Raw genomic sequence first — 140,533 nt, 5'->3', positions numbered from 1 at the left:
GCCTGTCCCTGGTGCCACAAAGTTTGGGGACCGCTGCTTTAAGGGATGTTCAATATTTGATGGACAGCTAGGTTTACATTAGAGGACTTATGAATATGTATTAATGCTTGATAAAAGCATAAAAATTGACAGATTTTGAATATTTATAAGTGATAACATGAAGATAGAGACCATCATCTACATTTCTGTCGAAATAAAGTTGATTCAGAAGCTTCAAATTTATCTTCTGTATTTGAGACAAACAGAAGAGGTTGGATGGAGTTAAGCACTAGATGGGGCTATCTAGTCTCTTTCTGTGGAAATTCCTGACTAGGAGACCCTCGCTGCGATTCGCCTGCAGAGGGCGCTCTGCCGCGGTCCGGAGGCGTCCCCCGAAGCGGACGTGGCGGAAACTTGCTCCGTGACGCAGCGCGCTGTGAGGTGACGTTTTCAGACGCAGCTGGGCCTTGCGGGCTCCGCCCTCCCGTACGAATTAACGCCGTTATCGCAGGAGTGGGTGGGATGGGGCGGGGCCCTGGTAAAAGCCAAGTTTGCCCCACACACGGCACGGGGCGCCCTCTGCGGCCCGGCCGTGGCGCCGCCGGAAGTCCCTGACCGGATGCGGCCCCTTGACCTTTGACTTCTCAGCTGCCAGAACTAAAAGCCTGACAAAATCCTAACGTTCACAAATTCCCCGGTCTGAGGTATTCCATCTTAACAATGCAAAATGGACTAAGACACCCTCTTAGTAAGGAAGCATTTTTCTCTCAGTTTATAAATTTCTAAAACTCTGAGAACCCGGAGTTCTAAATAAAACTGAGGTGAGCAGCGCTCGAAGGAATAAAAACGGTAACTACAGAGTCAGCGGCATAAGGACTACTCTAAACATGCGTGTCTGGTTACTGTGAGAACATGTTCGGGGAAACTGCTTGTTTCCCTCACGCATGGGGGGTTCGAATTTCCCTTCCTGACAGGTTGTGACGGTGTCTTGGCTGTATCTGTCGGTTTATATGCAGATTCAAAAACATCTCCTGTTTGTTAGAACCGGTTTCCCTCAGCCCCAGGAACAGACAGGCAGAGTCACCAAGGCTGCAACAGACAAAGGAGTTTATTCTCTAGCTGAGCCAGGGTCCAAGGCCCAGGGTGCCCACGCAGTGGCCCCTCCACAAGCCAGGACCCCGCCCTCGGGTGGGCACTAAGCTTTTATACTCATCAGTAGGTTACATGTACTGGGCACACCACCCCCCACCCCCCACCCCCCACCCCCCCTTTTAGTTCATTTGCTCTTTCAAAAGTGGCTGATAGTGTTGGCTCCTGATTGGCCGGTTTCCAAGCCGGGGATTTGGCTCCTGATTGGCCGGTTTCCAAGCTGGGGTTTTGGCTCCTGATTGGCCGGTTTCCAAGCCGGGGGTTTGGCTCCTGATTGGCCGGTTTCCAAGCCAGGGCTTTGGCTCCTGATTGGCCAGTTTCCAAGCCAGGGCTTTGGCTCCTGATTGGCCGGTTTCCAAGCTGGGGGTTTGGCTCCTGATTGGCCAGTTTCCAAGGGGGGGGGTTGGCTCCTGATTGGCCGGTTTCCAAGCCAGGGGTTTGGCTCCTGATTGGCCAGTTTCCAAGCTAGAGCCTTGGCTCCTGATTGGCCGGTTTCCAAGCCGGGCCTTTCAGTTGTTACCAGCGGCATTCCGGGAAGCTGGAGGGCCTGCGTCGGGGAAACCGAAACTTAGGTCTCTCCTAGGAGGTCCAGTCTGTCAGGAGTTACTCCTGTTTTCCTTCCTGCTCTACACTGTTTTTGTATGAGGTGCTTTGCTCTTTTCCCACTTTAACTGTATTTTTGTTCATGTTTTCTTCAGATATGACACGTGCGTCTGAAGAACAAATAGTAAAATAAACAACTAGCAAGATTTTTTTTTTTTTTTTTGAGACAGAGTCTCGCTCTGTGGCCCGGGCTAGAGTGAGTGCCGTGGCGTCAGCCTCGCTCACAGCAACCTCGGACTCCGGGGCTCAAGCGATCCTACTGCCTCAGCCTCCCCAGTAGCTGGGGCTACAGGTACGTGCCACCATGCCCTGCTAATTGTTTCTGTTTTTAGTTGTTTGACTAATTTCTTTTTATTTATAGTAGAGACGGGGTCTGGCTCTTGCTCAGGCTGGTCTCGAACTCCTGGCCTCCCCGAGTGCTGGAATGACAGGCGGGAGCCACCGCGCCCGGCACTAGCAAGATCTTTACTTTCATAGAATAGTGAAATTGCAATCGTGAATCTTGTGGAATTAAATGAAATGACAGAATATTAATATCTAATATTTCCTGAGTTATGCCAGGCACTGTTGTTAGCGCTGTATGTGTCATCGCTAAGCCCCAGGCATTACTTCCCTGGGCCACATATGGGGAAATAGAGGCTCAAAGAGCCTTTCCCACAGTCACACATTTATTTTAGTGAGCGTTTTGAGCCAGAATGCGGACCCTGGCACTATGACCTGACAGCCTGGGCCCTTAACTGCTGCGCTTTACCTGCCTAAAAGCCCCAGATGGAACAAGGTTGAATGAAACGTCCGTTAGGGTCAGTGTTATTCACGCTCCCCTCCTAACTCGGGGCGCTCTTTTCCGTGACCCGCATCCAGGTGCGCGGAGTGGGGAGGTGGCTGAGTAGGGCAGTCAGGTGCGAGGCCATGACGAGGAAGGAGGGTTTCAGGTAAAGGAGGGGGGGATGGGCACCGCTCAGGTGTAGGTGGGAGGAAGGTGCCAGAGCCTGCCGGAGACTTCATGGACAGAAACGGGAGCAGAACAGGTAGGAAAAAAGATCCCTCCCAGAGAAGCTCGGAGCCCAGTGGAGAGGTAGGCGGCGGCTGCTGTTCTCGTTCCCACACGACTCCGGTGACCCGCGGGCTGCCCGGGTGCCTGGAAGCTTTCCTGCCCTCAGGAGCCCAGGTGCTGCTGCAGCCGCCGAGCTGGAGCCTTCCTGAAAATGACGCTCTGGGCTTTCAGCATCTCTGGGGTCCCCATGGGTCCCCCGCTTCCTCCGTGACCGCAGCCCCGAGCAGGGACTGTGGTCCCCATGTTGCTTCTCCACCCACTCCAGGGAGCTCCGGCCCTTCGGTTTTCCCAGCACCTGTTCCCACAGGTGATTAGATAATTTCCAAAGGAAACATTCATAATAATGATTCAAATCCTTCACGTTTTCCTATTTTTATGTGATTTCACTGTGTGTAGGTATTAGGGTAGATGTAACAACCCAGGTTTAGATTCAGTCTTGGGAAAGGAAAACCATGTGGCAAAGTAACTGTCTGATAGGGTGTTGACTATGTCTCGTTCTCTTCATTTATGGTTGGTCCTGCAGGTAAATAAAATTATCCACCTGTCTACAAAGAGCATGCAAAAGGAAATGATATGTCAGGCTAGAAAGGGCCTTTAAAATCAATGAAATATTCCTTATATTTTACAGAGAAAAATAATGCCCAGATTGATCAAATAATCCGACTAAGATAATTTACCCAATTAAAGGCCAGAGGTAAATATAAAGGGCATGCACTGTACTGTCAGGAGATCTAAGTCAAATCTGGGTTTTGCAATTCATTAATCAAAAAACCTTGGACATGTTACTTAGCCTCTTGGAGAATCAAGTTTTTAACTTTAATTTTAAAATTAGCTAATTACAACACCTCCCATAAAATTGTCATGAGGATCAAATGATGAAATGTAAGGGGCAGTGTTTTGCAAACTATTAAGTGTTATATAAATGTTAACTGTTATTAACAGGTTTTGCTTCCCAATATAGAGAGGAAATACTATAAAATATATACATCATTAACAATTTATAATTGGTTCATGTACCAAAACAAGAGCAGGAGATATTACAGCTTCTTTAAACATGTTTTGTAGAAAGTTTCAAATCTTATCTCAAATACTATTAATATATAGATTGTAATTCCTACTTCATTTTTAAACCATACAATTCCAGAAAACTATTTTTAGGGTTCCCCAATGCAAGTGTTCCCCTTCCCCATGTTATTTCTGGTACTTTTCATAAATCGCATCTGATATTTAAAAATAATGTCTGACATTTGCCTGGGGACAGACTCCTCTCATGAGGTTCCACTTGCCTATTGCCAGGGCAGCCGTCATGGGACTAGATTCTGGGGTTACTGGAATCAGGGAGGATGGATGCAAAAGTTAGACGAAGCGCAGTGTGGGAACACTCTCCCAGGACACAGGATCTAACTCCCTGGCAGGGCCCCCGAGCAACCGTGCAAGCAGGTAGTATGAAGAACGTGGTGAGCCACAGTAGGCAGCGTAGAAAATACCAGAACTGACGTCCCAAATGGTGAAAGAGATGACAAGACTGGGTGAAGTGGGCATGCTGGAGTAGATACACCACGTAAGACTAGAAGGCCCACGAGATGCTGGGTTCCACGGAGGGCCCGGGAGATTCCCTGTGCACAATCAGTGACATGCTGATGACAGGAACACCAACGTCAGAAAGAGCCTCAGTCGCAGCTGTCTTCCACGGGCCGGGGCTGGGGTGGGAGACGCTGTTTGTGGAAGGCTGAGCAAAGCCCCCTCCACCCCCACCAAAGATGTCCACGTCCTAGTTCTTGGAACTTGTGAACGTGTAAACTTCATGGTGAAGATCTAATTGAATTAACGATTTTGAGATGAGGGTATTACGCTGGATTTTCTGGGTGGGCCCAGTGTAATTACAGGAGTCGTCGTGAGAAAGAGGCAGGAGGGTCGGAGTGAGCGAAGAGGTTGGGTTGAGGAGGCTGTGAGCTAGGAAATGCATGAACTGGAAAAGCAAGTAAGTGGATCATTCCCTGGAGCCTCCGGGGGAAACGCAGTGTAGCCTGCTTTTAGCCGCGTGAGACGGATTTTGGATTTTGACTTCCAGATCTGCGAGAGAAGAAATTTTGTGGTGTTTTAAGCTACTGTTTGTGGTCATTTGTTGCAACAGCAATAGAAAACCAGTACAGCTGGGACTAATTGATAGAGAGGACAGTGGAGACACAATGGCAATGCTTAACAGTACGGAGTCAGGTGGGCGTAACGATGGCGAAGAAGCGTGAGGGTTGAGGGGTGGTCAGAAGCCGCGACCAAAGAGCGTTACAGAGATGCTGCTAGAACACGGTGTCCTCAGGGGCAGGCTAGACGGCGGCCCATAAGAACGCTACTCACTCTAAACAATGAAAAGAAATCAAGGGCAGATGATCAGAAGGCTGAACCTAGTCACTTCAGTAAAAAGTTAAAATTCCTGTTCTGATTTTTGGATCTGAGCCACTTCTCAAACCCCAAACTCATTGAATGAAGGAGAGGCCAGGTCTAACAGGAAGGACTCCTGGAAAATGAGTATATGATAACAGTTTATCTAATACTACCACAGTAGGACCTATGGCCATTTATTTGGGTAACCATATTCTGGAGAAAGGTGAATACCCAGACATTTAAGGACTGGGTTGCTTATCTAAGGGACAAGCAGGCAGGGAGAAAAGTCAACATCCTGAACTATGTGATTAAACCTGACTATTAAGCAAAGACAGAACTGCGGAAGCTGGAACTATGCTGGTGCGTTGGGGCTCACGCGCTGCTGTGGGAATTCTGTGATCACCGTGTGACAAAGCCTGTGTTGGCCTGGCCAGCTGTCCACGTGCCTCAGTGGACAGGCTGCCAATGCCAGTCATCTGAGGGAGATGATCCAGCCACCGGCCAGTCCACCCGCTGAGCACAGCGGCCACATGAGCAAGCCGGTGGAGATCAGTGGAGGGGTGTGGACGGCAGCATCATAAGTTAAGTAAATGTTTTAAGTACCTCAGTTTTTTTAAATTTTTTTTTCTGGGGTAACTTTATCATTGCTTCATTTTTTTTTTCCAGAATATTACAGGGGTACAAACGTTTTGGTTACACGTATTGCTTTTGTGTGTCCATCACCCAAACAGTGTGCATTGAACTGTTAGGTGTGAATTTCCCAACCCTTCCACCCCCTCCCACCTGCTTGATTTTCATTGAGTTTTATTTCCATACGTGCATAAAAGTGTTGATCGGTCAGTTCCAGTTTAATGGTGAGTACATGTGGTGTTTGTTTTTCCATCCGTGTGATACTTCACTTAGAAGGATGGTCTCCAGTTCCATCCAGGTTGTTTAAAAAGATACTCGTTTCCCATTTTTTATGGCTGAGTATACTCCATGGTGTACATATACCACATTAATCCACTCATGTATTCATGGGCACTTGGGTTGATTCCACATCTTTGCCGTTGTGAATTGTGTTGCTATAAACATTCAAGTGCAAGTGTCTTTTTTATAAAATAATTTTTTTTCCCTTTGGGTAAATGCCCAGTAGTGGGATTGCTGGATCAAATAAATGGTAGTTGTGCTTTTAGTTGTTTGAGGTGTCTCCATACTGCTCTCCATAGAGGTTGTAGTTTGCCGTCCCACCAACTGTGTGTGAGTGTTCTTTTCTCTCTGCATCCACACCAGGATCTGCTGTTGGGGACTTTTTGATAAAAGGCACTCTCACTGAAGTTAGGGGATATCTCATTGTGGTTTTGAGTTCCATTTCCCTGAAGATCAGAGACATTGAACATTTTTTCGTTTGTTTATTGGCCATTAGTCTTTCTTCTGTTCATGTCTTTTGCCTACTTTTTAATGGGGTTGTTTGAGTTTTTCTTGTTGTTTTGCTTGAGTTCTTTATAGACTCTGGTTATTAGCCCTTTATCAGATTCATAGCATGCAAATATTTTCTCCCATTTGTAGGTTGTCTGTTTGCTCTTTCAATTGTTTCCTTGGCTGTGCAGAAGCCTTTTAATTTGATCAGGTCCCATTTATTTATTGTTGTTATTCTTGTGAAGTAGCCCTGTACCCATCATGTGGTTATGATCTGTATGGTTTTTATTTTCTTTTATTGCCGTATCCCACTGGCTAGGAAAGAATGTCTGGGTATTCACCTTTCTCCAGAATATGGTTACCCAAATAAATGGCCATAGGTCCTACTGTGGTAGTATTAGATAAACTGTTATCATATACTCATTTTCCAGGAGTCCTTCCTGTTAGACCTGGCCTCTCCTTCAGTCAATGAGTTTGGGGTTTGAGAAGTGGCTCAGATCCAAAAATTAGAGGAAGCGACCTGGGAGGAAGAACAATAGAAATTTTTCAATGTGAACAACATAGAGAAATAGACTGGAAAAGAAATGAACAGAGGCTGGGGAACCCATGGTACTATAACATTTCGTTAGTTGTCCTGAGTAGAGCACCTTCTCAGTCAGAACTAATAGAAAGAAGGATGTGTAAATTCAAACAGACTGTTCTCAATTTTAGACCCTAGTAAATACAGATTTGGTTGAAGTGTTGTTCAGGAAAGATGATACCACCGTAGAAGGCTTCCTGCACTCGGATGACCTAATATCCGCATCTTTTTTTACAATAATCTTTATTTCATCTATCCAAACAAGTACTTTTTTCACATTTTATATCTCTGATATTATCTGCAAGTAATCCCCTGCCATAGTTTAATTGGCAGAAGTTTTTCTTTCTTTCTTAGTGATATGTAAAACAACGATGTATCTTATAATTGATGATATCTTAGATTTAAAGAAATTTATAATTGATCTGGAATGATCATAAATGAATCCTTGTGCAGTTAAAAATTTATCTGTATATATATAGTTTTCAGTGTTAAGCCAAAAGCTCATCAGGTTATATTGAATAACTTTTCCTTAAACATTGACCTCCAAATCACTTCTTTTTATTGTCAGGTAGTGCAAAATTTTTCATTTATAATTGTTTTCAATTACTGTTTTTTAGCAAGGTCTGCTACAAATACCCTTACATATTTTTTCTACCCAAAATGTTCTCCAAGAAACCTGAATGTTTCCAAAAAATATTTCGTATTATGGTTATAAATGTTTTCATATGTCTGTAACTTCTTTTGCATGTTGGAACTGTGTAACCAAAGTCGTTATTGTGATAATATTGACCAGCTCTAATCCTGAGAGTTATGAACAGCAAGTTCAACACTAAATTTGAAAACATGATGCAAGAAAAAAAAATCCCAACCGGTGGTTCTATTTCCCGCTTATTTAACCTTTCAAGGGCACTTAGCAGTTAGAAGATGGTAAGTACAGACAGGTCTCACGATTAGAAGGCTCATTAGTAAGAAGGTTCAGAATACTAATCACACGACTTTCATTTGCGCCGACAAGGTCTGACCTCGCCGGCATCTGTCAGTGAGGGTGGAATTGCTCCCTGGTGGCAGCAGCCGCGGGCGAGGCAGAGAAAACATGCTCTCCGTGGGGGAAGTCATCCAGGGTGAGCAGAGCTGTATCACACACCATTGCTTGCAGCAGCTCCCCAGGGAATAGCCAGCATCTATCTGAGCCAGTCTGTTTGGTCTGTGAAATGTGAAATGCTCAGGGGAACTTTGCATGTGAAGGAAAGTTTAAACTTTGGAATCTTGGAGCAACCGCCATCCCACGAATCTGCACCTTAAATGATCTAATTGATCATGAATAAGTGCTTTTGTCAATATCAAATCTGTAAGCAGAGGCGCAGACGCTAACATTAACCATTGAGGAATTACAAATGTTGTAAACTCGTGTAAATATTTCCATTTCTAAATAGTGACACCAAAAACATTACTGTATTCATATCATTCAAAATTGCGTATTTCATGTCTGGAAGGGCATTTTCACATTTCAGTTATAAATGTATATTTAACCGCTCTTTTCCCAAATGTCACAATTGTCAGCAGAACACGCCCTCATCATCTAAAAGCATTTTATAAAGTTCCCAGAATTGGGCTTGGTGCTGTGAAGGACAAAACTAAACATAATTTTTCCATCTGCAAAGGACTCACTGCTAATTTGTTATAAAATTAGCAAGTTAAATAATTGGAAATTATACAAAACAAAACGTAACTGAGTGGAAGCGCCCAGGCTCTGCAGCCAGACAAACCTGACTTTGAATCCTTGCGATTGCTGAACTAGTTACTAGGCCTCAGTTTACTTGTGTGTAAAGCAGGGAGATACTGCCTAACGTACATACAGGGTTGGGACAAGTGTCAGGTAAATGATTACTGTAACCAAACTCCAAACGGTGTAGTAAATTCTTGAAATACTACACAGAGAAACACCTACAGAGAAGATCACTGAGACAGGAGAAAGTCTAATAGAGTTGAGACTTGGGCTGGGCCTTAAAAATTCTGTTTATTATAATAATAAAATTATTATTTTACATTTTTTTTTTTTTTTTTTTGAGACAGAGTGTCACTCTGTGGCCCGGGCTAGAGTGCTGTGGCGTCAGCCTAGCTCACAGCAACCTCAAACTCCTGGGCTCAAGTGATCCTCCTGTCTCAGCCTCCCGAGTAGCTGGGACTACAGGCATGCGCCACCATGTCCGGCTAATTTTTTTCTATATATTTTCAGTTGTCCAGCTAATTTCTTTCTATTTTTAGTAGAAATGGGGTCTCGCTCTTGCTTAGGCTGGTCTCGAACTCCTGTGCTCAAGCGATCCGCCCGGCTCGGCCTCCCAGAGTGCTAGGATTACAGACGTGAGCCACCGCGCCCGGCCACATTCATTTTTAAATAACTATATCTGCTTAATTTTCTATATTCAAGCTCCATGTCTGTGATTCCTACAACCATTCTTTGTATAACATGTTCTCTCACCCACTTATTTTCTTTGGTACTTTTTGCCCTTTGAAAAACTGTAATTTTCCATGTTTCTTTAATTGTGACACATAATTAAATACACCTTAGCCGAAAGTTTTCTATACCAGCAGGTTCTGCACCTGGAGCTCTGCATTTCCTTTCCGCTCTCTCCGCTGGCCTGACAGATTGTCAGTTCCTTAGCCTGGAGGTCCCTGGTGGAGGCCTTTTTAGGATGAGTGGAGATCAAGTTGATCCAGTATGTAGACTTCCCAGAATGGGATTGTTGCAAAGGGCTGGAAAGGACACACAAGAATAAAGAGGACAAGAGAAGCCACCAAGTTTATTGAAGAAAGAAAGTTCTAGAAATCATTGGGGAGACTCAGGCCCTAATGCTGCCAGTACCTCACCAGATGACTTTGGGCACACAGAATAATTGCTCTGTGTCTGAATCCTCCAATCAACAAAATTAGGACAGAAGGGGTTGGAATAGGAGGTTAATCATGCTCCTGCAATCTGAAATTATTTACTCTAATTGTCAAATCACCCAAGTTAAATTATTTGCATAGTAGGGGAAAAAATCTTCAAAAGTAATAATTGTCATGAATTCTGTAAAAAATTTTAAGTGGATAAACTCCACGTCAGCAAGTAAAATCCCTTGGGAGTAGGTCAGAGAATAACATTAGTAAAAAATATTAAGCTAAGTATCAAAATATTATACCCCACTTAGATATATGGGCAGGAAAATAAGACTTCAAAATCTGCGTTATATAGTTAAAAATATGACCGAGCTTTATACAAAATCAGTTATATATATTGCATTTTAAGTGTTACAAGTGACCAGTTTTAACAGTGGAAAAAGGCTATGTACTAGCACTAACGCCTATCAGAGAATAAGCATTCTGATTTTAACTAACACATGTTTTCGAGAAGAATACAATTTTAAGAACTTGAACAATTTAATCTGAGGGATTATATTGTAGTATTTAAAATAAATATATTATAAAAATAAGCAAGCATGTTTGTATTTAATAATTATGGTAAAACAAAACTTCAAGAAATCCTAGAAGATATTATGATCAGGGTATAAAATGGGCTATGAGCTTATGGACAAAAAACTACCCCTAAATAATCTCCGGAACTCTGTCCATTTTATGTGATAGCTTACTTTTTGTTTTATCTTGGCCTCATTTACCAGCAACAGAAATCTGAGCTGGGAGAGTAGCGTGTCTGAACAGAGAAATTTGCTTGTCTGTGAACTGTGCTCCCAAGATGAAGGTAAATATACAGAATCCAGGGTGTTCCTTCGGGGTTGCCAGGGCGTCACAATTGTGAGCCAGGACAGGTGTCAGAAATTAACTCCTCTGTGAACGGCAGTTGGAGACACCCACCTGGTGCGAGCCCTGTTAGGAGGCACTAAGGGAAGGAAGCCAGTGGGAAGGGCTGGAGGGGGAGCGAGTCCAGTCCAGCCTGAAAACTCTGTCCCAGGTTTGAAGACTTGCCCCCTCCTGTGTGAGTGAGATGCGAAGGAGCAGCTCGGCCAGCGCTTTGGGGAGCCGGGGAGCCAAGCCCTGTGTTTCCCGGGAGGGAGCTGTGCGTGGGCCGGGGCAGATTTCTGAGACACACGGGTCAGAGCCGGGCTGGGACCAGACCCCAGGCCCCGCACCAGAGCATGTTCTCTCCATACGGCCATGGCGCTTAGGAAAATCAGCTACCTTCTCCTCTCCTGCCTCAGTTGCTCCGTGCTCATCTCGATAAAAAGTAAGTCCTTCCCATTTATTGAACTCTTGGGACTTTTTCCTGGCTTATTTCTCACTTATTATATTATTATATTTCTTGCAAATAGTTCATCCTGTTGCATGTTCTCCAAAATACTAAATGCTAAAAAAAATTAAGTTTTTATTTATTTGGCATGAGCAAGTGTCCTGCGTTAAAGAAATCAGTGATACCAGTCATTGTGAAGAGTCAATCTTATGATTCTGTGATTTCCAACAGGTATTTAGGTATAGAAAATGTTTTTTTTCCCTTAACCTTTCTAGTGGTGAGCAGGAGAGCAAAACAGTCACATAGAAAAGCAGATATTTTGTTGTGTTTACAGTTTTACAAAATTGATTGGGTATTTTATAATTGACATCCTTTATCTCTGTTATATTGCCTTTTATTCCCACATACTGGGTACTTGTCTTCACTTTTCAAGAGCACCGTATTGCACCATTTGCTCTCGTTATCTAGGGGACAGTCTCGGTGTTTTCCAAAGAATAATGGTTCCAAGTGTTTCTTTCACTACAGAAATGGGCTATTCTGTGTGCTTCTGTTTTGTAAATGCAGACATTATTTTCCGTAAACTTCCCCAGATGGGAACAAGAGCCGTGTTTCTGGGGTAATCTCTTCGGTTAGACGGCAGGATGGACAGTCAGAGGAGCCCACATGGCCCCTGCTGCGTGTTCATGGAGGCCGTTGGCGATTGAACACGCTTGAAACGAAGGCAGGGAGCGTGTGTGCTTGTCGGAGGGGCCGTGTGTTTGTGTCTGTTGAGTCTGAGTATCAATGAGGCGAAGCACAGAGCAGCTGCGGTTGAACGAGACAACGGGCGTCGGTGTCCTGTCGTGTGATCTGGGTCACCTGTGGCTGCACCAGCGAGCGTGTTCCTCGCGCAGGTCACAGCTGAGCGTGTCTCGGAGATTGGGTGCAGCTGCACGTAGACGCCGGGCCTCGGGGGGGAAAGCAAGTCAGACTTCAAAGGAAGGAACAGCGAACTCCCTGATTGCAGTACACGTGTGCACACGCACGCAGGGTTTTTCTGAGAGTTGTCAGAAAGTTGTTATTTAAATAGTGATTCAGCCTCTCTGACACTTCAAGTGTGCCCCATTCAGGGGACGGTGGGGACGGGAAGTGCTCTGCTGAGAGGTGGAGAGAGAAGAGGTAAGACGTACACAGTGAAAAGCGGCGTGAGTTCATGGTTCATTCTGTAGCAAAGATTTGTCATTTCCATGCAGTGTGTTTGCGGCAGGTTGCTTTAAAGGAAACGGATATGTAACCTCCAAAGCACGCATCTCTTTTCGTTAAGGATATGATAACTATGAACTGGTAATTATACATACGTCGTTGGTGTTCTCTGTCTTTGAGTGGGTGATTTTACTGATAGACTCTATCAATTTATTGATATTTAAGTACTTTATAATTATTTGATTTCTTTTCTAGCATGGTATTTTTATTAATTTAAAGGAGTAACTTTGAAGCTTCATGTTGTTTGATTTTTATTATTTTTTATTTATTTATTTTTATTATTATTATTATTATTTTTTTGAGACAGAGTCTCACTTGGTTGCCCGGGCTACAGTGCCGTGGCATCAGCCTCACTCACAGCAACTTCAAACTCCTGGGCTCAAGTGATCCTCCTGCCTCAGCCTCCCGAGTAGCTGGGACTACAGGCATGTGCCACCACGCCCGGCTAATTTTTTCTATATATATTTTTAGTTGTCCAGATAATTTCTTTCTAATTTTAGTAGAGACGGGGTCTCGCTCTTGCTCAGGCTGGTCTCGAACTCCTGACCTCGAGTGATCCTCCCGCCTTGGCCTCCCAGAGTGCTGGGATTACAGGCGTGAGCCACCACGCCCGGCCTGATTTTTAAGCAGGCAGACATTTTTCTTTGTCAATGTATTTGCTGATGTGACAATATTGTCTTTTTAGTAAAAACACATGGTTTAGACTTTTTTACCTGATCTTAAAACTTTCAGCAATCTTGCATCAGCCTTCATTTCCACTCTGAACACTTAGTACTCTTGATACAAATCCCATGTTCCAGCCAAATGAATAAAATACTATCTAATAGTAAAAATGGCTGCTGTTGTATTAAGCATTTGATATATGCTATATTCAATTTAATTCTTGCAACAATCCTATGAGACAGATACTATTTTATAATCACCCACCTTTTATAAAAGAGGAAACGAAGACCATCACTGTACCAGCATATCTCAAACTTCAGTGTGCATCGGAGAGCTGGAATGCTTGTTTAAGACGCAGCCTCTCAAGCCTAGCCTCAGATATTTAGTGTATCTGGAGAGGATCTTAGGCGCTTGCAGTTTAACAAGCTCTCTGTCTAAAATACAGGTGATCAGAAGCCCTGAACTGCACAATGAATCTTCACTGAGAACCCACTATATAATTGATTTTAGGAATCTCTGGAATAGTTGAACATAAATGTTTTCCTCTCTTGAGAGGGATTATTTAAGAGAAGAGGTAAACAATATAAGCTTTAAGAGTGTTACTCCCACTTATATAATATACATAACCACATACCAGGTAGAATTGATCGTTAAGTCCATTTTACAGCTGAAGACACTGAGGCATGTGGGTTCATTGCTTGCCCAGGGCAGAGTGCTGGTGAGCCGTGGAGCTGAGTCCTGAGCCCTGAGCCCGTGGTCTGTGCCCTGGGCTCACACGGACTCACTCCCGTGCGGTGAGGAGGCCTAAGGAGCTCCACGCAGAACAGAATAAGCACACAAAGAAATTTCAGTTTCTAATATATCAGTTGAGTGAATCAATGCTTCTTTCTGCACCTTGAAATATATTTCCTTAAATTTAAGAGAGAAGAGTCACCTCTAGCTCCACAGGCTTTTTGTTCTTAACATTCTGCCTTGCTCTGCTACCGGGGAAACGCCGTTCATGTTGTCTGTCTGGTGTCCGACATCTTTTGTATTCTGCCAGGTGAGGACGTGTGACATGAGGAACATTAGAGCAGAGTTCAGGAGGTGACGTCCACTTTCTGTTCCTGAGCAGGTGGACAGTCTGTTCACTTGGAATTGCAACGAATTTGTCCTGATGGTTTTCATATCCGTTCCACAGTTTTGCAAAACTGGTTCTAATGTGTGGGATCTAATGTATTGAATTTTAATAATTTAAGAATTATTTTTTGCTTTTGATGTATTAAGAGAGAATTTTATTGGAAAGAGACACTCCTCTGGTCTATTATTCAGAAGCTATTTTAAATAATGAGAGCTTCATAATAAACTCTGGGATTTTGATCTATGAATCTGTTGTGAGAGGTTTTAAAGAAACTGCCATATTCAAGCTACCGTGAACTAGAAAAGTTACCTGTAGCTATATTTCACTAGTCTTTTATATATTGGGGGGTAAATTGAATATTTTCAATGTAAATGCCATATCTAGGTTAATTTAAAAGTATTTGTGTTAATCCATACTTAAAGCATGGTCCTAGCATGTAAATACAATGTGGTTTGATAAAACTATTATTACAGTTATTTAAACAACTTTAAATAGTTTGGGGTAGCATCTAATCTTCTAGAACCATCAGCCATTATTAAGCAACTGAATTTGAATACAGTTATTTTAAAGAATATTTCCTTTTAATCTATCTAAAAGTATAAAGAACAAATTGAATCTATAAGAATAAAATGTGGTCTGATTTATTCAATCTTAATGTCATTATTAAGAATAATTGAGCTTGCCTGGTAGGTCAGAGTAGGTTGATGATATTCATTAGGGAGTAATCACCTGCTCTTTAAAATTCTGCACGTGTAGAGACACTTAAAACTTCGGTATTTACTGTGCAAGTTAATACCCTCGCAACAGCATGTTGTTGAGTGCCCGCATAACTATTAGCGTGAGAAAAAGGTATCTTTGCTTCTTTGCAAATAAAATAATTATCAGCTTACAGCACAATGGTCTCTACCTCATGAAGGTCACCCAAGGATCCTCACATCCTATAGCAAAATTAATTTTAGCTTCTGCTTCAGATTATTCCTTTAGGCAAATAAGATTTTTCTGGAGAATTGCATCCTTTTTTTTCATCTTTGGTGATTTTCAAAAATTACCATTCATGGTCTTACGATATCAAATCTGAAATTCAAGTGGACAATAAAAGTTAGAGTTTTTAGTTATATTTTCAGTTTTATTGCTTATTTGTCAGGAAATCTCTGCAAAGCTCAGTTTTCTCCTCTGGCAAATGAAACCGCGAGGATCATTCCTTCCCTTTCACAGTCCTCTGTCTACACCAGGTGAAGCCTCACGGTCTATACTTACCCTGTGCTTTGCATTTTTCTTCTGTGGTGTGTGCCACAATTCAAAAACATTATTTTTGGGTTAATTTGTTTATGCTTTACCTGTGAGATCACAGGACATGGGTGTTTTGCCAACAGACATATCCCAAGTCAGTGGGGAGCTAGTGCCTAACTCAGGGTAGTCACTCAAGGAACAGTTGTAAAATGAATAAATTAAAGATGCAATTTTCTATTTATTTTTTGAGACAAGGTCTCACTCTATTGTCTGGGGTAGAGTGTAGGGGCGTCATCACAGCTCACTGCAACTTCAAACGCGTAAGCTCAAGCGATCCTCCTGCCTCAGCCTCCCGAGTAGCTGGGACTACAGGAGGGCACCACCATGCCCAGCTAATCTTTTCTATTTTTTGTAGGGAGACAGGGTCTCACTACATTGCTCAGGCTGGTCTCGCACTCCTGGCCTCAAGGGATCCTTCTGCCTTGGCTTTCCACAGTGCTAGGATTACAGACATGAGCCACCGTGCCTGGCCAATGGTGGAATTTTCATAGCACTTGTTATTAACATAAGAATCTCCCTTTCTAATGAGAGTTTTGAATTTCAGTTTAACTTTTTATTATATGCTTTATTATTTTAGATTTACAGAAAAATCGAGGGGCCAGTATGGAGGGATCTCTCATACCCATACCCGGTTTCCCTTGTTCCTGACATTAGTACGGTAGATTTGTTACGATTAATGAACTAATATTGCTACATTATTATTAACTAAAGCTTATAGTTTAATCAGATTTCCTTAAATTTTTCCTATTTGAATATCCCACCCAGGATACCACATAACATTTGGTTGTCCTGTATTCCTACATTCCTCTTGGACGTGGCAATTCCGTGGGCCTGCCTTGTTTCGGTGACAATGACAGTTTTGTGGAGTACTGGCCAAGTATTTTATAGGCTTCCCTGATACTAAAGTTAGTTTGATGTTTTTCTCGTAAGACTGGAGTTACTGGTTATTAGGATGAAGACTGCAGAGGTAAAGGCCATCCACCTTACATCGTGTCAGTGACATACATGGTCAACATGGCTCGTCCCTGCTGATGTTGGCCTTAATCCCCTGGGGGCGGGTACCAGGTTTCTGCACGGCAGACTTACCCTTTTTGCTCCCTTCCTTACTGTACTCTTAAGTGCAGCCTGCACTTAGGGAGTAGGAAGTTAGGGTCGCATCCTGGAGGGAAGAACATTTACATCCATTATTTGGAATTATTCTGCATGAGAGACCTGGCTCTTCTCCTCCATTTATTCGTTAAATATTTATATCAGTATGAACTTACTGGTGTTTATTTTATACTATGGGTTACAATTGAATAGTACTTTGTTTTATTACTCAAATTGTTCCACCTTTGGCCACTGGGAGTTCTTTCCAGTTGGCCCCTTCTCTCTTCGACTTACCCCCCATCCATGTGGAGTGTTTTTTACTTTCAGGCTCTACAGGATGCTCCAGGTTTACCTTGTATGTCTGTATGTTTCCTGTCCAAGTCCTGGCACGAACCGGCGTTTCTCCCAGGAGTCCTTGTTCCTCTTGTTCGAGCACACGCTCATGGAAGCCACGGTCTGGGTGAGGGTGTGTTTGCTGCTGCTGGGCTGTCCTGTCTTTTAGGCCGTCTCGGCTGGTGGAGCACAGACACACACGCCTGTATACTGTGTGTGTACACATTTCTATAAATATATCCGTGTGCAAGGCTGTGCCTGTATTAAGCTAACCATGAGTTCATAACGATGCCTCTAACTCTGTCGACACGTGGACTGTTATAGCCTCTTCCCCCTGTTTATCTGTGTCTTCAAACTCCAGTGGTGAGAAACCTGGTTTCCACCAGCTGCCATTTGTCTGCTTATTGTTTAAATGCAGTTGCACATGCCGCAGTGTTGGACTGTTAGCCCACACTCCAGGGTTCCGTGTATTTGTAACGCAGTTGGGTTGTCGTGTCAGGTCTGTATCTGCCTGTCTCTCGTCTGCTTTCTCACGAGGACACCGTCACATGGAAGTGGGGCTCACCCTAAGGGCGTCATTGCAGCTTGATCACATCTGCCACACCCTGTTCACAAACAAGGTCACGTGCTCAAGTCCTGAGCGTTAGGACTTGGACATCTCTTGGGGATACAATTCAACCTATAAAATCTATTATGAATAAAACTCTGATGCATACTAAAACTACTTGATTAATACTACTTTCACTGGGCAAAATTAACTTTGTATGCATATTGGATTATAATGGTATTTTTAAAAGCATAGCTAGTGCTCAACAAATATGAGTCACGTCATGAGATGTGATGTGAGTATCCATGTATTAGCATGTGATATGAGAAAGATTATATATACTAAACAATGTGCCCATATTTTCCTTTTATTTTTTCCCCTTGTTTACTTTCTACATCCTCTATTCGAGTTAAGTGCTCAAAAATTTCCTTCTACATCAATTTGCTGTATGAAATTAGTTTAGAATCTGATTAATATACAGAGTGGCAGGAGAAATGGATAAATGTGTTTTCATATTTCCTTGGGACAAATAGCTCTCTTTCTTATATGAAGGTTCAATTCTTTAACCTACATTTTTTGCCCCCCACAAACTACATTCATTTACTTGGGTTTCCAAAAGATTACTATGTCTTTCATTTCTGATTCAAAACACTGATTATAAGTTTCTTTGTTGTGCTTGTATCAATTGCTGTGTTTATTAATACAATGTCATCCTTTATTTTCCTTCTATATAGAAGTATAGCCATACAGTAAAATTTGAGGAAGGAGCAGAAAGTTTATTGGTTTTAGAGGGAAGTGGAGTGTGGTCAGTTGTCCCCAGTCCAAGATAGGATAATTAATAAATATTAAAAGTTTGACATTCATTCAATCACTTCTTCATTTGCTCGTTTATCCAACGAGTATTTACTGAGGGCCATAAGTCTACGTGTCTGACACTGTTCTAGGCTCTGACAGTGCAGGAGTCATTGGTCCCCAGCCTTTTTGGCACCAGGAATTGGTTTCATGGAAAACGATTTTTCCCCAGACGGGGGTAGGAGCTCTGCCACCGGGTCCCTGACCAGCCACAGGCTGGTGTCTGGCCTGGTGCTGGGGGTTGGGGACCCCAGGCCAAAACGATACACTAAAAACACAGCTACAAGGCCACACAGCTGACATTCAAGCCTGGGTCTGTCAGGTTCAAAACCTCACACCAGCTCACAGAAGCCAAAAGAGAAACACTCGGGGATTTTATCAGCCAGTCGCGTTGGTAGCTTGGAATCAGCCATGCTGGAAGTAATTGCATCACAGAATCTGGCAAACACTGTAAATTAGAGTTTGGGAGTGCGGGGATTTTAGAAAAAAGTTAGTCCTAGATAATCATGTATCTAGTATACCTTTAAAGCTTCTGCAAATTAAAAATGTTTATAATTTCAACCCCTATCCCCACTCTGAAGACTAAAATCTGCCAAGGCAGAAATTGCTGATACGTAACCTAGATAGACCTTATTGTGTCGTCTTTTTGGTTCTCCACATACTTGTCCCAATAATTCCCAGGCGGATGATTCTTTTCTCTACATTCCAAACTCTCTGAACCTTTGAGGTAAGTAGGCTTCAGGCAAATGAGCACGCAGGGTGCTAATGAGGCCGAGTTTATGGTTCAGTCTCAACACGATTCCGTTTGCTCTGCACAGAGACCGGCTCTGTGCAGCTCGTAATTGGGTCTAGTAGGACGGTCTGAAATTGGTCGTTTTAAACACAAGGAGAGAAAATGAAATTAGCTCTTAGCATGTCAGTGTCACGACTGAAAACATCAGCTGTGGGTGAGCAGCAATGGCTTTTTTACACACAAATAATGTGTTCTTACGATTTAATTTCTGTCTGTACTCTTAGTTCTCCATTATCCTTTCTTTTAATATAGGTGAAGAATAAATATTTATATTCAGCATCAATTTGTAAATAAGTAGGGTCAGTAAACTCAGATTCTGGCTCTGGCTCACATTTAGTTGTACGTCCGTGAAGGCATCATTTAAACTCTCCACAGATAAACTCGGCTCCCCAGTTAGCGACACCTGACAGCAGTGAAGTGGGGACCGTTTTCCTCCTCTGGGCTGTGTCCGCGCCCCACCCGGCGTGTGACAGGCAGCTTTGGTGACAGCATCCACCGTCCAGCTACCCGGGTGTCAGGAGGAGGTTGTGCAAAGGCAGTGACAACCCTCCACCTTCCAGCGTTTATTCACCTGCTCTGTGACCGTCCCGGGACCGTGACAGTGGTGGCAGTGGCAGTGAGGTGGTCCTGATCCCTGGGTCGCAGCTGTGGCCGTGTGTCTGGTCCTCAACAACACCAGCAGCCGCAGAGCTAGCGCCGGAGTGTTCTGCGGTCGCTCCTGAGAGCCCATTTGGAGCCCACTTTTCCAGCCATTCCGGTGATGCTGTTGACGTCCGATTCTCACGTTAAAGCCATTTCCACTTAAAACACGCTGGGTGGGCCTTCGTGTCCTGCACTGACCCCCGATATCAAAGTTTGCCGTGTGCTCTGATGTCCGTTAGATCCCAGGGGCACTTTCCTTCTGTGGATTCTAACATACAGGCTCTAATGTTTATGGTAATTTCCTAAATAATTTCAGTTTCTCTCTACGTAGAATCCATTTGCAATGTAATTTTAATACTAGCCAATAATTATGCTGGTTGGTGTAGAGTATATGGGAGTCAGGTGTATAAACACGATTGTTAATAAATCAACAGCCTGTAATTAAGACATGAGGACATGGCCGGGCGCGGTGGCTCACGCCTGTAATCCTATCACTCTGGGAGGCCGAGGTGGGCAGATCGCTGGAGCTCAGGAGTTCGAGACCAGCCTGAGCAAGAGCGAGACCCCGTCTCTACTAAAAATAGAAAGAAATTATATGGACAGCTAAAAATATATATAGAAAAAATTAGCCGGGCATGGTGGTGCATGCCTGTAGTCCCAGCTACTCGGGAGGCTGAGACAGGAGGATCGCTTGAGCCCAGGAGTCTGAGGTTGCTGTGAGCTAGGCTGACGCCACGGCACTCACTCTAGCCTGGGCAACAGAGTGAGACTCTGTCTCAAAAAAAAAAAAAAAAAAAAAAAGACATGAGGACAGCTTTTGGGACACCCCTTTAAAAATAGAGCGTGTCCGTGTGTGTTTGAAAAAACATTTTGTGTAATGATACAATGAATTAGAATATCTGAAGTAGATTTAAGAATATGTAATTAATTATATTTCCTAAGAGGACTTTTTGGGTTAGGATAATGACAGAATATCATATATAAATCTATATGTATAAATTAAGTTATCCCCAGTATCTGTGAGGAATTGGTCCCAAGACCTCCTGCACGGACTCAAGTCCCCCTGCAGAACCCAAATATGTGAGAAGTCAGCCCTGCACGTCTGGGTTTTGCATCCTCTGAATGTTGAATTTTCCATCTGCGTTTGGTTGCGGATGTGGAACCCGCCCGTGCACAGGGCCAACTGCATTTATTGAAAAAAGTCCACATATAAGTGGAACTATGCAGTTCAAACCTGTGGGGACAGAGAGACAGAGGGGAGAGAAATAATAATTACCTGGGTAACTGCTAGTAATCTACACATTTTCACCAAGATCTTTTCACAACTCTTATCTTGGATTAACTATTATGGCACCTGAAAAACTATTTGATTTTGCAATCACCTCCATAATGTCTTTGATGATCAGTATTGACTACCTGTGAATACTTCACATTCTTCTTGAACTTAAAAGATTCAAATACTTTCCATCCTTGTGGATGTTTCTCCAAATTGCAAGGTTTCTACTTTATGATACAGAAAGAGCTGCACAATGCAGGTGATGAATTATTCATTTTAGAAACTGATATTTAGGATCAAATTTCAAAAAACAAAGCAAACAAAAAAACCCCTGAAAAAGCAAGAACTGTGTATAAGCCCCCAACTCTATCTGGCTCAATTCTGGGAACATCTTTGTAACTAAATTATCGGGGGTGGGGGGGGACCAAAGATGGTTAGAGGTTGAAAAGGAAGTACAACGTCCATTTCTAATATTAGTAAAGAGTATCTTAAAAAGAACAGCATCAGGGAATGAGAACAAGAGAACCGGTGCGGGAAGCAGGCAGAGCGGGGCACCCCCAGGGCCGTGTTGGGGGGCGGCTGCCTCTGGGCGCTGAGCAACAGGGAGATTCACACCGGTGTCCAGCAGGCTGCAGAGTCGTAACTGGGAGCTCGGGTAGGTCCCAGGTTGTCTGAGTAAAACTCACTGGTCAAAGGAGAAAAGTGGTGAAAAAAATCCAGCCAATAATCAAAAGAAATTAGGAGAAAACAAAAAGAACATATTTGAAGTATCAGGCATGAGAATCATCTTGGTAACAGTTGCAGATGTCTAAGCCAGATTCTGGGCTTTGTGTGACTATCACACCCTGGAGGGAGGGCCTGGCCCGGTGCACAGCGCAGGCTGACCAGGCCGTTGAAGGCTCTGCGCTGACAGACAGATGTGCAGATTCAGGGGCGGCAAACGGGGTCTCAGGGGGGTGTTGCGTGGAGCACTCGGGCACTGGGAAGAGAATTCTGTGCTGGGAGCAAGACCTGGGAGCAGAAACCTCAAGAGGCCACGATCAAAGCAGAAAGAGAAACTGGCCCTTTGGTGAAAATTCGCTTGCACCAAAAGGAAAATCACACAGAAAGTCACGATGTGAACGTTCAAAGTCCAGTAGACGTTGCTTTCCTGCCGTCCACAGACATTTTCACGGCAAACAAAAGCCCACAGGTGCTGGTCTCTAAAGCAGGACAGATGCAATTGGCCATTACAACCCAGTGGCATGGTCTGGATTCCGGTCACGTCGTGTGTCCGTTGTGTTTCTTAGCAGCACACCGAAAACAGAAACTTGTTTTGTGTAGGCTGGCCAGTTTTTCCCTCTTACTGTGAAAATTTGGATCTCTTTGCCTTGATTTTATTTGTTCTGTGCAAATTTGGTTTGCATCCAAGTGGTTCCTGGAGGCAAAAAGAAAATAACAACAGCAACAACAACAACAGAAAAACCCTAGTATTTGTTAAGCACTTTGGGTTTGCCTTGAATTTTACAGATGATAGTTGATGCAAAAGTTTTCACAGAACTTAGTAAGTTAAGTGCTCATGGGGCTGAGTAGCAAAAGCGTCAGGCATGGAGTTAACTGCAGGAGTCAACTTTCAGGCCTGTTTTTAAGTAACCGAAACTTGTGTTTTTTCTTTTTAATAAAAGGTTTACTATGCTCAGTAACTCTTCCCACCTCTTCAAAAGGTTCATAATGATGTTTCTTTGGAGTTTTTCATCACAATTACCTACAAAAATAGATACATACCACCAGAAACCTCAATAAAGGGTGACTGGAGAAATTATAACAATTATATATGTGTGTGAATATTCACGCATATATTTACACACATATTTAAATTGATATGTATATGTGTATATAAATATATATATTTATACAACAATCTAGAAACGAAAACTAAATCTGCTTCTACAATTTCCTACTATAACCCTATAAGGAGATAACTTAGAATTTTAAAACTATTTTTTAAAGAATATTTCCTTCATGGTTGCAGGAAATTGCCTGTTCCTTCTTCTCAATTAAATCTTCAAAAAGAATTTAAATAAATTCCCTTAGTTGTCCCAGAACTTAATTTCTCTTGCCCTTGGGCTCTCTAGCATTGTGTGACTATCTCTGTGACTTCTCACTTTACTTCTTTATTTGAATCTCTTTCTCTCTCCCACGTAAGGAAAAGCTTTCAAAGCTCGAGGCCTCCTCTCATTTATTTTTTGTGTTCCCGGGCGCTCAGCACAATCCTGACTCAGAGTAAACAGAGAAAACTTTCCTGCAAGTGTTAGTTTCTCGGACCATCATTCTGCCTCTGGTAGAGAGTATGAATAAATGAAATCAAACTACACTAGATTCCTGGAAAAATAATGTTTTATTTCTAAAATTGGTTGTGTTTTGTTTTTTACATTGGGCATAGGGACATCATTCTTTTTTTTCTTGAGCATCGTAATTTACCTATTCCGTACCTATATCGTTTCATAGATCAAATATTATATAACAAAATAAAAAATTAAAAAATAAAGCTCTAAGATTTATATTCACTTTCATTTTAAAATGCTGTAAAAATGTCTATACAAAAAGTAAAAGAATCAATATCAAATGGAAAAGGCTTTGTAGTAGAGATATAATTTGACTTTAAGCACAATTTTCAGAAAATGCCCATTGATAATGATACCACTTATTTTATAAACTCTAAAAACTCCTTGCCAACCAAGGTATTAAGTATTAAAATATTTTATTTCAACTTGATATTGAGTATCACACAGGAAAAATGTAAATTAAGAGTACTTTTTAGTATGACTCATATTCTGTGGTCTACATTGAGAAATACTGAATTTTTCATATCATTTTGATGAGGTAAATTCATTAACAGTGAATACACATATATAAGTGTATAATTTAATGAATTTTTACAAATATATGCCCATATTACAAGGAAGAGCACAGTGAAGATAGTAGAATATTTCCATTGCTCCAAAAATTTCCCACATGCTACCGTCTAGGCAGTCTCTACATCTCACTGATAATCCTTGTTTTCTGATTAGTTTGTCTCTGAATTTTCAGTGCAAATAAAAATGCACGGCAAAAGAATAATAATATCTTAGTTATGAAAATAGCTTTAGCTTCACAAGCCTCCTTAAAAAAGTTCTCCAGACTCGAGATGTCCATGTTTTGCACGTTGAGAACTGCTGCTTCAGAGATACGAAGACATATTTTTAACTTATAACTTTGAGTTAATATTGTTACAATTCACATAAAATGTCGAAATTGTGCAACAGTCAAATTCTATTTACCTTTCCTGTCCTTTGTGCTATTTTTGACGTATATTTTACATTTATGTATAAGTCCACAATAAGTGATTAATTTTGGTTTCAGCAGTAAGTTTTGTTTCAAAGAAATTAAGTAAAAAGCATATGAAACCTTTTGTATTTACTTAAGTGTATGCTAATCCCAGTACCCTTCGTTCTTTCGTATAGATGCATGTTCTCTTCTGTCATTTCCCTTCAGTCTGAAGAAACAGCTGGTGACAACTAATTCTTTCAGCTTTGATTTATCTGAATATGTTTTTATTTCAGTCTTATTTTTAAAGGATATTTTCACTGGTGAAGATTTGTAGTTTGCCAGGGTTTTTTTTTTCCTTCAGGCATTTCAAAGATACCATACCATTGTCTATGACCTCTGTATCTCAAATGAGAAATTACTCATCAATCTGTGTATCTGTCTGTGATGTGGTTCCTCTCCTCCCCCCAAGCTTTAGGAAGCTCATAAGAGTTTTCACTTTATATTTGGTTCTATGAAGGTTTTTTTTTTTTTTTTTTTTTTTTCATTTGTTTGCTTGTTTGTTTTGTTTTAGAGACTCCAGCCCAGGCTGGAGTGCAGTGGTGCTATCATAGTTCACTGTGACCTTGAACTCCTGGGCTCAAGCAATCCTCCTGCCTCAGCCTCCTGAGGAACCAGGATTACAGGCACGTGCCACCATGCCCAGCTAATTTTTTGCGGGGGGGGGGGGGGGGGAGGGAGGGTCTTGCTGTGTTGTCCAGGTTGGTCTTGAACTCCTAGTCTCAAGCAATCCTCCTGCCTTGGTCTCCCAAAGTACTGGGGTTACAAGCATGGACCACCATGCCTGTCCTAAGCAGTTTTATTATAATGTACTTAGGTATGATTTTCCTTGTACTAACCTTTATTAGGGTTTGCTAAGGTTCTTGGATTTCTAAGCTGATGATTTCCACCAAATTTGGGAAGTCTTTGGCCATTACTAATTGAAACATTTTTCTTTCTTATTCTTTTTCTCCTCTCCCTCTGGGATTCCAGTTACACACATGGGAGACTGTGTGGAATTATCTCACAGTTCATTACAGCTCTCTTCATTTTTTGAAATATTTTTCCTCTCCATTCTTCAGATTATGTGATTTTTGTTCATTGTCTTCAGGTTCATGGATCCTTCCTCCTCTGGTTCCAATGCACTATTTAGCCTATAAAGAATCCTTTTCATTTCAGATATGACACTTTTCAGTTCTAGAATTTCCACTGGATTCTTCCTATAGTTTTAATTTCTCTGTAGAGATTTCTTATTTGTTCACTCATATTCATTCTTTTCTTTAAGTCACTGAAAATATTAATTTTCAAAATTAGGTCATTTCGACATTGAAGTCATTGCAATTTCCATTTCTGTTGACTATTTTTTTTCTTGGTTATAGGTCACATTTTCCTGCTTCTCACTTGTCCAGTAATTTTTATTGTATACTGGATATTCAGATGATAGTTATAGGGTTTTTTTTTATTTCCTTTAAAGGATGTGGAACTTCGTCGTTCTGGCAGGCAGTTTAAAATGTTTTCTTCCTGTAAATATTGGTTTTATTCCTTGCCTAGGTAGTTTTATTTTGGTTTTGAACTTATACTGTGGTCTTTACCCCAAAAGCAAAGCATTTCAGATTTCTCGGTGCTTGAGATGTTTGGCGAAGTCTCCCTACTGCGGCTGAGCTGGAATCCAGCGCTCTGACTTTTGGTATTTTTGTTAGTCTCAGTCTCTCAGCGTATGACATCTGCTAGGCCCCTCCGAGGCGCCTGGAGGCTCCTGATGAATGATGCGCCTTCTGGGCGTCATCTGAATGCGTCGTTGTTCTCGGGCACCCTGACCTGTGCACGCTCATTGCTTCTGCTGACTCCGATGTCCCCTCCCCCGTTTGGAGGCTTCGCTGCTGCTCCTCGGTGCCCACTCTCTGCCCACGGCGTGGACGTCATTCTGAGCATAAATCCCAGGGGGCCACAGGGGTGTTTATGTCTGCGTCGCTTCTAACAAAAATCATAGTTCTGTGCTAACAGGTTCCAGGCCTGGAAGTAGTTCCCTCCTGTGTGTCCCCCTCTTTTCTAGCTGTTCACGTCAGGAGCGCAAGTCGGGTACCAGCTACCCTGGGTTGTCCAGAGTGGAACTGGTGGAAGGCAGCTGTCCCTGAAAATTACTAGCACTTAGTAGGAGCTTAATAAACGGAAAAAGCAAATTGGTCACATTATGCGTTTAGTGTAAGACAGACGCCATGTGACACTAGATGAGAAGGATGTGCGCACTATCTGCAGTCACGGTGATTGTCGTCATTTACGTTGGTTTGAGTCATCACAGAACAGCATTTGACACCTGGCTGACTCACTCAAAATGGCCAAACGCGTTTCCGATCACACGCAGAAAGGCATTAAACATTTCCCGTGTGTCTTTGTGTTAAGTACTGTTTTACACATATACACTATTGGTTATTTTATTATAGCACTTTGGAAAAAGCTTGGAGTTGTCTATAAATACTATGTCAACACAGTTCGGCCACAGACACACTCTCAAGAGAATTTATTTCTCTCAACTCTGAAGCTGCGCCTTCATAAAGCCAAAATAAACAGATGGAAAGTAAAAGTGCTGAGACTCACAAAATCCACATGTGTGGAGAAAAGTATCAGAAACAACATTTAATTTTTTCATTCATATAGACCGTCTAAGAGTGAAATTACGCTTCATGAATATAAATACACAGACAACCAGCTGAAGCAAAGAAGCATTTGCATCAATCTTCCATGTATTTGCTTAGACTTTTGTAAAGAAATGTGTTTAATTAAAAATAACCTTCAGGTGTAATGAATTGAGTTGTTCAATTTGTGCTAAGTACCTTGCTCTTATTTGAATGATCAATTAGATGAATTTTTGTTTTTTGTTTTGGTTGTACTCTGGGTAGCCTGAAAATGGCCAACACTTATTTGAATAATCTAAGCTATTCCTTTTCAAATGGTTAGAAAATAACAATTGTTTCTTACACTAGACATTCTAAAAGGATAATCTTAGAGGTGAACTGAGATCAATAGCAGTGTGTAATGTTTATCTTGACTTCATGTATTTGAATATTAGCCTTTGATTTGCAACATACTTTTCTTAGTTAATGCATCATTGCTACAGGTTTTGATTTATTAAGAAACCCCAAGGCCGGGCGCGGTGGCTCATACCTGTAATCCTAGCACTCTGGGAGGCCAAGACGGGAGAATCACTCGAGGCCAGGAGTTGGAGACCAGCCTGAGCAAGAGAGAGACCCCGTCTCTACTAAAAAATAGAAAGGAATTAGCTGGACAACTAAAAATGTATAGAAAAAATTAGCCGGGCATGGTGGCGCATGCCTGTAGTCCCAGCTACTCAGAGGCTGAGGCAGGAGGATCGCTTGAGCCCAGGAGTTGGAGGCTGAAGTGAGCTACAGTCACATCACTGCACTCCAGCCTGGGCAACACAGTGAGACTCTATCTCAAAAAAAAAAAAAAAAAAATTGTCATGGAAATAGGAATTGGAATAGCAGTTACACAAAGGGTGGAGAAGGAAGGCATAGGGAGAGATTGGTCAGTGTGTATAAAGTTACACAGGAGGAATAGGTCCTGGTGTTCTATTGCATAATAGAATGGCCAGATCTAACAACAATGTATTGTATATTTCAAAATAGCTAAAAGAGAGATTTTTGAATGTTCCCATCACAAGGAAATGACAAATGTTTAAGGCAATAGATATGCTAATTACTCTGGTTTGATCATTGGACAATGTACATGTGTACCAAAACATCATATGGTACCCCACATAAATGTATCATTATTTATACATTATAAATTAAATTATAAATTTTAAAAACATTTAAATAAATATAAGAAATGCATGCTTTGGGGAAAGATTAATTGAATTATAGTTATCAAAAATTGACTTTTTAAGCATGTCACTGTATTAGAACCTGATAATATCCTAAAATAAACTATTGTAAGAAAATCACCTTATATACTTAATACTTAATTTGATTTACGGCAGAAGATATAATATTAGACAAAGGTATATTATTGGGAAATTCTCTGAAATGTCTAATGTTGGCTTTAAAAATATGAGAATATTTTTACATCTAATTTTTTAATGCTCACTTTGAGTTTGAACAGATGGAAATAAAGAGATTTGGTCACCAGTTTAAACGCTGGTTTGTCTAATTTCTTTTCTCTGTAAAGTGTACACACAATACTTATGATCAGTGTATTGCTTATACGGTGTCCTCATTTCTCTCTTTTTCTTTTCTTCTTCCCCATCAAATTTACTCTTTTTCCCTCTGCATCTCCAGTGACACAAGAGAATTTAGAAGAAAAACTATCTTGGGGAGCCGGGGACGCTGGCAAATGTATGAAACACCAGCTTCTTGGCTTTTGGTGGTTACCATAGCGATAATCATGATGGAGATTTTCAGCTGCAAGTGGTTTCTATAACAACTGATAGGGTGCTTGGGCAATGGACCCGCGGTACGTGAATTCTCTGAGGTCTCTTAACCCCTTTGTACCACAGGATTAGCATCTTCCTGGAGGATAAATACTACTTGGTTTATTTGAAGAAGGTCTTTAAATATTGCTTTTATTTTGGGAAAGATTAAATGGTGAATTATCCTATAAAGCCTGGCTTTAGCTGATAGGATCTCAGGCTCCTTCACTTCTGGAAATAATTGATAGGATCCCTCTATTTCTGCACATGAGACCAAAATAATCTCACAGCTGTAGATCTCAGAGTGTTCAGCACAATGGTGGAAAACCACAAATCGTCCTTATTATAAGTCTGTTAACTTTGTCACAGGTCACCCACGGGCTCTGGCGTTGGTGAAATTTCACACCACTGTCACTGCGCTTGTTGGGCTACCAGTAAGGTGATGCTGTTTCTCCTCTGACAGACGGAGCCCAGTACCCATCCTTTGTTGTGCTGTTCGATGTGCTCTAACTTAGGCACGGTCCCCACTGGATTTCTAATTCATTCAGTATTATAAGAAAAATTTCAGTAAAATTTTCCTGAATTTATTAAGTTTTAGTGTAGTAAAAAGTGACATACAAAACCCCGTCTCACAGATAGGTGTTATCCAAGAGCCCTTGTAGTGGAAGATCAGGGAGAATCCACGGCAGGCACATGGCAGGCACAAGAGCAGATTGCGGGAGTCCGGATATAATTTTTCAAGAAAAAGAAAGATGGAAGGTTTAAATTTAGTCAAATAGTTAAATTTAGGGAGTTGGGGACTAACTTACTTGGTTCAGTTCAGTAGTGAACTATTGATTATCCACTCTATGATGTATACTGAAGTATGTACAGTGATGCCGAAAATATGGGCTTTAGTTTTAAAAAAGCTATCATATCAAGTAAAGCACTTTATGTTATTAAACAAAAAATGAATTTATTAAATTTATTGATTTTAAATTGATGAACTATTCGCTTGACTTCCTTCTTCTTTCCCTACTGACCCCCAAAGTGTTCTTAGCACAAAGGCACAGCCACGGCCCCCCTGAAAGGGTGATTTCACCTAAGGTACGGTGTCGCGTGCATTTTCTACACTGGAGCCGTCTTGGGACTTCTGTTCTTTTCTGCTCAGTTAAGCTGCCGGTTCAAAGTAAGAGCTGTTGCCTTTCAACCCGCAGAAGGACGTCAGCACCACGTGTCTCTGTGATTTCAGACAGAGCTGCAATACTGCCATTTCCCTGGTATTTCGTGCTCAGCTGCGAAGCCTCAGAATTCATCACATGTGCACTTGCCGTGGCCTTCGGGGCAGAGCTTGTCCCTGGGAGATCGAGACCCGTCCACTCTCCACGTGGGCCGGGCTGTGCGGACACGCCGGGGCCTGTCCGTGTGCACCGGGGGCCTGGTCAGGATGGCACACGCCAGCACACGCCAGCACACGCCAGCACACCGGGCAGGGAGCCGCTCATAAGTGCTTCGAAATCTCATCCAGGCACAGTGGCATCGTGGCTGTTGTGCTCAGCGCCTTGAGACTTAGCTGAAGAAAAAGAAAATGAAATATGTTCCTGACGGCTTCCAAGGGATCCAGTAACCACAGTAACCTGATTTTTCCCCACATTTGGTTCACAACTGAGAGTGATCTGACAGACAGAAACAAATAATTCTCTCTGCTTATGTGGAGTGAACCTCAGAGTGAGCAAAACAAACTTCCCATCAGCAAAGCAAGTGATCAGCACCGGAATACACAGATCCCACATACACAGGCATCCTGAAGAAGCATATGTTATAGTTCCTGAGCTTACAGGGCTTATTTGCTTATTGTAAGGACAAGTCTTTATGAAATAAAGAACAATTTAGGAAATATATAGATAAGGGTTACATTGTGTCTCAACAATAAATTCTGTTTTTGCTCAGGCCTGGAGTCAAGTATGCAAAATACGAGAAAGATTCGTGGAGAAAGTACACCTTGCATTGGGCTCCTAAGGATGTGCACAGTTTGAATCTGCATCATAGTTAAACTCACAGAAAGTACTTTAGACATCTTTATTCATGGCTACTACTATACGAATGTCATAAAAGAAGATAATTTAAATTCTAGGGGACTAATGTCCTACCACACATCATTTTTCTAGACCAAAAATATGAGGAACTGTCAAGAGCAACACTGTTCAATGTAGCAGCCACTGGTCACACGCGGCTTTTGAGCACTGGAAATGGGACTAGATGGAATGAGCGTGCTCAGAGTCTAAAATGCACCCCGGATTTCCAGGGCTTAAAATGAAAAAAGTGTCAATATTTCATTAATAATTCTTTATACTGATATCTTGAAATGATAATGTTTTATATATATTTGGCTATTAAAATATGTTAACACTAATTTTGCCTATTTGTTTTTTCTTTTTAATATGATTACTGGAAACTTAGCCTTACGGATGCAGCTCGCGTGATACTCCTGCTAGACAGCGCTGGTGTAGACATTGCTGTCTGAGCGTGGTCCGTGGGAAACCCATCAGCATCACCCGGGAGCTTATCACAAACGCCAGGTCGCAGGCCCCGCCCCTCCTGAATCTGCAGCTTCACCAGATCCTCAGTGGTGGTTTGGGAAATGCTGATCTAGATAATCTTCTAGGTGTTTCTTTGCACGATTCCTTCGGGTTTTTCCAAATACATGTTTTGAGGTCTTCTTGACATCCTGATCTACCACATATTGGCTGCATCACCTTGGGAAAGTTATTTCACCTTCCTGAACCTCAATTTCATATTTATAAAAAGGATACAATGCCTCCAACCCGTAATTTTTCTATAGGGATTAAATGAAACAGGGTTATGCAAGGTACCAGTATATCGGAGACACTTTTATAATCCCAATAATAAAATTGAAGCATTAGATTCTTCTAATTTTTTTCATTCTTATATCGATCGCCCATGCTATTTGATGTACAATGGAATGGGCTGGAATTTGAAAGGCTGTTTTCATTTATTCTACCTATGTTGCTTATATTTTTCTTTAACCTTAATTGTGTATAGAATACTTAGCCCACTGGTAAGAATCTAATTGAAAATATTAAAACTGTCAAATCTCTTTTTAGAACAAAATTACTGTGTAGCTGAAATTTTTGGTACCACTGTTTTATAATTGATGTTGAAATTGTATCTGTTGATCATTGACCAGTTTTAAAAAGCACGGCTTTAGGGAGTGGTAAAAAACTTTTGTTTTTCTTTTTGTTCAGAACATTTTAACTTTATTGTGAGAATTTCGATTTCCTAGTGGCAAAGGAGCTAATAACATGTGAGTCTATTCCATAAGTACAAGGGTCATTTAGAAGCCTGTCATTATTAAACTATACATGGATTCTAATAAGGTCAGTGAATGCAGGCCTGATTAGCTTTAAATGAATTTCATGTCAAAGGAACATAATTAGACCCTCATTAAAATTTTCGGTGATTGACATTTGGTAAAAATGACCTTCACAATGTCCATCATTCAGTCGTGTTCTAAGGCTGACAAAGGGCAGGGCATCTTGTACGAGCTAAGGGTGGGTGAGTGCAGCCAGGGCGAAGGCTCTTGGCCCGTCCCCCTAACCCTAGCGACGGAGACCCGGTCCCGAGCCTAGTGCACAGGTTTGTGAGGGACCAGAGGCTTTATTCTCATGGAGCAGCTCTGAGAGAAAAAGGGGTCTTTGTTTCAGCAGGCTCCTGACTTCATCCGTGATGATGGTGATGCCCAGAAATTGTGCACAAACCACCCAGCAAAATGCCCGTCACGTGCAGGGGATTTAAAATACGTTCACAGAGAAGTTTCTCGGTGAGGCCGTGGACTCGCTAAAGAGGAGATAGCAGTTGAATAGGGATCTTGAGTTACAGGTGACACTGAGAATCTTTGGCCACAAACAATCTTCTCAACTGGAGCAAAAAAATCGTGTTTCAGAGAGTTTGCATGTGAGTTAGCTATGGTTATACTAAGCTGGCGACGTTGGGCGCGCACCTGGATTGTTAGGTGTGACTCTCAGAGAGTGTGTGCGGATGGTAAACTAGTATTAATAGCTCTTCACAACCCCCAAAACTCAAAATTCTCTTTCCAATATCATATAGTCTCCGTAGTTTATTCATGTATTAAACATGCATTTACCAAGCACCAACTGTGTACATGACACTTTGCCAGGCAACGGAAGGGTGACAAGATATATGTGCTGTGGACCTTGCACTGAAAGAAAAGGCAGATAATATTGATCTTAAAACTACTTTATCCCTGGTTTTTACAAGGGAATTTATGCATATTATCTCTTTGACTCCTGATGGTAGTTGTAACGGCATCACCAACGACGACGGCTGGTGATGCTCCCTCCATGCCCGTCCTGCCAGGCATTTCGTGTTCGTTAATCTAACTTCACAACGGCTCTTCAGGGTAGGTGTCATTTTTACAGAAGTGGAAACTGAGCACAGAGGTGTCGATCTTGATAAAACTCACGGAGTTAGTCGGTGGCAGAGCCAGAATTTACACCCAGGCTCCAAAGGCCGTGCTCCTACCCTCTATGGCTGCCTGTCACCTGCTTCAGAAATCGGGAAACTGAGGCTCAGGGACAAGTGATCTTCCTAAAGTCACAGAGATGGTGAATAGCAGAACCAACATTCAAATCTCTGACCATAAAACGGTATTCTTTCCATTATATTAAATTGGCCTCCATTTAGTATTTAAGACCATTTTTATAGAAAATAACTACACATACGACTATAAATGCCTGGTTTTTAGAGGCCACAGGAATGCAAAGGAAAGGACTGGTCTCGAAGAACCTGTCTGCATCTTATCCTAACTCCACGTGGATTCTACCACTCTGCACATCAAAGTAAGCGACTTAACCGATGATTTGTTCTTGATTTTATCAAAAAAGGGCACAGTAAGAATTTCACAGCAAGGCTCAAATGAGAATTCAGGTTTTCCTGCTCATTCGTTCATTATTCAGCAAATTTCTATCGACTGCCTGCCACGTGCGAGTCATTTCGTCTGTGTCCTGAGTAAAGACGTGTCCCCCGGCCCCACCGTCCTCGATCCCCAGCCCCGGAATTAAATTTCATTCTCTGCAGAAAGTCATGCTGAAGAGAACTCAGCAAACCACTGTATTCTCATCAACTGAAACTCTTAGACCAGGAAATTTTGACATTTCTATTTCCAGTAGCATTGCTTATATTTTCTATTTCATTCTAACTGCATTTCATCAGCAAATATTTATTAAATCATCTTTATGAAAAGATTTTTTATATAAAAGAATATAAGAAACCATTCATTAGATGTCATCGGGAATATCCAATTTTATGTTCTCAGTTCCTCTATTCCTCTCTCATTTTTATTTAGGTAAAATTAGGTCGACTATATATTAAAGATAGAATTAAAACAGAGAGAGAGCTGTTCCTTTGCATGTTTAAAAAATTATTCCATTTTTCAAATAAAGGTGACCACACACGCTGAAAAAACAAATTACTCCACACCACAACTGGCATATTTCCCCTCCCCCCCCCCCGCAAACCCCCCCCCCAGCAGCGACGTCCCCAAGTCCCTGCCCATCTCCCAGTACTTTGGGGGCAGCCCCAGAAAAATATGAGCCCCAGAGCAACGAGCCCAGATAACTTCATATGTACTAGTGGGAGTACATTAGGGAGTGTTTGATCTAGCTAAATATGAGGTATATTAAAGATTGATATTTTCACCCAAATATGAGCAACGATGGCGGTTCTATCCACCCGTCCTTCCTTTCCTTCTGCTGAAGCATATCGAGGTACAGGTGACACCAGTGAACTTTGGCCACAATCTTCTCAACTGGAGTAAGAAAGTTGTGTTGCAGAGGATAAATTTGATGCTTAAAGTTAATATCGATTAAAATGAGACCGAGAGACAGATATAGTTAGAGAGTTATGGGGAGAATTAAGTTAGTAAATCCTAAGAAAAGACTGAAAAGAATTTTTAAAAAAAGAAAAAAGGAATAAAAAAATTTTAAAGACTGAACATAATGATTATGAGAATATTTAAATAAAAAGCAATTTTTAAAAAGACCAAGGATCAATAATTGTACATATACATATACATATGTATAGTTTATACATGAAACATCATTAAGGTAGGAACCGTGGCTTTGACAATTAATACTAAAGAAATATTTATTGGGCATTTGTTATCGATAAGTAGGAACTGAAGACAATATAGCAGATCTCCTGAACAGCTACATCCTCACCACAGCTCTCATTTCATCAGCTAGGATTTCTCTGAGCCAATCATTTACATGGCACTCAAATGTATACTTAGATGTTAAAGATTTTCTTGCAAAAAGCAAACACTGGAGAACAAATCTTTTCTAGCTATATTCCATGGCTATTTTTTTTTTTTTGATCCTGACAAAGCCCAGGTGCTTTACGGGAAGGGTGTATCTGCCGTATTGAATTAGAGCCCTGACAGGCCCTCTGCGTAAGGGTGTACTTGGTGTGTTGCATTGTTTCCTAAAGTAAAACCCCTTCAGTGAAAATGATTAGTGCATTGTGTCTTTTTTGGCTGTTATTGTTTTTATTATTTTTCTTACTAGTCTAGTAAATTTTCTCTTAGGAACCCCAAACTACCTCTAAACATCTTATAACCGTGAAAGCTAGTGTTTATTGAGCAGTTACTATGTGGCTGCAAAGCACTTAAATTTAGTGGCTTAATCCTCACTAAGAAGTGGGCTCCACTGTTGTCTTTCTGCAGATGAGGAAACAGCTCTGAGCGGCAGCGCCAGGCTCGGCACGAGTCCCGGCCATGCCCACAGCACAGTCCTCTTTCTGGCAAATCTCCTGTGATTGCTAAATGTAAAAGTTGACAAAAATATTGATAATAAAAAAACACTGGATAAAATTTTCAGATTCTTGATTGATGATTTTAAGTCAGAGAATTACCTGTTTCATAGATAAGTGCATGAAAACCATCCAGGACAAAGGAATCAGTACTATTTATAATATTAATAATCCAAGAAGTGAAAATGCTCTTCTCTGAAAGCACTTTGTACTATTTCATTGCTTTGAATAAATATACTCCACCTTATAATTAAGTCAAATTACCAATATGGCTGTTTTGCAAGTAAATTCAATTATTAGAAAACACACTCATACCCACACACATACACAATACATTTAGCGTTATTTGGGTTTTCATCTTCTTTAAACTGGTCAAATTAGTCTTTACTTGTCAGCAAACAAAAGTATTTCATTTTAACACTAGAAACACCAGTGGCAAATACAGAAATAGTTACAGTAACTCTATAACATATTTTATTTTCTCCTGTGCAAAGGTTTTCCGCTTGCCGGTCTCAAACCCAGGGCGCCTTGGGGCTCCCCGGGGAGGGCAGGAGTCTGCTGGGCGGGGCTGCCAGGGCCGCTGCCCTGCTCCAACTGAGCAGAACCACTTTCCGATCTTGTTCATTGGATTACGCATGACATTTTTCTCAAAGGAGTTCTGCTGCTCTTAGAAAGAAGGAAAAAGAGAACAAAAAGAAAAAGTCTGAAACCTGCTATTATAGAACTTCTCGTGATAGCCAGTAGATGGCAAACTTTACTGCAAAGAAACAATTTTGCAGCCTAAATAAATTGGTCTGAAAATATCAATTACCCTCCACATCCAGTAAAATTCCCTACTCTGTATATAAGTCTCCTGTGAACGCTGGGAAAAAAAAAAACTCTGTATGGTCATTAATCTAGAAACTAAATTCCAATTATAATTTTAACTACTCCTGTAAGGTTTTTTTTTTTTTTTTTATGTGTGTGTCTAAGTCTTATTCTGAAGGTGTCATCACTATGGAAATTATTGTTCGCTGAAGGTGCACACAATGTGCAGGTGTAACCGTATATCACATTTTTTTCAAGCATGGCTACAAAAATTGGAATAACCGTAATCCTAACCTCATGACATTCCCATCATTGGTCTGACCACAGTGTGTTTTTATTTCTGGTTATTAAATTAGTTAGTTTTAATAGTGCAGTAAACTGCAGTTCATTTATGTGATTGAAAAATAGAATTTTCATTTTGACATGTAATTGTCTGGCAGTTTAGTGTGGTCATCTCTGCAGTAGCATCGGTTACCAATGCCCACGTCACGGGCTGCAGTCCCACGAGGGGCTATCGGCATCTCACCTGTGGGTGCCCACAGACTGCAGCAAATGCTGCCGGTGACACAAGTCACCCTGGAGGAGACACAGTGAGCGGGTGTGGTTGAGAGACCTTGTCCGGAACCAGCACTAAAAACCATTCCGAGTGTGCACAGAGACAGAGTGGGGCGCGCAGGGTGTGTGAGCGGATTATAAATACATCTGCATTGGTTTAAAAATACTTCCACCAGGTTATATATATTGCCCATGTAACCTGAACTTTTGTACCCCCATCATAAGCTGAAATAAATAATATAAAAAAAAAAAAAAGAAATTTGCATACCAGGCAGTATCTATATTCTAAATACTCTCAAGTGAAAAATAATGTTCATCTTTTATTTAGAGAAAGACCAGATGTTAAAGTTTAGATTTTCAAGAATTATTCACTAATGTCTATTTGGTATAAATACTTTATTTATTCAGAAATAGTTTTATAATTCATCACTCAGTATTCCCCAAAATCTTCCATGAGAGAATATGAATTTCAAAATTCTGTGTATGTGGGAAAGTTTAACAGCTGCTTCAGTTCACCCCATTCCTCCCTCCACTTACCCCGAGAAGGGGATCATGGCGGAGAAGAAGGAATCTCAAACCGGTTTGCTTCTTCCTAACAAGCAGATGAGAAGTTTTGACAAATCGGAAACCCAAACGCGTCACTAGAATGCCACCAACTGCGTATTTCATAGTGAGTTTGTTGGAGGTGGTGCAAGGGTCAGAAGGAAAGAAGTTCTTTGACATTTTCCTCAACCATTTGTAAGTTTAATCTTGCTATTTTTTTACTTTTTTGTAGATTCCTTTTGCCACAAAAACGACACCAGGTGCCTCTCGAATTCTTGCCAGAACAGTTCTACATGCAGGAGTTTTCCAGAAGACCGTAACTGCCGTTGTTCGGACCCAGCCAGCAACCGGGACGAGGCCTGTGACACCGTGAAGGACCCTTGTCTCTCCAGCCCGTGTCAGGGCACGGCCACCTGCGTGGGCTCCCCAGGGGAAGGCGGCTTCCGGTGCGCGTGTCCCCCCGGGTTCGCCGGGGCGTCCTGCGAGCTGGGCCCCGGCGCGTGTGCGTCCAGCCCCTGCCGCCACGGGGCCGTGTGCCAGGGCGGCGTCGGTGGCTTCTCCTGCTTCTGCGTCCCCGGGTACCAGGGCAGGCTGTGCGACCGGGAGGTGGACGAGTGTGTGTCCCGGCCCTGCCGGAACCAGGCCACGTGCGTCAACGAGGTGGGAAGGTACTCCTGTGTGTGTCCCCGCGCTTACTCCGGTGAGTGTCACCACCCCGCGACGCCAGGCGGTGGCGTTAGCCGCCTCCTTCCGGAATAGGGCGGAAGCAGGGGCGACGTGTTTGTGTCCCACGCAGTCCTTTATGAAAATGGCCGCGTTCTTGACAACAGCTAATGGCTAGACAGCAAACTTCCCACACTGGTAAAAACCGACCGAGTCCACCGGGACCGTCCCTGTTGCCGCGTTAGGTGGGGCCGCGTGAGTCACAGCTCAGGCGCCGAGTGTTGGTGGCCTCCCCGCTCGGCAGGACACGGCGTCCTATTCCCGTTTGTTCTGTAATCCGGCAGCACCGTTGGGGGGTCCGCTGGTGACGGGCGGTGGACTGGGAAGAGGGGGCCGCCTTCCCCCAGGGCCAGCCCGGCGATGCGGGGGAAGGGTCGCCTAACAAACCGTTACTGAGTTACTCTGAGTTTTTACATTGTTTCACGTATCTCTTGGCATCCTTCCTGGTCAGGAAACCGAGGTAAGTAGATAGTAAACTGGAGTCTACCTTCTCTATTGCCTCATACATACTTGATGATGGTAGAATGGTTGGGTCAGTGGGAAATTAGTTTATCAAGTGCATCTTAATTACCAAGTCTATGCTAAAAGTTATGGGCAATATTAAAGGAGCTCACAAGATGATATTTATACATGAAAACCTCCTTGGTTACATGCCGTACTGTTGTGCCTATTTTCTTTCATTAGAGTTATAGCAATTGAATTTCAGTTTTTAAAAACATTTTTTGAATTAAGATAAGAAATGAATTGTTGTGGGCCTGGTTTGGAATTGCTTTTGTTTATAATGACCGCTTTAAAAAAATCACTGTAGTTCATTAAGTCAGCATCATCTATTTCTTGCTGCTATTTCAATACTGTGAAAGATGATTAAAAGGAATAGACATGAGATCGAATTAACGTTTCAGCCATTTCAACTACAGTGTTCCGTAATAGTTTTCTAATTGCAAAAACACAGCTTGAAAAATCATGTTTTATAATGTGTGTATTTCTTTTACATTCTAATTTAACTGGATTTTAATGAATCCCTTCAGTGGTCTAAGGCATAAAGGATGTCAAGGGTGTATTCCCAGTGTGCAGTGCGGTAAATTCCATCATGATGCACGTCACCCTACGACGTTCATACTGTGTGTTAGGTCACATCCCTGTGGGCCCAGGGAGAGTGACGCCCGTTTCTCTCTGTAGCACTCCAGGTCCACAGTGGGGATGCTTTCCCTGCCAGTCCCCGATACAGTGATGCTGTTCCCTACTTGACTATAGTCTGTCTTTGTTTTCTAAGAAATCAGCTAAATTTTATTATTTCAGCTTTTCTGATGGCATCTATAAAACTTGCTTGCAAACAGAATTTGAACGAGAGACTCACAAGGCAGTAGGAATTAGGTCTATCATTAGCTGGTTTGGCCAGTTCAGGTACGAAATGCAACTGTGGGCTTGGTCACCAGCCCCTACCCGAGCAGAGTAGTGGCTCTCGTTAGCAGTTGCCCAGGGAGACGGGAAGCAGAGGTGGCCGTGCCCTACCTTCAGAGGGCCACAGTTAACTGATGGTCCCAACGTGCAGCTAGGGCTGGGAGCCAAAAATTAAGTTTATGTGAACTTAATCTGGAAACTTTTCTTGCACTGCGGTTATTTAGACACGCAGGGAGGTTTGTTCACGTCATTGCCATCTCGTGATGACCGTTGTTTGTGGCAGTTCAGGCAAATTAATGAGAACCCCCAAAGAAGGTCACTAGAACCAACGGAAAAGCCAAAGTTGAGAAGAAAGGAGATTCGTGAGCCGTCAGGATGGGCGTGCTGGTGCCCTGACTCAGCCGGACCTCCTGGTGGATCCTGAAAACTGTATTACAGCGGCCTCGCTGCTGTGCACTGCGTCCAAGTTTAGGGAGAACATAAAAACCTTGCCTTACAGGAAAAAACCTGTGTTCCTTTGAGCAGCAACGTAAGAAAGGGCAATAAATTGTAAAAGACAGAGAGGGAGAAGGGGAAAGAGCCGTGGTGGTGGAGAGGGTCCGCACGGTGTGAATTCTCTCGGTGTGCTCCGTGCTGCTTCCCGGGCAGTGATTCATGAGCCACAGAAACGGGCTCGGAGAGCCGAGGAGGCTGCCCGTGAGAATCTGCTGTGCATAAGCAGAAACTCCAACCGGGGCAGAACGTGAGCAGCTGCAAACTGTTTTCTTAATGGAAAGACTATTAGCTCTGAGCATGTGACTGCTTTAACGTCACATTCATGCAGTGAATCCTTTTGTAACTGAGGTCTTCCTTGAAGTTAGATTGATGAATGTGCACTTTTCCCGTTACGGTGCCGGCAGTTGAGAAAGCCAGGGCTGTGAGAGGGCAGAGAAAGGGCAACTCCATGTCTGATGAAACAAATTAGTGTAGGAGCTGTCTCATTGCCTCTATGGTAAGGTAGATCCTTGGCATAAAAACGATCTCTTGGGAAATAAGAAAATATATGAAATTTACTCTTCACTTATAAAGTGCATCTTTATTTCAGAAACAAAAATATATTAAAAAATGTATTCTATATTCAAGAAAATGTATTAGCACGTGGAGAGTAGTTGAAAGACTAGTTAGCGCATGAAGACTAGTTAGTAGACCATTGTGATAACCTACATGTAGGATATCAGGACCGGGCCTGGGAGGATGGCCGTGGCCATGAAAGGTGAGGGCAGGTTAGGGTCGTGAAGAACGAGACTCGTTGAACATTTACCCTGGTCAGAATATTTTCAAATGTATTTTACTCCAAAAAAACGTGAAATTTCTGATATGGAGAAAAGCATGCATTAAAAGCTCAACTGTCAGTTCCAATGTAGCAAACTTACAGGGTAAATCAACGGATCTCAAACTTCAGTGCACATGAGAGTCACCTGGAGCGCTTGTCATTGATGTAGGTTTTGACCCAGTAGACCTGAGGTGGGTCTGGAGTGCGCCTGTGTGAGAAGCTCCCGTGTGATCTCACGCTGCAGCCCCAGGGACCCCGCTTGGAGACACCACTGAGGTAGACAGTCACGTGGATTTTCACACGGCATCCTTGGCTCTTATGTTACAAAGTCCGTGAGACAAGGAAACAAAAGCCAATAAAATGTGGGCTTTTATCTAAAGCGTTGATTGCTGGTGACAGTTGTAGCTACACGATGCTACGGTCTGAACGGTGGTCCTCTCCCAGACTCCTGTGGGAAGCTGAGTTACCAAGGCAACGGTGCGGGGGTTGGGCCTTGTGGGTTTTGACCAACTAAATTCCTTTGAAGGCATCTATGACAAATCATATGGATAATTTAATGGTAATGGAAAATAATTTGGGGGAAATAAAACTATCATACATTATAAAATATAAACTTATTTCAAGAGAAATAATGTTATTTTATCAAAGGGAAAAGGTTATTTTTATATGCTCTTCATCATAAAATTAATCATTTTATAGTGTCATATGAAGAAAATTAAACACACGATCAGGCTTTTGCTCAGAACTAGAGCCATTTGAAATACTTTTTATGAAGAAATGGAGTTTCTGGCTTTTGACGAATGTTTGTTGAATGAGTACACAAAATAACAAATGTTATTTATTCAGCAAATATTTATGCTTACAATACGCTGGACATTGTGCCGGATCTTGGAGACATAAAGATGACTAGGACAAAATTTGTCCCTGACAAAATGTTCACAGTTTATCCAGGGAGCAGGAACGCAAACAAACATTGCAATCCGTCTGTGAACAGAGTGTGAGGAGCGCAAGCCGGAGCTGGTCGTGTTGCTTGGAGTCAGGGAATGTTTTATGGAAAAAACGGCCTGTGAGTGGGGTGAAACTACATCTCTCTCAGGATGTAGCATTGAAACTTTTGTCCTCTGGCTATATTTATTATTATTGTTATTTGAATAATAACAGGTTGAATGTCAAGGGAGAAGGACAGCAGAGATGTTTTGTGAAGGGGTTGTTATGGTCTGAATGTTTTTGTCTCCCCAAAATTCACGTGTGAAACCCTGACCCCCAAGGTGTTGTTATGAGGTGGGGCCTGTGGGAGGTGACATTAGGTCAGGGGTAGGGCCCTCATGAGTGGGATTTGAGCTCTATGTGATATAAAAGAGGTCCAAGAGAGACCCCCACCCCCGCCGCCATGTGAGGACAGGGAAAGAAGGTGCCGTCTGTGAACCAGAAAACCGGCTTTTTCTCGACTTGCTACCAGCATTTCCCTAATGCCTGTCTGGGCACCAGCGGGACGCGTGTGCAGGTCAGCATCCGAAGGGGTGAGCTGGCGACGTGTAGGAACGTGTAGAACACATGCAGGGGCTGTGGGATTGGAAGGAGAGGACAAGGACTCCGGGCCCCGCTTCGACGGTTTCTGGTGGTTTGGTTTTGATCAATAACAACAGTTCTGAGCCTGCACTGCCTCATTCTGACACGGGCGTGACAATCCTACCACGCTTGGTCGCAGGGAGAATGAAATGATCTAGTGAAAACTTTTCCATGAACTATTTAGGCTTTGAAAGTGCTGATTGTCAATATTTCTACATCTTAAAACATAGCTACTAGTACCAATGCTGTTTAAACAGTGTTTATCTATATTTTCTGTAGGTATCATTTTCTTGTACTTGCATTGCTTTCTTTTTTGAGTGTTGTCAGAACCAGACTCAGAAATAGATTAACTGAAGGTCAAACTCTCTGCTCCACTTATGAGTTTAAACTGGAAAATTACAATACATCTAGGCAAAAATTCAATTTCTAAAACGGTTACATCATAAAATAAAAGATTTAAAAAGTTATTAATATTTTAACATTTTAAAATACTTAGGAATAACAATTATCCTAATGTAGAGAAACACAGGAGTAATTTTCTATGGTTAAAACATTATAATTATGAAAGTATGAAATACATAACATTAACATACTTAACATAAAATAAAAATATTGCAAAATTCCTATAATCTTCCCAAGAAACTTACAAAATTAAGAAAGGCATAAACCATTCATAAAAGTGCCGTGTTTTTCAAACGTAGCATCTTCGAGAGTCTGAGATAGGTTACTCGGACTTCTTACGCTTGATGTATATTTGATCCACGAGGGCTGTCCGGAAAGTATCCAGCCGTTATATCCACGTATCCACTGCATCCATGGCTGGATACTTTCCGGACAGCCCCTGTATATCTTACCATTTTCATGATTTTTTGAAAATGTGTGTATAAACGAACATATAAAATATAGTCATTAGATTAAAAAAGCCATGCCTGTTGACATTGGAAAATACTATTTTACAATCCAATGACACGGTACATGTGATGACATTTATAACGAGAGTAAAGTGGAAGGAATAACATAAAGATGAATTTAGAGGAAAATGGCTGGAGAAGAGGAACGAAGGGTGTGCTGACATAGAGTTAGGAGAAACAGTTCTGCAGACGGACAGCTGTAGTCCGGGAGTGTCGTTAGACACCAGCAAGCACGAGAACCCCTCTCCATGCTCTGTCCCTACGGCTGACACAGGAACTAACTGTCCTCTTTCTAGAGCTAGTTTCCGCCTCCATGAATATTCTGGAAAGATGGAGTTAAAACAGTGTCAAGAACATTCTCAAATTCTCACTGATAGTGGAAGGGGTAGGGGAGAGGACACAGCATGACAAGGATTAAGAAAACCAGCAAAAAACACGTTTGATATCGAGACCAGAGGTTATTCCAGTTTTGTCTCTCAGTGAAAGCAAAACTTTAGGAACAAAAAGCATTGTAATCATTGTAATAACAAAATAATGACACATAATGAAGTTAGTTAAATAAAATAATGATAAAATAACAAAGTAATAATAGTTGTTAATATAATAAAAGAATAAATCAGTTTACGTATTTCATCAGATTTAACACATAATTGGTTTTACATAAATTTCATATATCATTAAGAAAGAAAAATGATTCGGCTAAAACAGAATACAAGACCAAGACACTGTTGATTGTGAAGAGCTTCCTAGTTCCAGAGATGCTAAAAGTGTGAAGGAGAAAAGAGGAGTCTTAGAACTGACAGAATTCAGCAGTGCTTTAGAGACGGAATCCTGGCCTTGTGAAGTCTACTTTATGTAAATGATTTAAGAAAGGATTTTGTTACCTTTTAGTGTCCTTAAGAAAGGTGTGTCTGAATTCACAAGCCAGAAATCTTACGGGCTGAAACTCCAAAGATATTCCCAGTGAAAATAATAAAAAGAAAAATCCACTGTTCATTTCTCATAACATCTTGCTAAACATTATTGTACTTGTTTGAGTCTGTGAACCAGAGCAGGAAATCACCCAGCCTCTCTGCTGCTCTGGGATGTTGAGAAGATTGTGACTATGATCTAGGGGAGAACTCACTGTCAGTCTGGCGCTGCCACGAAACCGAACGCTACAGTTCCTCTTTGCACTGATACTTGTATCACAGACTTGCACTGATGACTGTTGTAGCTAATATAAACAACTGCATACATCATTCTTATTTAAAAGAAAAACATTATGCATAGAGCCCTGTTAGTATCAAATATAATGGGTAGAGTCTGAAATTTGGGATGATATCTGGAAGCTAGAGTACGATTGTTTCCAAAGCATGGGCTCTGCAGATAACGAGGAAGGTGTTCAGAGCGGGTTATCAATGCCACGGCCCACGTATTGTTCCCTCTCTGCCCGGTGTGATGAGTGACGAGGGCAGCGTCGGGGACAAGACCTGCTCCATGCTGATACCATACACTGTGCAGTATCTCGTGGTCCAGAGTGTTAACTTTCATCTCTGACTGCTAAAGGATGTGTATTGAAGTACAAAAATCTCTAAATGCTAATTAGAAGTTTGGGGCACAATCATTCAGGAACCACAATATGTTATACATTTGCCAAAGCCACAAATTTAACTTTATGGCTTTCGATTTGGAGTGGGCCCAGGCGTGCAGAAGCTCTGGGCAGCTTGTCCTGGCATAGCTGCTCGCCTTCCCAGGGACGGGGCAGAATATGCCGTCGCTGTGACTTGATCTTTCAGTCATTCCAAATTCATTGAGATGGGCCAGGCACAGAGGCTCAAGTCGGCAATCCCAGCACTTTGGGAGGCTGTGTTGGGAGGATCATTTAAGTCCAGGAGTTTGAGACCAGCCTGAGCAACATAGTGAGACCCCATCTCTATAAAAAATGTTTTTAAAAAATTGTCTGGGTGTGGCGGTGTGCCTGTCATCCCAGCTACTCAGGACGGTGAGGCGGGAGCATCACCTGAGCCCAGGAGTTCGAGTTTCAGACTGCAGTGAGCTCTGATACCACCACTGCAACTCTAGGCTGGGTGCTCAAAAAAAAAAAAAAAAAATTCATTGAGCATTTCCAGTGTTTAAAGAATATGTGTTAAATGCTACAGATATTGTTGTTAAGAGACAAAGAATTTGACCTCAGAGAGCCCACCATTTTGTAGATGAAATGGACAAGTAACTGCAGTGCAATACAATATGTTCATTAATATTCAAGGGAACTTTGGGAGCACAGGGGGCAGCCTCTGAGGCAGACAGATGTGTTATCTATGAAGCCGATATCTGGAGACAGAAAAATATCTGGATGACTGATGGGACATAGCACTTTTCTTTTTTTTTTTTTTTTTTGAGACAGAGTCTCACTCTGTTGCCCAGGCTAGAGTGAGTGCCGTGGCGTCAGCCTAGCTCACAGCAACCTCAAACTCCTGAGCTCAAGCGATCCTCCTGTCTCAGCCTCCCGAGTAGCTGGGACTACAGGCATGCGCCACCATGCCCGGCTAATTTTTTCTATATATATTTTTAGCTGTCCATATAATTTCTTTCTATTTTTAGTAGAGATGGGGTCTCGCTCTTGCTCAGGCTGGTCTCGAACTCCTGAGCTCAAACGATCCGCCCACCTCGGCCTCCCAGAGTGCCAGGATTACAGGCGTGAGCCACCGCGCCCGGCCAGCACTTTTCATCTATTCTGGCATAATGCAGACGTGGACCAAATCGCTTTTGTCTATATCTGCAACAGTGATGCACTACAATACAAATCATATTTATAAGCGATATTAAGAATTACACAAATAAATCACCCTAAAGCAACAGTTGTTTGAATTGCAATTGTACTTAAGCTGTTGAAACACATTCTCCCACATGCGTCAGGATCCCTTTAATGCCAAAATATTTGAGCTGCAATACATAAATGGAGCTCCAGATTTAAAATAAGAGTTTTATTTATAATGTGTTTCTTATATATTAGGAAGTAATCTGGGCTTATATCAGAAGAACATATGGATTTTATTTTAACTATGAAAGATAAAACTTAGAAAAAGCTTTAACAAGTTCTGAACCACTGGTTTGGCTTTGTATGTTAATACTTCCCAGCAAAAATACTTCCTGGCTGAAATACCAAGTGACGTGATCCGGTGTCTTACAGGCAAAGGCACCATGGAAACGGGAGCGGGCAGGACTGCCCTGGGAGGAGACAGGGACTGCAGAGACATTGTCACCTGCCAGCTGTACAAGTCTGGGAAGATCTTTGAGTCTCACTTTCTCTATCTGTACCTTCAATGTACGGGATGAGATAAAGGGATGCAGGTGACACCCCTGTGCCCTGCCCGTGCGTACGGTCGGCGTTCAGTGAGTGCCGGTTCCCTCCACACGGGATGGCCGCGGGAGTCCACGAGGAGTGAACATGCCTGCGTGAGCACGCCTCCCTCTGCCCAGTCGGGACCAAACAGGGTCATCTTAGGGGTGGTCATTTTGCATCTTAGAATCACTGAGTACTAACACATTATGGTTTTAGTAAATATATAGGTTAAAGATGATCATAGGCAAATTATTTAAAGAGTTAATCACTTTTGCTTTTCATGCACTCTTGAAAATAAAAAGAGGTATCTATTATTATCTTATTTTACATAGGAGAAGTAAAGATACAGGAACATTGCTGAAAAGAGAGACTGTTACACAGAGGATGAGAACCCGGGTCTCCACTGGCCAGTTTCGTGCTCTTTTCTTTGAACTTGTTGATGCCAAATAACACAGTTGTGGAAAATCTCATGCACAGACTGGGAAAGAAATAGCCAAGCCCAAAGGAGCAATCCATTTATCTAGAAACAAATGCTGTTGCCCAAATTTCCATTTTTATTGATATAAATTTAAATTTTAAGTTCTTTTTCTTTTCAAAAACAATCAAATTTAATATGCTGGCATCCCTTTTAAGTTGGATCTTTGTAGACTCTAGTAACAGTTGTAAATAATAGATGGTGTTAGAATATCCTACTGCATTTTCTATCAGGAAAAAAGGGTACAAAATCAATCAAACTACTAATGACCTCTGAGTTATTTGAAAACCCCTCAATTTCATTTTATTAATAATACGTAATATATTATTCTGGGATATAGACACAGAAATAAAGATGGGTAAGTATAGATATTTCTCTTTTTCTGTCTCTTAAGACCTGTATGCAGATTTGATTACTGTGTATCAGATACTATTTTGACAGATTCGGTAGACTAGTTTGTTACCTCAGTATGACTACAACTTTTATAAATCTGAAACTTATTTTGTTTAGCAAATAATCTTCACCTATTATTTTTGGGAGGATAAGTAACAGATTTTTTTTTTTTTTCATGTAACAGTACCTTAAAATAAAGTAGCTTCTAATGATACCATTAATTACATTAACTTTATCACAAACTGATTTTATATTTGAAAGTATTTTGTAACACAAACAAAAAACTGGAAAACATCTGCTATGCAAAAGGAGCACTTAGGCAAATAATTGCCCACCGCATTTGTACAATAGATTTTTGTGGAAAAACAAGTGCTATTTTTTTCTGTAGCAGATACTTAAATGTATCAAGTACTGTTATAAGCACTGTTATAATGTATAAGCACTTTAGAACACATTTAATTATAACGATAACCTTATAAGGTAATTACGACTATCATTCTCATTTTTCAGGTGAGGAAGCTGAGTTATGACAAGGTAACAGGGTTCAGAAACTTGCCCAAGTCACACAGCTAGCGAGTGTCTGTGCCAAGGTCCCAGCCCAAGCTGTCTGGCTTCGGCGTCTGAGTTTCTACCCACTACTCGATATGCTGCCTAAACTAAGTGTTTAAAAATGATGTAAAAACATTGACCAGCCCATTTTAGGCTTCCAAGAAAAGTGCAGTTCACAATAAGTTTGTTCTGAAAATGACATTTTTGGTTCCGCAGACTAAAAAGCCACAAGCTGCTGTGAGCAATAATTCCTGTAAGTAGCAGCTGCTCCGCTCTGTGCAACTTCCCACAAGCACCAGAAGTTAAAACCAATTACAATTAAGGAGAAAAATTATTTTGGGTCACATAACATTTGACTAGTGCTTTGGTAAATAGAGCATTGTCGAATAGCTGACGTGTTAACACTTCACTAAAACGTCTTCTGTTTTTCTGTGCTGACTTTTTTAAAAGGTGTAAATTGTGAACTGGAAATTGACGAATGCTGGTCCCAGCCCTGTTTAAACGGTGCAACTTGCCGGGATGCTGTGGGGTCTTACTCCTGCGACTGTGCCCCTGGGTTCCGGGGGGGGCGCTGTGAGCTCGACGCGGACGAGTGTGCCAGTGAGCCCTGTCTCCACGGGGGACTGTGTGTGGACGCAGCAAACAGGTACGGTTTCTCCTCGCTCGGGGGACCGGCTTAGGGACGGACCCCGAACTGTTGGACCACCTGGTGAAGTCAGAGATCTCACATCCTCAGCTTACAATCTTCAGATCACTTTATGCTTTAAATGATGAAAAGTTGTAACATTCAGATTTTACTAAAAAATTCACCTTCTGTCCCCAAAGGAATGGTTTTCCAAGTCATCCTTATAATCATTTGGAATTGCTTACATTACAGGAAAGTACCAGGTTTCCAATTCCATGAAATAAAACTGCTGTAGCCAAGGAAGGTACAAAAACAAAGCTAGAGATTATTCTGTATGTGAAGAGAAGGTTGTTATCTACATGATGACAAGAATATAAATCAGGTGGCAAAAATAAGTCCTTTAGAAATTTTGTATAAAGCGTTGGAAAGGGCAGTGATAATAAATTATTTATGGCTTGAATTTCCAGGTGTTTGTGGAATTAATTGGGTGAAAACTTTTGAGACAGCATAATGGTGAGAAGTAGCCATGTGATTCTGCAAATCCAAATCTATCGTTGGCTTTCAGGCAAAAATAACAACCATAAATTACACCTTAGTATGATGAATACAATAAATTTGTGTAACAATCATTGAGTTCACATAAAATATTTTATAAAAAACGTTCTAGGATAACTACTGACTTATCCAATGCATAACAATTCTTAACAGCGTTGGCACTTAAAATTACCTTGTTTGATCCTTCAGCAGCTCAGCAGAAGGCAAGATGAGCGTTAAGTGTCCACATTACAACAAAAAGTCTAAAGTTCAGGAAAGTTGGAAAACTCCCACGAGTTCACACGGTTAATCATTCGCAAAAGGAGGACTAGAATCCGGTTTCCCTTCATGGAGTACACAGGACATAATTTATCCCAAATCTAATTGTGAAGTGAATCAGAGTCAAAAGGGGAGCCGTAAAAGGCATGTGTGTTTCAAATACATCCAACAAAATATTTAACAACAGAATTTTGAATAGAGCGATGTGGCTGTACATTTCTTTTGTAGAATATAAAACCTAACTGTTAGCCACGTTCCGTGCCCTGGCTCTGACTTGTGGCTGTGCCCACATAAGGCTCCAGTGCACAGATCCGCAGTCCTGGGGGCGGGTACGTGGCCACACGAAGACAGACCAGACGGAAGGTTCCACGAACCATCTCCAGTGGAAAAGGAGGCGGCTCCCCCTCCATGCTCTACTGTCAGGACAGAAATGGCGCAAAGCGTTTGATTCTGACGGAGATGCAAACAGAACAAGGCTGAAACTTAGCCAACTTTTACTCTCCTCCCTTGAGCATGTCATGAAAAATTTCTCTATTTTACCATTGTCTCTGTTATCACCTAGATTTTGAGAAGATAATCCTGAAGTCAACCAATATGATCTGACTTTATTTTCTCAAAAAATTAACGTATTTGCTAGAAGGTATATCAGAAAGCCAGAAAAAAGTTCTTACAGACCAAAGAAATTATGCAAAAGGAGTTTCTAATTCCATACACTGAGGTCCACCAGCCACCCAAGGCCCTCAAGTGCCGGGCCCTTGTCTCTAATGTCTCACATATGGTAGAGTTTTAGTGAGTATGATTAAACAAATACAGTAGTGAATAGAAGATTTCTAACTAGCAGTACATATAAAAATTGCAATCACTTGTAACATTTGCTATTTCAGTTTTCTTAGTAAAGTCCTAATATCTGTGTTTGGCAGTAAATATACATAGGCACAGTGAATAGGATTCTAAGTGCTTTATAAATTCATAAGTATCCTCTTCCCAAAACCCTCATTTAATGTAAGCTGAGTGCACAGGCCCAGTTATTACAATACTGAATCCTTGATGAGACCCCACCCAAATTAATAAAGGAGCCCCCTCTTAATAAAGTCAACAACTTCCTCATCATGTTTGTATTTTGGAACTGTCAGATAATTCCACTCAATCAATGAAAGATTAGAAATAGCAAGACTAAAATATTCTTGTAATCTAAAAATAAGAGAACATCATAAGTCACAATTTATTTTGCTAGGGGGTTTTCTGAGTTTTTCATAATTTATTATTTCACGTTTCTTAAGGGACCTTATCAATGTACTCTCTATATAAAAGAGTACCATGATGGTATAAATCATTCTCTATTGCTTTAAAAATATTAACAATGTTATTTAGTAGTATTTAGTAGCAATTTATTTAATGCCTTCAGATATTTGAGATACTGTGTCTATCCTTTATATGCATATTTAATTACCAAAATAACCTTGTGATGTAGCTAGTATGGTCTTCAATTCATAGACAAAGAACCTAAAGTAAGTCATCATGGTTTCCAAATAAATTTGCATGAATCTCTGTACTATAACATTTTTAAAAGATAATGATAAGACCTCAGTATGGAAGCACATAATGTGTCCAGTCCTCTAGACATAATTCCTCAGAGTTTTGGGGGTATTAAGATTGTCTCGGGGGTCTCAGGTTGATGGACAGAAGAGACAGTATGAAGACATTGATCTCAGTATGACCAGGGCTGACGTGACAATGACCTTCACTCCCAGGTACAGCTGTAACTGCGCGGGCAGTGGATACACAGGAGCACGCTGTGAGACCCCGATGCCTCTTTGCTGGTCACAACCCTGTCACAACAATGCTACGTGTGAGGACCATGTTGGCAATTACACTTGTCACTGCTGGCCTGGTAGGTGACAAAAATCTTCCAGCAGTTTTGTTTGTTTGTTTGTTTTTGCTTAGAATAGAAAAGTATTGCTTACAGCAACTAAAACTAAAACTTCTTGTTAAATGTTTGAAACCAATTCCTTCTAGTTACTGTTTAATTTAGTGTATGCTTCAGCGCCCACACACATATTCCTGTACTGCGAATTATCCAAGGTAGGCTTCCTAGCTGGCGCCTAAGCGGAAACAGAGAGGGGAAAAAACAATGGAAAGATGAAACGCAGCATGGTCTTCAGGAAGGAAAAGTCACAGGAAGGTGCTTTCCTGTCCTCTGAGATGTCCTCTTGGCCACCAGGAATATGCAGAAACGCACGAGATGATGCTGAACTACTAGCGATTTGCCTTACAATTCGCTCAGTCCCCTCCGTGCTGTGCTGCCTCCAGAAAGCGTCAGGACGGACACGACACCAGCACGACAATGACACCCACACGACAGTGACACCCACATGACAATGACGGTGTGTGCAGAGAGGGTAGAATGATGTCCCAGAGGCAGGAATATTCTCCCGGGCATCTGTGATGTCAGTGAAGTGAAGCATCTACAAACCGTAGCTGAAATTCACGTAAAGGGTAGTCGGACTTGAAGGCAGAGGTGACACGAGGAACCGAGGACAGCGCGCCCCGCCGGCATCGCCAGACAGGCCCCACGTGGACGCTGGTGTCAGTTTTGGCGAACAAGCCGCGTGAGGCCAGCCGTGCACCACGTGGCGGCCCTGCGGCCGGCGGAGAACCGCGCGCTCGGCTCGTCCCGTGAGATTTTAATGAAGCCGAGACATTCCTGTCACCCAGTGACGTCATGGCTGTCGTGACGTCATAGGCGTCGTGACGTCATAGCGTCGCGCACAGGGTTGTGGTGGCCCTTCAGCAGGTGCCCAGAGGAGGGCGCTGTTCTCACAGGAGGTGACAGCTCCATGCGTGTCGTTGCCCCTGGAGACCTTCAGTGGGACAAGACGTGGAGGAGGAAGACGGTGACACTGATGCTCCCGACCCTGTGCAGGCCGAGGCCAAGGTGTGTTTGTGTCTCAGTTTTTAACAAAAAGTTTAAAACACAAAAACATAAAAATAGAATAAAGTTTATAGGATAAAATAGAAAGAAAGAAATTATTTTTGTACAGCTATACAATGTGTTGTTTTAAGTTAAGTGTTTTTTTTACCAAAGTCAAAAAGTTAAAAAAATTGAAAAACTTATACGGTAAAAAAGTTAGAGTAAGATGAGTCATTCACGACTCAGTCTTTCAAGCCACGTGGATTTCGGCGCCAGCTGTATTTACCAGGGGCCTGGGAATCAAACCGGTGTAGTCCCTTCTTCCAGGAGCCTAAATTCCAGTAGGGAGATGTGCCAGAATGTATGAATATGCAGTACCATTTTTGGTACAATAAGAAGTCATAATAAATTCTGTGAAAGGGAATAAGAGGAGGAGAAGTGCAGAGGTGGCTTGATCACAGAGGCGCCGTTTCAGAAAACCCGAAAGACAACAGAGCATGTTCCAGAAATGCCCTCACTAGCTGTGTGGTTTTGGAAAAGTGACTTTACTGCTCTGAGCCTCAGTTTTCTCATTTTCCTCATTTATAACATCTACCTTACAGGGTTGTTTTGGAGATAAATCCAGTAACCCATCTAAAGCTCCTAGCTCAGCCTGGACCGTAGTAAGCACTCAGTAAATGCTAAGGGGATATTGAAATCAGGACGCTGCCCGTCCGGGGCCCTGGAGGGACATGAAGTCGTCCCTGCCCACTCGAGGGGGGAGAGGAAGGGGCAGCAGCCACACATGGGAAATACCATGTCCCATTGTGGAACCGAGTGACGGTCCCCAAACGCTGGACTCTGTAGGGCTGATGGTGGAGAGAAGGAGCAAGACTGAAGCCAGACCACAGACACGCGTGTCTGCCCTGCAAACCGTGGGGAAGAGAAGTCACAGAATCTGACTTGGTTTACGAAGATCTCGAGATGGGGTGGGGGGAGGGGATGGGTGCACAAGTACGTGATGAGTGCAATGTGCACTGTCTGGGGAATGGACACAACTGAAGCTCAGACTCGGGGGGATGGGGAGGCATGGGCGATATATATAGCCTGAACTTTTGTACCCTCAAAATGAGCTGGAAAAAAAAAAAAAAAAGAAGATCTCTCCGGCTTAGGGAAAGATGACTGAGGGGAATAAAACTAACGGCAGAGGATGCAGGGAGAGGATTCTGCAGTAGCGTCCACAAGAGACGAGCCTGTTTGTCAGAACCGAGACAGGAGTGGCCGGGTGTGGAGGAGGAGGTGGGAATCGTGAGTCAGGTGAGAGTCAGGTGGGAGGTGGAAATGACGTGGAGGGGGAAGGGGCACAGTTTAGGGCAGTTCTGCCCCTGCGTTTCTGTCTTGGTCGCTGGATGGATGCTGATTTTGCCTAGATAGAAAATTCAAAATATTTTCATACCCTATTCTCACTGTTGTATATAAAGAGGATTTAACACTGCAAACTACGCTATACCTGAGAAAAGGAGAGCATTCCTTTGGATCACGAAACCACTGCCATGGAACACAGTGTGGCAAGAATCCACTGGTACAGTTGCCCAGGGTCCTCACTGCAAAAGTAACTAACTGCAAGAAGTGTAAGTTACCTTAAATGCTTACCTTAAAAGTTTTCCTGATGCCCAGATATGATGGGATTTGTTAAAAACAAACGAACGTGACATAAGAACCCTGGGAACTTGATTCAGTATCATATTGTTTCTGTGCACAGAGTTTTATAGAAAAATTGTTAAAACTGTTGACTGTACCCTTGACTGAAGGAATCTATTTACATACATGGTTAATAACAGAGAACAGCAAATAAAATCCCCTCAGGGACTCGGTGGTGGAGACAGGACAGCAAGACTGTAAATCAGAACCTTCCTAGTGTCCACGGTTGGAAGGAGAGAATGCGTGAGCCGGAAAAGCAGAACGGGATTTATGATGGTTCTAAATCACTTCCGAGCCCCGCTTGTGTGTGAGTCTTGAGTCTTAGAATGGGAAGAAAACTGAAAATAGTCCAGGCTTTCTTCAGTACGTCTGTGGTCTCGCAACAAATAACAATTCATGAAATCTTTTTGTAAATACTGTTAATGTATTTGTATAACCTTAAGTGTGAAGTGATAGGGTTTAAAAAGCAGACATTCAAGTTCAGGAGGCTGTCAGGGTGCTTTGCGGGGGGGGTCACTATGAAGGATTGGGGGGTCTCAATCCGACATGTTCTTTTAGTTTCGTTTCTTTTCTTTTCTTTTCTTTTGACTACAAGTTTCTTCTTCAGGCGGTTGAGAAAGGCGCCAAGGGTCATACGTAACAAATACATTATACTGTTGAGCAACAGAACTTACGCTGTGGTTACAATTTGACACAGGAACTCATTCGGGTTTTATTAAAATTACAAAATGAGCAATCGCATTATAGTCTCATTATTTGCTTATTAATAGTCAATTTTCTGGTTTATGGGCTAAGCTAGGATCATAATCTAGATTGTTTTATTCAACCACTGGTTGATACCAGGGACCGAAGCTCTCGGCTTACGCACTGCTCAGCGCTGGAGGGGGAATAAAACAAACGCCGGCTCTGTGTTCGTGACGCTCTCCGTCTGCAGGGGAGGGGCAGCTACACACACAAATAAATTCATAATTAAATGTTATAAGAGCAATGAAAGGAAATAACTGGGTGGCAGGAGAGAAAACAAGGGGGTCTCAGCTAGATCTGCCATGAGGGAAAGTTACTCTGAGGAAGGAATACAAGACCAAGTCTGAAACTGAGTAAGTCAGCGAAGCAAATGCTTGGGGAAGAGTTTTCTAGAAGAGAGAATAGCATTATGAGGGCAATGAGGAGTAAGAGAGAGAATGGGGTAAGGCAGGAATGTTGAGATGGAAAGGGAGCCAGATCATGCAGGGAGTTTTTAGGCCACACTAAGGATTTTGAATTTTATCCTACGTGAAAAGGGGAAGCCATTGAATGATTGATTATTTATTTATTTATTTATTTAGAGATAGGGTCTCACTCTGTCACCCAGGCTGCAGTGCCGTGGCGTCAGCCTCGCTCACAGCAACCTCAAGCTCCTGGGCTCAAGGGATCCTCCTGCCTCAGCCTCCCGAGTAGCTGGGACTACAGCACATGCCACCATGCCTGGCTAATTAAAAAAATTTTTTTTTCTTTTTGCAAAAAACGAGATCTCACTATGTTGCCCAGGCTGGTCTCAAACTCCTGGCCCTCCCAAAGTGCTGTGTTCCTTTAAAAAGGAACGTACATCTCTCTTACCATCTCACAAGATAGCTGATGTTTTCCTATTATCCATCAGCATTATATCATGTCCCACTAAATTTACATTTTGGGGCCAGCACTATATGCAGTATGCAAATACTCTTATAAATCAATAAGAAAAAGGCTAATGATAGGAAAGAGATATGAAATGGTCAAAAAACATCCCCAAAATGTTAAGCTCAGTAGTAACTCGGGAAAATGTAAACCACCTGGTGAGAACTTTCATATCTGATGATAGCAAACTCCGGCAAGGGCCTGGAGCCACACTCACACCCATCTGCGTTGGCACCCTGCGAGTGGTACGGCTACTGCAGAGGTGTTTGCCAGGCTACTAAAATAAAAAATGTGCATAACCTATGACCCAGAAGTTCCACTTCTGGGCACAAACCCTGGGGTCATGCTCAAACACTTACATACGCTGTCATATATAATGATGCTCACTGCAGCATTGTCATGGCACAGATGTACGTAGATCCAAATAAGAGAACGGTTAAACTATGGAACATGCACATTCTGGAATGCTTGGCAGTAGCTAAAAGTGATGAGTTGGGTCTCTGTTACTGACACGGATGGGCTGTGCAAGGCAGGGAACAGAGCAGGCTGTAGAAGGTGCGTATGGTACGATTCCAGTTAAGTTAACACACACACGATAAAACTATAGTTTTTATAGTTGCACATGTTCATAAAAACAAAAAAAACAGTTTGAGTAGGGAACTTTCATTTATATTTCATATTTTAATTTTTTTATGAAGTGATAAATCATTCGTATTTTACTGTTTTTATTCCTGGCCTTAATAAAATGATCCAGCTAAGCCCATGCAAATATGAAACAATCTATTATTCTGTTTCCTTGAGTGTTAGGAAATAACCATTGACCTTCACTTTGAGTTTTGAAAGAAGAATTTAGGATTGGCTACAAGGACACTTGCTAAGTTTTCAGCCATTCTCTTGAAAACTATTTCATTTTCTTCCTTGATAAAAATTCACAGATGTGGAATATTTGCCAAATTGGGGTCTTTCGTTGGATTAAATCCAGGTTCTCCTGACCTCCCGTTTTAATTCAAGCCTCATTAATCAAATCCTTCTGAAAATTTTTCTGTCCACATCATGCAAGTGATTTCATTGCTGCTGCTGTTTGTTTGCACGTGAGCGGCCGCCTCCCAGACTGGCCCTGCGGGTTCCTGCGGGCAGGTACGGGGATGCCAGCGCAAGGCCGGTCTCCGGCAGGTGCTCGCTCCGCAGGCGCAGTAGGTTCGACTCAGCGGCTTCTCTGCACGTTCCCCCTGCAGGGTACACGGGCGCCCAGTGTGAGACCCACGTCCCGGAATGCGGCAGCGGCCCCTGCCAGGCCGGGGGCCAGTGCGTGGAGCTGTCCTCGGAGGAGCCACACGGGCGCGTGGCCGGGCTGCCCTCGTCACTCAGCCACCCCAAAGCCGCAGGCTACGTCTGCATCTGTCCGCCGGGACTCACAGGTGAGGCCAAGGAGGTGGGCAGTGACTGGACGCTCTGGCATTTTCGGCAGACCATGAATTTAACCGAATGGTGCATCCGCATTCGGTTGCACTGCGCTGTGTAGACTCTGTTGCTGTGGTGCAAAGGGGCCCCCTTGTGGGCCTGAGAAATACCTTGTTTCACTCATAATTCCTCAAAGCGTGAGGGTCATGTCAAAAGCAGGGATAAAACGGGTATGGAAGGGGAAATACTTGTGTACATTATCCTGGGGAGTAGAGTGCCTCTCACACCTTGTAAACAGAAAATGTTGTAATTTTTATGTTAAACTGGGTCATGGTGTTAAATTTTATAATATTCACATTTTCTTTAAAAAGTTATTCTACTTGTTTATATTTACACTGGGAACAGTCAGCTAGTTTTAAGGAATCTTCCTCAATGGTTGTATGGCTAAGGTTGTTCCATATATCAAAGTGAAATTACTCTAGCTTCTTTTTTACAACATTCTTACTCCTAAAACCCAAAGGAAATTTGCATGTGTGTTTTCCAGTGAACAGTTGTGTTTGTGTCTGCTTCATGTTCCAAAATCTCTCGGAATTCTGGGGACAGTCCCCGTTTGTTAATGACACTTTTCCATGGGATTATTTGATATCTGTTTTTTTTTTTTCCAGCAAAATGTTTCTCTGTGTCTTTTAAAATATTTTTCATTTTTAATTATTATGGGTACATAATTGTGCATATCTATGGGGTATGTGAGGTATTTTATACCTGCATACGGTGTGTAATGATCCAGTCAGGGTAACTGGATTGTCCAGCACGTCAAGCATTTGTCATTTCTTTGTGTCAGGGCCATTCCAATTCCATTCTTTTAGATATTTTAAAATATACAATTTTAAAATCGTTGTTACTTGTAGTCCCCTGTTGTATGAATACTACCAACCACAAGATCTTACTGATCCTAACTGTAATTTTGTAACCTTTTTATCCCCTCCCCTCGCCCCTTCCCGGCTCTGGCAGCCGTGATCCTAGCCTCTGTCTCCACGAGAGAACACGCAATGTGCATCTTTTTGTGCCTGGCTTGTTTGTCATGACATAATGTCCTGCAGTCCCATCCACGTTGCTGGGAATGACAGGATTTCATCCTTGTTCATGGCTGAGTAGTATTCCGCTGTGTAAACGTACTGCATTTGCTTCATGTGTTGATCCTTGATGGACGCTGGGGTTGATTCTGTATCCTGACCATCGTGAACAGCGCTGCAGTGGGCGTGGAGCTCAGGCACCTCTGCAGTATGTTGGTCCCCTTTCCTTCAGACACGTGCCCTGCCGTGGGACCGCCGGGTCGCGTGGTAGCTCCGTGCTCAGTTGTGCGAGGAGCTTCCGTGCGGCCCCCCACGGTGGCTGCGCAGTCTGGGCCGCCCTGCGGGTGACGCACCATCGCTCTGGCTGCTTTCAGTGTTGTTTCTCTGTCTGTGGTTCTCAGAATCTGATTTATAATGTGCCTTGGTGTCGACTTATTTGGGTTTATCCTTTGTGAGATTTGCTCAGCTTTTCACATCTATGGATTAATGTCTTTTACCAAATTTGGGGAATTTTGAGCCGTTTTTCTTTATATAGTCTTTCAGTTCCATTCTGTTTTTTTCACTTCTGGGACTCTGACCAAACAAACTCTGGGTCTTTTGCTGTTTTTCCGTGGGCCCCTGCGGCTTTTCTGTTTGTTTTTATTTTCTTTTTCCTATTTTCTGTTACTCAAATTGAGCAAATTTTATCGATCTGTCCTCAAGTTCACTAATTCTGTTCTTTTTCATCTCCTCTCTATTATCGAACCATACAGGGAGTTTATTTTTTCTATTATATTTTTCAATTCTATAATTTCCGTTTTGTTCTTTTAAATAACAGTCTTTTTTGCCGACATTTTCTGTTTTTTCTTTAATCTCAAGAGGATTTGTAATTGCTTATTGAATCATTTTTATGACGGTTCCTTTAAAATTCTTGTCCGATAATTCCAACCTCTGATCCGTCTAAGAGTGGGCGTCAGGCGCTTCTGTTTTCCCGTTCGAGTTGTGGGTCTTCCTGATTCTTGCGGGGACAGGCGACGCATGCGAACGTTTCGGACGTTACCTTAGGAGACTTCAAGTACTGCTTGAATTTTTGAATTTATCAGACAGTCACCTTCGTGGGTTTGGAGAACAGGTCCCGGCCTACTTCGCGTGGGTGGGGTCCAGTGCTCCGTCGATGTTCAGAGTCTTTGCAGCGTTATTTTGGCATTTTTGGTCCGTCTGGTACCACCGGGCTCCCGCGGTCTCTGTTGCCGACTCCTGTGTGGGCAGGAGGCGCTTTCCCAGGCCGGGGCGCCCCGTCGAGGGAGGAGGGTCTCGGACCCCTGAGGATGCAGAGGCTGCTCTAGGGGCGTGTTGCGGTGGGCTTCGCCCTGCCCTGGGGCTGGGGGGCTTGCCCAGGCTGGGGCTGACCCTCCAGGCGCGGGGTCTGTCCCGATAGAGGCGGGCAGTCTGCTAGGGAAGGAGCACACGGCCCACACCGGGCCACCGCTGTAACGTGGCTCCCCGTGCCGCGGGCCCGGCCAGGTGTCTCCAGGTGTGCCCGGGGCGGGGGGCCCCAGCAGCAGGGGGGGGGCTCGCTCTCTCTCTGGCTGCTCTGCACCAGCAGGGCTGTTTGTCCCCCTGCCAGTTCTGGGCTCACCTGACGTCACGGGGGACCCCGTTTGATCCGGAGAAAGAATGAGCCCACCTGGCTGCCTTCTGCTCCTGTCCCTGACTGCGGCTCAGGAGACGCCTGGCCGGGGGCCGCCTTCCGACGTGCTGGGGGCTGTAAGACGCCCTGACGCTTTGTCACTCCTCAGCCTGAGGCCCTGCCGGGCTCACCTCCTTCCTCCCCCTCTCACGGCTCTCCCTGGTGTCTGCGCAGCGTGCGGTTGTGCTTGGTGTGCGGGAGCGGGCGGCGAGTCTGCGCCCCTGTGCTCACTGAGGGCCCTGGGTCGCGGTTTTCAAACACACGTGAATGGTACAGTCGTGGCAGAAAGAGAGTCTACCTTAGTGCTCCAGGAAGAAAAGCTGATGCTAACTTTCTCTTCACCTCCCTGTATAACCAAGAAGCTGAAAATATCATTTATCTTCATCAATGAGATGAATATATTTATTATTAATAACTCATTACTTCCCTGGCCTCCCCTCCGCCTTGAATAGTTGTTTCTAAATAGCTTCTAGTTATCAGTCCTTTATCGGCTGTGTGGCATGCGAGAATTTTCTCCCGTTCTGTAGGTTGTCTGTTTGCTCTTGTGACAGTTTCTTTGGCTGCGCAGAAGCTTTTTAATTTGATCAGGTCCCATTTATTTATTTTTGTTGTTGCTGTGATTGCCTTTGGGGCCTTCTTCATAAATTCTTTGCCTAGGCCAGTGTCAATAAGAGTCTTTCCCACATTTTCTTCTAGAATTCTAATAGTTTCACTCCTAACGTTTAAGTCTGTTATCCACCGTGAGTTGATTTATGTGAGAGGTGAAGGACGTGGGTCCTGTTTCAGTCTCCTACATGTGGCTATCCAGTTTTCCCAGCACCATTTATTGAATAAGGATTCTTTTCCCCAGAATATGTTTTTGTCATTACTCAAGCAACAATTTCTGAAGAGGCTACAACCAAAATGGACTATAACTTCCCCTAAAGTCCCTCAGGAATGATCCTACTGGGACTTGCAGTCTGCTCACCGCGGTCACCCACAGACGTCCCAGCAGCTCTGGTCACTGGGCGAGTCCTGGTCTCTGATCCCAGAATGATCTGCACATTCCCTAACTTCATGCCATTTTCCACCCCTCTCTGAACTTCCCCCTGTATACTGAAGCTCTCAGAGTTGATTATAAACCAATCACCAATACCCTCGACTTCTTTTCGGAACATTTCCTTCACCTACTTGCTTAAGCTAAAACCTCGCTGTTTTCTCAGAACACTATTTCTCATGCGATCCTCTCAAATGGTGGTATCTTTTATTCTTCAAAACGCCCATGTTTGACGGGTCCCAAAGTTAAGTGAAATGTCCTTATCACCTCATGGCCACATCCAGGCAATTACTTCTCTGTCTCATTCAGACCCCAACTCATTTTGCAGCTCACGTGTCTGGATGATGCTGCCCGTGAACTCTTTACTGCAATATTCTTTCTGCCTCCTGGTCCTTCCCTTCAGCCACTGATTATTTCATATCTTCCTCTTGTCGTCATTTTGAGATTGTGATTCCCACGTAGACAATCTGTGCAAACCATTGTCTCCCTGTCATTGGAACTCACTATTTCCAGTGACCGTGACCACCACTCTGCACTTCTAACTGCGTCTTGGGTCACAACCTAGACCTTATCATCACCAGTCACCGCCCTAGAATCCGCTTTAAGTCATTCCCTTCTCTGACCAGAACCTCTAGTGTTTCCAATGCACCTCTACTCCAGCGCTTTTCTCCTTGCACCTGGTCTACCGTCTTAACCATTTTCCTTCCTCCTGGCCTCACGTACCTCCTGCCCAGCTGAGACTCCCAGGTCCAGCGCTGTGACGTCTCCCTTGCACACATCCTCGGCTCCCAACTGTGTCCCCGTCCATCGCACTCGCCTGAGAAAGAACAACTGTGGTGCAACGTGGCCGTCCACCTTCTCCCCACCTACAGGCAGTTTGGATGCGGCTGCAGAACAGAAGCACAAGCCGTAGCTGAGCTGATGAGCCGCATTTAACTTTCTGAGCCTAAATCTCAAGGGGGCCTTTAACGTCAGGCAACAGCCCTTTTAGGACCCTCCCTCCTGAGATGACATTGTTATATCTTTGCTTTCTTCAAACTCCCAACGCCTCCTCCCTTTGCGATCTAAGTTGATTATCAAGCTTTAAAATTTCACTCAGGGAAAAGAACATTATCTTCCCTCCACCAGAAGTATCGCCAGGTCCGAGGTTTGATTTTATCCTTTTCACAAGCTCATAAGTTACCTTGTTACCGCTCTGCGGACGCTGGCAAAAGAAATAAACCCTTTGGGTCAGAAAAAAAGGCACAGCAAGAGGCAGGAGCCTCGTGTTTCTGCCGGCTGCTCCTGCACCGACTCCCGCAGGGCCCGGACGCGTCCCGCGCGGGCAGATTTGTGTCACGACGACGAACGCCGAGTCGGGGGGTTGCCGGTGTTATGGGGAGCAGGAAGAAGCCTGTCTGTGTCCCGGAGGGAGACGTTACTGCATCCCCCGAAGTCGCTGCTGCAGAGCCAGCCCCACAGTGGCCGGGCGGAGAGCAGCCGGGCCGGGCCTGCTGGCGTTCGCTGCGAGAGGCCGCAGGGACAGCAGCCCGCAGCGAGTTGCCGTTTCCCGAAATCCGCCCCTGACCCCGCGTGTTCCCGTCTGAACCCAAGTTTCCATGCACATGTGCCGCTGCGTCGGCCGCCTGCTCCGTCTGACGGACAGAGACTGGGATTGCACCTCGTCCGTCTGCCGCGTACCGCGTGGAGTCACGGAGGCCGCCAGGGGGACTCTAAGGAGCAGGACGAGGTCATCTGACGGTACTGACTCAGCTCTGCCCCTCGGGGCCGAGACACGGCAAACCGTGAACAAATCCCAGGGCCCCCAGTGGGTCTTGGGCTGGGTGGCCGGAGTGTAGTCTGAAGCCCGTCTATACTCCACCGCGACCCTGCAGGGAGTTAGATCCACCCACTGGCCTTCGATGCCGGCACCAAGGGGGCAGTAGAGGAGCAGCCCTGACCCCCGGGGAGAGACGTTCCCCCCGTGCAAACACGTAGCACAAAGGATGCACTTCACTCCAGCGTGAAGTTTGCCTATAAACTGGATTCAATTCACTATTGCATCGGTTTGGTTAATTTGCAGCATTGAGCAGCGTCCCTGAGTAGCTGCAGCTTGTGTGGCCCAGACGGCCTCACCCAGCGCTGCCTGGGCCTCAGGAGAAGCCTTTGAATTCACGTCGTTAGGACTGAACAAGGTGGTGGAGTTGATCTGTTTGTGCACACAGGGTTGGAAAGGGGGCAGAATGATTTAGGACCAGCCAAGTCCATACAAGTTTTTCTGTCTTTATGACATGCAGACAGGGTGACAAACCCTGTGCTGAGTTTAGATGGTCACCTGCGGCTGTTGCTGGACTCCGCTAGACCACGTGACTGTTCTGCCGGTGTGCAGGGGGGACTCCGGACTGTGAGATGAGCCTCAGTCCCCTTCTCCTGCGAACCTGCCGGAGCCTAAAGCCCATGTCCACCCGTAAGGTCACTGTGACTCTCCTTCCCCCTGCGAGCTTCGTCCAGACTGCACCCACTGAATGTGGACCCGCTGGGTTCTAAGGACGAGACAAGCGGTGCGTGCCTTGGGGGTCATAGCAACAGCACCAGAAAGCACACCATCCCCCGCTAGGAGTGCACATCCCGCTCTGAATAAAACCTGTACCCTCAACATGTCTCTCTTTCCCGTAGACAATTGCCCTTGGCCTTCCCCTCCAAACTCTTCCTGGCTCCCCACTCTCACTCCGGCCAGACTGGGCTCTTGAAGTTACACGGTTAGGCCAAGCTTATTCCTGCCTGGGGAGGGTTACTTTTACTTTCCCTTTGTCTAGAAGAATCCAGATTTTTGCATGGTGGTTCCTTTGCCTCTTTTGAATCTTTGTTCAAATGCCACTTTTCCAGAGAGGTTTTTCTGGACCTCGGTAAATAAAATGCCACCTTTCTCTGCACCCAACCGACACACACACATACTCCATTTCCTTACTTTAATTTATGCATATTGTTTGTCACTACCTGCATGCACACACACACACACACACTCTTCTGTCTCTTTTTTAGCTCCCCTCTCTCAGCCTTGCCTAGAACTTCCCACCAGGAACGAGACTTTGAACATCTAGTTGATTAAGTAGCTCCAGGACCTGGCACCGTGCCCAGCTCATAACGGACGGCCCAACAAATATTTTTGAATTTAAAAAGGCTAAAATCACTCAACTGAAGCTTCAGTCAAAATCTCAAGGCTTTCAGTGGCAAGCATTGATCATCAACTCACATCTCAGATAAAGTTTTTCCCTTAGCAGCTAAGAAGTTTAAGAAACCTTAGGAAGATTCTTTCATTCTTCTAAACCAGATGTAATTAGCTGAGGTTTGGAATTCTTACTCTAATTATAGTCTGTACCAATTTTGATACATTAAGTTTTCCATGCTAGTTGATATATTATAATTTGAAAAATGTGTTCTCCTTATTCCTGATTGATCTTCAATTTTCAGGAGCGTCTAATACCTTATCTTCAAGTTTCTCAGTTCCACTTTCTTCCTTTCAAGAATTTAAGAGTTTACAAAGAAAAACTCAAAGATGAGAACTTGTGTTTTTATGACAAAGTCTTTTGTTAAAAACGAAATTCTTTAAAATTTCATGGAACCCTTTTTCATGATTTCATGACTTCTTCTTTTAACGTATTGTGCCAAACCTGTAGGAATCGTTACTAGGAACGTGATTACAATCATTTGGGTAACGAAGCCCTTCTCTGCTGGCAAAGTTGGTCTAGCTCTAGGCTGTTACCCTCTGGCACCGTCTTTGAGTCACGCATGCATTTTTAGTTCATTGTTTTATGACGAAAGTAAGTTTACCAGGTAGCTGTTTTAGTAGAGCCGCCTTTGGTGAGTTAGCTTTTCAAGACAGAGCCTCAAGGTTTTGTTGGCATGCAATGTTTCCTGGTTGTTTTTCCCATTTTGACTTCCACGTTTATCTCCTGTAGAGTTTAAAAAAAGCAGGAGGAGAGGTAGAAAAGGCCGCATGTGAATGAGCCCTTTTTGGCATATGCAAAACTGTCAACGCTTTCCGAGTGTCTTGTGATCATTTAGTGATGTAGATGCTGAGCAGTTGTTTAAGATTTTTCAAATTCAGTCAAGCAGAATTTTCTTTCTCCCCAAGAAGTTAATGTTTCTTTAAATTGAATTCACAGTTTAGATCAAGATGTATTTATTATTGAATTTTTCCAGGTAGTCATATTGCTGTTTTATAGATATAGATTGTTGGCCTAACCTACTCCATCTGTCTCTATTTTTTCTCTCTTTCTTGCTCCCTGGCTCTTGCTCTCTCTCTCTCTCACCCACAGTGGTTCTGGATCAGTCCATCATATGCAGGATTCTCAAATCCAAAAACTCGATCAGCACTTCCTCACAAGAGAGGCGCTGTGGATGCCTCTGAGATGCAGCTTTGCAAATTTCAGGCTCATTTTCCTCCTCTGGGAGTTTGACGCCAGCAAGGCAGCGGGTCTGAAGGAAACATTCGGTGAAAGTCACAGAGACCCTGCAAGAATCTTTATTGCCTCTGCACTAAGCTTTCTTCAAAGTCCCCCTTCTCAGAATAGCAGTTAAGGATACTCTCAGTGAAGTCTGAGGGGAAAGTGTATTATAAATTTCACAAGATGGAAGATTTATATTTAAGCCTGTTCTCTACTCTGGATAAACTTTGGTAAATAGCGAAATTATGATGTCTCTTCCTATTAATGCTAACATTAGTAAGTTTATTTTAGCACAAAGCTCTTAGGTTTAGATGACGACTAAAACAAAATTGCTGTAACTCTGCACTCCAGATTCAGCAACAGGGTTAAGATTTCATCTTCATGCACTTTTTCACAAAAAGTTTGTTTCTTTAATATTCTTCCATATGTGATCATCTCATTTTGTGATTTAAATGTTTTCATTGCTTCAGTGATTTAATAAATAGGGGGAAAAGCATCTAAAGATAAAAAATGGTCCAATTTCTGCTTGACACCTGGCTCTGTGGAGCTGAAGGTGATTAAATTGGGGGCAGTATTCCTTTTGAGTCGCCCGTGAGACAATTCCCTGGAATATCATCAAAAGTTTTGGCAAAGAGGATCATTTTTGGGGTGGGAGGTGAAACAGAGACCAGGGCCTCAAATTTATCTATTTCTTTCAGTGCGTTTTAACACCACTGACCTGGCCAAATTCCAACACCATTCATTATGTTTTGCCTGTCTCAATCGTCCTTGAAATTTTAATAAGGCCCCATATTTCTTGTCTTAACCCACTTTCATAACACTGCCCGGAGCGGCCGTCCAGCTGTGGTCGTTCACTGAGGAAGGAGCTGGATTCATCCAGCAGCTCAGGGCGTCCCTGTATCTCTTATTTTCCCACAGCAGCAGGAAGAAGCTCAGTGAATTTGTTCCAGTGAAAAGATTTGAGCAGCTTAGACAAATAGGTAAGAAAATCCAAATGAGATAATCCAATTTCTCAAGCATTTCTCATAGTACATTCATTAGGAAAAATGAGAGAAGCTAGCACCCAGCTGAGCACTTAACTTCAGCCATCGTTAAATTTTGTGAAGCCCCCAAAGGTAAAACGCTACAAGAAATGGAAACACCAGGAAGCTTCACACCAAGATGCTTTGCAGATCATCTGAAGCCTCTTTTGCCTTTGAATTCTCATCGTGGGCTCTGCTGTGCTTTGATCCGCCCTGCCTGAGCGTAGCACGGTGCCACGGTGCACAGAGTGGCCCAGCAGGATGGACAGGGCCAGGAGCCGACGCACGTCCGTCTGGAGCGTCTCTCCTTGTTGAGCTGTCCTTGCTGGTGAGGACTTCTTAGCACAAAAAGCACATCCCTAAAAGCAGCAGGAAAGGGAAGAGGTTCCTTGGCTCCTCCTTGTTTCTAGCGAAGGATGTTTCCCTTCAGGGCCCCGATATCTCATCTGACAACCATTCCCGCTGGAATTCTTACTCTTGGATCCTGAAAAATCATTAATTAATATCATCTTTGTGAGTGTTCATTTGAGCAATACCTCTCTAGAGCCTTCAGCCAGCTTCTATGAAATGAGTCTCTTATTCTAGTTCACTCTCATTCCCCTCCTGTTAATGTTTTAGCCAATTCAGACATTGTGTGTTGGAATATTAGGAGAATTTTTCGGTGATTTTAAGAAATATATTGTAATAGAGAAATAAAAGGAGACTCGAGTAGGACTATATTTGAGTCACTCAGATTGTCTGCAAAAAAACCAGACCCATTTCCTTCATATTTTATAGGGAGATTTAGATCATAATAAACGTGCTGACATAATAATCAAATATGGGATTCTAGTTGCAGTTGCGCAGAATCGGTAATTATTTTCTTTAGGTTTTCTCTGGGAAAGAGAAACAAAGGTTTTCTCTGTGAAGAATTCAGGCATCACTTTCATCTGTACATGTGTAACTGAAAGTGTTTCCTCAACAAACGTAATCATTTTTGTTCTTCGTAGCAAACTCTCTAGCTGTAATGCACATATTTAATTTGGAGAAACCAAGAACCTGTAGAAATGGATTCCAGACACCGGAGGTTACGCGTGTGGCCTTCAGTCTGTCAGATGACAGCATAACTCATCGCCATGGTAATAATGAGTATTGTTCCTGACTTAAATTCATAGGGAAACTTTCCACAGCCACTTAACGAACATGAAAAATTTTAGAAATTCACACACTGATTGGCAGAGTCGGCTGCATACCAACCACTGAGATAGCCGAGCTCCTTAGAAACGTTCCTCGCTCTTTATTGTGGGGGAGCCCAATAATTTATGGACGTTGGGGAGTAAACTCTTCCCTGCAGATGTGTTTGACGCTTTCCAAATGGCCTGTCCTTCCTGAGACCACGGGCTGTGGCCTGTCAGACCCACGTGGGCACCGCGTGGACACTCCTTGTCCAGCAGAGCGAAGGGAACCGCAGTGGGGTCGGAGCGTGGGCCGGGCCCAGACGCCACGGTGCGAAGGCAAATCATTCCCTGTGTCCCTCTGTTTCTTCTTCTACAGAATGCGGACAGTAACAGTCACCTAACTTACGGGGTGGGTGTAAACAAAATAAGTGAGTTAATACGTTCAACATGCCTAGAACAGCACATGGTGCGGAGAAAGCGCAGTGTAAATAATTCCAATACCTTACACCAACCTCGCACAGACTTGATAACCAATGAAACACGCGATAAATGAACAGATACAGGAATTTAGTCAAAAATCTTAATTCTTTTAATAATACATACAGGCATTTTAATTTGCCAATTCGTTCAGAAGTTTATTTATTTATCAGAATAAGAAAGGCAATCTCAGAAAAGATACCACAAAGATTATTCAAAGATGGTAAGACGTTTTCCAAAGAAACATCTATGTTTAAAGCAGCCCGTTTTAAGTATCCAATGAATCTGTTTATCAATTATATCCAGCAGAAGCTGCAAAGTAGAAAATATGCCAAAACCAAAACTGTCTGAAAAAAAAAATCAGACACATATGTGTATCCAGATGAACAATAACAGAAAATTCTGGTCACACACGCAGCAAGTATTTATCAAGAGCAGACTGTACCGGGCATCGCAGGCCCAGAAACCGCTCAGCACGGTGCTCCTGCCCGGGTGTGGCTGACGCTCTAGAGAGGGAGAAAAGCAGGAAAGGCTCGGGCACGAGGGCTCGTTCTCTGGCACCTTCCGCAGCCCTTTCCAGCCTCACCAACCTCGCAGGAAGCCGACCTGCTCCGGGTCAAACATTCTGCAGGAATTAGATTAAGGTTCCTCTGTAAGAGAAGTACAAAATTGGTGACTGCCCTCAAAAATGTTAGGCTACAATTATTTGTCCTCTGCTTTTGGTGCAGGATCCTAGACCTCTGTTCCGGAATCTCTCAAGGACTTGAATGGGGCCAAGGTTACCTTCTGCGGGTTCTTGGCCCTTCTGGGCTGCTCTCCTCTCTCTCCTGCACACCGTCCACCCCCTGATCTTTCAGTCAACACGTAAGATATCTGTAACAGCTATAGCGTTTCCATAGGAACTCAGACTGAGATTATTGATATTTGGGAAAGCTAAAAGAAGGATCATACTGACAGTTCATTCCTCGAAATTTTCCGAGCTTCATCAGAAAACCTTAAACACGATGCGCCCGGACCCGCCACCCTCCCCGTTCTCTGCCGCTTGCAAATGTCTTTCCACGGCTGAGTCAGGGGAGCCCGGAGCTGGTCCGGAAGGATGAGTTAAGGACCTGCTACGTACAGAATGTCTCTGCTTTTTCAGTAGAACTGCTGCTTGAGATATTCTTTGTTGAATTGTCAGGTGTCTTTTAGAAGACTCTTTTGAGAAATTTTAGAGTTAAAAGTTGAAAGAAATCTCTTTGGACAATCTGATATTCTGCTTCCTTCTGTTGAACAATGTGGCCCAAACAAACTCGTGATATTATTTCTCTTTTTGTCTTGGCCGCCACGCAACTCGGAGTTTATTTATTTATTTATTTTTCTCCTCGATGTCGGTAGGTTTCCTGAGCTTTGGTTTTCTGGGATATTTTCTCTCTTCTTTATGCATCTTTATTAAATTGCTCTTGTATTTTTTATTTCATTTTACTTACTACCAGTTTAATTGAAACTATGCCTTTTAGTGTAAGCTACCAAAGGTCCTTTTGGCAAGTCGAGAGAATATGTGAGCGAATCAGTCATTCTGAACAATGGCTACCAACCCTTAGAACAGGTGGCAAGTTGTAAGAGCTTTGTAACAGACTCAAATAAGCCTAACGCAAAAGTCACAAACTGAGAGCCTTGGGGGTGATTTATTTAGCAGACTCGGTAATTTTAAAGCAAAAGTTAGTTACCAACATTTGAGAGAAGATTTAGGATACAAACCTGGATTTCTGGCTTCTCTTAAATGATAACGGCTTACATTAAATAAGTACTCTCTGTGCTGGACTTTGCTTTAATATTTGACCTTTTCAAAAATCCTCCAAAGTACCATTATTCTCATGATCCAGATTTCACAGGTGAGGAAACTGAGGCATAGAGAGGTTCGGTAGCGTATTTTTCTGGGTCACACAGGGTCAAACGGCAAAGCCAGGACCTGCACTTGGATGACCGGGTTCCACACACTCCCAGGTAGGCCCTCCCGTCACCGGAAGGGAACAACCTGGAGGCCTAGACCCACGTCCTCGCCTGGTAACCGTGGGCCCAGTCTCAGTGTGGCACCAGTGGCTGGGACTGAGATGGGCGACGCCTCAGTCAGCTGGTGTCTGTCGGGTTTCGGTTTATGACCCTCGCACGTCATCTTGAGAAGGGAGCCGCGTCTTAAACGCACTTCCTACCTCCTGCAGGGTTAGTCTCTGCTGGAAGTTAATCGACACCAGGATTCCCACAGGTCTTCACAGCTTCCTGGGAAGTCCTCAATGTTGACAATGAAATGGCCAAATGAGAACCCAAACGCATTTCACTGTGGCCAGTTTTACCTAAATTATTCCCCAGAGCGTTTCACACTTAATTGTTCAGCATTTATGGGTACAAGGACGTGAGCGACCACATTTGCATATCCGTGGTGCTCGTGATGCGGAAGTCGTGCTATGGAGAGATTTGTGTCCACCTGTTCTCTGTCACTTTTCTCTGTTAGAGATGCTTGGACAGAAGCAAGGAAAGTGCAGCTAATCTCCTTCATTAAAGGTAGAAAGACTTTTAATAAAACGAGGCTTGCTCTGCACTTCACAGGATCAGCAGAAACCTTTGAAGGATTTTCTATCTGAGGAGTTTCCAGGGAGGAAAGGATATGATTCAGTCAGCTGCTCAGCTAAGCTCATTAATTCAGGTAACTTGTTTCTGAAAAGGGAATTTTCCTCTGAAATGCCGCCGTTGCGGGCCTCCCCCCACCTCCCCCCACTCCGCCCCAGATCACAACTTCCGGCCCCCAAACCTGCTGCTGTTAATCAGTTGTACAGTTGTGCATTATCATCTGAGAAAACTGTGTTACTGGTTCTCAAATTGTGATTTTTTTAAAAAGCAGTTGAAAATTGCTTTCCCCCAAACAATGTCTTCTTTTAAATGTAGATAGATAGATGAGGCATTTCTCAGAGCTGCTGTTTGGTTTTTCTCTTTGATATTCTGTCAAGAAAGTCTGTGTCCGTAATGTGGGACATTAAATCGTGGAGCAGGATTCCTCCCCCTCCTCCTCCTATCACCCAGCTCTTCAGAAAGCCAAGCTCAGCAGGTTATTTATAATAACAATAATAACGTGCTAGAATACATATAATTATACTATTATAAATATGCCATTGTTATCGTTACTGCTATTATCACTATGACAGTTTTAAGGCAGCCGTTGATTCTCCTGGATTGGAAGAGACCACTTCCAGGCAGCGGCAGGCCCTCCACTCCTCTGCACTGATACTCATAATAATCACTCTAGGTAGGAAAAAAATAGCTGGCCTTTAGGAATCTCCTTTTAATGACCCAAAGAAGACAAAGATGAGTTTAGAGCTTTTTTTTTTTAAAGGTGTTAACAAAATTGGAAATGTTCTTTTTTAAAAACAGTCTCAGGACTTGAAATTGTAATTGAGTTAGATTCAATTCTCTTAAAACTTCTCTAGGAGGAACTATCTTTCTCCAGCAAGGCTGTTGATCTTTATGCTTCTAAAGCAATTTGTACAGGAATGTATTCTAGCAGTCACAGTCTATTTTAGTACCCCCACTGGTCAGAGAGTGTTTTAGGAGCCTGGGTTCTGGAATGTGATCACCTGGCTTCAAAAACCAGCCCTTGCTACCTTCGTGCTGTGTGACCAAGAGCAGATTATTTACTTGTCACGTGCTGATAATGGACCTAATAACAAAGGATCAAATGATGTGATAAATGTAAAGCTCCTAGAACACTTCTGGTACCTAGCAAGGGCTTTGTAAATGTTTGTTATTGTTCACTATCTTTGCATTTCTTTTCATGCTCTTTAGGATTTCAAAACTGTTGTTCTTTTCCAAACCTCTGAGGCCCCAACTGCCAATCCCCCGGTCATGTATCGCAGACTGTAGGAAAAGAGCTAAAGTCTCTGCATCTCTGTGTGCAAAGCAAACAATACTTACCTGAATTCATCTCTCATAGAACTCTGACAAAAAAACAAAGCCAGCATGATCTGAAAGCTGTATTACTTTATTTTTCCACATGTTCTATTTCTCAGAATTTAATCACATGTTCAAAACCACCTGCAAGGGAGAATTACACATACAGTCTTCCTATGGCTCTCACATGCTCCTCGGTAGCTCAGGAAGTTCTGTCACACAATGAAAGAAGGGGAGGATAAACAGGGAAAATAAGCAGTCTGTTATGTTGAGTGTTACTGAATTCTCTGTTTAAACTGTTTTTTAGGGATATATTAATATTAGGATCTCTTAAGAAAATCAAAACGAACGTTTTCCTTGTTTTAGTCTAGTAACTTTCTCATTTGTCAGTGCTTTTATAATTATTATAAAAGGGGATTCCCTAGTCCTATCTGCAGATTTCTTTGCTATAGCCGTGAGTATCAACCTCTATCAACTTTATAATATGTAAAGCACAAAGTTTGGAACATTTTACCAAATACAGCTCATCATGAGCTTAATTCTTTTGGGCACTCTTTTAGAGAGGCATGTTTCTCTTTGGCACTTGTTTTAGATGGTGCTCCCTTCCGGATTTGTGCGTATCTTTCTATGTCTGAATTCAGCAGGGAGCTCCTTGCGCCCCTCCATGGGATTCTTTAACTCTCTCTACATGTTGACTGAAGCTATGTTTGATTTTGGCATCTGGCACAGTAAAAACGACTCTCCCTCAGGTGTGTTGTGAAGAATTTAATAATGTTTTTAGGAACCTTCATTGAAGGAAATAAATGATTGTTTTGCTTAATTTCATTCATTTATTCTACAATTTTTATTGGATATAACAAAATTTTTCTAAAAATATATTGGCACAAGTAGGAGAGCCTTCTAGTTATTTTTAATTTTTTTCACTATAAGAAGAATACAAGTTTGGAGGAAAATTTGAAAAATACAGTAAGGGGGGGAAAAAAAGGAGGTGGGAAGCTATTTCATTGCTACCAAACAAAAATGGTACTTGTTGTTGATACGTTAGCAGACCCTCTTCCAACCTTTTAACTTCTTCCTTTTTTCCCCAACCTCCCCTCACCTGAGTGTTAGCACAGATATATTTATATAATTGAGATTGCTGTGTAAATTCAACTTCATATATATATATTCACAGCTAGTATTTAACACATTATCCAGTTTTGTGATGTAGCTTTGGTGTCTTCCTGGTGTTCTGTCACACGGATGCGCTTTCGTGGACATCCGGGTCGAGCCCGCTGCTCAATACATAGCACTGCAGCGAACATGTGGATCGAAAATTATTTCTTGCTGATAGATTTCCAGAAGACTAACTATTAAGGTACAAGATATGAGAGCTATTTTAAGGTTCTTAGGACAAAAAAAGGTACAAGCATATTTTGAAAGAGATAATACCAAAATAAATTTTACCACGATACGTCGTGTTCCCTAAACAGTGTCGTCATGTAGATCCTAAACGTACTGGGGAGACTAAGAGGAAAAATTAATCTTCACAGCTTTACAGCAGAGTCACAGCCATGAAGAGTGCCAAAAATCTGACGTTTTTCCGTCTTCCCTATTCACACAAGTTCCTTCTCACCTGAGCCTGTGAGACACAGTCACGGGATTTCCATCTGAATCTCTTTTTCTTCTGTATTCTCATCAGTTAGAAAAATCAACCAATCAACGGTTAAGAAATACATCAATCAACAGAATTAACTGAATGGTCATTCCACAAAGAAGAGACGTAGAAGATAAGGTCGCTGTGGAAAAGCTTATAATCCAACCATACGGAAATCAAGCACATGTTAAAAACAAACAAACCCAAAAACCATGAAATTCACGCCTGAAAAGCTTCATGAGAGAATTGCTACATTTCTTTATTTTCAAAACAAAATTAAATATTACTTTCATTTTTATTTTCTTTTTATCTGTCCCAGGGATTGCAGCTGTCCTTAAGAACTAGAAAGGACAACACAACAACAAAAAAACCCTGGTTAAAAAATGCACATAGGGCTGGGCAACGTGGCTCACACCTGTAATCCCAGCACTTTGGGAGGCTGAGGCAGGAGGATCGCGTGAGGCCAGGAGTTTGAGACCAGCCTGAGCAACATAGAACCATCTCTACAAAAAAATAAAAAATGATTTAAAAATGAGCAAAGGACTTGAGTAGACACTTCTCCTAAGAAGATAAACATATGGCCAATAAACACTTGAAAAGATGCTCAACGTGACTAGTTATTAGGAAGATGCAAATCAAAACTCCCACTTCCTGCCCATTAGGATGGCTGTTATCCAAACAAACACCAAAATGAAAAATAACAAGTGTTGGTCAGGATGTGAAGAAACTGGAAGCCGTCTGCACTGCTGGCGACAGTATAAAATGGTGCAGATGCGGTTTAGTGATTCCTCAGAAAATTAAACATAGTGCCACACAGTCCAGTAATTCTACTTCTGGATACACACCCTAAAGAAGTGAAGACAGGGACTAAGACACTTCCCTGGCAGCGTTATTCGCAACAGCCAAGGGTGGAAGCAGCCCAGTGGATGATTGGATGATTGCCTAAACAGAATATGGTATATGCATACTTCAGAATATTATTTAGCCTTAATAAGGAAGAAAATTTTGCTACAACATGGATGAACCTTAAAGACAGATGTCAAATAAAATAGTCCAGCCACAGAAAGACACGTATTACATGATTCCATTTAGATGAAGTTCCTAGAGTAGTCAGCTTCATAGAGTCAGAAGGTAGAATGGTGGGCAGTGAGGTGTAATGAGTACAGATTGTCGTTTGGGGAAGATGAAAAAGTCCTGGAGATGGATGCTGGTGACGGTTACACGACAGCGTGAATGCAGTTAATGCCGCCGAACTGCCCCCTAAAAATGGTCACTTTCATGTTATGCATATTTTATCACAGTAAAAAAATAATGAGAAGGGACTCTTGGTTTCAGTTCATCGTTAGTTGTCTAGGTGGTCTAGTAGAAGGTCCAGGCGGCGTGTCTTCAATCTTTGTCTGTTAGACATAGGCACTGAGATATTTTGTTGCAGTTCCCAGATCTTGAAAATGTAGTGTTTAGTGCCTGGCACCCAGGAGCCAGTCCCTCAGCCATCCTGCCGCCGTGTTGCATGCTGTCTGAGAATGACGTGAGGTCTGCTTCCTCCTAGTCTCTGGTACATCACACCTCTTGCAACTGAAACAGTAACAGTTACAGTAACAACCACTTTGAACTTCCTTTAATAATGATACAATTAAAAGATAGGGAGTCATGGCAGGAGGGACTGGGAAAGGGAAGAGGAGACGCAGAAAGGAAGCCAGATCTTTAAAAGGGATGGTGTCAGCATCTGCTTCCTGCGAGGAGGATGGAAGAAGAGCCCAGGGAAGAGGTGGGGGAAATAGACCAGTTAAAATTTTGTTCTGTTATTAAGTCACTACATTATGAACACATTTATGTGTCTCAAATAACAAATAAGAAAGAAAGAAATTCAAATACAGTTGTAATAATTAAATACCATTGTGCTCAGAGGAGACCCACGGCTGAGTAGACAGCAAACATTTTTGGCGTATGCCCCGGCGTAGTGCCAGCCGCGGGCACTGTGCCTGGGTTTGAGTTTGAGGCTCAGAGCTGGCAGAGGAAGCCACGCAGAGGCTGCTGCAGTAGAGAGAAGAGCAGAGCCGGGAGGCAGGTTGGGTGTTTTTCGTATTTTGAGGATACTCAGCTTTTCCAGGGCTCCAGGATTTAACCCAGCAAACAGAGAAGGAGATAAGGCAAAACCTCCTTGGTTCCTTTCATTGTACACAATGGGACATCCTGTTTGGTTTACCCATAAGGTTCCATTGTTGACCCTGTAGAACAGAGTAAGTATCACTCGGAATTTTTTTTTTTTTTTTTTGAGGCAGGGTCTCGCGCTGTTCCACAGACTGGAGTGCAGTGGCCTGATCATAGCTCACTATATTCTCAAATTCCTGGGCTTATACAACGTTCCTGCCTCAGCCTCCCGAGTAGCTGGGACTACAGGCACACACCACCATGCCCATCTAATTTTTAAAAAATTTTATGTAGAGACAGGGGTCTCACTATGTTGCCCAGGCTAGTCTCAAACTCCTGGCCTCAAGTGATCCTCCTATCTCAGCCTCCGAAAGTGCTGGGATCATAGATGTGAGCCCCACCATGCCTCTCCTTAGAAATTTTTAAATTAAGGACATGAACTGTTTTAATTATACATAAGAAAATAGCAAATCAAAATATTCTGAATCCCCTTTTTTGCTCCCATGGAAAAGATAATGCAAGAGTCTGCTTGAATCTTGGTGATTGATCTCTGCTTATGTAGAGATCTGTCCTGTTAAAACTCTCATTTTCTAGCCTGAGGCTTTTAAGAATATACTATAATAGTCCTTAATAATAAGGTTATGTAAACCTTAGTCTCTTATCCATTGCAGATTCATGTATTTTGGGGCAAAATTTTTAAAAATTTTAAGAATGTTTGAAATACTTTCCCAGGAAACTATTTCCCTGGGCAAGAGTTGGAGGCAGAAACGGTTTAACAGGAAGACAGCACAAAGAAGCACACGCCAGTTGCAATTAGAACAAGCAAGAGACCAACAGACCAAAAACACAATTCCTTTTATGGCATATTAGAAACATCCCAATCTTTCTCAATAGTGGTATTCATCAAACAGCGAACATTCTGAAATTCCCTGAAGAGGTTGTTGGAGTGAAAACAAATTTGTTTTCAGCGTGGTGGCCTCCGGAAAGAAACCGTATAAAATCATTTGCCTTGTTGGCCTGTCCACCTCCTATAATAACTATTGATCCCACAGGCTAATCTCAACCCACTTTGATTGAGGGGCAGAGGGTCTATCGCTAGACAGAGCCTCATAAATTTCTTGTGGTTTCTTCTGATCCCTTCAGAAGAGTTGTTTAATGATATCATTTTGAAGAGTATAAAAAAAGCCAAACCAAGTTTCTGCTGTGAAGCTGTCACTGTAATGGAAGATGATTACATCAGAAGAAGTTCAAATGGGGAAAAAATGTTTGTAGTTGCCTTGTAGCTTCCTGATAACAAGCAAAGTGAGCGCCATCTATAACTCCACAGACGGGCAGGCATCTTTGCTTTTGATAGTCACATCCTGAAACTTTATAACAAATTCCACTCTTGGGTTTTACACATCCAGGTGGCTGACTGCTTCTTGTTTATTGGAGTTGAACTTAACCAGCTCCTAGTAGTGGACGGCCGTGACTAAAAGGCTTTCTAGGAGCCATTGGTGAGTCAGACTGTGGGTAGAACAAACAAGAATTCAAAAAAAAAAAAAAAAAAAAAATGTCAGGAGGAAGCAATAGACTCTCAGTGATATATACCCAGGTGACAACTCAAGTTCAGGTCTAGGATAGAGTCAGAGGGTCCACGTCTGGGTGCCATGGGGGGTCTACTTACAGAGTTGGCAGCTGAAACTTGGGGGTCCCAGTGCAAAGGCATGTTTTATTCTGAGACATTTATGCAAGAAACTAAGAAATTAGGGATGAGGCCAGCAGAGAGGGCCGACCAGGCTGTGCAGGGTACAGTGTCGTGTGGTGGCTGCCTGAATGCTGGGAAGAGGGGCTTGGGAATCCTGGCAGCTTCTTGTCACCTGCACCCGAGGGCCTGCCTGTCCTTCCTCTACTCCTCCTCCATGCCTGTCTCCTGATTTTCCACTCTGGTGACAAGGCAAGAAAACCAACACACACATATAACATATATATCTTACATATATTCACATAAAGTACTCACACACACATATAATTTCCCACTTGAAAGTGAGAAAAGGTGCTGAAAATATCTCGATCTAGCTAAGGCCTCAAAGATTGTATTGCTGGGTGAGAAAACCCGTGGATTAACAGGATCATAATTGTAGACAGCTGGAATAAGAGTTGTGCGGGATAGAACAGATGCTATGAAGATAACTCAGATAATTTGTTTCCATAATTTTTATATTTCAACCCTTTTTACTTGAATATACTCTGAGTGATAAAGAAATAGGTTGCTCAGAAAATATATAGAATTATGTGCTTAAGCACAACATAAAAATAACTAATACCAATTTAGGAATGGGCAGGATTTTTAAAAGTATATTTAATTTTTTTAGAAAAGAGTTCAAATGGAAACAAACACATTTTTACACTGATATTTGGAATTATAACTTTAGCCATGTTTTAATAATTATTTCTCCTGATGCCAATACTGGGTATTCACTTTCCAAACTCTGCTGGCAATATTGTTGAACCCCACGAAGGGACCCAACCAACGAAAACGGAAAAGGGAATCAGGATGGATTTTTTTTTTTTTTTTTTTTTTTATGAAAGTGCTGTTTTCACAAACTCTGGAGCTCTAAAGCATCACTTGAATGACTCAATATGACCACAGAGCGTTTTTATTAATGATAAAATAGAACTTAAAAAATACTATGGGTCAAATACAAGATGTGCGAAATCTGCCAGATCTTCAGTGGACCAGGGAAGCTGTCCTTGCCAGGAAATTGAGCCCGATTTGGAATGAGAAAACGCAAGTGCAGGTTTGGGAATTTCATTTTCTCGAACTGCCAGAGCAGCAGCCAAGCAAGGCTCAGGTCACAAATGCAGGGAGGTTTTAAACCTGGCACCTGATGAAGTAATGTCCACAGAGAAGGTACTTACTGTTTCCCAGGGAATATATGTACATATAAATGCATATACTATGCGGAGTCCAAATTTACAGTAGATACTCAGACTGAGTATCTCTTTTAAAACATAAATGTACTTAGACCTGTACGTCAGATTAAACAGTATTTTTTTATAGAGTTAAAAATATAGACAAAAAAGTTGATTAAAATCAAAAAGCACATGCAAGGGAGGCACGGGAACAAACATAAGATGAAAAAATAAGGCTGCTTGTTCAGTGTTCTGTCTTCTTTCTAGAAGTAGTCACGGAAACCATCTAGACTATGGTTTCTGAAAGTCAGGTTTGCTGCTGCTAAATTAATCCTTCAGGACCTCAGTCTACCGCGTGCCAGGTGAAAAGTCCGCAGATGAGGGTCGGTGGAGCCCAGCTACAATGTAGCAGGAGTGCCGCGACAGTTGCTTGGTAGCTAATACTTGCAGTTAAACCTGACAGCGAGACTGCGTTTAGTCTTCCTTTGCGGATCTAAGTGAATGTGCCAGGTACTCTCAGCACCACTAATGGCTTGAAAAGTAGTCCTTCTTTCCAAGGATAAAAACTTCATTATTTAAGAGGTGAAACCAATGGGGAAAAATACTATTATTTTACTAGAAAAGGACTAAGGATTTATAGGATTTGAATTATCAAACTCATGCCAAAAAAGTATTGCCCCAATAGTTTAAACTAATACTACAGCTCATGTTTCACCCAGAGCAATTTAAAATGTACATATTATTCCAGCCATAGCCCATTATAAACTCTACTTCCATAGGCAAGAATTGGATTTTTGTGAAGATTAAGTCACATTCATCTGTTCTTTTATTCTATGTTTTTCAAATTGCTTGGCTTTATAAAATGCATTTCACTAAGCATTGAGAAAACAGAGTAAAGATATGTGAATATGTAGTAATATAAGGCTCTTCTGCATTTTTTTCCCAAAAACTAGAGTAACGATCTCAAGACCAATTTTAGAATCTCACGCTATATAAATTGTGTTTAGGCCCACTTCAAATTTCCATAATATTAATACTTATAATGTTTTGGGTGGCGTCATACACAGTTGACCTTGAACAACACGGGTGTGAACCACGTGGTTCCCCTGACACGTGGATTTTCTCTGCCTGTGGCCCACCCCCCCCAGGCGGCAGGACCGTCCCTCCTCTTCCTCCTCCTCTTCTCAGTGTGGAGACAACGAGGACGAAGACCTTTACAATGATCCACTTTCACTGAATGAATAGTAAATATTTTTCCTCTTTCTTAGTATTTTCATAATAGCATTTGCTTTCTCTGGCTTACTTGATTGTAAGAAGGTCACCGAGAGCTTGACAGTTGTCCTCAGTGCTGCATCGGAAGAACGAGAACAAGTGGTTTGAGAAGGAAAGAGAAGTTTATTACTTTGTCAGCAAGAGAGGATGAGGGAGACTCTGGTCTGAAATATATCCTGTTCCTAACGATGAGCAGAACACAGAGCTTTTACAGGGGGGGTTCTCAGCTTCAGGCAGTCGCTGTTCAACTGCGCTTGGTGATTCTGATGCTCCCGTCTCTGCTGAGGACAATCCCTGACCTCCCCCTGGACCTCCCCTGCCAGGTGGGGCTGAGCATCTCCTTTAGCACAGGGAATAAAAGACAGTAATTCTCTGCCCCTCCCGACTGGGCCTGAGGCAGGGCTGCAGGTTTTAGTTCTCAAAAAGGAGTGGAGGGTGTTTTAAAGAGACAGAGAAAATACTTTTGCCATTTTTTAAGCCAGCCCCTCTGTTACAAGAATATAGGATATAAGACATAGAACTTATAGAACCTGTGTTAATCAGCTGTTTATGTTGATGGCGAGGCTTCCAGTCAACAGCAGACTATTAGGAGTTAAGTTTTGGGGGGAGTCAAAAGTTATAGGTGGTTTTCAACTGCTCTGGGGTCAGAGCCCCTGACCTCTGTGTTGTTCAAAGGTCAACTGTGTATCTATAATATCTATATACTGTAGATATTATAAAAGTGCTTATATTAATGCCAATTAATAAAATTATAGTTACTATTAATTTATATACTTATAAGTTATAACTAATATAACATAAACTGAAATTGTATAATTATAAGTTTATTTCACCAAAAAACCCTTTAATCATTAATTTGCTTTTTTCCTTCTCCTTTCGTGGAATCTTTTCTGATTTCAGTTTTATTAAAGTCACTTTCAACACAGGGACACTATTTCTAGTCAATGACAGGATCAGCTGTCCCGATTTCTCCAGGTGTGGAGATAACATTTTTATCCAGAAGGGAATCTAAACGATTCACAGAAATCCCATTTTCTACCAGAAGAGCAAAGATAGGTTGTATTCCAATGAGATGGGGTATCTCCAAGTTATATACCTGTTTTGTGCCTCGATTAATTCCTAAAGCAACTAGAGAAATAAATAACTCCAACTTAGTAGGCAATCAAGGAGCCTTGTTGATACCATTTAATTTTCATAACAACCCTAGGTGTCAGCCAGGCGCGGTGGCTCACGCCTGTAATCCTAGCACTCTGGGAGGCCGAAGTGGGAGGATTGCTTGAGGTCAGGAGTTCGAGACCAGCCTGAGCAAGAGTGAGACCCTGTCTCTACTAAAAATAGAAAGAAATTATATGGACAGCTAAAAATATTTAGAGAGAAAAAATTAGCCGGGCATGGTGGCGCATGCCTATAGTCCCAGCGACTCGGGAGGCTGAGGCAGGAGGATTGCTTGAGCCCAGGATTTTCAGGTTGCTGTGAGCTAGGCTGACGCCACGGCACTCTAGCCCGGGCAACAGGGTGGGACTCTGTCTCAAAAAAAAAAAAAAAAGAAAAAAAAAGGTGGAGGGAAATTGCTTGTTGCATATTTAATACATTCTTTGTATTTTATGAAGGATATAATGAAATCTACTCATTTAATTGCCAGCTATGATGTGAAGCACAATATGTTAGGACTTCAGGTTTTGGCCAAATATTAATAGAAATTTTAAAGAAATGTTTTAGCAAAGTAGTTCTAGTCTTTTAACAAGAAACCTCTATCAACTAACCTATTTGTTCTAAAAATCATTGCTCTTGGTTAGGGACAGTTTAAATGCCAACCCAAAGCCATGTTTCCTGATGTGACACATTTACATGGGTAGATAAAATTTATATCCCTGGAAGAATTTTATTTCCTTCAATCAGAGCTTCTTGAGCTTTTTTGGGTCAAGTACTCCTTTGAAAATTTGTCGAAATTTTAGACCAGATCTAGGAGCACCAGTGTCAGGGTTACCCAGGGTGCTTATAAAAACACAGATACCTGGGCCCAATCCAGATCTACAGAATCAGAATTTCTAGGAATGTGTCCTAAGATCCTTCGTTTTTAAGCACCCCCACCCCCACTAAGGGATTCTTACAATATTAAATTTTAAAGAGTTAATGTTATAAATTATCTCCCCAGCAAAATGCCAAAACAATAAATCACAAAATATTGCATATACTTTCAAATAATTTATAGAACTATGGGGACGTCTGTGCATGCCAGGTACACAACATTTGCACTGAATAAAGACTAGATTTGTCTTTCAATACATTAGATTCTTTATGCATGAGAAAAGAAGGAATGCATGTTTGTTTTAGTTTCTGGAATTGATGACAGCATTGCAAACATTTTGTCAAGACATACACCCAACACTGTGTTATTGTGTAGGACTATGTGCTGTATTATATAATACAGCGTGCTAGGAAGTAAAGATAGAAAAAGAAACTCACACGTATAAGTCTGACAATACAGTTAGGGAGAGTAAATCACAAATATTAAACAATAAATAGCCACAAAACGCAATGCATGCTGGATTCTGTGTGGAGAAGCCTCAGATGTTCGAGAACAAACATGAGTGAGAGTTACTTAGCAAGGGAAGGCATTTCAATGTGGGTTCGCAGCAGCTGAACTGAACCTGAAAGGGAGTTGGGATTTTGAATAAGTGGAGGGAGAGAGAGAGAGAGAGAGAGAAAGCTTTGAATGTTTTAATTTTTATTCTACTAAAAATAGGTTTTAATGCAACCGTTTATGTAATGGGCCATGAAAAGGAATGCTGGGAGGTCAGTAAAAGCCAGATTTTAGGGGCCTTGAATGTCAGGTCTTACCAGGTCAAGAATAGACTTGGCCTTTGACATTTCTGTAGCTGTACAGAACAAAAATATTAATAAATTTGTGAGACGTGTCAAACAGCACCACTAAAGAACGTAAAGTCAATTCTTACCATGGCAGAAAGAAAGCAAACGTTACGTAGAACAGTGACACGTCCAACCCGATACAAAGCAGGTTTTTGTAACTCACTGTAACTTGAGTGTTTAATCATTCACTTTTGACAAGGAGGAAAAAAGAACTAAGCAAGAGCAGAGCCGTTTCTGATGATTTACTGATCAAAGCCAATTAGGATAGTTCTGGTGGAACTGGGTTGGGTTTCTCTGAAATTACTTTTCAGAGTGAAGTCAACAAGTGCGAGCATGTGCAACACTGTACTTATTAGTCTGCAAAATAGCTAAAAATCACTTACCTACATCTACTGAGCTTCAAAGTGCGACTTTTGAAGTGCAAAATCGAGTGAAATGTGGAACTGAAATGCAAAGCTTTTTGCAGCTATTTTGTCTTTCGTTTGAAGATCTCAGAATACTTTTCGCACAATAGACTGAATCAAATCTTCAGTATTTTTTACCTGAGCTACCAAATATTTCTGAACAAATACCAGGTCTAGAGAGTGTGTCCAGGTGTCTCTTGCATCATCACTTTAAAACAGTGTAATAATAAACTGTAGCAAAGGAATGGATCCTGAAGAAACTATCCCATGCTTTACGCCATACGTATTCACAATCTTAATACACAAAATAAAATAAATTACCAATAAATTACCACGTTTTTCTGAAATCATTAAGGTTGGAGGTGGCCCAGATAAAGGAACATTTGACATAATACATTTTTATAATTCTTATAGGAAAAATTGTTTTATTTTAATCATTTCACATTAAAATATTTCAGAAGCATACATATTTTCTTGTATTTCTGGTTAAAAAATATTGCACACAGTTTTGTATCTTATTGATAACTTATGTTATTGGCTATTGTCCTGTGCTGCTTATCAATTTTGCATATATTTTCAATCTCCAAACTGCTATGCTTTTTTATATCATTTTATGCCAGATCATCATATTTCCTTGGAGGCAGCAGACTACAGAGAAAGAAAGGTCTCATCACAGGAGTTAGGCAAACTAGGTGCCACCCACCACCTGGCTGAGGGCCATCATCTGTGAGATGAAGGCAACAATACGCTCATCATCACTTTATTGAAATGATGGAATGGCCACGTGGCACAGCCCCGACCACAGTCGCTGGCCCAGAGCTGGAACTCAGTACCTGTCAGCTTCACCGGCCCATGCTCACGGTCTAGCTCTCACCTGCCACTTCTTCTTGCTAAAAATAAGCACAAAACTCCCCCCACTCCTTTCCCTTAGCTGATTCTATTCTCCTGCAAGCTGAGTTGTAGCTTATTTTAATTGTGTCTAAAATAATAACCAATGCTGGCCTAGGGCCTGGGTAAATAGTTAATGGACTTTGCATTCTCTATTTTTAAACATAGAAGCTTTTAGAACATAGCTTGGTTCCTGATTATGTTCTGGATAGTTGAGGTCACTTATAGTGAGTGGCTTCCAGAAAAGTAAAATTAGGTACACTCAGTACGGAGAAAACCGTAGATACCACGAAATCTGACTGTTCGCTTACGCAAATAAAACGGAGCTGGAGGGTTACGGCCAGACAGGAAGCACTCGATAGGCCCTTACCATGATCTGGAAACACATACTTAAGTAGCACTCTAAGGAAATTGTCGTTTTCCCCTTTTTACAGATTTAAAAAAACGGTGACAAAATTATGAAGCTGTTAGATCTCGTTATATTCAGTAATTCTCCACTTAGAAATTCTCTACTTACATTATGTACTTAGGGATTTGTGTGCGGCATATTCTTTACTTAGAAATTATGATAGAATCTCAGGACTGGAAGACTTGTTAGAGGCCCCTGAACCCCACTACCCACCTTTTCTCGAATTTCAACTGCAATATCCATGCAGGGTGACAACTTTCTGAATCTGCACATCTTCAGTGTCAGAAAACAAACTGTCTCCCAGGACAGCTGATTCTGTGCTTGATCAGCATCGACTGCTGGAAGATTCCGCGTAGTGAGCATAGATAGATCGTCCCGTGGCCTCTCACCATCGGTGCCGCTTCTCCCTGATGGGACCAAAGAACACACAGAAATCCACAGGGTGGACTTTCAGCCACATGAAGGCCCTTCTAATGTGCCCAGGTGTCTGCTTTTCCCGGGTTAAACATCCCAGTTTTCTTCATGAGTTTCTTTAATGACATGATTTTAAGTAAACTCACTATTAGATTAGCTTTCCTTACTGGGGTGTGTATCTTTTATATCTTTCTCTTAAAATTGTTGAAATCAAATCTGGAGTTAGAGGGGGACTGTCATGTCCTTTGTCCCAGATGGTGTCATCGGCCACGATAACCTCAGTGCCATGAAAATTCTGGGAGCCGCGTCACCATGGACCTTTATTTAGAAGACAAGTTGACGTAATATGTATAAACTATAAGCTGCAGTATATTAGGTAAATGTTAATAATTATTGCTGGTTAAATAATTATCAGTTGAAACCCACATGTCTTCACGTGCTAAGCTGTGTCTCTTCCACACAGTTTTGTGGTTGCTGAATCTCAGGTGAAAAGAGTTAACTGTCCTCAGCTCACGGAAAACTGTCATTTTTAGTTAACATGAGAATCCTGGCTTGCTTGCTTTATATCTATCCTATTCTATTCTATTATTCTATTTCCCCATCCCCCATTTGTATTTCTCCCCTCTTTTTGTAAATCACTGCAATTTATTAGATACGCAGACTAATTTGCATATAGTCAAGTAAATTATTAAGATTTGCATATAGGTATGTATCGTGTTAAAGTTCTCATTGTCTTTCCTCCTTTATTCATGTGTCACCATGTTATTTAGCTCTGTCCATGGTGCTGGGTATACAGTAGTCCCCCTCAGCCACAGTTTTGCTTTCCACGGTTTCAGTTACTCACAGCCAACCATGGTCTGAAAATATTAAATGGAAACTTCCAGAAATAAACAATTCATAAATCTTAGACACTGTTCGGAGTAGCATGATGACATCTCACGCCATCCCACCCGGGATATGAGTCATCCCTTTGTCTGGCGTGTCCGTGCTGTGAAGCACGTGTAGGGAACACAGCGCATACATGTAGGGCTCTGCACCATCCCAGCAGCAGGCTCCCACTGGGGACTCGAGACCCCCTGGACAGGCAGGGGGGCCCCTGTGCTTCTGCTTCTGACTGGAGAGTCCACATGCAGGATGGTCACCCACACTGGTTTGTCTTAATCCACATCCCATTCCCTATCCAGTTTTTATGCACTCTCCCCAGGTTTGTGTGTTTCAATTTTCATAAAATTTAAAGACAGATTTATTTTTTTTCTCTGATAAAGTTCAGAGTCCATTATAGGTGCCTGTCGAGATGTTTTCTGGGGTCATAATAACTATAACATCGTCAGTTAGGATGATTCTGGTCACATACAAAAATACACGTCTGATAATGGATTAAATATTTAAGGAAACTTATTATCTCACGTACTGGGGGCTCCGTATTTCTGCTCCACCTTCGGTGTCTGGGCGTGTTCTCAGACCCATCCGTGTGGCTGCCGGGTGGCCAGTGCGGTGCCGGGACACACCTGTGCAAGACAGTCTCGGGCCACAGGGACGCCTCTGTCCCCTCTGCCCGCTCCCCGCGGCCCCCGCAGGTCCTGCTGACCTCGACCGGGTCACATGCCCATGACCCAGCCGTGAAGGAGCGTGTGAGTGTTTGTCATTTGCGTGTTTCATGGCGGGAGGCGTGTTCTACCTGTGGGGAAGCGGGCAGGACGTGTTGGGGACTAACTACTGGGTCAGCAACTGTGTTTCTGCTTCAGAGTAGCCGAGACCTTCAGCAGGTTCTCACAGACTTGATGAGAATGACTTGGACGTTTTTATCCCAGTAACTTGCGTCCGAGTTCTCTGATGCCGTCCACAAAAGTCGCTGAAGCTATTCTGAATGACTCGTGTGCTCAAAGCATTGATGGTTACCTCATTTTGTCAAAACAAAAATAATTGTTTAATAGGCTTTTTATTATGTTCGCTTTATAGATGTAGAAATTAGCTAATCTGCCCGAGTTGTCACAGCCTTGTGTCCAAGCTGGGGACTGGAAACCAATTTTGTCTGACTCCTAGTCTGTGTTTACTCTGCTTCATTATTCCGGCTCCCTGAAGACTACTAGAAACTTCTCTCCAAGCTGATCCATTGACCGGAGCTCTGAATATGGTGCCCCTCCCCCTGCCCCTCCCCCCTCCTCTCCCCCCTCCTCTCCCCTCCCCCCCCACGCAGCCCCTGTGGATTAACTTCCTCCGTCAGTCTGACCTCAGCACATGCAGGTTGTTCAGGTCACAGCTGCTCTGTGATGAGGCGCTGAGGACGGCCTCGCGGTGCAATCGCCCCTCCCCCTCAGGTAACATTTGTATCTTGTCTGACACTTCTAAGACACAAGGTCTCAGCCTAAAGAAATTGCTCTAATCGTAAGAATTTTAGGTGCTACAGTAGTTCGGAGGCTTAGTGACCTAGATGAAACCTCCACAGATCCTTAGGTCCCCCTTTCAAAAAATGTTTAAGAAAAAATGTCAGGTACCAATTACTCTCAGTGTATCTCAGGCACCTCACATATCCAAATTATTCTGTTGTACAAAATCAAATGCTATTGGATTTAAAACTGGAGCGTAGTTATTTTTTCACACAGGGTAGAGTTTAAGTCTGAGGGCACCACATGACCACACGAGTAACTCTTGCCACCATTTAAGTGAACAAAAGCCCCAGCTCTTTTTTTCTTGATTTTTCTCTCCTTTCCATTCCCTGCACAGATACCTAATAGATTTGAAGTTGCCATTACTTCATAACATTTCAAAAGCAAAACAGAAAAAAAAATGAAAACCAAAACAAAAACCAGCATTTCCGTTGTGACGAAAAATCAAATCAAATCCTAGTTCTCTATGATAGAAGTTGCCCAGAGTGCCGGTCTGTATTTAGAGTCCATGATAGCGGTGCCAGCGTGCAGTGCCGAGGTGACGTGAACACGCGTCAGGGTGACTTAGGAGGAGCCACCTGAGCTAAGCCGGAAGGAGCTAAGAATACAGCCGGGCTGCCTGGTCAGACGGACGAGTCTCACCCTGAGCCCTGCTGATCCGACCTGGGGAGAATGAGTCCAAACCAGGTCCCCACTCTCTACCCGAAAGGGAGAAGTGACATTCGGGAACAGGCCGTAGCTTCGGAAATGGTACGACATCGTCAGACACTCGCTCTGTCGGCCTACTAGGCGCGTGGACGGATGTCCCTTTTTGTGCAGAAAAATGTTTGGAGCCAGGACCCCTGGTTTTCACATATTGATGGCCATGCTCATGGGTAATTCACTCTTCCTTATTACTTAAATAAGCTAATTCGTACCGTCATTGGAGTGTTTAAGATGTGTACTTAGCAACTAATGCTTAATGCTATAACAGATACTACCATCAAATGAAAATTAGAACTTTTGAGTAGGGAAAAGTGGATATACTTATACATTGAACCCTTGGTCTTACATAATTTCTTCTTAGATTTCTATTTATTAAAATAGAAAAAATTTAGGTCAGTTAAAACAGCTCAATCTAGAACTTATTTGTGTATAAGTCTTTGGACAATAACTTTCTGCTAGCTATTTCATTAACCATGACTTTCAAGAAAGTGAGAATTATGGCAAAATCATCTTTGTATCAATTATATTTATATTCAACCTAAACCCTGTATCTTTTTTATCCATTAATTTATTCTGATGAAAATAAGAGATATACTAGATAGTAGAAAGTTTTCCTGTCATTATTATTTTTAAAATACAGTATTATTATAGAATCAAATGCTGAACTAAAAGAATTTTATAAAAATAAAATGAAATGAATCGATTTAGAAAAATAAAATGAAATGAACCTCACATAAAATAACAATAAGCTTCAAGTAATCCACCCCATACTATAAATATTTGGACATAAACAACCAATTCATAGTTAATGAAAATACCCAGTTAAGAAGACTGAGTGGCCCAGATAATCCCATAACTATTGCCTAATCTTCTTATCGTGATTGACGGCAGATACTGTTCTTTGCCCAGCTAGTCAAATAACCAATAAAAGAAATTTTGATCTTTTTCACACTTTTAGTTTTCTGGGCTCATCAAATAAATATGTCTGACCGTATTTTACATTGCAGATATCAATAGAATTGATTCTAAATGAGATAAAGGCATAAATCACTATTTGTCATTCTCCTTTTCGTACCTACTTCTGTTTATTGTTCTTCAGACTATTAACCCTAATGCAGGATTTCTCTCTCTCTTTTTCTTTTTTTTTTTTAATGATGATAAAAATTTAAAACTAGCTTCTCTGTTTATATTTATAGGAGATATATAATAAAATTATTGGTAGCTATTATAGTTCGTTTTAAAGAAATAAACGTCCAATTTCAGACCGCAGTAGCCTTAGTAGCTGCCTGGCTGGTCTTCCTGTCTCTGGTTTCTTCTCACTTTGTTCTGTGTTACGTTTCCCTGTGAAATGGATCCTTATGAGAAACCATGTTGGTTCAACAATTACCAATTATTAGCCACTGCCAGAAAATTAATCAATAAATAAGTAAACATAAAATAAAACAATAAAAATCGTAAGTTCCCAGACCTTCTCCAGTCTGGCTACATCTAACCTTTCTGAGCTGATTTTTCTACGTTAATCCTCCGTGCCGATCAGACTGCCAAACTCATTGTCACCTCTGAATGTCTTACGCTTGTCCATTGAGGAGTGTTTTGTTTATTCACTTATTTTCACATACAGTGATGCCTTTGTTAATCTCATCAGCACTTGCAGGTTTATGTCAAGTCCTATCTCCATGAACCTTCCCAGCCCAGCCGTAAGAGATCCTTGCTCCAGAGGTTCTGCAGCAGCTATTGCCTATACAGTTACCTTGGATCCCTTAGACACGGCCCAGGAGTATCTCTTCAGTGGTATCTTGACTTACCCTATCAGTTACTTTTTCACAAATTTGTGTTACTTTCCTATTAAACTCATTGAGGACAGGGACTAGTCAATATTCCATGTTATCCACAACACTTTGTACATGGCAGATACACGGTCAGTATTTGCTTGTCTGACTTAGTTTATAACATCAAGTTTTCATATCTAAAGATTTAGCATTATTTATCATTCAAAGCCTTTTCCCTAAAACGTCTGTAAATATGCGCTAATGTTGGCCACGTCTAGATTCTCACGTATTATCCACATCCACTGGGACCTGCTGTGGACCATGTGTTTTCATAAACATGCGTTTGTCATTCCGTTACACGGTCACCGTCCTGAGGCCGGGTCCCTGTCTTCTGCTCCGTGTCCTCCGCAGCTCTGAGAGGGGGACGCGGAGCAGGTGTTCTGCGGCGTGGAGAGAACGGTAAACTGAGGTTTCAGCCACGGGGTCGCGGTGTGATTGCTGTCGGTTGCCGAAGGGAACTACGAGAGAGACCAGAATGCAGCGTGTAAGATCCGCAGGCCTCGGGCTTCCCCAAGGCTCGCCTGCGTTTCAGGGCTGCGTGAAAGCTCCCGAGAGGCGATCGGAGCAGTCGTCTAGGAAGGGACTTGGCTGGAGAGACTCGCGGCTGCGCCACCCGTGCAATTTGGGGCTGGAAGCTGCGTCCCGTCCACGCGGAGTGAGGGCCCCGCAGCGCCACCCACACTTGGGGGTGGGGGACGAATGTAACTTAGACTGGACTCTCCACCCGCCTGGGGACTCCAAAGAGAAAGGGACACTCGTAACCTGGGGCGCAGGACAGAGAGGAGGAGGGTTCCTGCCGCCGCAGGGTGAACGCTCCCCCACTGCAGGTCAGGGTGCGTCCTGAGGTCGGATGGGAACCCGTGACGGCAGTGTCAGTCCGCACAGAAGGGGTCCTTTGCCACAGGCCTCTGTCAGAGGTGAGGGGACCCCAACACGGTGGGCTGGTGAAGAAGAGGAGTCGGCGGTCAGCAGACCCACAGCCGACGGCGGGAGGGAGTCCGAGAGCCGGGCAACGCGGGGCCACGCTGCCCCCCAGGTCTCTGGAGTGAGCTCGGAGGGAGGAACGGGCAGAGGGACAGAAATGTCCCCAGGGCAAGTGTCAGCTCTGAACACCTGCCAGGCACGGACCGGGACAGGGAAAGCTTCCTCTGCCCCCTCCCCGTCTCTTCCTCACCGGCTCCCGCCTGCCAGCCCAGAAGGCTCCGGAGGACCGGGGCTGGGGACGGTGGAAGAATGGGGACAGCAGGAGGAAGCCCCCGGTCTGGCTGAAGGCGGCCTGGCGGGCAGCGAAGGGCGTTTGCATCCTGCGCTGCGCCGAGACTGCTGCTCGTGACGCGTGGCTGGCCGTGCTGGTGACTGCGGGTTTCAAGTGACCGCGACACTTCCGCAGGAGCGAGCAGAGCAGTCGGGGGTTTACCGGAGACTTTATCCAGAGACGAGCAAACCCGATGCCCGGGAAGCAGGTCTCGAAACCCTCCGCGTGACGGCTCCAGACTGTGTCTGGCAGACTTGGGTGTTGGGCGTTATGGGCAGGTGCAAGGAAGACAGAAGTGAAATCCCTGTTTCCCAACGCGATGGAGTGACCTCCGCCTCCGGGACAGGAAAGCGGTGTCACAGAGAGGCGTCCCCGACAAACAGCTGGCATCTGGCCTCTCCAGCCGCGGTCGTTCCCCGCTTTCATTCCTGTGGTTTGCAGCGTCGCGTGTGTGTTGGACAGCAGCAGTTGGCGCAAAAGACTGAACGTGGCAAATTATCTTTTTCTGGAGGCAGAAGTCAAAGTCTGCGGTGACCGCAGTTCTGTCTCCATGACGACGGTGGGAGGGCGTGACCGATCTTAGTCCCCGGATGACCGTTTTCGGGCCCCTCCGCCACGGCCGCGGCCTGCGCTGGCTCCGCACTTCTGCCGGGTTACGCGCGGAAATTGCGTGAAACCCGTTTGTGATTTGAATATGTACAATCGTAACCTTTTTTATTATTATTTGACAGGAATCCACTGTGAAGACGACATCAACGAATGCTCTTCAAGCCCTTGCCAAAATGGCGGCACCTGTGAGAACCTGCCTGGGAATTACACCTGCCACTGCCCCTTTGATGGCCCTTCTAGAACCTTCTACGGAGGCAGGGACTGTTCTGACGTCCTCCTGGGCTGTGCCCACCACCCCTGTCTGAATGGCGGCACGTGCGTCCCCCACTTGCGCGACGGCCAGCACGGCTTCAGCTGCCTGTGTCGCCGCGGCTACGCCGGGCCGTCGTGCGGCGCCGTCACCACGCTTGCGTTCGGCGGCGGCGGCTTCCTGCGGGTGGCGACCGGCTCGGCGTCGCCGGGCTCGGCGTGCCGCGTGGCCCTGCGGTTCCAAACCGTCCAGCCGGCGGCGCTGCTGCTCTTCCGCGGCGGCGGGGACGCGGCCGTGACGCTGGAGCTGCTGGGCGGCCGCGTCCGCCTGTCGCTTCGCGCCGGGGGCCGGCCGGCCGTGCTCCTGTCCCTGTCCCACGGCGCCAGCGACGGGCAGTGGCATTCCGTGGAGGCCTCGGTCGCGGAGGCTGTGACCCTGAGCTTGGTGGACGACTCCTGTGAGGAGAATTGCGTCGCCGCGGCCCCGGCTCCGTCCGCAGGCGGCGGGTCGGCGTGTGCCGCGCGGGACGCCTTTCTGGGGGGGCTGCCGGGGGGGACGGCGGGCGGCGACGTCGCGCTGCAGGGTGGCCACGATGTGCCGTCCGCGCCCCCGCTCGTGGGCTGCCTGCAGGACGTCACGGTCGACGGGCATCACGTCACCCTGGAGGACGCGTCGTCCGGCTCGTCACGCAACGTCAGGGCCGGCTGCGTGAGGAGGGACTGGTGCCGAGGCCGGCCGTGTCAGGGCAGGGGACGCTGCGTGAACCTGTGGCTGGGCCACCGGTGCGACTGTCACCGGCCCTACGCGGGCCCGGGCTGCCTGAGAGGTGAGGGGGGCCGGGTGCCGGGGGCGCGGGGGGGCACGGGGGGGGATGGGGCGTGGGGGGTGCGGGGGGGGCCGGGTGCCGGGGGGCGAGGGGTAGGGGGCGGGGTGCTGTCCTCAGAGCAGAGGCAGAAACAGCAGCTGCCTCTGCCTGTTCTGCAACACGGAGACCCTCAGGACTCCTGCGGCCCCCCCCCCCCGCCCCCCGAGAGAGAGGAAGAGGAGGGCAGTGACGTGCGTTGGTTAATTCTGAGTGGATTCGTGTGACACCAGAGTGTCACTTCTGCAGAGAAGTGACATAATAAGCAGACAGCTCCTTTCCAAATGGGTTTCCATCCTGACGTTTGCAAGACGCTATTACAATTTTACCACTTGTTGCACATCAGAAATTTATCATAAATCTTATTTGAAAGAGAATCTTTTGAAAAAAAGGACTTTTAGATACCAGACTTGTTAGTGCCACGCATTAGCCCAGTGTCTGTGCGTGGCCAACTCTCAGGAAACAGTCGCTCCCTCGCTCTCCTTTCTGTGCAGTTCACACTTGCTCCAGAATCACACACTTAAGTTTAGCACTTTTATGAAAACACCCATGTTATTCAAAGGTATCTTTCGTAGGGTTGCTTTGGAGAAAATAGATATTCTAATTAGGTATCTTGGGGGGGGGAAGAAAGAAAGGAAATGTGGGAGCAACAGCAGTGAAACTTGGTAGATGCCATAAACGAATTGATCTAATTTCTCTAGCAAATCACAGCTTGAAAAGTATTTCAGAATCCTTAACTTCCAACACTGTTCCAACTATTGCTGTTGATAGTGATCGATACATACCTGTTTCTTTTTATTATTATTATCATGCATTAAAAAAGTCTGAGAGGTAATTGTAACAGACGGCTTTGAAGTTCGGCTGTAATTTACCCCGAGATTTGAGAGTAACTCGAAGGAGGACCACATCTGGTAAATAGTCTTCTCTGCTTTCGATGAAGTGAAATTAAAAGCAGTCTCAGCCTGTCCCCCACCCCGTGTCCACATGGCTAAGAATTATTAGAAACTGTTCAGGGGTTTCCTCCTGACCACGGCGTTCGTTACAAATCACGGCCCTGTTTGACAATGAGGCTTGGCATCTACTAGCTCTACGTAATATTTTAACTCGAATGGCAACTTGCGTTGTGATTTTTTAAGAGGAGAAAGGGGGAAATCATGCTTAGGCAATGTTCACTTTTTGAAGAAAAACTTAATTGACCCAAGGCAATATTTTTACTACATACACAAAATAGCAAACAGATGCTGACTCATTCTGACCGGCTCCCAGACGCGGTGACCCGTGAGGCCAGCGCTGGCCTTGGTGGTGCCGAATTGTCCTATGTAGGATCTCGGTGCCAGGACAGGGGCTCTGGTTTCTTTAGTTTATTTTCTCCCACTTGGAAAACTGTGAACTTTTTAAACCAAGTTCCCGGATGGGGCCCTTCCCTCTGCTCCCCACCCCCCGAGTCCTTCCCCCCGCGTCCTTCCCCCTGCGTCCTTCCCCCAACGCTGTTCGAAACTGTTCAACCCTCATGGAAATGTTTGGCTTCAGAACATTACAGAGAGGGAGTTCTGCGAAATTTTTTTCTTTCTGAAAATTCTTGGTATAAATGAATTTAAGGGAAATTACATTTTTCATATCACCTCTTCATCATAACATTAAAATATTCTATATTTTCTGTTATCTACGAGGAATATTTCTGGAGAATGTATTCGAATTTACAAGTGATGCTGAAAAGCAGTCACAGGAACGTGGCGTCTTTCTGCCATCGCACACGCATGTTCCGGAGGAGGAGACGCACTAACACGCACAAGGCAAACTCCACCCAGTTCATGGTTTTGGCTCCATGTTTCCCACCCACGGGGCATGTCGCAATGAGCCATCCGGCTGGACGGAGGATCGAGCTGGCTGACTGAACACAAAAGTCGGAGGGATTCCAGCATCCTAAAGCTGATCTTTTAAAAAATCATCTAATTTCTCCAGGAAGAAAGTCATGAGAAGGGGTTCCCTGAGCTCTGTTCCCAGAAGGGCGTGGTAAGGTTATGTCAGCTCGTTTTGCGTTGACCGTGGGTAAGAGCGTAGAGCTTTCAATATGCAAGAATATTTGATTTATAGAAGCAACTTACGTATGTTTCGTCTTCAGCCGTACACGCAGACTCTGGGAATCTTACTGTCTCAGAATCTCAGTCTCTTAGGGACAGAAGGGCTTCTGTCCACGACTGAATCCTTACGCTCTGTGCCTGCCGAGTGTGGTGGCCCAAGCCTCTGCTTACACACCCTCAGGAACGGAGAGCTCACGCTCTCCATCTCGCCAAAAATTCCCCCAAAGTTCTCTCCTTCCATTTGAGTAAAATAGGATTGGCCATAGCTTTCCGTCGTTGGCTGCATTGTATCAATAATTCTTGATGCATGTGAATAAGTCTTCACATCTCTTCCTCTTGAGAATACTTACATATTTGAAGAAAAGTAACGAGCCATCTCTTCTGTCATGCTAAACCTTCTATCATTTCTAGCATGATAGAAGGTTTCTTCTAACCTTTGCCATATGACATAGTTTCAGATGCTTCGTCCCCTGCTTGCTGTGGAATATTCTACATTGTGGTACCTGGATGTGCTTGGGGAGCACAGAGGGACACAGGACGATGCCCTTCCTCATTCTGTATCTCGTGCGTTTCCTCTGCAGCGAGGCTGATATGCGTCGAGGTTTTGACAGCTGCGTGTCATGATTGCCTCGTTGCGAGTCATTGTCACTTGTGGTGCCACAGAGTCCTGCTCCTCCCACCCTAAACCTGTGAGGCTCATTTAGGTCTAAGTGGCTCTTATTCATTCTTACGAAATTTCATCTTCTTGTATCTCATCAGTCATGAAGGCTTGTCAACATTGTCCTTCATCTGTAGATGTTGTTCCTCTTCGTAACATAGCAACAGCGGGTGTGAGAATTAACCCTTCCATATCCACAGCCGAGTCATCCGTGGCTTAGGATGTTTCTAAACTCGCGCGGCACATCACACCTGCTGACTGCTTGCTTGTGGTTTCTGAAGAACAGGATTGCTGAAGAGTTAAGCTTCTAAAAAAAAAAAGCTCTACCTTCTGCCTTTAATCTGGACCAGCAACGTGATGCTGCAGGCGTGCTGGGGTGACCTGCAGCCCCGCAAGCCTCAGGTCGGGTGATTCTGTGCCTGCCCTCACACCTCAGGGGCTTCAAGAGCCAGATTTTCTTATTAAGCATTTTATCTCATATGAAGGTGCTGCGGCGTGTTCAGTGATGTCAGCCCTTTCAGAAGGGTCATCTTATCTAACGGCACAGTTTGAAAGCTGCCTGTACTTGCCTGGTCTCCAAATGCAGATTCAAAACGCGATATTCCTGCAGGAAATCAAACCCGAGCTCTGAAAATGTAGCCTGTTATGCAGACAGTCATCAAACGCAGACGTTGCCTAAGCAAGTTTCGCTGTAGCTCAGCTAAACTCAAATGTATCTTATCTTTGCCCAAATTTCAGCTGGGCCATGTGACATTTAAACATGCCTGGAATATGTTCTTTTTTTTTTTTTATTTAGGATTGGGTTGTGGAAACTTGAAGACGGCAGTATCTGTAAGAGAGTGCTCATTTCAAAGTATCAGTGGTTTCTAGGTTGCAAAATTCAGTGATTGGTTCCCAGTCCTCCTCGTTATTTGACTCTCGGTAGCAGTTGGCACAGCTGAGCACGCGTCCTGACAGTCGTCCTCCTGACACTCCTTTCTCGCTAGGCGGACGGGGCGTCACTCCCGCTTGGGTCTCCTCTTACCTTACCGGCTGCTCCTTCATCTCCTCTACCTCAGTTGCCCAACGCCTGAGGGCTCCGTCCTGGGACCTCTTGTTTTATCTATGTGTATTCACTCTCATCTCACCCAGTCTCATGGCTTTAAATATCTTACATCCACTGACAAATCCCAAATCATTATGGGTAACCCAGAACCTCTGGCCATTTCCACTTGGATATCTAATAGGGCATCTTGAATTTAATACAGACTTCCACTTTCCCGAAAAATCCATTCTCCAGCTTTCCTCCCTCCCCATCTCTGCAAAAGAAAGTCCTGTGCTTCTACTTGCTTGGGCCAAAAACCTTGAAGATGAACTTGTTCCAGAAAATTTTATGTTTTTCAAAATATTTAAAAAATCTTCCCACTTCTTACCATTTCCACATTAATACTGATCCAAGCCATCGTCATTTCAATCTTGAATTACTACAATAAAGTCTCTACTTTGAGTTTTTGCTCAAATGTCACCTTGTCAGAGAGTTCCTCCCTGATTGTTCTATTTAAAATGACAGCTTCACCCCTGCCCCAAATCCCTGTATTTATTCCCTTTCTCTGTCTGACTTGCTTTATACCAGAGGGTTTGTCACCATCTGACACACTGAATAGTTTGCTTCCCTGACTGTGCCTGGTGTGTCTGCTCCAACTGGAACGGAAGCTGTATGAGGGCAGGAATTTTTGTTCCTACTATAATGTCAGTGTGTTTAAACGTTAGAGGTTTCATTTTTGTAGAGCTCAAGAGTTTTCCCCAGGTGATGCGTGTCAGCGGTGTTGCCACGTACGTGCATTAGTGACCCCCGAGCACAGGAAGTGCTGGGTGAGCCGAGCGCTCAGCCTGCTCCTCCTGCCTGTCCCCTGCCCCGACCAGGGCCACGGGGGAGAGTCCTCCTCCTCCTTCGTTCAGTTGCTTTGCCTTTTATGTGCGGTGTCATCCCCAAAAGGATTGTTTTTTAATTCCAACAGATTTAGGGGGCACAAGTGGTTTTTTGTTATAAGGATGAACTGTGTAGTGGTGAAGTCAGAGCTTTCAGTCACCTGTCACCTGAACAGTGTCACTGCCCCCGACAGGTAAGTTTTCCTCCCCCCGCCTCAGTCTCCAAAGTCCATGACACCCCCGGTATGGCCACGTGTACACGTTGCGTAGCTCCCACTTACAAGCGAGTACACACACTATCTTATTTTCCCTTCCTGAGATACTTCACTTAGGATAATGGCTTCCAGTTCCATCCAAGTTGCCACAAAAGACATTATTTCATTTTGCTTTATCGCTGAGTAGTATTTTGTGGTATATGTATGTGTCTGTGTGTCTATATACATCTATATATCACATTTTCTTTACTCATCAGTGGGTGGACACTTAGGTTAACTCCGTATCTTTGCAATTGCGAATTGTGCTACGGCAAACATACAAGCAATCCCATTACTGGGCATCTACCCAAAGGAAAAGAAGTCATTATACCAAAAGTGGATATGGTAATCTAATTCTTGATTTCTGTTCTTTGCAAAGAATAATTAAGTTTAATGACATGTTTGTTTCAGCGTGCCTTCAAATTGCAAGATGGTGACTGCCTGAAGGGTCTGCTTACAGACATGAAGTGCTTTTGCTCCAGAATTTCTTCTACCAAGTTAGAGCACTGATATTCCACCGTTAAGCCCCAGCATTTTGGGGCAGTGAAGGGGGAGTTCTTTAAGTTCATAAGTGCAGATATCTTCTTTGATCATTATATATGATCATCTATAAACTATAAACCAAAATGTAGTTATTTGAGGGATAAAGTAAACCCAGAAGTTCAGAAAATGAGGCCAAATCATTATTCTATAGAATAAGCTTGTCTTGAACTTTAAAAAGTATGTATGTGTGTGCAAAATTTTCACACATGTATATAAAATATTCATCTTCTGTCCCTTCTTACTGTGGAGTCTCAAGATGTTTCTTTTTTCTCCTCCTCTTGTATTTTGACCTTGAAGAGTACGTAGCAGGCAGATTCGGCCACGAGGACTCCACCGGCTACGCCGCCTTCACGCTCGATGAGAGCTACGGGGAGAACATCAGCCTTTCCATGTTTGTCCGGACCCGGCGACCGTCGGGCTTGCTTCTTGCTCTGGAAAACAGCACTCACCAGTTCGTCCGTGTCTGGATAGAGCGTGGAAGACCAGCGATGCTGGCTCCAGGCTCCCCCAAACTGGTAGTGAAATTTGTCATTAGTGACGGAAATGCCCACTTGATATCTTTGAAAATCGAGCCAGGTAAAATTGAACTGTATCAGTCTTCACAGAACCTGGGATTTATTTCTGCTCCTACATGGAAAATCCAGAGGGGAGATGTCGTCTACATCGGTGGCCTACCTGACAAGCAAGAGACCGAACTGAATGGTGGGTTTTTCAAAGGCTGTATCCAAGATATGAGACTAAACAACCAAAACCTGGAATTCTTCCCAAATTCAACAAATAATGCGTCTCTCAATTCAATTCTTGTTAACGTGACCGAAGGCTGTCCTGGAGACAACATGTGTAAGGTAGGATTATTCATACCAACGATGCCTGTGTTATATGCTAAACTTTTAGTTTATTAAGTAGACAATTTATTAAAAACATTCCTTGTCCATGAAGACAATGTCACTGAGCCTTCAGACATGGAATAAAGCTTCATGTATGTTTTTCCCAGCAACACTGGGCAATTTACAGTGAGCCATAGAAATACAACCCTGATCTTACTGACATCATGGGCTATTTAACCGATCAAGGTAACTCCAGCTACAGGGTCCTCGCTCACAACAATCAATCAAGTCACTTAACAACAATAGCATTTTAATTACTAAATTCTTAATGACATCTCGGAAGTTTAACATAATTAACATTTTTAGGAAGATAGATTAACGTTATCTTAAATGCCCAGCTACTATTGTTTTGATCTCTTATTAAGTTAACAAGAAAGGAAAATCTGAGAGGTAACTTTCTTTTGGTAGCTGGATTTGAAATCTTCTGAAACATAACTTCTCAGAGCCCATACTTTATGTTGCATATTTTGCACGCTCCTCTAAGAGCTGCTTAAATGTAAGAAATGTCAGTGCTGCATGACCTTCCAAAGGAAAAGAAGGAAACATATTTACATGTGTCTCCAACTATTTCCATGCATTAGGTTTGGTTCTAAATACAAAACAAATGAATTATTGTAACATTATTACAGGAATACTTACAATGTATCAGGCGCTATTTCGCATGAATTAATCCATTTAATTCTGTCGAAGGAGTACTATATAGAGCAGGCATTATTGTCCCAATTAGTGTTATTTACAGATAAGGAAACTGAAGGTTAGAAAGGTTATGCTGCTAGCCCAAGTCACATGTTAATGGTAAATCTGGAACAAATACAGTCCAGGCTCTAATAAACTTCTTTTTACATACTTTTGTTTTGAATACTTTGTGAGTGATCTTGTGAGATCTCAAATAATAGTACGTCTCTGATTCAGAGGCAGAGCAGCCAGTGGAGGTTATGGGGATGCACTGAATTTGGACCCAGAGGATCTAAGTACCAAGTTTCATTACTTCATTTATTTACAGGATCTTGGGAAATCGTAGAGGCCTCAGTTTCCTCATGTGTAAAAACGCATAATAGCTGCTACCTAAAATGACAATGAGTGCATGTGAAAAAGTCGCCGGTAATTTGTAAATTACAGAGTATTGTTATGCTTAAAAAAACAATCCTCCTTGTGTTATTGATCCATCTTACATGTTTTTCTCTCTTCTCTCCTCTTCTCTCTCTCCCCACCCTCTTTTAGAAAGCAGTTTGCAATGGAGGTAGTCAGTTTCGTTCTGTTTAACAAACAGTGGATATTAAAAGTTTAAAGTGTAAATATGTAGGGAGATTAGTGTTTTGAAATAACAGATAAATGTGGTCTCAGCTTCATCGTTTTCATATTTAGTTGCCTCTGATTTCTTCCCTGCCCAGTCCACGCCCTGTCACAACGGAGGCGTCTGCCGCGCGCTGTGGGACGACTTCTCCTGCTCCTGCCCGGCTCACACGGCCGGGAAGGCCTGCGAGGAAGCCCAGTGGTGCGGACTCAGCCCCTGTCCGCCTGGAGCACAGTGCCGGCCACTGCCCCAGGGATTTGAATGTAGGTAGAGTTCAAACCGTCGTCCACCGATCAGGTTGGGGCATTTCATTTGTTCCGAGAGGAAACACAGGAAAAGAACACAGAACACAGACATAGCCAGCTGCAAATACAGATCATCATTAGCAGAGAGGCTGGACTGCACGATAAATGTAAGGTGTTTGAATCATCCTGACACTGTCCCCCACAGCCCACTGGTCCGTGGAAAACTCGTCTTCCATGAAACCAATCCCTGGTGCTGAAAACACTGGGGACCGCTGGCCTAACTGACATGTATGAGCCCCAGAATTCATTTCTGTTACTTTGTATAATTTAATTTTATGTGATCTTGTGACCCTATTGTATTTTGTTTTCAAGTAAAATATCTTGAGATTAGGTCCCGTAGAGAGAACAACGTGCTCTTGAGAGTGCGGCTGACACATGACCCTGAGTTTGCCTTTAGGAGTTTTAGTCATTTCTATCTCTGCATCCTACCAAAATTTAAACGAAGATTTAAAAATTTACAACTCACCTTAGATACTGAGGTGTTTACTGTGGCAAAGTTCCCTGAAGAAAATGCGAAGGATGAACATTGTCACGTGTATTGTGGTTTTTAGCTAGATCACAAGAGTGATTTCAGTGTGCTCAGCCGTGTTAGTAAAATAAATTCATATTGTATCACAGACAGTATTCTTCGTTTAGGAGTTGGAGAACTAACGAGATTTGTCATTTTAATATTTATGTTAAAACATGTAATGAGACACTTTTTGCTCTTTTCTTCCTTAAATCCCCAAACCCAAACCTGGCAGGAAAAAAAAACACAACAATTAAAAGCAATAAGATCAACAAAATTTTAATCTAGTCAAATAATGTACCTGAATTATAACAATTGAATGATATACTTATGTTTCCTCTTACTGCGTTTTCCAATAATTATCTCAGTTTCCAGAATAAAGGACGGAGTTATTGTCACAGGATTTTCATTTACTAATGTTTACGGAGCACCTGCTATGCATGAGGCAATATTCCAGGTACAGGGATTTAGTGAAAACCTCGTCAGAGAAGATCCTTGACCTCATAAAGCTCATGTTCTGAAACAGAAAATCAATGAACGAGTAGACAAATAAACAACATAATTGCAAATGGTCATAGCTATGAAGAAAGTTAAGCAGAGTGGTGGAAAAGAGAGCAGATGCCGGGAGGAAGCTATTTCAACTTGGATAGTCAGAGAAAGCTGCTCGGAGGAGGTGACATTTGAGCGGATGCCAACGTCGAGGAAGAGCGGGAAGATCTGGGGGAAGGATACTCCAGGCGTAAATAGCAGCAAGTGTAACAGGCCTGGGAGGGGAACGAGCGTGGTGTCTTCCATGAGTGGTAGGAAGTCTCTGTGGCCGGAGCATGTGGGTGAAGAGGAGAGTGGGAGGACTTGGAATCGGAGAGGTAGCCAGGAGTGAGATGGTGCAGACGCTTGAGGGTGATTAGAATTCAGGATTTCTTCCTGGATGTGATGGTCACCAATGCCGGTCTTGGTCAAGGAGCAGGTGTTGTGTGGATCCGCTCGGCAGTGGAATCAGGGACACTAAGAAGTACTGATTAGTCCCTTTGGAAGATGGTGACGGTTGGGTGTGGTGCTGACTCAGGAGGTCATGACCGCGTTTTAAGGTCGTTGCTACTGAACAGGAGATTCGATGGGAAGAGAGAACTGGCCCCTGGACTGGGTGACACGACGTCCTTCATCGGGACCTTGGTGAGAGCGGATTCGGGCAGTGGTCGGGACGAGGCCTTGAGGGGCGAGCACGCAGGAGAGACTGGGACGCGAGAGAGTGGACACGAGGATGACATGAACTACGGGGAGAAGTTTTGCTGGTGAAGCGAATAAAGAAATAAGAAAGCAGCAGGGTCGGGGGGTGTCGGGCTGTGTTTCTGGGTCTCGTGTGTGCTTTTACTTTTTAAGGTTGAGACGGTTACAGCTCAGTCGTATACCGACGAGAAACAACGAAAAGGAAGGGAAATGGTGACACAGCACAGAACGAGGGTGTGTGTGGGACTAAAGCCTCAGAATATGAACGTGGAAAGCTCCAGCCATCCCTGGAAGGGCTGGTCCAGGATGGGAATAAGGATTATTCCAGGACGGAAGCAGGGTGCGTCCAGGCACTGTTAGTTTTCCAGATCTGGGGCAAAGCTGGGACAGCTGCTATCTCTCCTGTTTTCTCAAGACAGTATCATTGGAGATGATATGTTGAGATAGTATCAGATATTGTAAGAGAGAGAGCAAGCTGTAAATTAATGATCTTGCAGAATGGAAGGAATATTTTTTATAGAGAAATGCAATAAGATTGTCCAGCAGTGCTGTGCTCACGTGTAATATAGGGGCACAGAGTGAAGCAATCGGTAGGATTATGTATTTCTTTCCCAGCCATGTGAAAGTACTTGAGTGCCGCACAGAGCTGGTAGCTTGGCACGTAATTGGTGATTTGCCAGGCAAGCGGGTCAGTAACTTGCAATACTATTTTTAGCTGCCTACTGATCAGCTTAATCAGAAACCAGACTCTGTGGTTAATTTGATCTGTCACCGTAGCTAGATTTGTAATTTCTTTGTACCCAATTTCTTTATGTATAAAATGGATCATGAATGCTTTATTTGTGGGAGCAAATGCAAAATAAAAATTGGTATGCGTTAGGATTTCCGTGGAAAACAAATGTATGGTTTGGGTTTTGGTACCAGACCATCCAGGTTTGCCATGCTGCCTTTATTATTTATTAATTACAAGGCCATCAGCAAATTACTTAACTTCTGTGAGTCTCAAATTCTTCTTCCATAAAATAGGGACAATAATAATTCCTGTATTGAGAGCTCTATATTAGGAATAATATAAAAGCAACTATCCCAGTGGCTGGCGTGTATTAATCAATACGTGATGTCATTAACACAGTGATCATTACGATTAATGAAGGTATTTAAGCAAACTACAGCGTTAATAAAGTTGCTGATTGGCATTGCCTTCTCTCTTTAGGTATTGCAAATGCCGTTTTCGATGGACAAAGCAGTGAAGTATTATTCAGAAGCAATGGGAATATCACCAGGGAACTCACCAACATCACATTTGGTTTCAGAACCAGGGATGCAAATGTGATGCTCCTGCGTGCAGAAAAAGAGCCTGAATTTCTTAACATTAGCATTCGAGATTCCAGATTATTCTTTCAGCTGCGAAGCGGCAACAGCTTCTATGTGCTGCGTCTGGCGAGTGTGCAGTCCGTGAACGACGGCACGTGGCACGAGGTGGCGTTTTCCATGACAGACCCGCTGGCCCAGGCCTCCCGGTGGCGAATGGAAGTGGACAAGCAGACACCTCCTGTGACCAGTGTGACTGCGGCCGGAAGCCTCGGCTTTCTGAAGGACGACACCGACATCCACGTGGGTGACCAAGCCACTGCCAGCACCAGGGGCCTGGAGGGGTGTCTGGGCACGATAGAAGTCGGAGGCATATTTCTCCCTTACTTTGGAAATGTTCGTGGTTTCGCTAGGAAACCTCAGGAAGAGCAATTTCTCAAAGTCTCTACCCACTCGGTGGCTACCGGGTGTCTGCAGTTGAATGCCTGCGACTCCGGCCCCTGTCTGCACGGAGGGAGCTGCGAAGACGCCTACAGCTCTTACCGCTGCTCTTGTCCTCGGGGACGGTCAGGGACGCACTGCGAGCTCCATGCCGACGACTGCTTCTCAGACCCCTGTATCCATGGCAACTGCTCAGCCGGAGCGGCGGGCTACCGCTGCAGGTGTGAGCCCGGGTACACCGGTGTGAACTGTGAGGTGCCGATAGACCATTGCCAGAGCCACCAGTGTGCAAACGGGGCCACCTGCGTTGGTGGCATTAATGGCTATTCCTGCCTCTGTTTGGGAAATTTCACAGGAAGGTTTTGCAGGTGAGCATAAAGTCTGTGTACACGTTGGTCTTTGGAGCTATGCGCTGCATTGCTTTTCTTGTCAAATTGGGAAACTCTCTCTTCAGTGTGTGCACACGTGCTGTGCGCAACAGGGCTGCCATCGGTCACTCGCACCACGGTTTGCTCATGTCAGGACAGGGCCTCAGTTGCTGGGATGTCCCACGAGTAGGAATGGTGGTGTTTCAGCCAGACTTTAAGCAAAATGTCTTGTCAGTCATCTGTGCTAGAATCTCTCTTATGAACTACAGCCCCGGGGGCTGACAGATAGAAGGCCTCCCGAGACAGATACGTTTACAATGAATACAAAAGTCGAATTTTAGTATTGTTAGGGAAGGCGTGACTTTTACTGTTAAAATAATGCCCTGGGTTATTTCATGCAGGTAAATATTATAAAATCCTAAAAAGACTACATTGCAGTATATAGTAGACCCTTGAACAACTCACGGGTTGGGAGTGCCCACACCTGTGCAGTTGGACACCCACATACAACTTTTGACTCACCCAAAACCATCATTAACAGCCTACTGTTGACCACAAGCCTTACCAATAACATAAACAGTCAATTAGTGCATGTTTCGTATATGTGTTATGTACTATACTCTTACAACAAAGTAAGCTAGAGAAAAGAAAATGTAACTAAGAAAATGATAAGGAAGAGAAAATAGGTTTATTTATTAAGTGGAAGTGGGTCATCCTAAATATCCTCATCCTCATCTTGACACTGAGCAGGCTGAGGAGGAGGAAGAGGAGGGGTTGATCTTGGTGTCTCAGGATGGCAGGGGCAGAAGAAGATCTGCATGTGAGTGGACCTCTGCCGTTCAAACATGAGTTGTTCAGGGTCAACTGTAGGTTCAACACTGTGAAATATGACTCTCACACAAATATAAAGTGAAAACGTTTTGATAATTTTGTAATGATTTAATGAGGGAACTTATGAGATATAAAAACCAGGTCAAAAGACAATCTAAAAAATACATATATATGTATACGCACATGCATGTTTATATTTAAATAAGAACAAGTAAGCGGATTTACAAATAAATGCAAAACTGCTTACTATCCTATAAGGCCACAAAAGTAATGTTTGAAATCATCTTTTCTGCAGTCTGACAATCAATGGCATTGCTCATTACAAATTTATTTGCATTTCAATGAACAAGATTCATACATATTAATATCATTTTCTAAAACTTACAGGGTTGTAATGTAGGTTAGTAAAGAAAATCTAAGGCACACATCACTACAAAACCATGCCTGCTTAGAGGGTCCGAGCGTTCCACTGAAAGAATACCCCGTCATCTCTTAGCCATTTCAAAGTATTGCACAATTTTTTCCTAAAACTACGAAAGCAGTATTTTAGTTCTAGTAACCACCTCCATTTCATGTTATATAAACAGAGATAAGAAAAATATTTTTCCTTCTAAGTCACATTGCTTCACTATTTCCATGTAAGTAGAAGTCATTATTGTTTTTACAACTTACACTGCTTTAAATTTACTAAATAATTGAGTCATTATGGGGAGGTGAGAGAGTTATTATTAACAAGTAATACATTCCAGGACTTTGGCACGAACACCTGGAATGGGTCGGCCTGTAGACGTCACACTGATGCAGAGGTGGCACCTTAGTTGCGGGAATCTCCTAGCAGACACAATGTTTAGCCACCCCTGACAGCAGTTGTGTGTCTCTCCGTGGCATTTACTGTTGCTTAGAGCCCGTGACAGCAAGACACAGTGACAGGTGCTAAGTGCTGACATTCCTGTGAGATGTTGTTTCCCAGGAGTTAACCAACTCCTTTGCCAATGGATAATCTGCCTATTTAAAAGCAAGAGAAATTCAGGATCAAAATCAGTACTATTCCACAGTGACTTCTGATAAGCAAAATAAACATATAGGCCCTAGTAACTAGTTCTCCAGTTTTTTTTTTTTTTTTTTCTGCCTAATTCATCAAAGTCAAGTTCTCAAAGACGAAAGTTCTCAAAAGTACCTTCTAATGAGATTCAGGAATTGTTTATTAAACCTAAGATGTATACAAAGCTCAATATTTGCATTGCTAATTGGCCCCTTTCAAAGCTGGTTGACATTTTTGGCTCTTTTGAAAAGTCCTCATGATATCTTCTTTTTCAAGTAGAATTGATTAGCTCTTGTGGGAAGAGACACACTTAGCCTCATGTAGGCCATTTCTCCAGATTAGCTGCAGCAAACACAACAGGACAAAATCCAGTTCAGCTTACATTTCCTGAATATTTATTATGTATCAGACGCCGCACACATATACAGTGTGTCAGAGGCCTGAGCGACACTCTGCAAATCATCTCAAACGTCGGAGCCTCCAAAGCAATGGATTTTGTCTTGCAGTTAAGCTCTGCTTATCTTCTAACAATTTGTTCTTTCTTCTGTAAGGATTCTCTAGCATGTACAGCTCTGTTGCCGTACGAGAAAGTCACACTCTGAATCCACATGCAGTGACATCCAGTGCTGTCTACACACCTCCTGGACAGCATGTGGCCGGCTTTCTGTGCAGTTATGATTTACTAGACAGGGAGCGGCAAGGCTTTGGCAGGGCAACCGGAGTTCAGCTCCGAAAGCCGACAGAGAGATCGCGTGAGTGCTTGGGTACCAGAGTGCTGCCCTTGCCTTCCTGGCCTTTATAGCGATGCCATTTTCCTATGGCCTTTGTTGATTTATTAGCAAGGCAGCAGCAAATGTAGTTACAGCAAGTTCTTTTCCAGCCCTCAATTTATGGCCACCTCACGGCATAGATCTTGTGTCACGAGTGAAAACTGTGTAGAGACAGAAGATGTATAGCCGTGCTTGTCATGGTCCCTTCAGCAGGAGCTTTTACGGGAGAAAGTGATGCTTTTATAATGCAGCAGAGTTGAGCATGTGTAGCTCCTCCAGCCTGAGTCCTTAATTAGTTTGGCGTTGACTACATATATGAGTTTATCAAAAAATTTTTCTTGAATGAAATGAACAATGAGCAGCTGTGACTGGTCCTTTTATCTCTGCAGACAGAGCCGATTGCCCGCGACAGTCTGTGGGAACCAGCACGCAAACCTCACGTGCCACAACGGCGGCAACTGCACGGAGCTGCAGGCCGGCCTGCGGTGCGTGTGCCGGGCCGGCTTCTCAGGAGAGCGGTGAGTCGCGTGAGAACGTCACGGCCAGAGTTCTGGGCTAAAGAGCGATGGGATTACTGGAAGTTCAGTTTTTCCTCCAATGTTTCATCTCAGTTCCCATAGGAAAATCTGTGCTGAAATGTGGGTCCAGACAGAGTCAGACAATAAAAAAAGAAGAAAAATTACAGTTTAGGTCAAAGGAGAGAACATTTTATCAGCCAAGACTTCAAATAGGAAAATATGATTTTTAAAAAATGCATAATGTGCTATTTTTCTTTCTTGTAAGTACTTCTGGATTTGTGGTTTTTCCCCACTAACTCTAACACATGGTGCAAAGGTTGTGGCTGTTGAGGTAAAATAAAATACCCCTAATTCTATACCTCATAGCACCGCCTCCAACCTGAAAGGTATATGCACCTTGTCCTAACGAGTCTGCCTTTCCCAGAGAAAAGTCTCCTTCAGCCAGCGCAGGCACTGTTAGTGTGGAGTTGTTGGTCAACGGCTTCAGATGATCTGTGACCGGCTGAAAATGTGGCAAATTTTGGACACGTGTTTGACTGGCTAGGGGTGGGTCGCGGGTAGAAGGGATGCATACTCCATGGCTTTTATATCAGATTCTCAAAGGGACCTAAGTTCCCAAAACAGTTGCAAACCAGGCCCTATTGAATACAGATATTATACAAACAGATAATTAATAGTTAACCATTTGTTTAGCTCTGTGCCATGCGCCTTACGAATACCATCCCTAATCCTTATAGCTCTGCAAGGAAGGTTTTACGATTTTCACTTTGCATATGTATAAACTGAGGCTGAGAATTGGCAGATTAGGTTCCGATCCAAATGTGTGCTGCAGCAAGGTTGAGCTGCCTTCCCAGCTCTGCTCATCTGTTTGATGTGCTGGCAACAGTGTGCAAACACGTCCCTGCTCACCACAATTTTAAAACACGGACAAAGTGCTGCTCCGTCTCCTTTGCCACCCAGGGTGAGATATTACTGATACCTGATCAGGCTTTCTACATTGAACGAATTAAATAAATTAAAATCAGACACATTTGACAAAGAGATTTCCACTGGAATGAAATTTCCCATAAGAGTAGTTAATAACGATCGTGGATACATTTGTGCTCCATGACAATTACACTTTGGATTACTTTGAATTTTCTATTTTTCAGCTGGCTCTTTTGGTATCACTCAGATGTAGATTTTTTGGCAGTTTTACAAAACAGCAGGGAATCTAGGGTGTACTTGCACGTTACGTCCGATGACCAGTCTCACCTTCCCTGCGCAGTCGGCCTTGCGTGGCCCGGGCAGCCCGAGTGCGTCTGTGGGTGGAAGGAGAGGCCAAAGTCACACGCTGCCTTCCACTGCCCCGATTTCTATCATGCAACTTACTCACAGGAACCACTCGGCTGGCCTCCAGTTCTATACGTCTTCAAAATACTGCAATTTTTTTTTTGTCCTAAATTTTGAACAACTCCTTAACTGTCTCTAAGTGCCGGTAACTTCCTGGCTGAGTGTCACCGTTTCTGCTCGGTGATAAACTGCCCAGAGTGGCATCCAAAGCCCTGCGTTATTTTTCTCTGCTGCTCACACATTGTCTCTATTTACAACAAACGTTTTCCCTTCCTCCGATATTTATTTGCTTAAAAAAAATTATATTTGGCATTTAAATTCAAATTATTGATTTGAAACATGGAAAGAAAAGAAAGCTCAGAGTTTTACTTCCTTTTCACCGTAAACTTTTCATCCGGATAAACTTCTCGGAGGCAAAATTATTTCTAAAACAGTGAACCTGTGTTTGTTCAGTAGATTCTGGTCTTGCGAAGTCCTTAACCTTAACCATGATTCGTTCATTCACTAAACGCTGATGGATGTGTTTTTACTTTCCATCCATTAATTAACTGGTCATGAAAGCTGCGATGGTGCTTGTAAAGCACGTGTATGTGTTGTTCACTGTTTAGTTCAGAAGAAAACAGGAAAGAGAGCAATGGAGAGTGGCTGGCTAGAGGAAGACTGGAAAATACAGGGCGATCTCCCACAGCCTAGGAAAATGTGACTTCCACAACGCGTGAGGATATTGAAGATATTCGTCCTCTAATAAGCTGACTTCTCTCCTGCCTTGCTTAAACCTCTGACTTTATAGTGTCGTCGTGGCAGGTTTGGAATGATAGATGGTGTGAACGCTCGGCCCACCCAGGACAGAGAGTGCTTGGCGGGCGCCCGAGAGCTGTCGAGTTCTGCTCAGATCTAATCAGAGACGTTCCTTCCAACCCAGAAGCAGGAGCCAAAAAAGGAAAACAAAATGTCTCAGCTATGCATGGTATCCAGCGGGATAAGGAGCTGTTTTTCTTGGAAGAAATCTTTGTTTTCCTTTCTACCCTGGGTTGGCCCAGCTCACTACCTCATCCCCTTTCATTTTGAGCCTGGCGATTAGTCTCTGACTCAGACACGCAGGTCTTACCTTTGGGAGGTAAAGGAAAGAAAAAGGGGAAATTAAACATTGTTTCTATCAAACCTCAACATCATAAGCTGCACTGCAGAGACTCCTGAAGCTAAGATTTTGTATGAATTTCCCAAAGTGAAATAGATGCCTTCGTTAGTGCTCCACCCAAGGTCTTAGCAGAGTGTTTGGCAGATAGTAAGTGTTAAATAAATATCTGCTGAATCACTGAATGAATGATTGGTGAATTGATCAATGAATACACAGAAAGAGAAGTTCTTGGTGGAAAATTAGGCAAAAAAAAAACAAAACCACACACACACAAAAAAAAAAACAGTGCCCAGGGAAGGGAAAACCTTCAATTTACCTTAGAATTGATATCTCTTGCTTTGGAAAATTTGGCTTTTGAAAGTCACTCTACCTAAACATTCAGCAGTTATGGCTGGCTATTGGAACACATTTATTAGCAAGTCAAATCTTCTCATTATTTACTTTTGCTTTTGCTAAAAAAAAAATGGGGGGGCATTTCAAAGAAAATAGTTAAAAATCTCCCAAAATGAACCTTTTTTTTTTCAATCTCTCTTTGGTGAGTTTTCCCCTTGGCCGGAGGGAACTGATGCATCAGGGTCCCGACAGCCTGAGTGCAGGTTCGCTCCGCAGACCCCGGGCTGGCAAAACACAGCCTCACTCCAGTGAGCCCCACAAACTGAGCATCACGTTGTCAATGGGGAAAAATGCCAAAGTCTGTAACATAATTTTAAAGAGATTTACTCTGAGCCAAATTTGAGGATCATGACCCGGAGCCATGCCCAAGGGGCCTTGAGCAAGTGGACTCGCTGTGGCTGGGTTACAGTTTGGTTTTATACATTTCAGGGAGACGGGGGTTACACGTGAAGTCATAAATCAATAGGTGGGATGCGTACATTGGTTTGGCCCGAAAAGGTGGGCCATCTCGAAGGGGGACGTGGGGCTTACAGGTTATAGGTGGGTTTAAAGATTCTTTGGCTTGTAATTGGCTGAAGACAGGAAGCTTTGTCTAAAGGCTTGGAATGTTTGAACATAGTTGCTGTTTATCAGAGATGAGCCATGGGACATCTATTTGTTGTGTGAATTAATGACCTGCAGGTGTGTCTTGCACAGCCTTAGGCCTGTTAATGGGTGACAAAGGGTGTCCCAAAGAAGGGAGGGGGGCATGATGAGGCATGTGTGACCTCCCTCCTCCTGGCAGGCAATTTAGTTTTAGGATATTCCTTTGGCCACGAAGGGGTCCATTTAGTCAGCTGGTGGGGGGCGGGGGGTGAGCCTTAAAATTTTATTTTAGTCCCACCGTAAAGTGGCAACCCCATTAATGCTCTTGAGGGAGGGACTGGCTCTCACATGACTCAGTTTTCTCTGGGTTTCTACGTATTTGCACGTTTTCTCGTTCTGAGTTCTCTGTGTGTGTCTGTGTGTGTCCAAATTATTTCTGTTGAAACCGAGCTTTGTTAAAGGAAGTTTGAGGATCATCCCCCCCTCCCCAGTGTCCAGGCTGTACAGACTGTGCGGGGCTGGGAGGCTGAGCCAGGTAGAGAAGGCAGACTGTTTCTTCCCCTGTTGTGCAGCCCATTTATTCAGCAGGGCCTGGGTTCCTGCCGCCTCTGTTTGTGTTCAAGGTGTGAAGAGGACGTGGACGAGTGCGCCTCGGACCCCTGCCTGCACGGGGGCCGGTGCCGGGACCTGCCGGGCCGGTTCCTGTGCCTGTGCGACGCGGCCTTCGCCGGCCCGCGCTGCGAGCTGGACGTGAGCAGCCTGTCCCTCTACGTGTCCCTGCTGCTCTGGCAGAACCTCTTCCAGCTGCTGTCCTACCTGGTGCTGCGCGTGGACGACCGGCCCGCGGTCGAGTGGGGCGGACAGGAAGATGATTGACATGGCTTTAGCATGTTCCCACATGCAGGGCCTTGGCTCATTCTAGATCTCTGGGGAAAAAGGGGGGAGGGGGAGAAACCAACTTGCAAATGAAAATACATTCAAGGCCTGTGATAAGCGTATCCCAAGCACTTGGTGTGCATAGAAGGGATTTTCCCACCCTCGTTTTAAATATGAAAAAATATTGTCTTCGCATAGCCAGAAATAGCTCATTTTTGAGGGTGTTTGGTGCAGATATATTATGGCCCTTAACACGCCTGTATTTGAATGACCATCTGCAGTTAAGAAACTGTTTTCTTCCCAGAACTCTGTTCTGTACGTCAGTGAGTTGCCCTCAACCACGACGATTCTATTCTCATTTACGTCCTTTCATTCCCATCTGTTACTCGTGACGTGAAAATCTGAAAGGTACCGATTAGACGTACTGAGTATATTCGTCTATGTTTTCATACAAAGCTATTTCAGTGAACTGTCACCAGTTCTCTGATACGCGATAAATATATGACGAAAAGGCAGGGAGTTACGTCAAATCCCTAAAGATGGAGAAAGAATCATCTGGTATCAATAGGCAAATTACACCTCTCCAATATAATTTCTGATTCCATAAAACCACCTTATTCTCCAAGAAAATAACCTTTTTTCTCTTTCTTTTGCTGGGTTATTTTCCCTTTTTCTCATAACTAGAAAAATTTTTTGTTAATTGCTTATGAATTTGTGAGCTTGTTGAGTTCTCTATTAGACTGATTTCAGTTGCTTTTCAATGAATATTTAATACAAATAAGGACTGTAGTTTATACGTACACCAAAAAGGTGTATATTACAAAACCTGAATTTTCCTAGAGGCATGTTTATCGGAAATTTGCAAGTAAATTTATACTCTTCAAGTATCTTTCTGAAAAAAACCATAAAAACATAGTACCTATTATAATAAAAATATATTTGGCATTATAATTTTTTAAAATAAACATTTTAAAATGATGGCTACTTAAAGTAAATTAACAAGATATGAAAATTAATATATTCTTAATTATAAAGATTATAGAGATTATAAAATAGCAATAAGAAAAAAACTATTTGCTAACGTTTTTTATTGTTTCTACTGACATGCTATCATTTACACTAAATATCTTTGTATGGATATATCCTTCCAAAGGAGGCATTACTTATATTCATTTAGAATGAAAATAGTTTGATCCTATGAATTAATTCAGAAAGCAACTAAAATAACAATGGCCTGCTAGTGTCATTTTGTCAATGTGTCTATGTCTTTAGGAACTGCCCTGGTTTGAAAATGTGATGATAATTTATTCATTGGACGATATCTAATGCTCATTGAACACCAATTGTTTTAAGAAAATTGTTTTTCCTGTGGAAATGACCAAGGTAAAATTAAATATACCATTCAAAAAAATAAGGCTAAATTAGTACAGTATAAAGGCAAAGGAAATGTATCCCATTTTATTTTGCAACAGTAATAGAAGATCTTATGTAGCAAATTCACGTCCTTTGGAGGACGGGCAGTCACTTCAAACTGGGAGTGACTCATTTGGAACTTTCCTTTAGACTCATCCATCTCCCTCACATCCAAGACTGCTGCTTCCGATGATCTGTCCCAAAGTTAGATTTTGTGACAAGAATCTTTGAGAAAACCTTTCCATCAATATTTGCATTCACAAGTATTTTCAATAAACAAAAACTAGATTGTAGCCAGAGACCATATGTGTAGTTTTCACCTTTACTCCCTTCTAGACACATCCGTACTTGGGTAAAGGTCATTGCAAATGTGATATGTCCCCTACCAAATATATTTAAGAAATAGTCACTCACAGTCTTTCTCTGTTGTTCCGTAATTGTCAGTTGCTTTTCAGTTTTCCAAATGTCTTGCTGTCATGAGATATCTGACTTAAAAACTGTCCCCTTACTCTTTATTCTTCTGTATTTTCAACTGCCTTGTGTGTGACTATGGCTTTTACATGTTTGCACAGAAAAATAAAACCTTTGTTTCTTTATCTTCTATTTCTCATCCTCTGATGGTATCTGTCTTCGTTTGCCTTGACTGTGTCTTGCACGGTAGAATGTCCAGCAGCCCGACGCGCGTGCGCGCGCACACACACCACACACACATACCACACAGTGAACACACACACACACGCACATACACACACACCACAGTGAACACACACCACACAATGAACACACACACACACACCACACAGTGAACACATACACGCACATACACAGTGAACACACACACACCACAGTGAACACACACACACACACCACACCACACAGTGAACACACACACCACACAATGAACACACACACACAATGAACACACACACACACCACACAGTGAACACACCACACAATGAACACACACACCACACAACACACACACACACACCCCCACACAGTAAGCACAGCAGCAGCTGGTGCCGATCGTCCTGAACCCTAATCTCTTTCCCCAGTTGTGTCACTGCAAGTAAACACCTGTGGCATCAAGGTCAAGGTCAAGGTCCCCTGTACTATTCTTCTCTGACGGGGAACCCTCTAGTTGGCTCTCTGGGATCGATTGTCCTTAGTGCTGGGTGACGTTGCCCCTGCCGAGTGTGGCCATGGGCCAACCCAGCTCTCAGGTTTCTGTAACCAAAGTAACAGAAACTCACGCAAACTCCTCTGGACCAAACTCCTAAAACGTAGCCTCCAGATTTAACATTCCCGCTGAACAGGGCTGTGCCTCCTCCCCTGTGTGTACGTACATGGGAGTGGGTTTTATCACCCTCTTTCTGCAGAATGGGGCAGGGGAAGGACAGGCAGGTCTGAGAGACAGTTCAACTGACCTTATCAAGGACTTATCTGTGTCAGGGCTGTGATAAGCCATTTAAAAATACGTAATGTTTTCAATTATGTGTTTTTAATACAGGGTCAATTAAAATTCACTCACCTTCCAAACCCTTCACCAAATTTTGTTTAAAGATCCTACTGCTATTTCTAGCTTTTGAAATCAAAGGTATTAAGCTTTACTTTTGCAAAATGAAGTTTTTTCTGGAAGTGGTGCCACATGAAATCTGAGTTTAGTGACTTAGGTGGGAACCAGTGAGGAAAAGAAATCTGTGCTCGTCCTCTGCCAGTATTGCTGATACAGCCCATGCCACAGCTCTGCCGTTGTTGATTTATTCAATAAGTGTTTAATGCATAACTACTTTGTGCCATACGACGTCCTGGGCACACAGCTATGAATTAGACAAGGCGCTTGCTCACGACAAGCTGAAAGTCTGTTAACGCAGGTGAGCAGACGGCCGGGCAGCTCCTGGGGCAGCGCCAAGCCACGGCTGGAACGCAGGACACAGGAGGGCATTTTGCCCAGTCTCGCAGGTGGACGTGTGAGGTCAAGGAAATGTCCCAAAGCCATCAGGCCTGGGAAGGAGGGGTGGAGCGGTGGAGCGTTTCAGGCAGAAGGGGCTGCAGGGTTGTGCGTCGTGGCTGGAGACGGCATGGTGCGGGGACAGGGTGACAGTGAGGCTGTGGAGCGGAACTCGTGCCGATGCTCCACGGCAGAGACTTTGGCTTTTCCTCCTCACAGCAGTAGTGAGTCTCTGAGGGGTGTCAAACAAGAGAGTGTCATGATCACACTTGCACTTCAGAAAGATCCCTTGGGTTTCTACGCAGAGAGTGGCTTAAAAGAAAGGCAAGACTGGACCCGGAAAGACACAGTCAGAAGCCTGTTGCGGTGACACGGACGAGAGCAAAGGCGAGTGTGCACCACGTGTGTAGCTGAAGGGTCGCAGGGGAGAGGATGGAGCGACAGTTTGCAGCAGGAAGACCTGTGATTGCCTGGGAGAAGGCGTAGGTCTGAGGGAGTGAAGAGCCAACTTTGGTAAATATTATTTTCAAAATCTTTGTTGACTAAATGAATGAGTGTGAGGTTCTGTGGGCTATCTAAATAGTTGTTAATTAATCAGTGTGCATATTCCAGTCTGGAATTCAAGAGACATGTCTGGGCCGGGTGTATCAATTAGAGTTTCATATTCTAGATGTATTGAGTTTTGTATTCCATTCTCCGTATATGTAATTGATTTGTCTTGTTTATCTATTGCTCTGTAACAATCTTACCTCAAACTTTGCAACTTCAAACGATACACACTTATTATCTCACAGTTTCTGTGGACCAGGAGTCCAGGCGTGGATTAGCTGGGTCCTCTGCGTAGGGCTCCGAAGGCAGCGACCAAACTGTCAGCCAGGGCCGTGGTCTCGCCAGCCCGGCTAAGGAGGGTCCCCTTGCAAGTCCACGGAGGCCGTTGGCCGCAGCCCCCGTGTCCTGGAGGCAGCCACGGATCCTGGCACGGGGTCCCCCGCACGGCTCACTGCCTCCAACCAGAAAAAGAGGGAGAGATTCCAGCAAGACGGACGTTACAGTCTTACGTTACACAGTCACGTAGTTGTGCGCGGTCAATACGATCACGTACAACTCTCAGCTTTGCCGTATTCCGTTGGTCAGAAGCAACTCACTGGTCCCGGCCACACTCAGGGTGAGGCTCACACAGGTGTGAACGCCCGCAGGTGGGGGCCGCGGGGCCACCCGCAAAGTCTGTTGGTCTCACCTTCTCTCACAGTCTCGTTTTCGCTCTGTGCCACCTTCGCACATATTCCTCTTATTAATGTGGATTAATCAGGCACTGATTGTGTATAATCCACTGATGGGTTTTAAATCCAACTGCTTTTTAAATTTCTAGACATCTTATCATCTTACAAACCAAACTTTCCTTTTGCCTGTGTCATATTTTTTCACTCTAATGGCTGCTCTTTATTCTACTTTCACATAATTGTGAACGTATCTCATAGTCTCTTTCAGACTGTTCTATTGTTCAAGCCCTTGGAGGGCTCAGCTTCCTGTACTTGTTTCTGCTCAATTTTACCCACAGAGTTTGTCTCCTTCCGATTTGTCATTTTTACGGGTGGTCACAACTTTAAGAGATTCTTCTCTTCCTGTGGGAGTCTTTGTGTGCGGAGCTGCAAAACCGTCCCCGGCTATGGTCTCAGCTTTAGCCTTTTTCTGGGCAGCCAGGGGTTTCGTTAGTCTAGTACCTGTTTTTGTGTTCTCAGTTTGGGGAGTCTTACATCTGGATAGTGTGAATTTGGTCTCCACAGCTGATTTTGGTGCAAGCTCTTCGTAAATGCGATGTAAACTGTCTGTCCAGCCGCATCTCCCACCGTCCCCTCACAAACTCCACTCTCCAGCCGCGTGGAACTGTGCACTTACCTTTGAACTGCGCCCGGCTTGCCATGGCTCTTCCCTGACACGCTGCTCCGCCCAGCCGGCTTCGGTCCCCTCCTCTTTGCCTGGCAAACTCCTGTCCTTGCTGACGCATCAGATCCAGGATGAATCCATCCTTTCCCTGCCTGCCCCAGAGAAAGCTTCAGGTTTCATTTCTGCACTTTCTTGTTACTTTGTAGTTCTTTTCTCGTGCTTCTTATTCGGTGATTGAATTATCTGTGCATATAAACAAAAGCAACATTCAATAATGAACTTCTCCAAGGCAGGGGCCATCCAACACAGCTGACAGAGCTTTACAAATATTTGTAAAATAATTATTTACAGTAACATGGGGATCTTGAGAAGAAATTATGTTATTTACTCACTTTAATATTCTTATGTTAGTAAGGATAAATGTTTACCTAGAATGAAATTTATCATGATACACTTGTAGCTACGTGAGCAAACGCAGGATATTTGATAATATAAGTAAGACTTTATTGCTAACGGTATGTGCAGCAGTGTCCAAAGAGCAGTGATGATGGCAGTCTGCGTTTTTATTTCCCTTTGGTTATGTCAGCCTGGTGGTGACAGCTGCTTTGAAATCCTTGCTAATTCCAACAGCTGGGTCATCTTGCGATTGGTCTCCATTAATCAGATTTCCTCGTGCGTATGTGTCTCATTTTTCTGTTTGTTTTTTTTTTTTTTTATCTAGTAATTTTGGATTGTATCCTAGGCATCGCATATTATAGGTTGTAGAGACTATTATTTTCCCCATAGAAGTTTTGTTAGTTTGTTTTAGCAGTCAGCTAGCCCAGTCGAATCCTCAAGTCCACAGTGGTGCCCTCCGTGGCTCATCACGGCTGGGATCTCGCGGTTATTTTACCTGTAGCTGAGTCTGCTCCAGGTGTGTCTGCCGGGGGTCAGCCAGAGACTTAGACAGAAATCATTTTCAGAGTCTGAGGCACCCGCTCTGTCTCTCCCCACTTTCCAGAATCTCCCCTTTACTTTCCAGCTGCGACACTGAACCCCAACTCTTCTCTGGTCCTTCAAGCCTGCAAGCTTGCAGATTTCTCTCCTAGTTTTAAACAACATGGTGTTGATTAGGAACTGCCACTCAGGAAAAAAAATGAAAATGACCCAGGACCCTTCAGTCTTCTAAGCGCAATTCCCCTGCAGTTTAATGCGTCCTCTTGGTTACTCACCAGTGCCCTTAGATCATTGTTTTTGCTGTTCTGTCTAGATTTTGTAGCTGTTTTCTGCCAAAGAGGTGGTTTAATAGAAGCTATTTTGTTGTTATCACAAGTGGAAACTGTCATTTTGAGTAGGTAATCTTAGATTATATCAACGTACCTACGTGGGCCCAGAACAGGGATGAGGGTTTTCTGTTGGCTTTGCCCTGACCAGGTTCCTTCAGAAGAACAGGTTTTACTTGTGGGCACCACGTTCTGAGGAAAACCCTGATGGCTGCCGGGGCCCAGAGAAAGGCGTTTTAGAAACAGTTTAAGGATACAGGGATATTTTGTCTAGACAGAGAAAACTTAGGGAAAACATGAAACTGCCTTCACATGTTTGAATGGCTATCATGAGAACGGAAAAGTGGATTTTTTTCTATATTAATACACACAGTAGAAATAAGACACAAAGGGGTAGAATTTATAGGAAGAAGATTTCAAGTGAACATAAGGGGAAGCGAGTTCACATTAGAAGCATCTATAATTAGCTGATGAAGCACAACTAATGCACTTTATACATAAGAAATTTCTCAAGATTATAGCATATATCTAACTTCGAGAATAATTTGTATGTGTATGTTTATTCAGCTTGCCCCATAGTTACTGAAATTAAGATGAAAATTATAGTACGTACTAACTGCAGAAAATTGTTCCATTTTCCCTACCAATCTTACAGGATGCAGAAGGCCAGGCTTGGGCAGTAGGAACCGCTCTGTTGATGGTCGTGTCTTTGGGATAAGTATGCCACGCTCTCCGTTAGGGGAACCAAGTGCCCAGAAACCATGTCATTTATGTTGAATCAGAATTCAATATAAATTAGTTACTTCCTGAACTGATCTCAGAGGAAGTTTAGATCCATAAAGACACAGATGCTCACCAGAGATGATCACGTGGACACCCAAGCACTCACTCGCAGTATCCGTCCAGCTTAGAGTCCATTTGACGTCCTCTTTGCTTTTAGAAGAGCTTTACATTCTATCAGAATGGACAGGGTTGCTTGAAATCTCTATGCCTTGCAGGGAGGAGTGTAATTTCTCTTCAAAGTAAGATAAGTATGTTTGGGCTGTTGTTGTTGTTTTGTTTTTTTGTTTTTTTTTTTTTTTGAGACAGAGTCTCACTGTGCCTGGGCTAGAGTGCCATGGCGTCAGCCCAGCTCACAACAACCTCAGACTCCTGGGCTCAAGCCATCCTCCTGCTTCAACCTCCCGAGTAGCCGGGACTGCAGGCATGCACCACCATGCCTGGCTAATTTTTCTATATATATTTGTAGCTGTCCATATAATTTCTTTCTATTTTTAGTAGAGATGGGGTCTCGCCCTTGCTCAGGCTGGTCTGGAACTCCTGAGGTTAAACAATCCACCCACCTCGGCCTCTCAGAGTGCTAGGATTACAGGCGTGAGCCACCGTGCCCGGCCCTGGTTATTAGTTCTTAGTACAACTGAATTTTTATATTTGTGAGGGCAGAGCAAGAAAAGCCCAGCAAACAGCCATTAAAGCCGGAACCTTCCTTAGGGATCACTGAACAAGGCTTGTAGATAGGAGAGAAGGAAGGAAACTCCAGGCACTCGCCCAAAAAGATAATCAGCGTCAAGACAGACTTTTGAAGAGGCCCTGAGCAAAGAGAGAGGAAAATATGCAAAGGAAAGTAAGTGTTGCCAGAGAAAAGGATGATTTAGGAAAGTGCTAGAAGAGTTCACAAGCACAGAGAGCCCTACAGAAGCCACAGGAGTTAGGGGACACAGATGGAGATTTCTGCATTTGCCCTAAAAGGGATGTTAAAAAACCAAAGTTTATTATTTTTTACAAATCTAGTTGTCAGAAAATCTTTACAGAAACTTTTCCGTCTGTTCTCCCCTTTACAAATCCAGTTGAGCCTGAAGCGTCTGTGCCTTCGGTTCCCCCTCCTCACTCCCAGACCGTCCTCCCCGAGCCACCGTCAGCCGTGGGGGGTCCCCGCGGGGTCAGCTGGCATCCTGGGCCTCCAGGCGGGAATCCAAGGTTCTGTCCCTGCAGCTGACGGGACGCGGCCTCGTCTCAAACGTCCACAGGTCTGTTACACGTCCGGCCGTGGGTAGGACACAGGGAGAGAGGAGGGCAGGGAATCGGTGAATCGTAGCCTATAATCCCTACGGTAATAATTTCAAGGAGACTATAATCAAATTGTAGAGAAAAAAGAAACTGCCGAAACATACTGAAAATAATTAATCCCTAATTCATGTTGCTGAGTAAAAAACAGTATAAATTCACAGAAGTTTGGTCGCTGTGAGCGGTTGTGAGAGGGGAAGTTTTCGTGGCGGATACGGGAGTTAAACTAGGCCCTGAAGTGCGAGGAAGATTATTGATAGGACAGAGTGTGGGAGAGCATTCAGGAGAGAACGATGTCACCAGACGTGAGAGTGGGACAAAGGTCAGATGGGAGGAGGACCAGAGAGAGATCAGGCCTGTCCACCCTCCGGCTGCAGGAGGCAGAGGGCGCTGTGCAGTGGTGGGATGTGAAGTGGGTAAACGACGGGGAGGTCTAGTTATGGAGAAGTTGCCCAAGTGTCTGTGAAGCCGGAGAAGGAAGAACCATTTCATAATTCCGTGACACAGACCTGTGCCACGTGTTCTTCTGAACGGCTTCCGACAAGTCGTGACTGTGTGCGGCTTCCGCTGACTTTCTGACCAGAAGGGACCTGACTTTGTCTGAGCTGCTGTCACAGAACACCACACTCTGGTCAGTCGGAAATTTATCGCCCACAGTTCTGAACGCCGGGAAGTACAAGATGAAGGAAGTCAGGCGGGGTGGCTCACGCCTGTAGTCCCAGCTACTCAGGAGGCTGCGGCAGGAGGATGGCTTGAGGCCAGGAGTTTGAGACCAGCCTGGGCATCATAGCAAGACCCCGTCTCTAAAAAAAAAAAAAAAAAAAAAACCAAAAGCCAAGATGCTTGCAGATTTGGTGTCTGGTTCATAGATGGTGTCATCTCTGTGTCCTCACATGATGGAAGGAGCAGTTCTCTGCGACCCCTTTTATTTTTTTTAATTTATTCATTTTTTAAATTTTATTTATTTATTTATTTTTTGACGCAGAGTCTCACTTTGTTGCCCGGGCTAGAGTGCCATGGTGTCAGCCTCGCTCACAGCAACCTCAAACTCCTGGGCTTAAGCGATCCTCCTGCCTCACCCTCCTGAGTAGCTGGGACTACAGGCATGCGCCACCATGCCTGGCTAATTTTTTTTATATATATTTTTAGTTGTCCATATAATTTCTTGCTATTTTTAGTAGAGACGGGGTCTCGCTCTTGCTCAGCCTGGTCTTGAACTCCTGAGCTCAAACGATCCACCCGCCATGGCCTCCCAGAGTGCTAGGATTACAGGCGTGAGCCACCACGCCCGGCCCATTTATTTTTTTAATTCAGGATACTATGGGGGTACAAACATTTTGGTTACATGCAATGCATTTGCCTCACCCAAGCCAGGGCTACAAGCCTGCCCCTCCCCCACACAGTGTGCTCTGCCTCCATCATTTGTGGATTTACCCCCGCCCACACCCCCACCCTGACGGGCACCCAGTGAGTATCACTGCCCTGCGAGCACCTTAGTGTTGGTCAGTCAGCACCAGTTTGATGTGAGCACACCTGGGCCTCTTTCATAGGGTCTCTAATCTCTTACGGTCTTGAGGGCCATCAACTGCCACAGGCCCTGTCTCCTGACACCATCACGTTGGAGGTGAGGAGGTTCCAAGGGATGGATTTGGGTGGGGGGGGACGCAGATATTCTGTCCATTGCAGGACCTCACACCAAACGGTAGCGTCTTTCTTTCATGATGGTGTTAATATCAATAAAAAGTCCCCAATGATATTCTTATACCTGTTCTTTCATTTTGGAACTCAATTCAGTACAAACCAGTGCAAAAATTCCAGAATATTTTTATCATGCTGTACAGACAGGGAGTTTTGCTTGAGCAGACTTTTTTTTTGGAGTTTGGTTTTTTAACTAGCTTGTTAAATGCACATATTCTTTAGCCCAATTTTTGATTTCTGCTAATTAAAAGTTTTCTCTAGGCATAGTTTGTTACTAAGTCTTGCTTTAAGCCCTTTTTTTAAAAAAAAAAAAACTTCATTTGAATCTTTCTAAAGTTCTTAATTGAGGATTTTAATTGGGGATTTTCAGGCCTGTGATGCTCTCCTATTTCTCTCAGAGGACCCGAGACATGGTCTGGTCTGGGGAGGTTTGGATATAGTCAGATTAAGTTTTCCTTCACTAAAAATCAAGCAAAATGCCTGGATCAGCACCACTAAAAAAACCCAAAAAAGTCTCTGGGGCAGCAGATGGATGTTACTCATCATCTTAAAGTACATAAAATTAAGAAACTACACTTACTCCCTTCAGAAAATGTCCCAACTGTGAAGGTCAGTACAAAATACGCCTTACACTGGCGGGACGCGGTGGCTCCCACCTGTGATCCTGGCAGGAGCTCAGGAGTCGAGACCAGCCTGAGCAGGACTGAGACCCTCCTCTACTGAAAATAGAAAAGTCAGCCGGGCGTGGAGGGGAGGTGGGTCGGGCAGGAGGATCGCAGGAGCCCGGGAGGTGAGGCTGCTGAGAGCTGGGCTGACACCACGGCACTCCAGCCCGGGCAACAGAGCGAGACTCTGTCTCCAAATAATTAATTAATTAATTAAAAAAAAACAACGTGCCTTATACCGAGCAGTGGGTGGTGTGAGCATTCCTGTGATGAGTGCGATCCGTCTTCAGAGCCAAGGAAGCCGGAGGCTATGACAGCAGACCCTTACCTGCCCGAGGGCTGACAGCCCCGCGCACGAGACGGCCAGGCTGCCCAGGTTGAGCCTTCTCTGACAGCAGGCCACGCTGACGACAAGCGCTCAGCACGCAACACCTCGTTTAGTCCCGGCCGTGGGGAGTGCTCTGGTTGCCCCGTGATAGAGGCAAAAACTAAGGCCCAGAGAAGTGAAAGGATTTCCTCAGGGTCACGTGGTTCATCGCACAGCAAATCCTCGTTCTGTTTCCCAGTGTCTAATCCTGGGTTTCTGTCTCCTAATTTGTGAAACATAACACTTTGGGACTGTATTAAAGCAGACTGTCCTACCAGAAAATTCTAGAAATGTTAACATTTTTTAGTTGTAAAATGAGCATTTTAAAATAGCTGCTGTTACGTACAATTAACAAAAGCACAAGTTTTTCAGGAGATCAACTGTGTCCAGGTAACTCTGGAAATTTTTGAAGAACAATTCCAGGGGGTGAATGAACCCTGTAAACGGGAAAGAGATTGTAAAATTTGCTCTGTGGCCTTATGGGATCCGGTATCTATTTATTTCCACCATTAAGTCCTCTGAATGCTAAAGAGAATCACAGCTGGCAGTATGTAAATTACCCTAATTTGCAGCTTCTTGAGGTTAAAAGTTGTGTGTGTTTGCCTGGTAGAACTGTGTTGCCACTTAATTACAAATACAAAGGCTCTCAAGTTATAGAAACCAACATAAGCATCTCAGCTTAAAGATTTATCTGCAGAACGCTAAGTAATGACACTGAGTAATGACCCTGTGGGGTGAGCTGAAGAGGTGCAGCTTCTGTGCGCGGTTTGTCTTCTGCCTGGGAACAGAAATGGGGTATTTCTCACGGTCCCCGCCACGGCTGGGAGGACCGGCTGCAGGTCCTTTGTAAAGAGACTCTGGCACGGGGAGAGCCTAAGATGGAGCAAGAGAACCACGAGGGGGTGCAGGTGTGATAGGGAAGGCACTTAAGTAGTTACCTCCTCAAATTGAATGTTCTGGAAGGGAAGAGTAGGCTGCACCGTGTGTTAGCTCACACAGCGAGAGAGGGGCATAAATAACAAGGCCACCATCCTTCGTTCAGTTTCCTTTTAAAGATTTGTTAACTGATTTATTCCAGCGATCACAGAATGCGATCGTAATCACTAGCTTCTGGTACGTTCTCTTGGTTAAAAGCGTAGAGCCTTCCCCGCTACCTGGCAACCGTAACAAGTTGCACCTGGATGTGTCACGCCCTGCTCATCATTTACATCCAGGAGGGCTGCATTTGCTTGGCGAGGCCGCTAGTTTATCAGTTCAGTTCAGAACACTTGCGAGCCTGCAGAACGCCATGAACTCCAAAGCTGGTGGAATGAAGGGAAGACGATGGTAAGTTGTTTGAATATAGCTTTTCAAATATAGTAAACGTTCGAGTCTCGAAATCCTACGTGAAAAGTGTCACATGCCATGAATTGTAGGAGTCCGTGGCAGAGAACGTGTCAATTAGAGTTTTTGCATCATAAATTTAAAAGTATGTTTTTATGAGTAAAAGTAGTTTGACTTGCCACGTTTTATATACATGTAATGCTGTCTCCCTTGATTTTGTTCATGGTGATGTCAAATACCCTTTTGCGTCAGACTTTTCACAGGCAATAACGTGCCTTTGCAGAGAAACAACTTTTTCATTTTAAGGGTTACTGTATCACCATCCCATCATCTGTCTGGCATTTACTGAATTCAGGCGCTGTAAATAACATTTAACCTTATATATAAAGAAATACACGTGTATGTTTTCACATAAATTGTTTTCAGGCCGTCTCTTTTTTTACATTACATCTGTGAGAAAATAGGAGCTCCTATGTAATGGTTTTGAAACTTAATGTCTCAAAAGGAGTGTAAAAACCAACTCTATAGTTCCCACATACTCAGGGAAGCTTAAATCCTCTTGGCGATGGGTGAAAGGTTCCTGTTTGTCCTAAATACACTACGGGCTCCTTGGGTCAGTCGGAGGCAAAGGAACGGATGTGTTTTGGGGAACAGGTACAGACGCTGTGGCATTTGAAAGGATTAGTTAGCTACCTTTACTGGAAAATTAGAAACTGGAAGTATAATTTTTAATCGTACACAAATTTCAAACTTTCATCAAAGTCAGATTGTGCTGACGTTAGTCAAACCTAATCTAGGCATTGATTCAAGAACCTGCTGATGGAGTAAAAACTACATGGAAACTTGTTAACAAGAAGTACAATTATCTCCGTCTCAGCAGATAATGCCAGAGCGTCGTGTTATTAATACATGCTGAGCTCAGGCAGCCCGTGGCCAATGCAGCTCTTCCCTTTCTTACTATTTACGGTTGGAAGCCGCACATGGCTGCAATCTAAGTGCTGCACCTAAAAAGGGAGCTGTTGGCTCGATACCTTGTTTCCTGACACTGAAACACTGAAGCAGCTACCTTCTCAATCGTCGCCTGGTAACGCCGTGTTAAAACGGGAGGGTAGCGCATGGCTGCTTCATACAGGCCACAACCCTGGAGATCTCCTGCACTGTTTAGTTGTTTTATTTCTGATAGACATGCTGGGGTGTGAAAAGCACAGGACTGAAAGTTGTGCGTTATGGTCCTTTTCTTTGTTCTCCGGCTGAAATTTTCAAGGGCTGTGCAGATGCTGTCCGCTGAGACGGCTACTTCCCAGACACCTACTGTGTGCTGGGCACCTTTCTAGAACTCGCAGACAAACCCCTTCCACCCATCAGCCTGCCTGGGGGAAGCTTATTCTCCTGTGTGAAGTCCTAAAAAATTAAACATCAGTAAGCAGGGACGCGTGACTGGTTACATAAGCTCTGTCCATAGTAAGAGACTTGAAACAAAGTAACATTATTACTCTTCTTTCGGTGTGTGAATATGCCAACTAAGGGTAACACGGTTGAAATTACAGGGAGATTACAGGTTACATCTGTTAGTGTATCCGCTCTGTCTCAGGTTTCAGCCGTGCACAATCGAACACGCTCTGACGACTTGGATTCTAAGCCTGCTGCTTGCTAGCTGTGTGACTTTGGACAAATGGCTTAAATCATTTTTTAATAATTGCAATACTCTCTATAGCATTAGGTTGTTGTGCAAATCAATGAGATGGGAGGTAAATGCCAGGAACATATTAAATCCTCATCTTGTGATTACTTCTCCCTATCTGTGTTCCAGTGTGTTTTACAGGTAATCCCGTTGTAGAAAATGAACTAGATAGCAGAAGGATTAATTGCCTGGCTAGAACGCACAAATAATCAAAGATCTAGTTATCATCTTTGTTGTAGAAATAATATATTTATTCTGGGTTCCTGAAACTAGCAAAAAGAGCCCTAAATCATTAGTAGCAAACAAAGTTTATGAAAAGGGAACAATAAAGTCATTTGGTAGAAGCCCAGCTTCTAAGAACCGCTTAAGAATAAAAATGCCTTTTATAGCAAGGCGATTTCCACCCAGGTCTGCCTCACACAGAGGAGTATTTGGGCCAAGCTGGGCCGTGTTGCGACTCCTTTTCTCCTGTGGAAGTTGCAGCTCCTGGTCCTGTTGCTAAACCACAGCAGATGGCTGTTTCTTACACCCGGTGCCGCCGGTGGAATGCAAATGCGTCTCCGCACAACACGGCAGACACCGCGGCCGTGTGTCTAATCTGTGCTGCGCGAGCAGAATGACCCTGAGCTCTGAGCACGTTTGCAGAATTGGCATCCGTCCTCGTAAACAGGACCGGGGAGGATGTTCCAAGCCTGGTGACTAATCGTGGTTTTCTACCCGAGGCTCCTAACACAGCCGTATCCCTGAGGACAAGCAATCTAGACGGTGTTGCAATAGAGAAGTTGCAGACCCCAGGGAATGCGTGTTGTAAAGAAGGGGCAGAGGGAGTGTTGTTCTGAGGTGTGGGAAAAAGCAGAGGGAGTTGGTGGCGCAGAATTGGAGAGGCTTCGTTTGGAGTCTGGATCTCAGTTCTGAGTCTCCTCAGGACTTAAGAAAATATCCCTATGGTTCAGATTATGTAAGTTAGCACGGGGAATATGCTTTTAGCAATTACTTCAACATTCAGAAAACAGAATGTAAATAATCCACATGTCAATATGACACAGAATATGAGACAAGGATTATTCAGAAAAAACCCTGTTATATTTTATATTAAAACCCGTATATTAATAGCAAATTATAGAAATATAATCAAGCACTTTAGCTGGGCTATCTCATTTCTTCTCAGATAGGTCCCTGAGCTGGGCAGGAAACAATCTGATCTTTCATTTTATTAAAATGGCCACTAAAAATTAATCAGTGGCAAAAAAGAGAGGTCCATGTAATTTGTGCTTTGAGCCTGGGAAAGGAACAGAGGTTGTGGCACTTCTATTCCTGTACTTTCTTGGGCAAGGATCTCCTAATCTATCACTTCAGAGGAAGATATTGATGTTGTAAATATCGTAATTACTGTGTGTACTGTATATCACACAGAATTAGAGATTCAAAAGTATAAAATAACCATTTCAGCAATATTGTCTGATCTCATTTTATAATAGGTTATTAACTTCTGTGCTAAATCTATACATAGAGATAGAGCAATTTTAGTTCAGCAGTATTTGTAAACGAACAGGAAAATGCTGTTAGACTTTATTTTTGTCACTTCCAAGGAGGGAGGCTCGAGATTCTTCAATGCTGATATAAACATAATCCTTTTCCCCAGCTGTGGTTTTGGGCATTTAGGTGCACTGTTTAGTAAAGTCAAACATAAGGTTTTTGGGTTTTTTTTTTTTTTTTAATCCTGCTAACTTTAAAACCTATAGACTTTTAGCAAATGGCTTCTGAAAGCCTGACTTCTGAAAGAACTCTTCGGTTTTAAGACTAAATACTATTTCAGCAAAGCCTCCTAATACGTAAGTTTGCTGGGTGTCAGACAGCTTGGTGTTTTAAGTTGCTGCGAGCTCACAGATGTTAGTAATGTTCACCTGGGACCTGACCAGCCTCTCAGCGTCATAGGATCCTTCTCTGTTTAGACCAAGTCTCAGGCTACGTTGAAGAGAGAAGGCTGGGCAGCAACAGGCTTCCCGTTAGAGCATTATATGTGTTTTTTATCTTCCGCCAGGCAGAGTTTGAACTGCAAGTCTGATAATTTGATGTAAACCGACAGTGACGATAGAAATGGCTCCTTCTGAGATTATTTAAGAGAAAGTGCAGGGTATAGACATTCATCAATGAAACAGTAAAAGGAAGGGTTTTTATTTCTATGTTTGCTTTTTAAAATAAGAATAGAGTAAATGGCACAATAGATTATATAAACAAGGACTTCCGTGACAGGCTGTCAAAGTTGAAGTCATATATTTCACATGGGTGAGTGGACGCCACACTCTGTCACCTATGGGGTGGGGGTGGGGAGCCGATTGGAGTCTGGTCAATACAATGCGGCCCCCAGAGTTGGGCCCGGGGCGAAGCCACCACTGCGTGGCAGGGCCTGGTGATCCAGCAGCCACTTCTGCTGGGACGCGGCAGGCAGGGCTGGCACTGCCGCCATCTGGGGTGTGGCGACGTTTCAGCCCGGTCTGATCAGTACACACTTGGGCGGGTGCGTGGGACGGACGGTGCGGTCGGCTCTGGTGACTGAATGCAGGTCTGAGGCGTGAGGGGAACCAGTGATCCAAAAGCTGGATTTACTGCAGCCTCGCAACTGTTGAAAATTAAACTGCATGTGCTGCAAGTTAGGGGTTACAAGGGTTTCTCATTATAGGAGGCTATTTTTTTTTTTCCGGGGGCTGGAATCTTTGGTGCATTACTGAGGGACTTACTTGATTGTAGACTTGGACCAAATAATTTTCTTGATAAGTTGGCCATAAATCCTCAGTGAAATGAGCTTGGTGTTCTCGGCATATCTGTTGGCTTTTTGATCATTTTTATGGCTTTCCTTTTGCTGGTGAAATTATCCTTATATGCTCCTGAAGCTCCCGTGACATGGATTAAGTCAGCACAAACCAACAGACCTTCATTACTCTGGCAACTGGTTTTGATTTGGGGGAGTAAACGTGACGACCCAGGGTAGGTTGCCTTTGCCGGAGGGATATGTGATAAGCCACCAGGATGTCAGAGATTCGGCACCTTTTTTCTGCATAATGTGGGAATGAATTAACAGCAGCTTCCAGCCAGCTGAAGAAAGTGGGGGAGAGGGAAACCTCAGTGAGAGAACAGCCACCGCGTGGTTCCAGGTTAAGCATGGTGACGCCAGCGGATCGTACAGGTCGTCACCACCGTTTGACTCTGTGCTGGGCTCTGGCGGGTTCAGAGCCGGGCGGGTGAGGAACCAACGTGTGAAATGATCCGTATCTCAGTGTCTGGGGAGAGATGAGCCCATCAGTGGGATTTATCGAGCAGGAAAACGTGGAGCAGAGAGGAGTCAGCAAGGCCTGGACCAGCCAGGGAAGGGCTCACGGAGGAAGCAGGACCTGCACATTTGGGGGTTGGAGGAACGAGTTCCAATATACAAATTATTTTTTAAAATGTTATTTTTCCAACTTTTTTTCTTTTTATAAAAAAGTGCAAGCCTAAAGAGAATCAGAAGAAAAGATAAAATGAGCACATGTATGTCCTTCACCCAGATTCACCACCTTTTAACAGCATTTTGCTACCTTTGCTTTATCACTATCTGTATACGTGGGGGTTTTTTGTTTTTTGCTAAATTGTTAGAAAGGAGGTTGCAGACAACATAACAATTTACCATTAAATATTTCAGCAAGTGTCTCCTAACAGAGGTCTTCCTTCTGCAACCACCACGCTTGCTTTGCATTCCAGAAATGCAGCATCCCGTGTGCTGTATCTGTATTGAGTCCTCCACTTGGCCTAACAATGTCCTCTATAGATTATTTTTTTTTTGATCCAGGATAGAATCAGTTGCATTTCGTAGTCAGTTGCGTGCCTTTTTAGTGTCTTATTTAACCTCAGTCTCCTGCCTTTTTAATTTGTTTGCCACTGAAGATCCTCTTGCTTTTGAAATTATAAAATCAATTGGCATATTTATCCATCACCTTCCAGAATCTATGTAGTGCAGCAGAGACGGATGTGAAGGAACTCGAATCCCTTCCTGCGTGACAGAACGCAGGCCAGTGGAGGACCCTTGGCACATACGTAGAAAGGGAACTAGATGAAGCCGCTGCATTTTGAGTAACTGGTGTGGGTCACGCGGGCTGGGAGAGGCCCGTCAGTGAGGACACGTGACGTTGCTCGCGCAGGTCTGGCCGTCTGCTTCCCGGGGGAGGGGACGTCTCAAGGCGGGGGGCCACGGGTTTCCATTCCCAGGTGGGTAAACAGCTGCTGGCAAGTGGGTGCCCCTCATATTCTACTCTCCGTGCGTGGCCGTCCCTAAGGACGTGCCCTCCGCAAAGCTTCCCTGGCAAGCGGGACGTGTCCCAGCACGCTGGGCCTGCTCCTCGTCCCCCTCACGGTGTTTGCTTCTGCCTAGAACACGCTTCCTTCCCTCGCACCCGGCAGCCTCCGCTGGGACACGTGAGGGCTGCCCCGAGGCACCCTCCCTCCTCCCTGTCCTTCCTTCCTGCTCACCTTCAGCATAACACTGCTAAATAGTGAATTTTTTTTTAAAAAAAGACAATGACTTTTGACTATGACTTTTAATTATGTATCTCCAGGACCTAATATGCGGTCGGATTGTTGAAGGCATTCCGGGAAATGTATTAAGTGAATGAATTTCACCACCATAAGCGTTCCGGGCTATACGGAACTCTTCCACTATGAAGAATTTAATAACGCGTTAAATGGAGCAATGAGCGTCACAAGTGTGTGAGTCAATGAGAATTGATCGGCCACTGTGTGCACAGCACTGCATTTCGTAGTATTGGAAAGTTCCAGAGGAAACGCACACCCCTTCCTTGCAGTCATGAGGGGCGGGTATTCGCCGTGGGCTGTAGCAGCGCATTCTCGGTGCCCTCCCACCACGCGGGCCTGGCCACGGCCCTTCCCAAAGCTGCCGGTGCCGGGGGGTGTCGTACAGGGGACTCGGGAGAGGAGAGTCGCACGGCCTCCCTGGGGGGCTTTGCAGGGTGCAGGGGAAGCCTGCGTAGTGTTCTGGAAAGAGGGGAGATAGGGTTGAACAAAGGGCGCGTTTCAGATGGAAGAGTGGCTTGGTGGGACCGAGGGTCCCTGTGTGACACGTGGCAGGTGGAGCCGCCTGGCTGGGACACGGGGTGCACCTGGCAGGAGCCTCACGAGGAAATGGGGACTCACTGATGAAGGGCACTGGCGTAGAAATCGGCAATTTGTGTTTGATAGGGTTGGGTTTGATGCTGCTGTTTTCCGTGGGCTTCCAAGTCAGATAAGTAAGGTCTTTTCTGGAGGGCGGGACGGAGGATGCAGATTCTGGGCGGACAGTGTCTAGAGGACAGTTCAGGGGCCCAGGGGAAGGACAGCTCTGACCGAGACCAGGGCTGTGACCCTGTGACCGGCGGGTGCAGAAGAGCCGAATGCGGGTGGGTCTGCGGGATGCTGAGTGACGAGGACCCGGAGGAATCGATGGAGAACCGTGTCGGCCGCCCATGGTGCTGCGGGATTCAGAGTCGTGAGTTGGCGGCCCCTGTTTCCTAACATGAAATACAGGCAGGAGGAGGAGAGACAGCTCGAGTGTCCACCAGCTTCTCTGGCACAGAAAAGGCCGAGATAACGTCTGGCCGTTCCCCTAACAAAGACGAAAAGAACAAGACACATGTGGAAAGCGATAGCTGCTGATGATTTTTTTTACCTTTATTTTTTAATCCTCATTAGCCCCTGGTTGTGTCGCCTGATGGTGTTTCCATCCTGGATATGAGGGGCAGGAAAAGGTAGAAACAGATTGTGATTAATTTCAAAAAAAAGGGATCCTCCTCGGCTGTCCTCACGCCCACTCGGCTCCCCGTCCTGTGGTCCCTGACCTGCCACATGCGTGTCTGCAGCCGCGCTCGAGACCACACGGAGCACACGCTTCCTTCCTCTGTCGGACACGTGCTGAGGTTTCTGTTAGGTAAAAACCCCGAGAGGAAGAAGTTCTGTGTTGATAAAGTCAGTAGCTTGCTCCGTGCTGCTAGACGAGCTCTTTCAGTTTTAAGTCCCTTCTGCAAGTGGCCCTGGTCACGCGTCCAGTGCTGGGACGAGGGAGACGAGCTGGACCCTAACGGAGCTTCCGCTACGGGGCGGGGGGGACATGTGAACCAGGTAGACGCCCCACGGTGCTATGCCCTTGGGAGAATTAAAGCTGATTGCAGTTACAAAGGACGGGCGAGGACGTCTCCCCAGGAAGGTGACAGGAAATAATCGCACCTATCTTGCTGGGTCATTAGGGGTAAAGTGGTTTCTGTGTGTGAAACATCCGGCAACCCCGACACCGGGTCAGACACGGGTAACTGTTACCTTTAAACAATGAATTTGCAATAATGAAATCTAGCTGAGTTTGGGCTGCCGGGATTTGGTTCTTGTATGAGACAGAGAGAGAGAATTGTTATTCCTTAGGCCTGTGTTCCAAGGAAAACAATGTCACTTACGCCACCTGCTTACAGAGAGAAAGATATAAAAGCAGTGTCTGCAAACTTCTAGCAGAATCTATACTTCTGCCTAAAATCTGGTGTCCTGAGTGGGAAACAGGCTGTGAACTCTCAGGGCGGGTGCCCGGCCCTGGCTCCTGGGGGCCCGGAGCCCAGACACGCAGGGACTCGGGCCACCGCATGTTCTAGCTGGCATGGTGCTCACACAGGGCACGTGCTCAGTAATTACCGAATGCAGGAATAAATGTGCCCCTTTATGACCAAGGTCACGGCGCATCTCAAATGTCAGTACAACTGAGCTCTTTCCCCAACGGAAATTGAGTTCTCTCCTACAAGACGCAACGTGCCAGGCTCAGGCTAACGTATGAGAGTCTGATCGTTTAAACTGAGGCTAGAATTCCAGATACACATCCCGATGTGAGGCCAGTTCGTGTCTCTCGTGTGTGTCCTGTGAGTCCACAGGAAATTTCTGTGTAGCTACTCCAGCTCTTCAGCAGGGCCCGGCGTGGAAACCGCATGGAAGGTGCCAGGACGGCCCCGGCTGTCACGAGGACCCCCCCCCCCCCAGCACAGCCATGAGGAACCGTAACTGCGCAGGGAGAGTGGAGGGACAGACGCCTGTCGGGTCCCCCTTTCCCAGGAGGGACTGCAGCCCTGCCCACGGCTGTCTCTCGGCCCGGGGCCGGAGCTCAGCGTGTCTCTGTTCTCTCTCTCGGGGGGGGGGGGGGGGGGGTGGGGGGGGGTTGTCCGTCTCTGGGGGCAGCAGGGCAGCGAGATGCAGACACAGGGCCGCGCAGGGGAGGGTGACATCCGGCAGGCGCTGTAGGGCCCTCCCGCCCCTGTGCCCTGTTGCCCGGAGGGGAGGGAGCGGTGGTCTCTGATGGCGTCATTTCTTCTCATTCCGTGCAAGGGGCGTCCGGCTGACGTGTACCCTGCTCTGCCACCTCCCACGTCCTCTCTTTGGGCTCTTTACTGCCGTGTCCCCCCATAACTGTGACATGGACAGTGTGTTTATGGGTGAGAACTGGCTGCTGGAGCAGTATTAATTTTAAAAACAGCTTTGGCACATATTCAATATTACTATGGAAACGGCTGTTTGTAGCAATTCACTGGTAGGACGTAGTTCAAGGACCGGGTCCGTGGGGGAGGCTGTGGCCGTCCGCCTCACGGAGGACCTGCTTGTCACAACAGAGATTCGCAGGAACTCTCTGAGTCCCAAACACAGACTGTTCCTCTCCCTTAAAACCAATCGGAGGACGAGCATTAAAGAGATGTCTTTATTTTGCTTTAGATAAGCAGATGGAAAATGTTCTCACTAGCACTTTGAAAACAACATATTTAAAGTGATTTTTCCACCCATCACTAATTCTCATAATCGTACATGATGGTCTTCCATGATGACATGTGTAACACGGAACACACACACACAGCTAGTTCCAGAAACTCGCCTGGTGAAGCCGGAACATAACCTGTAACCAACTGTCACATTCAAACATTGTGACTGCCCATTTTAAACTGTCCACACACATTTCCACATGACCGACACACACACAGCTGGATTCCAGGCAGGACGTGAGCTGATTGACCCCGACACAGAGTTCTCCAGGAGCCATTTTTTCACCCTAAATACGGCCACTGTTTTAACCACAAACATTCTTCCACTGATTTTATAAAATTTGGCCACGAGACAAAGAAGGACCTAAAGGGTGACGGCAACAGCATCAGTTCTTGAATTTTCTCACTTTAAGTCGAAGCTCTGATGTTTCAGCTCCGTTCACTTGGAAATGCAAGGTACAGTTTTCCAAGAAATCCCGCAACGCTTCACGTTTTTCCAGGGCTGCTTGTGATGTGTGTTTTCACATCTTTCCAAGTGCTGGCGTCAGCTTTAAATACTGTGGCAGGCAGATCCTGAGGCTGAAGACAGAGTTGTCTCGTTTCTTTTTTCTTTCCAGACAAGCTAACTCGTTTTGTGTTTTCAAAATCGGATGAGTTGTTCAGCAGTCAGTAACGAGGGGACGGGAGATTCCGATGGGCCCAGACTCGCACCCGTCTGCCGGTGCCCTCGGCTCCATGGAGAGGGTGACGGGAAGCCTCGTCCCTCCCAAGGGCAGCTCTGGAAGACGACATTTCTCGAGAGCGGGCTGTGGGTGGCAGGAGTCCTGAACTCCAGGCAGGACCAAGAAAACAACCAGGGGAGGGTTTCTAACAAGAGCAAAGCACGAACCCAGGTCTCATTCTGAGCTTGTGTGCAGGGAGGGTCCCTTTGTACACTGACGGCCACAGTCCTCAGAGCAGTTCTGAGACACCAGTTACTGGCCCCATTTTGCAGATGGGAATACAATGTCTGTACACTAACTATGCTAAACAGGGGGCGAAACTGGACTCAAACTTGTTTGTCTGTTCAGCAAGAACATGCTGTTTCCAGTCCCCCCGTCAGAAGAAGCAGTGTGCAATTTCTTTTCTGGGATTTAAAAAATAAAAGGCACTAAGGTATGGTTCTAGCATATTCTGGCATGCACTAGTCAGGTGAGAAGGTTCAAAATAAGTTTTGACAGTGTCCCCTCAGAATGCCATGGCATGACCTCGCTTGGGTCCCATATAGCCAGACCCAATCGATGCTTCAGAATGAAACTTTTGGGGGGAAAAACTGAGACACCTATTTATTCTGCAGACGTAGAGTTCAAAGTAATCACAGTTTAAATTAAGCATATATAAAATATGCATCTAAAAAAGATGTGACCATAAGTGACTACAGATTATATCATCTTTTTTTAGCAAAATAATTTCACATGATATTTGTAATTAATTTGGGGGGTATCTTTTCAGGAAAAGGTTATTCAAACGCTCAGTGTTAGAAGCACACCCCCCAGGCTGCCCTGAAATCTCATCGCACCTGGAGGCGGCCACCGTCAGCTCATGTGTCACAACAGTGTCAATTATCAAAAGATCCAGCCCAGTCTGTATATTTTAAGCATAATTGAAGAATAGCAGAGCAAAAAAATCCTCCCAGCCGTGGGAATTCAAAAGCAAAGTGTCCTCAAGAGGCGATTTCAGCCCCAGCTCGTGTGGTTCCGTCTGGAGCTTAATGACTGTTTGACACAGTCAGGGGGACGGTTTCATCAAAAACTTTGTGTGGGCCGGGCGCGGTGGCTCACGCCTGTAGTCCTGGCACTCTGGGAGGCTGAGGAGGGAGGATCACTCGAGGTCAGGAGTTTGAGACCAGCCTGAGCAAGAGTGAGACCCTGGCTCTACTAAAAATAGAAAGAAATTATATGGACAGCTAAAAATATATATAGAAAAAATTAGCCGGGCATGGTGGCACATGCCTGTAGTCCCAGCTACTCGGGAGGCTGAGACAGGAGGATCGCTTAAGCCCAGGAGTTTGAGGTTGCTGTGAGCTAGGCTGACACCATGGCACTGTAGCCTAGGCAACAGAGTGAGACTCTGTCTCAAAAAAAAAAAAACAAAAAACAACTTTACGTGAGGCGGGAACTACGATATCAGGTTTGTGGGTTGGCTCCGTTGGTTGTACTGCAGGGTCCTGAGGGAATCCTAGCTCCTCCTTTATAAGTAAATAGAGTTAGGGATGGTGATAAACGGCATTTTAATGGCCACTAATATTTTTATGTGTGGAGAACTTACCAGAAGCTGCGCTTTGTGCATTTTGCATTCCTTGTGTTTCATTTAGTCCCGTCCTTTGAAGCAGATACGAACACTCAGTTTTATAGGTGAGCAGGATGAGTCTCTGAGAGGGAAAGTGACTTGCTAGTGTCCCAAGCCCCTGCCTCGAACCGAGCTCTTAACCTCTTCGCGCCCCAGCGGGGAGTGGCAGGCACGAGGCTGGGTCCTGACCTTGAACTTGCTCTTTCTTCTTTCTCCCCACGTTTCTGAGGACGGTGAAGCAGCTACAGGTGGAGAGTCTTGGTTCCGCCCAACTCACAAGACACGTGAAACCGCCCTCTGGTCCACCCAGAACTGCGGGACCCACGAGGACGCAGGACTGGCCCGGAGCCCCTCCTCCTCCCGGGTTGAAATGCGGCAGAGGAGGGTCTGCGTGGCTCAGCTTCCCCGCATGATCCGTCTCGGGCTGAATGGGAAGAGAAGGGCCCAGAAAAGTTCAGAAGAGCAGGCGATTTCTCTGGGTGGGTGGACGCTCCCCAGCAAACTCTGCCCGGAGAACAGCCATTGATTCACTTTCGAAGACGACACAATTTACGGGACAGATTAAGATTAAATCAACATCTAAGAACAAGGGTGCGTGTTATCCAAACGTCCCTAGATGACACTAACGGATTCTGTTGGTCGGATTCCATCTGCCCTTGTGTGTCCCAGACTTTTGACCTTTCAAGGCCAAGTCTATGGCTCTGTTCATTTTTCCCAGCCTAGAGTTGTTTTTATTGATAAAAGACATAATTACTCACAAAAGCACGACCACACAGTACAGATGGGAGCTTGTCCTCTAGTTGAAGTGAACTGTTGAGGTCTATGAGACTCTACATGCCTCCCTCCTACCTCTGCAGTAACCAGGGGATGAACAGTTGCCATGACCCAGAATTTTCCGTAGTAACGTGAGAGTGGAGAGCAGGTGGGTAGTGACTATTTCTAACTACCTAAGTAAGTTCCAAGTTCCTGAGTGTTTTCTAGGCACCTGAAACTAGCTTTTCCCTAACTGAACTTACGCTCTTCCTGCACAAACTGTTCCCCTCCGATGTCCCCAGTTCCAATTAATGGCACCCCAGTCCACCTGGTCATCTAATATGGTGTCATCTTTGCCTGTCCTCTGCTCCTCCCAACCCCACGCAGTCTGGCATCAGCGATGCCGACTCTGGCTCGGGAATCTCTCTCGGCCGTTCTCTCCCTTCCATTCTCGCTCCTGGGCTACGTTTAGACCCAGGTCATCTCCTATCATGACCAGTAAAACAAACTCCCCTCTTTCTTCCTCGAGTTTCTCCCGCATCTTCGCTCTCTCCCGTCCTCTGCGCTGATGCTAGATCTTGTGATGTGATGCTCCTGCTCTAACATCTTCAGTGGCTCCCACTGGCCATGGGACAGAGTCTGAATTTGAGTGCGGCATCCAAGTTTCTTGACAAGAGTCATCTCCTTTATGGTTTTATTTCTCACCAAGTCTTTCAATCCTTTCCCGATTCAAATATACACATTCATGGACAATGTCTTTGGTCACACTAGGTTTCTTACTGTTTCCCCAAATTCTAAAGACTTTATATCCTCTTGCCTTTTTTTTAAATTTCAAATTGTTTCATCCTCACAGAATTTCCTCCTTCGAATACCTGAATGTCCACTAGTCCTTTAAAGAACAATCCCATGCCTCATTCCGATCCCTGCTCCACCTCCACCCAATACAGTACACGTGTGACACACATTGTCGTTCCATGTCTTTACAGTGCGCTGCGATGCTTGTAGATGTGCATGTGTCTGTCTGTCTCCTCGTCTCCTGTCCCCAGAGCCTGAGCTCCAGATTCCAAAGTTTGGTTTATCTTTGTGGTGTTATTTCTTAGCTCAGTGAATGGCCAGTCAGTATCGCTGAGTGAATAAACAAACCGAGGAGCTACACTGAGCGAGGCTCGTAGTGAGCAGGTCCCAGACAACAGTGTAAAGACGTTACAGTATCGTGTTAGTCGTACAATGACTTAAACCAAGGCACAGGGACCAAAACGAGTAAGGGTAACAAAGATATTTAAACTCCCTGGGATGTTAAAAGGGGCAAAGATTTCATTTGCAAGAGCAGATTGGTTTGGTGACATGGGGACAGGTCACAGAGGAAGCTAAATGAGCAGGTGAAATCATTTGCTCCTGCTTTCACTCTGACAGAAACATTTCTTTGGGAAAAAAAAAAGGTTAAAAATCCAAATAGTGACTGCTTCCTATTATTAATATTTCTGTGCACCTCAGTCCTAGTTTCATGTTGCCCATTGCTGCACTGATAGGGTTCAGGTTTGCTAAAGTGCTTTGCAGACACATTGCATCAGCGCTAGGCAAACCCCTGTGTAAGGTGACACCCTGACAGCCGGAACCGGCCCCTCCCGCCGGGCTCCACCTGCAGCTGCCCGGTGCTCGGGGTCAGGATTAAGCTCACCCAATTGTCACATCGAATCCAAATCACAGTTATTACTATGGAAACCGCCATCGAGACCAGGGTGTCACAGTCCCTCCTCTGTCTCAGGATCTTTCCCACGAGACTCAACTAATTTAATTTGCTTCCTTTCCCCAAAAAGGCTGTAAAGCAACCATTTCTTCTGTCTCAAATGGGAGTTTTTGGCCAGGGAGGACAGAGACTGTGGCTAGCACAGTGCTGTAGACCTAGAACGATCTTGCAAGTAAATGTGCGGGTTCCTCTCTTGCCCTCGATGCCACACGCGTGATCTCGGGCACTCGGTGAACACGCTGAGTGAACACGGCAGATACTCATTTCATGCCATGTTTTCTGCATGTAGATCTTAGATGCCAGAAACATGATCATTTTCCATGATCTGGGAGTAGGTGATCGGACTCCCGTCAGTACCTTGGTCTTTCTGCAGCGCTGGGTGGTGCCTGCTCGCCCCGGTCGGTTTCACTCCAGGGCAGTTCCGTTGTCTCGAGCGTTTGTCCTTCTCTGCGATTCACGTCACCCTCGTTTCACCCCGCAGCTGGCGGCCGACCTGCTCTCGGGCGTCTTCACAGCCGTGGGCTCGGTGACCCTGGTCTTCCTGCTGCTGCTGCTGCTCCTGGCCGTGGCCGCCTCGGCCGCCTCCAGCAGGAGGGCCACGCAGGGAACCTACAGTCCCAGCCGGCAGGAGAGGGACGGCTCCCGCGTGGAGATGGGCAGCCTGACGCCGGCCCCTGCCGTGGAGAGGCTGATCTAGGGGCGCCCTGTCCCTGTGAGAAGGGGACCCGCACGCCGTGGACGGGGTGATCATTTTTACCTGGTTCCTGACACACCTGGAGATGTTTATCTGCAACGGGGATGACGCTGGCACTGTGGGGACGATTCCTGTGACCGCCTTAAAGACGTTCACGGTGGTTCAGTTGACATCACTGTCCTCGTACCACAGCCCACAAAACCGTGGCTTCCAGACAGCAATTGCGGCCTCATAATTAGCAAAAGCATCTTCCAGAGATGAGTGTCTCCTGGGAAAAGCTCCAGTGGTCACCTCAGCTCTTTGCTTTTGCACCCTGGAAACAGCCTTTTAGTTTGCATGTTAGCCGGCCATTGGTTTACAGAGAAAGTGCAGGGAAAAAATAAAAAACACGTGGTCAGAGGTTTAGTCGTATCCCTGCTGGGAGGCGTTGGCTTTTGTGGTTCGATCACGGATTCAGAGGAAGCCGTGGGAATGACTTGTGGTTTAGAAAATAATCCAATGGCAAAATATAAACTTTGAAGTGTGGTTGTTCTCCTTTTTGACTGTTTTTCTTTTTCTTTTTCTTTTTTTTTTT

The 140,533-nt window shown here is 44.0% G+C and overlaps 1 protein-coding gene across 1 annotated transcript; it reads left to right on the top strand.

Moving 5' to 3' along the window:
- The first annotated feature begins 31,120 nt into the window (after positions 1-31,120).
- On the top strand, positions 31,121-140,062 carry CRB1 (crumbs cell polarity complex component 1). The gene is made up of 12 exons (XM_069459322.1): positions 31,121-31,130; positions 37,930-38,397; positions 48,806-49,001; positions 51,545-51,684; positions 57,273-57,455; positions 92,068-93,021; positions 98,799-99,346; positions 100,780-100,945; positions 103,936-104,842; positions 107,875-108,003; positions 112,075-112,201; positions 139,747-140,062. Exons 1-12 carry the CDS (start codon positions 31,121-31,123, stop codon positions 139,960-139,962), a joined length of 4,044 nt encoding a protein of 1,347 aa, XP_069315423.1. The 3' UTR covers positions 139,963-140,062.
- The last annotated feature ends 471 nt before the right edge of the window (positions 140,063-140,533 follow it).

The sequence above is a fragment of the Eulemur rufifrons genome, chromosome 27 (assembly GCF_041146395.1).
Source record: "Eulemur rufifrons isolate Redbay chromosome 27, OSU_ERuf_1, whole genome shotgun sequence".
Classification (NCBI taxonomy): Eukaryota; Metazoa; Chordata; class Mammalia; order Primates; family Lemuridae; genus Eulemur; species Eulemur rufifrons.
Note: the sequence above shows the minus strand (reverse complement) of the source record. Positions and strands in the feature narration are given on the sequence as shown.

Bases quoted from the DNA above. Each gene is read 5' to 3' on its own strand.
- CRB1 (XM_069459322.1), top strand. The intron at 49,002-51,544 runs GTACGGTTTCTC...CTTCACTCCCAG, and splicing joins TGTGTGGACGCAGCAAACAG to GTACAGCTGTAACTGCGCGG. The intron at 93,022-98,798 runs GTGAGGGGGGCC...TTGACCTTGAAG, and splicing joins GGGCCCGGGCTGCCTGAGAG to AGTACGTAGCAGGCAGATTC.